The 134781-nt window shown below is 62.4% G+C and overlaps 9 protein-coding genes across 12 annotated transcripts in view; 4 read left to right on the forward strand and 5 right to left on the reverse strand.

The window, feature by feature from the left end:
• Positions 1-3553, forward strand: part of ONECUT3 (one cut homeobox 3) — a 19256-nt gene extending 15703 nt beyond the window's left edge. Inside the window, exon 2 of the mRNA XM_043590172.1 lies at positions 3261-3553. Within this exon, the coding sequence (XP_043446107.1) occupies positions 3261-3553 (293 nt within the window). The remainder of the gene's footprint in view (positions 1-3260) is intronic.
• A 4359-nt stretch (positions 3554-7912) lies between these two features.
• Positions 7913-26393, reverse strand: ATP8B3 (ATPase phospholipid transporting 8B3). Its single transcript, XM_043590173.1, is given in 29 exon segments — positions 7913-8600; positions 9726-9853; positions 10139-10277; positions 10480-10719; positions 10876-10959; positions 13033-13256; positions 13339-13729; positions 13927-14044; positions 14284-14359; positions 15223-15334; positions 15422-15586; positions 16081-16193; positions 16281-16407; positions 16409-16473; positions 16855-17011; positions 17101-17132; positions 18812-19020; positions 19106-19296; positions 19755-19843; positions 19930-20088; positions 21350-21432; positions 21844-21914; positions 22020-22092; positions 22514-22575; positions 22799-22897; positions 23743-23856; positions 24294-24385; positions 24849-24907; positions 26084-26393. Coding segments are annotated over 28 exon segments (4050 nt in total). The 5' UTR covers positions 24898-24907; positions 26084-26393; the 3' UTR covers positions 7913-8012.
• Positions 26394-28790: 2397 nt separating this feature from the next.
• REXO1 (RNA exonuclease 1 homolog) lies at positions 28791-51285 on the reverse strand. Of its 2 annotated transcripts, none has more exons than XM_043590176.1 (16): positions 51021-51285; positions 37987-39710; positions 36831-36935; positions 35850-36063; positions 33645-33808; positions 33108-33239; positions 32828-32951; positions 31971-32084; positions 31682-31819; positions 31449-31562; positions 31252-31325; positions 30891-31001; positions 30323-30438; positions 30090-30228; positions 29846-29966; positions 28791-29753 (listed from the first exon to the last, which is right to left on the reverse strand). In XM_043590176.1, the coding sequence occupies exons 1-16, from the start codon at positions 51175-51177 to the stop codon at positions 29665-29667; spliced, it is 3636 nt and encodes a 1211-aa protein (XP_043446111.1). In that variant the 5' UTR covers positions 51178-51285; the 3' UTR covers positions 28791-29664. The 2 variants fall into 2 exon arrangements, with proteins under 2 accessions (XP_043446111.1, XP_043446109.1); XM_043590174.1 differs by lacking the exon at positions 51021-51285 and adding an exon at positions 47250-49312.
• A 5849-nt stretch (positions 51286-57134) lies between these two features.
• Positions 57135-68513, reverse strand: KLF16 (Kruppel like factor 16). The gene is made up of 2 exons (XM_043590177.1): positions 67897-68513; positions 57135-59351 (listed from the first exon to the last, which is right to left on the reverse strand). Exons 1-2 carry the CDS (start codon positions 68360-68362, stop codon positions 59050-59052), a joined length of 768 nt encoding a protein of 255 aa, XP_043446112.1. The 5' UTR covers positions 68363-68513; the 3' UTR covers positions 57135-59049.
• A 600-nt stretch (positions 68514-69113) lies between these two features.
• Positions 69114-78021, reverse strand: LOC122486532. Its single transcript, XM_043585892.1, has 5 exons — positions 77860-78021; positions 77636-77719; positions 76408-76482; positions 70497-70627; positions 69114-70385 (listed from the first exon to the last, which is right to left on the reverse strand). The coding sequence occupies exons 1-5, from the start codon at positions 78019-78021 to the stop codon at positions 70217-70219; spliced, it is 621 nt and encodes a 206-aa protein (XP_043441827.1). The 3' UTR covers positions 69114-70216.
• Positions 78022-78557: 536 nt separating this feature from the next.
• Positions 78558-88061, reverse strand: ABHD17A (abhydrolase domain containing 17A, depalmitoylase). The gene is made up of 5 exons (XM_043586013.1): positions 87937-88061; positions 83895-84431; positions 82515-82709; positions 79152-79331; positions 78558-79053 (listed from the first exon to the last, which is right to left on the reverse strand). Exons 2-5 carry the CDS (start codon positions 84224-84226, stop codon positions 78828-78830), a joined length of 933 nt encoding a protein of 310 aa, XP_043441948.1. The 5' UTR covers positions 84227-84431; positions 87937-88061; the 3' UTR covers positions 78558-78827.
• A 15811-nt stretch (positions 88062-103872) lies between these two features.
• Positions 103873-124051, forward strand: SCAMP4 (secretory carrier membrane protein 4). Of its 3 annotated transcripts, none has more exons than XM_043586015.1 (7): positions 103873-103974; positions 110651-110697; positions 112603-112731; positions 112992-113148; positions 113886-113987; positions 120068-120185; positions 122202-124051. In XM_043586015.1, the coding sequence occupies exons 2-7, from the start codon at positions 110691-110693 to the stop codon at positions 122379-122381; spliced, it is 693 nt and encodes a 230-aa protein (XP_043441950.1). In that variant the 5' UTR covers positions 103873-103974; positions 110651-110690; the 3' UTR covers positions 122382-124051. The 3 variants fall into 3 exon arrangements, with proteins under 3 accessions (XP_043441950.1, XP_043441951.1, XP_043441952.1); XM_043586017.1 differs by lacking the exon at positions 103873-103974 and adding an exon at positions 109491-109753; XM_043586016.1 differs by lacking the exon at positions 103873-103974 and having other exon boundaries at positions 109457-110697.
• ADAT3 (adenosine deaminase tRNA specific 3) lies at positions 107889-109348 on the forward strand. Its single transcript, XM_043586014.1, has one exon. The coding sequence runs from the start codon at positions 107889-107891 to the stop codon at positions 108957-108959; it is 1071 nt and encodes a 356-aa protein (XP_043441949.1). The 3' UTR covers positions 108960-109348.
• A 6237-nt stretch (positions 124052-130288) lies between the features above and the next one.
• The window catches only part of CSNK1G2 (casein kinase 1 gamma 2), a 24660-nt gene continuing 20167 nt past the window's right edge, over positions 130289-134781 (forward strand). The window contains exon 1 of the mRNA XM_043586018.1: positions 130289-130408. The gene's annotated coding sequence lies outside the window, so the exon portion shown is untranslated. The remainder of the gene's footprint in view (positions 130409-134781) is intronic.

A 134781-nucleotide genomic window follows, 5' to 3' on the forward strand; every position in this document is an offset into this window, starting at 1 on the left:
TCCTCTCCCTCCCTCTCTCCCTTTCCCTTCCTCCCTCCCTCCCTCCCTCCTTCCCTCCCTCCCTCCCTCCTTCCCTCCTCTCCCCCTCCCTCCTTCCCTCTCTCCCTCCCTCCCTTCCTCTTTCCCTCCCTCCTTCTCTCCTTCCTTCCCTCTCCCTCCCTCTTCCTCTTCCTCCCTCCCTCTTCCCTCCTCTCCCCCCTCTCTCCCTCCCTCCCTCCTTCCCTCTTTCCCTCCCTCCCTCCCTCCTTCTCTCCCTCCCTCCCTCTTCTCCCTCCTCCCTCCTCTCCATTCCTCCCTCCCTCCTTCTCTCCCTCCCTCCCTCCCTCTCTCTCCTCAGAGGCTTTTCTAAGCTGTCCAGCAATCTCCAAATCTCACCCTCGTTCATGTTCAATCTTAAAGCCTAAAAGAGCCCCATTAGAAGTGCTGTGCATTTCAGGTCGGGGGGAGACGGGGAGGGAAGAGGTGTGTCGGTTCTCACGGGAGCACCCGTTTGTCCCTGAGAAATGAGCCACAGCACAGGGAACATTTATTTATTCTTGCAGACGTGTGTGGACATTGATCTGGCAGGCCATCTGGTTCAGACTGTTCCGGAACCAAAAAAAAAAAAAAAAAAAGCCAGTTTGGTGTGTGGTCCCAGTGGGCCAGGGGGCCCGGAGCTGGGAGCAGGGATCTATCTGCCAGGATAGCCTGTGCCCACACTTGCACTTGCGAAGGTGATGGAAGGTGATGGAGTCTCAGGGGTGAGGAGTTGGGTGGGGAGGCAGGACCGGCGGGCCCTCCACCTCCTGCAGCCCCGAGGGGTACACGGCAGAGAAACTGAGATTCTGAGCTGCAGCCCCTGGAGGGAGGGAGCCCACGCTGGCGGCCCCCTCTTCGCTTCCGCCCGCTGGCCCCACCGCATTGACGGGAGGGGTCCACTTTGGAGCTCGGGCTTTGGGTCCTGTTCCAGCAGCCACGGGGCCCGGGGTGGCCTCCTGCAGCCTTCTCCCTGCTCCGAGCAGGGGTGTCCGACCTGCATAGCCCCCTTAGGTCCTCCTGGTTCCAGAGGATCCCGAGGGCACTTCAGGGAGGCGGAGTCTGGGCCTCAGCGACTCTTGGGGGAGGGGGTGCTTAGGTATCAGAGTCAGGGCTACGTCAATGTCAGCCTGCCACAGGGTCCCTCAGCTGACCGGGCCTGAGAGGACTGCCCTGGGAGGGAGGCACAGACCCTCCCTTCTGAGACCCGGGTTGCCCCAGCATGCCAGGGAGGTCCCGGGAGATGGGGACGCACCCCTAGGACCTAGTCATTAGCAGCTTCTTCCATCCAGTCTACACTGAGCCACAGCTCACCTGCGGCCTTTTCAGGTCTTTTCCCCACTGTCCCTGCTCTGGGGGTGGGGGGATGTCCCTGCTCTGGGGGCTTCCCTACTATCCGGGCTCTCAGGGTGGGAGTTGGGGGTAGGAGCCCTGGGGGCTTCCGCACTGTCCATGCTCTTGGGGGGGGTTCTGAGATCTAGGGGGGGTCTGAGCCCCAGGGGAGGGGTCCAAGCCCTGGGGGGGAGGGGTCCGAGCCCTGGGGGAGAGGGGTCCGAGCTCTGGGGGGTAGGGAACCGAGCCCTGCGGGGAGGGTCCGAGTGGGGTGGGTGGGAGGGGGTGTCAGAGCCCTGGGGGTGAGGGGTCTGAGCCCTGGGGGGGGTCCGAACAGGGTGGGTCGGAGGGGGTGTCAGAGCCCTGGGGGAGAGGGGTCTGAGCTCTGGGGGTTAGGGGTCCGCGCTCTGGGGGGTAGGGAACCGAGCCCTGGGGGTGGGGGGTCCGAGTGGGGTGGGTCGGAGGGGGTGTCACAGCCCTGGGGGGTGAGGGGTCCGAGCCCTGAGGGAGAGGGGTCTGAGCCCTGGGGGGGGTCCGAGCAGGGTGCGGGGGAGGGGGCGTCAGAGCCCTGGGGGGAGGGGTCCAAGCCTTGAGGGAGGTCCGAGCCCTGGGCGGGTAGGTGTCCGAGCTCTGGGGGGTAGGGAACCGAGCCCTGGGGGTGGGGGGTCCGAGCGGGGCGGGTCGGAGGGGGTGTCAGAGCCCTGGGGTTGAGGGGTCCGAGTGGGGTGGGTCGGAGGGGGTGTCAGAGCCCTGAGGGTGGGGGGTCCGAGCCCTCGGGGGTGAGGGGTCCGAGCTCTGGGGGTTAGGGGTCCGAGCCCTGGGGGGTAGGGAACCGAGCCCTGAGGGGGGTCCGAGCGGGGTGGTGGGAGGGGGTGTCAGAGCCCTGGAGGTTGAGGGGTCCGAGCTCTGGGGGGGGTAAGGGTCCGAGCCCTGGGGGGTAGGGTACCGAGCCCTGGGGAGTGGTCCGAGCCCTGGGGGGAAAGGGTCCGAGGGGGGGGGGCGAGGGGAGTGGGTGTCAGAGCCCTGGAGGGGAGGGGTCCGAGCCCTGGGGGGTGAGGGGTCCGAGCTCTGGGGGGTGAGGGGTCTGAGCCCTGGGGGGTGGGGGGTCCGAGCCCTGGGGGGTGAGGGGTCCGAGCGGGGTGGGTGGGAGGGGGTGTCAGAGCCCTGGGGGGTGAGGGGTCCGAGCCCTGGGGGGTGGGGGGTCCGAGCCCTGGGGGGTGAGGGGTCCGAGCCCTCGCGGGGGGGGGGGGGTCAGAGCCCTGGGGGGTGAGGGGTCCGAGCCCTGGGGGGTGAGGGGTCCGAGCCCTGGGGGAGAGGGGTCCGAGCTCTGGGGGGTAGGGAACCGAGCCCTGGGGGTGGGGGGTCCGAGCGGGGTGGGTCGGAGGGGGTGTCAGAGCCCTGGGGGTGGGGGGTCCGAGCCCTGGGGGGTGAGGGGTCCGAGCCCTGGGGGGTGAGGGGTCCGAGCCCTGGAGGGTGGGGGGTCCGAGCCCTGGGGGTGAGGGGTCCGAGCGGGGTGGGTCGGAGGGGGTGTCAGAGCCCTGGGGGTGGGGGGTCCGAGCGGGGCGGGTCGGAGGGGGTGTCAGAGCCCTGGGAGGAGGGGTCCAAGCCTTGAGGGAGGTCCGAGCCCTGGGGGGGAGTGGTCTGAGTGGGGGTGAGGCGGAGGGGGTGTCAGAACCCTGGGCGGGTAGGGGTGCGAGCTCTGGGGGGTAGGGAACCGAGCCCTGGGGGTGGGGGGTCCGAGCGGGGTGGGTGGGAGGGGGCGTCAGAGCCCTGGGGGGTGAGGGGTCCGAGCCCTTGCGGGGGGGGGTCAGAGCCGGAGGGGGGGCGGGGACGAGGCCCGCGCGGCCCCCTCCCCTCCGCGCCGAGCTGACCCGCGTCCCCTGTCTGTCCCCCCGCGCCGGCCCGCGACACAGCGTGCAAACGCAAGGAGCAGGAGCAGCAGAAGGAGCGCGCGCTGCAGCCCAAGAAGCAGCGGCTGGTGTTCACCGACCTGCAGCGGCGCACGCTCATCGCCATCTTCAAGGAGAACAAGCGGCCGTCCAAGGAGATGCAGGTCACCATCTCGCAGCAGCTCGGCCTGGAGCTCAACACCGTCAGCAACTTCTTCATGAACGCGCGGCGCCGCTGCATGAACCGCTGGGCCGAGGAGCCGGGCGCCGCCCCCGCGGGCCCCGCCGGCGCCGCCGCCACCTTCTCCAAGGCCTGAGCCCCGGCGGGGGGGAGGGGCGGGGCGGGGGGGGGCGCTGGAGGGGTGCCCCGCCCCGGGGAGGGGGGGACGCCGTGCACAAGAAGGGCCCCTCCGCCCTGCGCCCCGCCCCCTCCAGGCCCGAGGGAGCCCGCCGCGCCCCCCCCAGCCCCCCCCCCCCGCCCCAGCGCCCCGAGGGCCGCGGAGGAAAACCAGGGCTCGCGGCGGCGGCGTCCCCCAAAGCGGGTCAAGAAGCACATACTAGAATAAACCGGGTATTGAACAGAAGGAATTCGAAGAATAAGCCCCCCCCTCCTTCCCCGGCCCCCGCCCCCCACGCGGGGAGGCCCGGCGGAGCCCCCCCTCCCCAGCCGTCCCCCCACCGACCCCGCCCCGGACCCCGCCCCTCCCCGAGTCGCCAAAAGCCCGTGGAGCTGGGTCCTCCCCGCCCCCCCCGCCGCCCCCCCGCCACCCCCCCCCCCCGCACCGAGACCAGCCCCCCTCCGCCGGCAGAACCGCCCCCCCAAGCCGAGAACCCCGCTGCTCGCCCCACACCCCCTCCCGGCGGCCGGGGTTCCTTGTGCCAAGAATCGCCTGCCTTAACGTCTGGGGAGGGGTCGCAGCAGCGGGGGCCGCCGGCGCCCATGGGCGGGCGCCCTCCCCCACCCCGTCCCAGCCCGGAGGAGGGGCCGCCGAGCTCAAACATGCGGGTACATTCCAGACGCCTCCCCTCCCCGGCGCCCCCCCCCCCCCCCCGCCAGTTCACTTTACCTTTCGGCACCTTGATGACACGCAGGGAGAGACAGACCCCGGGAAACAGGAAAACAAAAAAAAAAAACCAAACCGATTCCACGGAGGAGACACCCGCACGCACGGAATCCCCGCCGGGCGGCGCCGGGCCTGCAGGGGAGGCAGGGGGCGGGCCCGCGCTCGCCGCGACTCTCTCTCCAAGGAGCTGAAGCCGACGCTGAGGAAGGTGGGGTCCTGCCTGCTCCTGTTTTTGCCAAAAAGAAAAAAAAAAAAAAGACAGACAAGGGGGAAGGAAGGGTCAGAAATGAAGATGAGCCCCCCCTCCCACCCCCAGCTCGTCTCTCTTCCCTTCCTGGTGACCTCCAAGGTGACCTCCAAGGCTGGCCGGCAGCTGGATCCCAAGAACCCCACTCCCCACGGTTCAGGACCTGGAGGCTAGAAGGAACCTCGCCCCCCAAACCCCGGCGCGGCCACTGCCTCCCAGGGAGGTAGTCACCCCCTCCCCCCTTGAGAATGCAAAAGACATTTCTAGTGAAATGCCCCCCCCCCAGGTAAAGGCTACCTCACTCAAACGTTCTTGTCTGTGATTGGATAAATCACGCCTGATACCAAAGATTCCCCCCCAAGGACCTGTGCTGGACGCTGAAATGCCCCGCCTGGGACCAGGTGTGCCCTCAGGTGCGCCCCGCTCCCTAGCAATGAGAGAGAGAGAGAGAGAGAGAGAGTGAGACAAGGAGAGAGAGAGAGGGAGAGAGAGAGGGAGACAGGGAGAAGAGAAGAAAGAGGGAGAGAGGATACTGAGGTCGATGAGTGCCTTTTTCTGGAGCCAAAGATGTGTGTGAAATGTTCTCTTGTCCTTATCGACTCACTATTCTCCCGGCTTTTGAAGCAACTGATCCGAGTGATGCTTCTAGAACCTTTGGGTGTTGGGGCAGAATCCTGAGTCCTTGTCCCCGCTCAGCAACCGTCCCCCCAAACGCGCACACGCTCACGCGTGCGCACACACACACACGCACGCACGCACACCGCTGTCCTTTCTGCAGTGGCGCTGGGCACTGGAGTCTGGGTGGACGTGACCCCTTCCTTCTGTGCCCACTATCACCTGGGCCCCACTGGACAGACCTCCTGCTGGCAGGGGACAGGGCTTCTCCCACCCTCTGTGCTGGGCAAGTCATTTGCTCAAGCAAGGATCAGAGGCCAGAGGTCTGTCTCTGTTTTGTCCCCTGTTGGAAAGTTAGGAACCGGCTTGGGACCATTCTGATTGTGGAACTTTCTCACTGCGGTGACCTGTGGTCAGATCGGGTCAAGTCCCACCAGCCCCGGGTCACAGAAGCAGCCCCAGATCCCAGGGTCCCTTTCAAACACACACACACACACACACACACACGCACACACCAGCTCCGTAGTAGCCCCCCCTCCAGCGGGCCCTCCCCCCACCCTCCCCCTGACGCCCAGCTGTTGTCACCAAAGACCATTCTCCACGCAGGGAATGACGTACCCAGCACAGCTCCTTTGAGCCTTTGACAATTTTCTCTGAAATACCTCAAAATATTTAATGTATAGTTTATGTGATAAAAAAAAATCCTTAGCTAGTTTTTGGAATACGTGACTTGAAGCTTTATACCGTTAAATTATAATTTTGCAGACGATGGTATGTCGTTTCTTTGAAGAGTTCCGTGGGAGACATATTGAATGTCAGGGCAGTGAGAGCCGGGCGGTCAGAGGCCAAGGGCAAGGCAGCAAGCGTGGGAGGCAGGCGGAGAGCGCGGACCGGCGTTTACAGATTTCTTATTCAGACGAGTCCTTTAGGGAAGGCAGGAAGAGAGAAGGTGCACCTTTCTTCTCTCTGGTGTGTTGTTTCTCGTTTTCTGGAGTCATGTCTTATAAGAGTATTTATTATTCTATGTGTCCTGTGTTCAAATGTACTTTAAGAAAAAAAAAAAGGAAGAAAAATGAAAAAAAAAAAAGACAGTGGAATTTGATTTGATGCATGACTACTGTGCTCGGGGTGGGGCGGGGGGTGGGGGGGCCGCTCAGGGCCCCAAGATTCCGTGTCGCATGGTTGTGTTTCGTGCCGAGTTCGGGTTCGGTCGGGGCTTCTTCGCGCTGCTCTGTGTTCGTTTTCCCCTTTCTAAGGATCTGTGTCCAGTGGCGGGAGGGGGACGAGGCCTCAGGGGGACGGGAAGGTGGAGGAGGCAGCGGACCCCCAGACCCCCGTCTCCACCTCCCGCAGCCCACATGTCACCTGCCCGTGCCAGCCGAGGGGGGGGGGGGTCCTGGGCCTCCTGCTCCTGGTTCTTGGGCGCAGGAGGGTGTCGCTGCCCCCTCCCCCAGCCCGGCTGGTTTCACGCTAGCATGAATTCCCAAGTGTCTTGTTCACAGGAGAGAGACAATCAGCCAATTCGAGTCTTGTCGCCCAGGGGGAGCGGGGCCGGGGTGTACCCCAACTTCTGATATCCGAAGGGCCCTCTCGAGACACCCGCTGCCCCCCAGGCAGGCCCCCAGCCGGACTCCTCCCACACCCTCAGCCTCCTCAGCCCCCTTCCCTCCGGCCTGAAATGGGGGGGGGCGCACATCTGTGGAGCCCTCCCTCCCAGCCCACGTCGGGACCCTAGAGAACAGAGAGGCCCCCCCAAAAATCGTGAAAGCGGGCTCCGGGGCAGTATCCCTGCCTGTGACTCCACTTGGGCTGAGCTCACACCAGGGCAGAGCCCGCCTCCCAAGACAGCGGGGGAAGGGGGCCTGGGGTAGCGAAGGGAGGTTCACCCCAAGGACCCGAGGCCCCAGATCAGAGGGCAGGGGTGCGGCACACACACTCCAGGGCTCCCCCTACCCAGCCCAGCGCCGGCTGGAACGTGGGCCATTTCCCAGAGTAAACCACACCTGCCCCTCGGTCCCGGCTCCCCACTGTGGTCCTGGCTGACACCCCCCCCCCCAGAGGGCTGGTTTTGGGGGGGCCTTCTCTTCAGCCAGGGGTGAGGGAGGACCAAGAGGCCGCTTGGCCCTGAGTGTTTAATCAAGACTGGACACTGGGGCGGCTTTGGGGGGGGGCACCACCTGCATCATCCAAAGTTCCCCCCCCTCCCCGATGCTAGATGCTAGAGGGAACAGAAGCCCTGTCCCTCCCACCCTCAGGTGACAGGCTTAAAAGTTAAAAAAAAAAAAAATCATCGTCATTGTTAACCACTGCTGTGCTGGATTTGTTGTTTTGTTTTTCTCCAATAAATTATTTTGTACTCACTCACCTGGACGTGTGTGTCGGCGGCAGGGAGGGGAGGCGTGGGGCGCGGGGAGGGGAGGAAGTCTGTCTTTGGGCCGCCCCCCCCCCCCAGCCGCCCCGTGGGGACGCGCCCCGAAGCAGAGGGGAAGACACCTGCTTGGGGACGAGGCTGCCCGGGGCGGGACGCTCGCGGGTCCACGGAGCACCCCCAACCCCGAGGGCGTGGAAGCCCCCCCCGCCCCAGCCGCGCGGCGTCCCCCCACCCCCGCCCCGGGGCGGCGGCGGGGCTCCTCCTGCAAATCCCGCCTGGGCCACTAGAGGTCGGTGTTCGGGGTTTTAGCGGGAAAGCCGGTCGCGGGACCGCGGACGCGACAGGTGCAGGAAAGGAACGAGCCTGGCGCAGCCCTGGGGAAGGTGGACCCTGGTTTATTAGCAACAGAAAGGGACGTGGAGCCTAGTCCCCCCGGGGAAGGCCGCGCAGGCCTGCGGGCGGGTGCGACGCGGGGCGGGTCACTGCTCCTCGGGGGTCGGGGGTCGGGGAGGGGCTGCCCCGCCGCCTCGGGCGCCACTGCGCCCTCCCCGGGCATCGGCAGTCACCCCACGGGGGACACCTTGCCCCCCTCGTCCGCGGGCTGCTGGGGGGGCGGGGGAGCCCCCGACGGCCCCGGCGCGCTCCCCTTGGACCACCGTGAGTCCTCCCGCTCCCCCCGCAACTTCTCCTGGGACGCCCCGGACCGCCAGCCCCTGCGGGGAGCCGGCGGGGATCTGAGGACGGCGGGCTGCTCGTCCCCCGTCCCTCGAGGACACCTTGCCCCGGTGCTGGTGCCCCGTCTTCCCCAGGAACGACATCTTCCTGGAGCACCGGGGGGACTCCTGGATGCTCGGGGACAGTTCTTCGTGGCACGGGATTATCTGGCCCATCAGCATGTCGCTGTCGACCCCCGGCGCCCTGCGCAGAATCGTGCCCTGCGTGATGAGCTCCGCGTAGCCCTCGCGGTGGGAGAAGGCGTAGCTGGAGCGCCGCCTGCGCGACTCCCGGCGGAGGTAGGGCGCAGCTTCCACCGCTGTGATGTCCTCGCTCGGGGCCTCCTCCACCTCCTGCCCGGCCCAGAGGAAAGCGGCGGTCAGCAGGCTCCCACGCCGTGCCCACTGCCCTCAGGTCCCTGCTGCCGGCGGGGGCAGTCAGAGCCCCTCCTTGGCCACCACCCACCGACCAGGCCTTCCCTCCCTGAGCAGAGCCGGTTAGAGTCCCCTCCCAGGCTGACTTTGGGCCAACCCATCAGATTCCTTCCCCGGCACCCCACTCTGGACCAGCCGCCACCAGGTGCCTCGGGTGCCCTCTGGTGGCAAAGCCAGGAGAGGTGAGCCGGGGACAGCCGGGTGTCCCGCCTGTGTGGTCGCTATTCCAGTCACTTCTGGGGCCCATCCCGGCTGCAGCCTGCCCTTCTGGGTTCTTAGGGTCACGTGAGCCCCTAAGTTCCCACGCACGCCTTTTTGCACGGTAGCAGAATGCACATAACACGAGATGTACCCATTTAACTGTCTCCAAGCACACAGCTCAGAGGCGTCAGGCACAGTCACACCGTCGTGCGCCCACCCTCCATCCGTCTCCAGAACTTTCCATCTCCCCAGACTGAGGCCCTGTCCCCATGAAGCACGGACTCCCCGCCCCTGGCTCCCACCATCCACTCTCTGTCCCTGTGGACGGGACTCCTCTGGGGACCCCCTGTGCGTGGGGTCACGCGGGACGTGTCCTTCTGTGTCCGGCTCCTGTCCCTGCGCACGGTGGCCTCCGGGTCCATCCACATGGTGGCAGGATGTCCTAACTTTCTCAGGCTGAACGAGATTCCAGCGTGTGGAGGGACACGTTGTGTTTACGCTTCATCCACACGTGGACCCAGGGTTGTTTCTAAGTCCCTTCTCTTCCCGAAGCCATTTCCTGGTTCCTCTGTCATCTCCACCCCCAAGCCCCAGTCATCTGGGCAGAAGTCCGGTGATGCTGGAGTGCGCCTCGTCGTGCTCCTGGCCAGCCCCACCCTAGGAAGGGGTGGTTTTCCCTGGGGAGCCTGGGGCCTGTCATTTGGTCCCCCTGAGGGCCCTGGCCATGCACCTGGGTCTCCATTCCCACCACCCCCAGCCCCGCATGTCCGGGAGTGTCTGCTCCGGGCACAGGCTCTGCCTGGTGGGGTCCCGGGAATGTGCGATGGGGACCCCAGCCCTCACCTTGGGGCGTGGCTTCTCGAGGGCTTGGTAAATGATACGCAGGGCCAGTGTAGGCAGGGTGTTTAGTGACACATTCAGCAGGATCACCAGCAGGATGGAGGGGTGGGACAGCACATTGCGGTCAGCATCTGGGGACAAGACAGGGTCACAGCCCGGCCCGGGGTGGAGCCTCCCCAGAGCCTGCTTGGTGGCCCCTCCTCCTGTCACCCCACCTCTCCCTCCTCTCCCTCCACCCCCGGACACCTTTGTGCAGATTCCCAAAAGGCACCGATTCCCCCTGCACGGGACACCCCCCCCCCCACACACACACACAGCCGAGAAGACAGTGCCTCACAGAGGCACGAAGCGGACATTTTGACATGGACGCACCCGTCCCCCAGGGCCCGCCACCCCATCCCCTGCCGGGGGCTCACACAGGAACGGGAAGGTCTCAGGGGAGATTTGGAAGAGCCAGAAACTCTGGCAGCCCCAAGTGACGACCATGTAGAAGCCGAAGCTGAGGAGTATGGCCAGCACAGACAGGGCCGTCCAGTACTTGATGATGAGTATGGCCTGAACAGGGAGAGATCAAGCCAGGGTGGTGGCAGGAGGCTCAGGGCAGGGCTCGCGGAGGCGGGTGGGGGCTGAGTCCCCAGGGCCCACGAACAGCAGGCCCTTGGCAGGGTCACCTGAGCAGTGACATCTCAGTGGCTCACGTCCAAGGCCCCACTGGGGGGGGGGGGGGGGGGGGAGACGGGCCGGTGGCCCCGCCTACCTCCATGGTGATGGACAGCAGGCTCGACAGGGCCACGACCGCAGAGAAAGACTGATAGTCACTGAAGCTGGTGGGCCCGGCCGAGTCGTGGCTGACCCACAGGGTCACGAAGAAGTTGACCAGGGAGGTGGCCGTGCCATGGGCAAGGGCCTGGAGAAAGACCCAGTAGTTAAAGAGCTCGTCCTTCTGGCCCGCGATGTATAGCTGGGGAAGCTCCAGACTCCGCTCGGCACTCACGTCCTGGGGGTGGGGCACGGGGGGGAGGGGCAGGCTCTTGGGACCCGGTGGCGCGTGGGGGACCACCCCAGCCCCGCTCCCGGCCCCCAGGGGGAGGAACGTAGGGCAGAGACAGGGGCATCTACCGGAAAGGAGGAAGCGAGGCCTTGACTGGCTCACCTGCTCGAAGAGACCAATGTAGAGGACCGGGAGTGTGCTGAACAGCAGGTTGAAGAGTGCCAGGAACCAGCCTTCATACAGAGGCTGGCACGGGAGGGGGAGGGAGAACGTGGTCAGCCTTCAGGAGCCAAATGGCCAGAAACAGAAACGTGTCTTTACCCGAGGAGACCCACCCAAGCTGGCTGGACCCCCTGGGGAGGATGCCAGGTGAGCTGGGAAGTCAAGGCACGATGAAGGTTGGTGCTAAGGCCAGGGATGGGTCACAGGAGGCTTGATAAAGGCCGGAAGAGAACGAGGCAGAGAGGAAAACATAGTCTGATTGTTTCGAAACTTCGCCTTTGAGTCCTTGTTTTAGCTGGATGGCTGCGATGCGGAACTACGGGGGGCGGGGGGGTTGGAAACGGCTAGAGAATGTGTTTTCTGGCCGTTCCCGGTCTCGGGGGATCACCGCGTGGAAGAGCCCTCAGGGACAAGTAGCCCCCCTAATGACCAATCCAATCCACTTGACAGAATCAGGGCTTCAGTTCCAAAACCCGCTCCGTGTGCGTGCTGGAACCGAACGCATAAGTAACAAGCAAACATTTTACAAGAACCAAGTCTCTCACTGGGGCAGAAAAGAATCACAAAGTGGGTCCGTGGAAAAGGCTAAGCGGAGCCCGGTCCCGTGGGACTGGACTCAAACATATGGCTGTGGACTCCGTTTCCAGTGGTCACAAAGACAGAGGGATAGACACAGACAAGACAGAGAGACGGAGGCGCCTCTCTACGAGGTCGCTATGTGTCCTCCTCCCCGCTCTTGTCAACTGAGAGAGTAATCCTGCAGCATCCCAGGACCGATGAGCACACCAAGCACTTAGATCTTGGCGTCTAACTACCAAGAACCGGGGCTCCTTATGGAACCCGCTGATCGCAGGGTCGGGGCAGGGGAAGTACAAAATGAGCAGGGAAGTTCTGGTAGCACCAGAAAGAGGCGGTGTAGTCGGAAAAGACCAGGTGCACGTCAAAAGGACAAATTGGGGGCGATGTCAGCGACAAAACATACAAGACAGCAATATCCGCGAGTCTACACTGACAGGCGCCCGTACTGAATAAACAGAGGAGAAGGAACAAATGTGGAAAAACTGAACGCCGCCCCCACGAAGATCCAGAACAAAAGAGGAAGCCTGCGTTCGACACTGGGCTGGAAGTCCTAGCCAGAGCAATTTCCTCAAGAGGAAATAAATGTTACTCGAACAGAAAAGGGAGAAGTGAGGTGCCTGCGGGGCTCAGTCGGTTGAGCGTCCGACTTCGGCTCAGGTCACGATCTCGCGGTTTGCGGGTTCGAGCCCCGTGTCGGGCTCTGTGCTGACAGCTCGGAGCCTGGAGCCTGCTTCGGGTTCTGTGTCTCCCTCTCTCTCTCTGCCCCTTCCCCCACTGGGGTGTGCATGCATGTGTGTGTGTGTGTGTGTGTGTGCGCGCGCTCTCTCTCTCTCTCTCTCAAAAATAAATAAACATTAAAAAATTATAAAAGAAAGGAAGGAAGGAAGGAAGAAAAAGGAAGGAAGGAAGGAAGGAAGAAAAGCAAGAAGTAACACTCTCTCTTTGCAGAGGACACAATCCTATATGCAGAAACTCCCCAAGGATCCACAAGGAAGCTCCTAGAATCAACCAACAGACCAGCAAAGTTTGTCTCCATACACCTGCTGGGGTGAGCAATCCCCAAAGCAAATTAAGACCATTCCAGCTTACAGAAGCATCGAAGAAATACCTGTACACGAAAAAGTGGAGCAGCCAAGCAGTATCTACTCATCTACGGCGCCCTCCCCCCCCTCCCCCCCCCACCCCCGTTAAGCTCCGTCTCACACGCTGGGGTTTGGGGGACAGGGAGCTCCTTCCCTCTCTCGGGCCGTCTATTTTGAGACAGCTTCCTGGCACGCAGGGAAAACTCCCCTTCCAAAGCTCCAGAGTCTTGCGGTCAGGGACCCAGCCCCCAACCTCTCAGTGGCTCAAATCCTCCTCTTCTCCCCTCGAAGGAAGGACTTTGGAGCACCTGCCCCCCCCCACCCCCACACCCACCCCCGGCTTCAAAGCTCCAATTCGCCAAGCATCCCCGGAGCCCTTGGGCACAGAGCGGGGGCAGGACCCCTCCTCCCTCGCCCGGCGCGCGTGGCCGCAAACCTGGGCGGTGAAGCCGCTGTAGGAGGCGAACCAGACCTGCGCCATCATGCTGGCCAGCGTCTTGTAGACGAAGTAGCGAAGGAACTTGCACACCCGCACGTAGGACCAGCGGCCGTGCACCAGCAGCAGGCGCTTCAGGAAGCAGAACTGGGCCAGCGCGTAGTCGCTGTTCTGAACCGCCTGCATGCCCTCCGGGCCCGCCAGCCCCACGCCGATGTCCGCGGCTGCGGGGACGCGCGCGCGCGGCCGGTCAGCCCGGGCTCTCCCCCCACCCCGCCGCCGCCCCCCTGCCGCCCCGCCACGCACTCTTGATCATGTTGACGTCGTTGGCGCCGTCCCCGATGGCCAGGGTCACCGCGCGCTGGTATTTCTTGACCAGCGCCACGATCAGAGCCTTCTGCTTGGGCGTCACGCGGCAGCAGATGACCGCTTGGCAACGGGCGGCCAGCTCCACGAAGGCCCGCTCGCGCTGCACCTCGGGGCCGTCGCGGGCGCCGGAGTCCTTGACCCGCGGCCCCAACCCCGTGCCCCTCAGCTGGGTCCCGAGGGTCCGCCACATCAGGGACACCCTCTGGGCGCGCAGGAAGTTCGTCGTCCGCTCGCCGGGCTCCTGCCAGGCCTCCTCCACGTCCACGTCCACGTCCTCGTCCCGCACCAGCGCCCGCGGCTCCTTGCGCAGGGACAGCAGCAGCTGGTCCTGGCCGGCGGGGGCGGGGCGGGGCGGGGCGGGGGCGCGTCACCCGGCACCCCTCCGCTCCGGGCAAGGCCCCGCGGCCCCAAGCCCTGCTCCGGCCCCTTCCGCCTCGCCCCGTCCAGCAGCTCCCGCGGCCGGTGCGCCTCCCAGCCCCCTGCCCTTCACCAGGGGCGCTGCCGTGGCCCCGAGCGGACACTGACCAGGAACTCCCCGTTGATGACCATGGCCACCTTGGTCTGCTGCAGGAAGCGGCTCTGCAGGGGGCCCTGGCCGGCCAGCAGGCCGTCGTTGCTCCCCCAGTAGGCCTCCAGGATCCGACTGCGGGGGGGGGGGGGGGGGCCGGGAGGGTGGTCAGCCGCCGCAAGGCACGGCCTCCCGCCCCCCCCCGGCCCCCCCCCCCCACGCCCCTGCCTCGTTGTGCCAGGGTCCCCCGCTCCGGGAGTCCCGCCGGGCAGCGGCTTCGGGCACTCCGCAGACCCCCCGGGGCCGCTCGTATGCCGTGGGTGCGGCCCCCTCCCCATCCCCGGCTCGCCCGCCCGCCGGCCCCCGCTTCTTACGTGATCTCCTTCGGCTCCAGAATGAGCATGTTCTCCGACAGCAGCTGGCAGGCAAAACCGATGTTCACGGCCGTCTCTGCAAACCAGCCCAGCTCAGCGCCCCTTGGGGGCCACGCCCACCCTGCTGCGTGGACCCGGGCCCCCACAACCACATCAGCATGCCCCGCCCCCTGGCCACGGGGATTGGTTCAGAAGAGGGCCCGTGACTCAGGCCGGCCAATGGCAGCCAGCCCTGAGTTTTTTGGCGCCGCTCTGAGCAAAGGGGGCTCGGCTTTGGTGCGTGGCCGGGGCTGGGCTCCTGGACGAAGGGAGGGTGGGGCGCGGGGCCAAGAGGTCATTGGGCATAGCCTGCCTAGACCCCACGGGCCCTTCTTGGAACCCACACAAATGACTTAATTTCTTTTAAAATCAGAGGAAAACATAATGATAATGACTGTGATCCAGCTCGGATATTTGTCTTGATCCCAACGCAGCTGCAAGACGTCATTTCAAGTATTTTGTGTGCATGTGCCTGGTGCCCACGTAAGTCCCAATGCGGCCCCGGGGGCCACAAAGAACCCACAGGGCAGTGGAGGAGATTCGGGGCTCCAGGACCAAGGGACCGGCGGGCCCACGCCACTTTGCCCCCGAGTCACTGGGCAACCTCCAGCGCCTGCTCCCAGTCCTCTGAGCCCGGCTCCGCCCACCTGTCACACAGGGGCAACCCGGCCACTCAGGAAGCCTCCGCACAGGGCCAGCCCGCCCGACGGAGGTGTCGGGGGGGGGGGGGGGGGGAGGGGAACCCCAGCATTAATCGTGCCCGTTCCTCCCTTCCCGGCTTGACGCGGAGGGCAACGCCGAGCCCGGACAAATGGGACAGGAGGGCGGTGGCCTGTCCGGGCAGGTGAGGGGCGCTCTCCCACCCATCCATCCCCTTCTCTCGGCGCCCCGGGGACTCACCTTGCTTATCCCCTGTGAGTACCCACACTTTGATGTTCCCCTGCTTGAGACACTGGATGGTGTCGCAGACGCCGTCCTGGAGTCTGTCCTCGATGGCTGTGGCTCCCAGCAGCTGGGGGCGGGGCCGGGGGGGGTGGTCAGCGCCCTGGCAGAGGCGGGGCGCCCGGCCCGGCCCCTCCCCCCTCCGCGCTCCGCCCACCTGCAGGCCTTCCTCCATCTCCTCGTACACCTGGTGCAGGGCGTGGGCCCGGTTCTGCAGCCGCAGGCTGGCTTCGCGGTGCCGCTGGCGCCACTCCTCGTATGTGTCCTCGTCCACCCTCTTGTAGGCCAGGCACAGGGTCCGCAGGGTCTCCTCGGCAAAGGACTGGGGGCCGGGTGGGGGGGCCCTGGCACCACCCGTCGCCACTCTGCCTCCCTGACACTCTTCCGGCCCTGCTCCCTGCTTGGGGTCCCCGAACCTTGCCCCCCACCCCCAGGGGGGCTGCTCTGGCTCAGCCCCCCACCCCCATCCCGTAGCCAGCTCTGTCCTGCCTCCACACCGCTGCACCTGCCCTTCCTCTTGTCGGGAACCCCCCCCCCCTTTGCTTTGGCTTCGCATGGCCATTTCTAACTGTTCCTCAAGACCCTCAGCACAGCCCGGCCAGACCCTTCCCGGGACCCCGACAGCCCCTGACCCTTCCCCTGATCCCTGGGCTTTGGAATGTCCGTACCGCACACAACCTGGACAACTGCACGTGGCCAGCCTGGGTGCCTGCCACTTCTCTGCTGCACACTCTCCTCCTCTGCCGGCCTCTCCCTGCCCCTCACCCCCTGCCTTACCCCAACAGCCTCTCCCCCCTCCACCCAGCAGGGACTCACAGCCAAGGCCTCCTCCGTGGTCCACTCTGTCATGCCTTTCTTGCTCAAGCGCTCAAAGATGACCACGTCGGCGCCTTTGGTGTAGAGGTAGATGGCGCCCTCGGGGTTTCGGACTGCAGAGGGAGAAGCCAGGCTGCCCACACACACTATTCCCTGCCCGCCCACCCCCCCCCTTCCCCGCGCGGGGCGCAAGCACTCACCCAGCACCGACATGCGCTTCCTCATGCTGTTGAAGTCCATCATGGCGAGGACCTGATACACCCGTTCGTCCCCCAGCTCCATCACCGTGATGCTGTCCCGCGTGCGCGCCACGAACACATAGCCAAAAATTCCGGGCCGCCGTGACCAGCGCCTCCTCGTCCGGGGATGCCGCCTGGTACACCAGCTGGTCTGCTGGGGGAGGGAACCGCGGCTGGGGCGGGCGTGTCCCCCGAGAGCTTTCCTCCATCGGGACCGCCACCCATCTCCAGAGCGCAAAGGAGGAAACCAGACGTTCACAGGACGGTGGTCTCTCGGGCCAGTATGAGCTCTAAGCCCGGCAGAGGGAGGTAGGTGCGTGGACCCCGGTCCGAAGGGCCCCCCCCCTTCCCACAGCAACAGATCTCGAGGCTCGGGCCTGGACACCCCTAGGCCCAGAAGAGGTGGGGCTTGGGACAGGGCCTAAGCACCCTCCAAGCCCAAGGAAGGGAGCCCTGGGGAGTGGGCTGGAGCGTCTCGGGAGCCCCAGGGCCGGAGCACCGCGCCAGGCGGGGAAGAGGAGGTGGGCGCACTCACGGTCTTTCTCCTGGACCATCACAGTGTGACAGATGGCCAGCAGACGCCAGAACTCCCGCACCGCCTCGTCCGTGCGGCCCCGAACGGCTCGCAGGAGCTCCGCGTTCCGGTAAGGGAACTTGCCGTCGGCAAATTTGTTCCAGAGGTAGGGGCTCCCCTGAGGGGTGGGGAGGGGACAGGCCGGCTCTGGGTGGGCCACTGCCCACCCCCACCCCTATCCCGCGCTGCAGGGCGGCCGGGGCTCACCTTACATGGGGCCGCCTCCTCGTCGTCGGGGCCTGGGGAAAGACCCAGCTTCAGGCCCCAGCCGCCACGCCCACGGGGATCCCGCAGCGCCCGCCCCACGCTGGCAGGCTTCCCGGGGCCACTGGAGATGGCCAGACAAGCGGGCCCGGGCCTCTGGACCCGACACCCCAACAACCAAGGACCCCCCCGGCCACAGCTTTGCCGTCTACACGAAGGAGAGAAAAGAGTGGCATGGCTTCCAGAGGTCCCGGCAGCACGGCCGGGGTGGAGCCCAGCCTCATGCAGGCGTTTTGTTTGATCTCTTCACGGTGTCTTTTTACAACTTGGACCTGCCTGCCTACTTTGAAAGATTGGGGTGATGTCTCACACACACACACACACACCCTGGGTCCACAGCCCTTCTAGAAACATCAGAAGACCTGGCCTGGGGCCGATGCTGCTTGCCACAGGCCCCGCTGCTCCCTATCGCCCCTGAGACCCCGGCTGAGGGTGGGGTGGGCTTTCCCAGAGGGCATGGGCCCATTTCCGTCTTCCCGTTACTACCCCGGTGGGTGCTCTGTCACGTCCTGCCCAAAACCACGTCCCCCACTTTATGACGGCCAAGAGGACCCTGCCCCACCACTTTTTGCGTGGTCTGCGAGCCAAGGATGGTTTCCACATTTCTGGGGCGCCTGGGTGGCTCAGTTGGTCGAGCACCTGCCCCCAGTTCAGGTCACGATCCCGTGGTTTGTGAGTTCAAATCCCACATCGGGCCCTGTGCTGCCAGCGCGAGGCCCACTTCAGATCTTCTGTCCCCCTCGCCCCGCCCCTCCCCTGCTTTCGCTCTCCTAAAAATAAATACATATTTTTTAAAAAGAGAGAGAGAGGGGCGCCTGAGTGGCTCATTCGGTTGAGCGTCCGACTTCGGCTCAGGTCATGATCTCACGGGTTCATGAGTTCAAGCCCCGCATCAGGCTCTGTGTTGACAGCTCAGAGCCTGAAGCCTGCTTTGGATTCTGTGTCTCCCTCTCTCTCTCATCCTCCCCTGCTCACACTCTGTCTCTCTGTCTCTCTCTCTCTCAAAATTAAATAAACATTTTTTTAAAAGAGAGAGAGAGAGAATGTTTCTCACATTTCTAAATCTCTGGGAAAACATCGAAAGACGATCATCTCGTGCCACGTGAAAATGTTAATGAAATTCCAAAATCAGGACTGGCCCGGTCGGGTAAGCATCCGACTCTCCATTCTGGCTCAGGTCGTGATCTCACAGGCCGTGAGTTCGGGCCCCGGGTTGGGCTCTGTGCTGACAGTGCTGAGCCTGCTTGGGATTCTCTCTCTCTCTCTCTCTCTCTCTCTCTCTCTCTCTCCCCCCCCCCCCACAGCCCCCCCCCACTTGTTCTCCCTCCCCTGCTTCGCAAAAATACATAAACTTAAAAAAGTAAAATAAAGAAATTGCACATTCAGCGTCCCCAAGGAGAGGTCTGTCTGTGAAAACGAAAGAATCCTATTCCGTGACACGTGTAGACGCTGACACCCCACGTCCCGCGTCCACACGCAGGCTGCTGTCGCGGGGCAATGGCCGGCCCGAGTCTCGACCGGGGCCGGGTGAGCCGAGAGGCCCACAGTATCGCTCTGTGGGCAACGTGGGACGATGCCGCGTGGCCACAGTTCCGTGGCCCAGAAGCACAGGGCGTGGGGCCGGCGTCCCCGGGACCCGCGGGGTGGGACCCACCGTAGACGATGCCGCCGATGCAGCACTTCTTGAAGGTCATGACGTTCTGCGTGAGCGTGCCCGTCTTGTCCGAGAACACGTACCCCACCTGGCCCAGCTGGTCGTTGAGGCTGGTGCTGCGGGCCTTGGCGGGCACGTCCTGTGGCGCGTAGTACATCTGTACGTCCCAGTTGATGAACATGCTGTTGCCCAGGTAGATGAACTCGACCCTGCGACACACTCCGGGTCACAGCTCCGCCCCCCGCTCCTGAGGGGAGGGCAGGAAGGGGCGGGGGGAGACGGGCAGGGCCTCACATGATGAACATGGCCATGGGCACCATGACGCTGAGCAGGATGAAGAAGCCCCAGAAGGTGAGGAAGGTCTCGGCGGCCACGCTCTGCACGTGCCTGGGGGACACGTAGTGGTGCTTGGCCTTGAACTCCTTCGCCTTGAACCAGAAGCCCAAGCTCAACGCCACGGAGATCAGCACCAGGGACAGAAAGATCTGGAAGGCAAGTGGTGGGCATGCGGGTGACCCCGGGTGACACAGGGGCGCCCCGGGGACTCACCGACAGGGGCACTCAGTGGGGACGGGTGGGCGGGACGGGTCCCCGGGGCAGGGGCGCTGCGGGGGGCGGGGGGTGCGTACCCGGGGAGGGGAACTTGCAGGCTCTTTGTCGGCCTCGTGAGCTGTTGTTTCAATTATTATTACAACAACTTCAGAAAAGAGAACTAATCGGGCAAAACCCGCAAGCCGCCTAAGTTGAGCGCAGGCCATCTTATTATCTCCTGTGGGCCTGGAGGGCGTCAGAGTTGGGGCCACGAGGACGTCACTACTTGGCCCTCATCCTAACAAGAGATCCTCCGGCCCACAGACCCGTCTGAGGATCAGGACGCACGTGCTTTTGCACAGGAGGGAAACGGAGGCCCGGAAGAGGACGGCGGGGGCCTCGGGTGCCTCACCAGGGCCACCAGCCTGTTCAGCAGACGGTCTATCCTGCTTCTCTTCGGATGGATCTTGCCACAGTTCCTCATGATCTTGGTGTCGAAACCTGTGGGGTTTGCGTCTCCTTGTCGCCCGCCCGTCCTCCTGGCCTGCACCTCCCCCCCACCCGCCCCGGGCCGCCCCGGGCCGCACCGGCGTAGATGACCAGCCCGTAGCAGGTGTCCGTGTTCCGGACCTTGCAGCCGCGCAGGAGCACGTTGCCGATGTCCAGGGGGTGCTTCCTGCCGTTCCACTCCAGGCACCCCACAAAGTGGTGCAACCTGCTGTTGGGTTCCTCACACACCACCTTGCCTGGGGGCCACGTGGGGGGGAGGTCAGGTAGCCACAGGCTCGTTGGGGGGGGGGGGCTCGGCCTGCCCTTTCTGAGTTGGGGCGGGGGGGACGCCGCTGTCCCCCTCCGGCCCCAGCCACCCGCACGGGGCCCGCCCTGCCCCACTCCGGCCCCGCTCACCCCTGCACCACCCCCAGGCAGCCTCCTCCTGCTCCAGAGCCGGCCCCTTCCAGCCGCGGGGGTCTTGGGTGCACGGCCCCCGGCCCCCCGGACTCAACCTCCTCAGAGAAGCCCCTCCCTCCCTGAGCCCCCTTCCGCGTGGTTACAACCCTGGGACGACATCATCAACCTGAGCTCTGTGGGGGTAGGTGCCAGCCTGGTCTTGGTGACGCTGAGGCCCCAGGGCCCAGCCTCGCGCCTGGCCCACAGCAGGTGCTCAATAAATGTGTAAGGAGGGAAAGAAGAAAGGGACACCGACATCCAACTCCCTGAAGCCACAGGGGACAAATGCAGGCACTGTCGTTTTCCAGAAGGTGGTGGGAGAGGTCCTTCCCACCGCCAGTCCCGCTCGTGTGCGAGGAAATCAAGGCAGGATGAAAGGCTGGACCAGCGCAGGGTTAAAATGGCCGTGGGGTGTGGACCGGGACCCTGGCAGGGAGCAAGCCCACGCCTCCTGCCACCTCTCTGACCCCAGTCTCCTCCTCTGAAAAATGGGGCCATGCCTTGCAGCACCGCTCAGTCAGGTCAGGGCCTGGAGGGAGCGGTGGGGACACGTGCAGCCACCCTCCCCACGAGCGAGGCTTTCCCCCAGGTATCAGGCAGGCAGCCGGTGCGTGGATGTCAGGAGCGAAGGGGCTGTGGCTCAGGACAGAGATTCGGCTCCCGAACCAATCAGAGCAGCCTGCCTTTGCAACGAGACAGGAAAAAATAAAGTATCCCCTTGCTGGGCCACCGTGCAGGCGAATCGCGAGCCCATGTACGCAGGCCGCCTTTTCAATTAAACCCCCAAAACTGTTTGACTCGAAGCGGCCGTGTTTCATAGATAAAACGTAAAGCCTGATAAGATGCTGCCCTGCGTATCGTGACAATAGAGAGAATGTCCCCAAAGTCACGTTGATTGAGGGGCCATGAAAACATGAATCCCGACCCCCAACGCCCCCTAGACACCCCACTGCCACGCCCCAAAACCCAGCGAGGTGGGGAAGTTTTGCACCCGCTGCCCAGAGGGGCAGGCCCACACGGGGCGGGGGTGTCTGCTGTTCCTTGCTTGCTGCCTCTCACCTTGGAAGGATGCCATCTTCCTTATACTGGTCAGCTCGTGGTGGGTGACCGGCGGGGCCTGCCTGAACTTCAGGTTGGTCTCCCTGGTGATGAGACGGGGACCAGGTGAAGGTACGGATGGACGGTACCAGGGCAAGGCACCCGCAGCCCTTCCCAGAGTCCCTCAGACACTCTCGCTAAGCACCGACGGTGTGCCGGCTGCCGACCAGAACGCCGAGGCCCAGAGAGGGAGAGGGCCTCGCCCAAGGACGCACAGCGTTTTTGCCGCAGGGCTGAGGCCACGCCCTAGGCCTTCTCACGCTCAGGCTGGCGCACACGAGGGCCTCCAGAAATGTCGGCACAAAGGTAGGTCCCTTGCTCCGGCCCAACCTTTTGGCCCAGCTGGCTCGCAGGCACCCCGCCACCGTGCCCGGGCCGGATGACCTAACTCTTCGGCCGCTGGGGAAGTTCTGGCACCCAGAGCCCCAGACCCCTAGGGATGGCCTACGGCTCACCCATCGATGTCCGCAGTTTCCACGTAGCACAAACTGCTGGGCTCGGTGCTGGCCAGCAGGAGTAAGTCGGCCTGGGGTTGGGAGGGGTGGGGGGCAACAGCATTGCTCAGGGGGGACACAGGAGGAAGGCAAGCAGGAGGCAGCCCGCCCCACCCTGCGGTCGGCCGCCAGCTCACCGGGACGATGTTGTCTTTGTGCAGGCAGACCACGTCTCCCACATTCAGGTCCTCCCACTTTCTCCACAGGAAGCTGCAGGGGCGGGGGCGGGGGTGGCAGCGAGGGGGGGTCCCTCCCAGGCCCAGCCTTGGCCACCCCAGCCGGGAGAGCGGGGCTTCCAGTCTGCAGGTCCTGGCCGCCCGCCCCCGGTCCTCCTGGAGGTCCGGCCTTCCTGGTCCCCAGCCCCGGGTCCCAGGCCCTTTCAGATCTTCCCCGCCCCCGTCTTCAGCTGAACCCCCATCACAGGGCCCGTCCCGGCCTTGGTAGACAGCAGGCGCTTAAGTAGTGCCGGCTGGGCCGCTGTCAGGCTCAGCCAGGATGTCCAGGAACACAGAAGGTTCCGGGCCCTCTGCGAGGCGCTCCTCCCTGGCCTGTCCCCGGTCCCGACAAGCCGTGCTGGGGGCCTCTTGCCCCGGGATGGACCCCACACATACACGGGGCCACGAGGCCTCACCTCTTCCCCACCAGGATCTGGCAAGGCCTGTTGTTGATGATTCTGTCGCTTCTGTGTCGCCCCTGGGCTGACAGGGGAGCGGGTCAGAGGGACGGCCCCGCCCCCAGCCGGGCCCCCACGCCACCCCGGGGGGAAGGGCTGCTGGGCAGGAAGGCAGATTCTGCCTGCCCACACCACGCCCCTGGCGGTCTCTCATGCGACCTACCACAGCCCAGCACCCCCCACACCCAGGGCTCTGAGGACCCAGCCGGCCCCCTCCACTCGCCAGGCACCCCGGCCACTTACGATGTCGTCCACCAGATCTCGGGTGGCCCGGATGACGAGGAGGCAGATGAGCGGGACAAAAAGAGTGAACCAGGGCAGCGTGGAGATCTCGGGGAGGCCCTGACGTGGAGGGCGGGTCATGCCGGCCGTCCCCCAGGCCCCACCCTGCCCGCCTCCCGCTCCCCTCCCACCCGGCACACCCAGCCTTGCAGCCTGGCATCCCGTGTCCACCTGCTGACCACCCCAGCCCAGGGCTAGGCCCCTCTCCCCCCAGACCTTGGGACAACCACCCTCCTGTCCCTCTGGCCCCGGTCCCCATCACTGGTCCCTACCCCATGGTTTGATGTCACCCCTGCCTGCCCGAGGCACCTGAAAACACGCGTCAGGGCCACTGCTGGGTCCCCGGTGCCCAGCACACAGTAGGTGCTCAATAAACGTTTACTGGATCTTTACTCGGAACAGAATGAGATGCTGGGTCAGGGTTCCCTGGAAACTGCCCACCCACCGAGAGAGGAAGGTGTCCAGGCTGGATGCCGGCCCCCCTCGTGCCCCACCCAGACGGCCCAGACAGTGGGAAGGGCCCCCACAGGTCCTGAGAATGCGCTTTGACCCCTGATTGCTCCTTGCCCTCTGGGTTTAGCTCGGAGGGCTGGGGCCAAAGGTGGTTTGTCTGAAGCTGTCCATCCTGACGGGGGCGGGGCGGGGGGGGCGTGCCCTCCTTGACCTGAAGGAGCCACGCACACACCTCCCATAATTCCTCATGTATCGAGCACTCCTCTGTGCCAGGCCGTGGGCTGTGCAGTGGGGACCCAGCAATGAGCGTGGGGGGACAGACCTTGCTCCACAAACCACACAGACAAATGCACAGTGAAACTGCCCTGGGTCTACAGAGCCGTGGGGCAAAGGGTAGTCAGGGAGGGCTCCCTGGAGGAGGCAATGCGGGCAGGCGGCTGACCCCTCCACACCTGGAGAATGATGATAAAAAGGAAGTAGAGGTTGGACACGCGGTGGAACTGCTCATACAGGTTCAGGGGCAAGAAGGAGAAGACGTTGTACTTGGCCGTGTGGATGACATTGCTCTGGAACGACAGCCAGCGTGGGATTGCTGCCCGGCCGGGAGGCCCCTCGCCCGCCTGCCCCGCCTTCTGGCCGCTACCAGCATTGATTGAGCACCTACTGAATGCAAGGTCTTGAGCCAGAGTTTACTGAGTGCCCAAGGGAGGCAAAGCCTTAAGCCAGCATTGACCGAGCCCCTCCTGGGCGCAAAGACTCGGGGAGCAGCGCCGTGAGCTCAGCGTTTCCCAAAGCGAGGCGCACGCAAGAGGTTTTAGGTGGGGCCCCGTGAACATATTGCACTTTAGAGGTTTCGTATTAATATCACTTAACCCAAACTGGGGTGGGATAAGGCGGGGGGGGGGGTGGTGGCGCCAGCACCCAGCTGGGGGTGCTACAGTCCTGGGGACTGAAGTTCAGGGCGGGTGCTGCGGGGGAGGGGGGCAGAGACCGGGGCCCCCACCTTATACTTCCTCCTCTGCCAGCACAGGAAAGACTTCTCCTTGAACTGGCTGTTGTAGTCCCTGCTGTTGGCTTCCAGCTCCCAGGTGAACGCTGAAGCCAGAGAGAGCGGGGCATCACGCAGGGCAGCAAACACAGGCTAACGACACCCCAGAGGAGGGCCCGAGGGGCCCCGGGGGGACCCAGCCCTGGGGACACTCAGCTCACGGACAGGGAGCTGGTAAACAAACAGGACGGCCCGCGGCCCCCCGCGCACAGTAAACTCAGGGGGAGCGCCCCTCGTCCCGCCGCCCTGGGCCAGTCCCTAGGCCAAGAAGAGAACAGGCTCTGGGAGACCCCTTCACACCCACTCCTTCCTCAGAGCGCTAAACTGGGGGCCAGCACCGGGCTCCAAGGTGTCCAAGGCTACAGGCCCCGAATCCTGAGTCTAGCATTCGGTCATCGGCTTTGGGACCGTCAGCCGGCGAGCCCCCACACTGGGCCTCCTCGGTCCCCCCCTCAGCCACTGCACTTCGTGATGGCCCTCGGCCCCCTCGCCAGGACCCAGGACACGCACCAGAGTTCTTCTCCTCCTCGAGGTCCTCTCGGTAGGCGAGGCTGCCCATGCTGGTGGGGCTGCGGGGAGAGGGCCCCAGGTCGCACCAGCAGCCCGGACGGTGCCCGCTTCTCTGCCCCGTCCCAGGGCTCTGACGTTCCAGCCGCCGGACGTGTCCTTCTCTGGCCGTCCTCAGGCCTGGCGGGGCCCCGGCTGCCCCCCAAACCTGCGACAGCCTCACACCCAGCAGCTCCCACGCTAGCAACCCAAGGTCGCCTCGTCTTCCCCCGTTACGGCCCATCGCTGGGGTGAGGGGTTCTACCTCGGGCCGCTGCTCCCCGCCAGCCCCCGTCAGCTCTCCTGGGAGGCCCACACCCACGTCCTCCCGGGTCTTCCTGCCGCCCCTCCTGCCCCAATCCCCGCCCGGCACACCCAGCCCACTGAGGTGCTCACCAGTGTTTGCTGAGTGACTAAATGGGGCCCCAGGGCTATATGTTAGATCTCACGTACACGAGGGCCAAGCTACCCAGAGAGGTCTGAGCATGGTCTCGGGGCGGCTAACCCTGACGGGGGAGATGCAGGCGACCCCAGACCTCCCACGGAGCCTGGAACCTTCCCACCGTCTAGTTCACGCTTGCCCTTGCCCTTAGACGCCAGGAATCGGAGTCTGCCCAGGGGACCCACAGCAGCCACCAGCACTCAGCAGCCCCCCGCCTCCGGGCACTGGGCTGGCTGTCCCCCTGGAGGGGCTTTCCCCGCATGCGCGGTCAGTGCGTCCTCACCGTTCTGGTCTCAGCTCGTACTTCTCAGACCGTCCGCACTTCTTCAGGCGCCTCCTCTGGGCTCCCCCTCTACCTGGGGCGTCCCCCATCCCAGTCCTGCTCCCCCTCCCTCCTCTGCTTCCCTCCCTGTCTGGGCCGCCTGCTGAACTCAGAACCTCTCAGGGCAAAGACGGCTGGCATCTGAGCCAACCGTGTCCCCAGGGCCCGAGTGGGAGGACCTGGCTCACAACCAGTTCTGCTGCTCCCGGGAGCCTGAGCGGGGCCAGTGCCCATTCACCGGATGGGGAAAAGTGAGGCTCAGGGCGAGCGAGGCTTAGCCAGTGGGACCCAGAGCCCGGGAGACCCAGCGGAGGGCAGACGGGGTCGGAGGAAAGCTGAGGTGGACAGAATCCACCCCACGTTTATGGGGGGGGGGGGACAGGAAGACGCCCCCCACCAGGGCTGGCTTCCCCTTCCTTCCCACCCTCAGCTCACCGGAAGCCTCGAGCATCCCGCAGCGGCGGCGGCCCAGACGCCGGGGCCTCCACAGGACCCCGGGCGCTCCGGCACCCCCACTGGGCTCCGCTCCGCGAGAACCTCCAGGGACGCCCCGCCGCGGCCGCCGCGACCTCACGCCCTCAGGCGGGGCGGAGTCCAGAGAGGGTGCGAGGGCACCCGAGGACGCACAGTAGCGGGAGCGCCGCCGCTCACCCGCGCGGGCCGGGGCGGGTGGTCCTCGGGCGGCCAGGGCGGCGGACGTGCCGGAGCTGTTAGCCGGGTGCCAACCGGCCTGAAACGGGCGGCGCGGGCGCGGGACGGGGCTGGGGCGGCGCGGGGGCGGGCCCGGGGGCGGGGCCTTGTCACGCTGGGCGGTCCCGAGGGGCGGGGCTTTTGCCGCGCTGGGCGGGCCCGAGGGGCGGGCCCGGGTGGGCTTAGGGGCGGGGCTTTGTCAGGCGGGGCGGGGCTTTGTCGTGCTGGGCGGGCCCGAGGCGGGCCGGGGGGGCGGGGTCCTGAGAAACAGGGCGGGCCCGCGGGATCGGGGGCAGGGCTGGTGGGGTCTTGCAGAGAGCAGGAGGTGAGGCGGGGTTTCACCGGGCGAACCTAGACAGAAGTCAAGATGGGGGCGAGGCGGGGCGGAGACTTACGGAGAGGACCAGGCAGAGATGGAGGCTTGGCGGGGGGGGGGGGGGGGGGGGGGCTCTGGAGTGGTGGCACGCGGCGGTGCGGGGGTGGGGAGCGGCAGGCCCAGATCCAGGGTTGGGTCTTTGCAAGGAGCTGAGGGTAGTCAAGATAGGGGCAGGCTGGGACTGGGGAGGATCAGTGGGCGGGACCTTGCACCGCAGGGCGGGATAGGGGGGCCTCGATTCGGGCCTGGGTACTAATCGGCCCCTAATTTAGGGGCGGAACCTTGTAAAGCAGACCCTCCGTAGAGTGGATTGGTCCTGGCCGAGGTTGGACGGGACCAGAGTGGGGCTAGGGACACAGGAAGGACGCACAGGTAATCACAGGTCTGAGCTGCGTCCTGGGTTTTCACTCCCTCATCCGGCACCCATTAATGAGCACCTTCTAAGCTCAGGTGTAGTGTTAAGTGCTGGGCTGGGGGAGGTAAAAGAGACCGTTAGAGGAAGCCCACGAAGTTCTGGCCCGGTGTGAGCCCACCCAGCGGGCAACCAGGGCTCTGAGGGCCTTCCTGAAGGTGACAGGGGTGGGAGACAGCCACGAGGCTGGGGGAGCTGGGCGGGGGCTTGAGCCAGGGTGGGGGGACTGCTGAAGCTAGGGTCCCCAGCAGTGGGGACTCAGGGAGAGGGGCAAACTTGGGGGGACACAAGAGATGATTGAACGCTTTCATATTTTCACTCTTAGAAATCCTCTGGGAAATATGGAAATTAGGAAGGTAGTTGGTTCTGGGCACTTTCACACTGTCACCACCTTCCCCCCTCTGCCCTGCGCTGGACTCCATGCCCAGTCTCCCCTCTCCACTTGGCACTGGGGCCCTTCATAGCATCACCTATGAGCAAATGTTGGTGATGAGGGAGCGATGGGGTGGTGAGGACAGCCCACAGGCTGTGACCACCCCCCCCACCCCCCCCACCCCCCCCCCCCCCGTCAGAGCAGCAACCTCCCCACTCCCTCTTCCTAGGAAGCCTGGTCTGCACACCCTCCTTGGCCTTTGAGGGTGGGCGGGGGGATGGGCACTGGTAAACCTCTTATTCATTCACTCAACAAACACCCAGCCCGTACCCAGTGGTTAATGAGAAGGACCCAGGGGAACCCATTCCCTCCCTGCAGCCCCAAGAGCCTCATTGGCCGGCCAGCTGAAAGCTTGCACCCCTCCTCTGGGTCTCCCTGGGGGGCTCGTTATGCTCTGGGGAAAGGGAACGACACCACACAGAAACAGAAATGGCCCTGCACCATTTATTTAGAAAGTTACTTGTTTACAGAAGAGGTGGGAGAAAGTCAAATGGTCAGAACAGCCTCAGGGGGACACGACAGTGGCCGGGGCCCCGACTCAGTCACCACTCCCCAGTGAGGGCCCCTCAGGATCTGGAGGGCACCCAGTCCTCGGCAGCGCTGGCCCCGGGCGCTTCGGGGGTAGAGGCTGCCGTGTCCTCAGCCTGGGACCCTGCCCTCTTGGCCTTTAGCAGAAGCCAAAGTGGGAGTGGCAGGGGCCCTCCTCCAAAAGCCCTCCTGCCTCCACACATAGGGCGCCCCCCACCTGCCCCTCCACGGGCTCATCTCTGGCTGCACTTTGTGTCTTAAATGGACTAACCGTGGAGACCTCAACACCCCCAAGAGGCACAAGTGACAGGCCGAGTGCATCACTGAGCCCCGTGCACACAAGCACCTCCCGGGAGCAGCGGGCCGGCACTTGGGGAGGGGGCAGGTGGCCACCCTCCCCGTCCGCGTTAGCTCCTCAGACACAGCACGGTGGCTCTCCAGGGCTCCTCGCTCCCCACCCCACAGATAAGCAAGACAGCCAGCCAAGCCAGCTCCGCTCACAGGACTGGGTCACCACCTCCACCATCGCAGAGCCCCACGGGGGCCAGAAGCGTGACGGGCCCGGGGACCGCAGGAGACGGTTTTCGGGAAGATGAACAAGGTTCCATTTCCACTTCCCCAATTAGGGGCAGACCCGACCCTGGGGGCGGCTGAGTGTGGAGCCTCACCAGGCACCAAGAACACCACCAGACGCCATGAGATCTAAAATCCATACAAACATTTATTCTGTTCCTGCCTCGGGTCAGGGGACCAGGGGTCAGGGCCCTAGGGGGGCTGCAGGCCTTTACAGACAGCCCCTGGGGGGGAGGGCGGAGCTCCAGCAGGAAGACAGGGTCCAGAGGCTGGTGGGCCCTGGAGGGGTCCCGAAGGCGAGGCCCTGGGGGGTGGCGGAGGGGCTGGCTTCGTTCCCAGAGGTCACGGAGTCCAGGTGGGTCTGGGGAGGCCAGTTTCCACCCGCTCGGCCCGGGCCAGACTGGACTCTCCGTCCTGGTGGCTGCCAAGGTGCCGGCTTCCGGCCCCCCGACTTCTCCCCACCCCGCCCCGCTCCCCCGCCCCCAACGGGGAAGGCAGCACCAGGGTCTTCCTTTTCCGGTGGGGAAAGACAACTGTGCGAATCGCCAGGTTTAAATTACAAATAATAAAAATAACAATACAAAATAAAAAAAGACAACCCCTGTCTCAAACACACCCGTGAAAAGCCTGCCCGGCAGGAGAAGGGGCAGGGGCGGGAGGCCTGGCTGCCAGGGACTCCGCAGGGCCCTCTGGGTGCCGGGTGGGGTCTGTCCCGGTCCCGTCTGGGAATGAGCAGCAGTCTCCGGAGGACAGAGTTGGGGGGGGTGGGGGGAGAGGCGGGGGCGGCGCAAGGGGGCCAGGTCGGGAGGCGGCGGGGGGGGGGGGTGTCAGGGCTCCAGGTGGTCTCGGCTTGGGGCTCTTGTGCCGCCGGCTCGTCCCGCTCTCTCTGTTTCCATGTCTCGGCGACGTGGACAGGGTTAGCTCTCGAGATTTATTGCACTGTTTTGGAAGAGGCCTGGGGTAGAGGCCGGGCCGGGGCTGCGGGAGAGGCGGGCAGGCGGCGGTCACCGCTTGGTCTTGGCGTCTTCTCGGATCTTCCAGATCACCAGGTGCATGCAGGCGCTGGCGTCCTCGCTGGAGCTGTGCCCGTCCACTGCGGGGCGGATGGACGCGTCAGAGTGGGTGCGCCCCGGGGCCGGCCGCTGCCCCCCGCCCCCCCGCCCCCGCTCCCCACCAGCCGCTCACCATTGTCCTGGATGATCCGTCTGAGGTAGTCAGCCATGAGGTTCCGCAGGGAGCGCTTGTAGGGGAGGCCCAGGCGGTGCGGGAAGAGCACGGACGTGTCCACCACGGTGCTGTGAATGACCTGCGGGCGGGCGGGCAGAGACCACAGGTCCAGGGCCCCGGGAGGGCCAGGGTAGGAAGGTGCCTGGGGCTCAGACCCGCCCCCGCAGCTCCCATTCCCAGGACCCCCGGGAGCGGGCAGTACCTTCAAGGCCAGCAGGTCGCTCTCCAGGCTGTGTCCGATGAGGACGGTGTCAGCGCTGAACATGCTCAGCAGGACGGCCTGGACATCCCGGAGCGAGATGCTCGTGTCCACAAGGTCAGCCTCAGTGACCCCTGAAAACCTGGCGTGGGCGGAGCGGGGAGCCTGAAGGTAGCCAGGGAGGGAGGCGGGTGCCCACTCCTGGGGGGGGGCTGGGGAGGGGGGGGCGGCCACACCTGGTGTTGTAGTCGACGATCTCGTTGTCCGGCTTGACAAAGGTGTCGTAGACCACCCGCATGTCTGTGTCCACCACGGTGACGCGCGTCAGCTCCAGGCCATATGTGGTGTAGGACTGCGGGGCCGAGAGGGCTCCCGTGACCGTGCGCCCCGCCCCGCACCCAGTGCTCTCAGGACGAGGCCGCCCCGGTCCCCGAGGCCTGTGGCCGGCGTTCCACTACCCAGCAAGGGCCGTGTCATATGGCCCGCAGCGTGGGCTGAGGAGGGAGATCAGAGCGTCTACTTGGCTGGAGGTGGGGGGTGGCGGGGGGGGGGGGGGGGAGAGGAGCCCTCTCTCAGAAGCTGCCGGCAAGGCCTCGAGGAGTGGCAACGGACGCAGCCCGGCACACGGCGGGGGCGGGACGGGGGGGGGGGGGGGGGGGGCGTTGGCAGGACCCCCCTTCTGCTCCCGGCTCCTCCCTCTACCTGCTCTCTATCCTAAGACCCCCCACCCCCACCCCCACCTCAAAGCTGTGGGCGCAGCAGCAGGACGACCACGGAACAGAACACCCACGGCAGCCAGCTCACCATTTCACAGTCAAGGGCATAAACGCCCGGGTGAGCATCTTCCGAAAGCTCTTTGTCAAAAGTTTTCACAAAGCCTTCCAGGTTCTCCTTCCGGCCGTCCTGCACGTGTTGCTGAGGGCGGAAAGGGGAGGGGAGGGGAGGGGAGGGTGGGTGAGGGCGGCAGGCTCGAGGGGCCAGGCTGGTGCGGGGCTTTCTCCAGGGGATGTCCCCCTCTTTCCAAGGCCACCGCCAGAGTCGGGGGCGGACCGATCGAAGGACAGAAACGGGGGATCAGGGGGCCGGCCCTGGTTGCACCTCATTTCCAGGCAGGCTGGGGGCCCTTCCCGAGATGAGGGAGCATCGGCGGGCCCAGGAGACCTACCTTGGCGACCTGACAGCCGGCAGAGCCGATGGCAGCCGAGCAGCACGTGTACTGAGTCTCCCAGCCGCCAGCCACTGGAAGGGAGGTGGCAGCGGTCAGGGCCGGGCCTCCCCCGTGCCCCAGGCACAGCCCCGACACCCGCTGTGCTGGGGCGGGGCGGGGGCGGGGGGGGGCGGGGGGGGCGGTGGGGGGCTCACCTCGGTTCCGGCGGAGCCGCCCCCAGTGGTAGTAACACTCCTCTTCGCGCACGCAGCGGCCGGATGAGGACACGAGGTACTCGGTGCCACAGCGGCAGCAGATTCTACAGGCGGCTACGGGGCGGGAGGGGAAGCATCAGGCCCTGCCACTCCCTGTCCCCACGCGGCCCTCCCGGAGCCACCACCGTCTCCCTACCCCTCCTCGAGCACAGGTGGTGCTGAAGGCCACTCACAGTCCTTGGGCTTCTTGTCCTCGGCTGTGAAGATGACTGCGCCCCCCGGCCGCTCGGGGTGAGGGAAGGGGTAGCCGTTCTCCTTGAGCTGGTCCTCGGTGAGCAGGTATTCCTTGAGGCGGCCATACAGGGCGGCCCCTGGGGACAGCGGGCATAGGTGGTCAGCCCACAGGGAGGCCGGGACAGCCGTGGCGGGGAGGGGGGGACAGGAGCTCGGCCACGGCAGCCACTGCTGGGCCCCCAGGTGGCCCGGGGGTGGGGGGTGGGGTGGGAGGGGCAGGCAGGTCACCTTTCAGATCCTCCACCCGGGGGCTGCTCGGGCGGCTGAGTGAGAAGCTGGTTTTGGTGGCCAACTTGCCCCCCAGCACCATCTCGTGGGACACAACCCTCCGGCCGCTGGTTTCTGGGAGGGGGAGGGGTAAAAACTACACTCAGTCTCCTTCGTCCCTCCCAAGTGCACCCTCTCCCTCCATACTGCCCTGTCCCCTGGCCTGCTCCTCGCTGGTCAGGAGAGGCCTGACCTCCTGTGACCTCAACTCTTCTGGGACGGGCTGCAGATGGCCTGGAAGTCCCGGGCTTCCTGGGGCCCCTGGAACCTGCCCAGGGGGAGCTGGAGGGGGTGGAGGGGCCGGGGCCGGAGCCAAGGCAAGAGCAGGAGAGCCGGGAGGCCTGTAGTCGGACACTGCAGCGTGCCCGCGAGAGGCAGTCCTGAACCGTCCTCCCCGTCCCCACCCCGAGCTTAACGCACAGAGCGGGCCCCACCGAGCTCCGCCTCTGAAGAGGCCGCCCCATTAGCTGGTGGCCTTCGGCTCGAGAGACCCGGCTCTCTAAGGAGCGTGGTCAACAGCGAGAAGAGGCTGCTCTGAGGGCACGGCACCGAGCCGTCTCCGACAGAGGCCCAACAAGCGGGAGCCTGCACCCGCCACCAACGTTCCCTGCAGGCTTTCGTCCCCGTCTGCCCCCGACCCGGCCCCGGGAGCGGCCCCGGGAGCGGCAGAGAGCTGGCGGCTGGGGTCCCCGCCCCACCGCTCCCACAGCCCGGGTGGGGAGCAGCCCCAGCACGTCGGGGGAGCCCGTGGCCCTCTGCTAGAGGCGCAGACCCGAATCTCGCAGACGTGACACCCTGGCCGCCCCGCCCCGATTTACTGTTGAGACCAGGTGTGGAGCTGGGGACCAGGCCCCGGAGCTTCTTGAGGGTATTCACAGCTACGTTCAGATAGATGTTCTTGCTGGGGCTGCGGTCGTAGGCCACCTTCTCCTCGTTCAGCGCCTGAGGACACACACCACAGCCCTGTGTGGCCCTGTGCTCGGTGGGGGGGGGGGGGGGGAGGTCCCGGCCCCTTGGCCTAGGACCTGGCCACCCCTACACACACCCCAGCCCGCTGTCCCCCCAGCCGGCCCACGGCCACCTCCCAGGGTCACGCACCTTCTCTACGGCTTCCTGGTTTGAAGAGCAGAATTTGAGACACTCCTCAATAAACAGGTTGAGATACCGCTGGCGGATGACGGTGGGGACTTTGCCCCCAAACTCTTTTGGGATAATGGGCTTCTTTAAACTCTAGAGAAGACAGACCCATCACAGACGGCCTATACCGTGCCTGGTCCCCTGATGTGTATCGCAGAACCCACGGGACACCGACACGCAGGATGGACCCTGCTGGAAACTCTGGGCTTCGGGGCCTGAGAGAGCTCATCCCTGGCTCACTGAGGCCAGCACGGCCACGGCAGCGTTGGCCAAAGGGGAAACTGAGGGCAGGCGTGGCGGGGGGCGGGGGGGTACATGGCACCGTGCCCGCTGCCCAGTGTCTATGAACTGAAGCCGCCCTGGGCGAGGGGAGTCTGTTAGCAAAGGCAGCAGAGGGAGCCGGAAGGGGAGGAGCACCCACGTGGCACAGGGGCGTCGGCAAGCCAGGCGCCCAGGTTCCCGCGGCAGGGGACCCGGGCGGGGGGGGCGGGAACTCACCTGTAAAGACGGGCTGTGGGCAACACGCTTGGGGGTGACGGTGGCGGTGGTCTTGGACGCCATGCCGGACAGCGTGCGCGCCTTCAGGGGCTGGCCGCCCGGTTCGGGGCCATTGGGAGGCTGGCCGCTGCTGGCGGCGAGGGTCCTCTTGGCACCTGTGGGGGCTGGCGGGGCACAGGGGACGTGAGAGCAGGAAGAGAGCACACCCATGACCGAGCTGCACAGCACCCAGCAGCCGCGGTCGGTCAGCGTCAGCAGGACGTGCATCTCGGAGCACAGGGGGACGGGACGGGCTGTGGGGCACGGGCTACGGAATGACATCAGGCTCTATGTGCGTTCGGGCAAGTCCATCGAGAAGGGGGGAACGCAAATGGGGCTTCGGAGGCCGGCTCAGGCAATGTCTCCGCCGGGGCGGCCCGGCGAGTGGCAGGGCGCATGGGAAGCCTCTGCCACATGCTCCGGCCCCCGACTCCGAGGCATTGACCTATGAGGTTGAGGAAAGGCCCTCGCTCCTGGGCTGCGGACCAGAGAGTACAGGATGGCCCCGGCCCAGTCACTGTGACCAGCGGGGCCGGCCCTCCGCTGCCTGTGTGTTCTGCCTCTCCCTTTGATGAGGTCACAAACCAAACAGTCTCCCGCCTCCCCGGGGAGGAGGGCACCCGCCTGCCGGGCTGTTTCCGAGGGCTCCGGGGAGGCGGTGGGGGCCGGAGGCCGGGGTGCGGGCGTGCGCACGCGCCTGCACGGGGCTTCTGTGCCGACAAAAGAACGGGAGCGGGTGAGCAGAGCACGGGGCCCAGGTCCCCGGCCTCTTGGAGGGACCATGGCACCACAAGCCGGCCGCGGCCCATCCCACGCCAGGGCCGGCCTCTGCAGAGTGGGCGGAAAGCGCGCGCCCTTCCGGAACGGAAAGACAGCTCTTAGGTTCATTCACACACGGACCGTTTGTGCAGCACCCGGGGTGTGCATGGGGAGGAAAGCCAGCACGAGGCACCGGAGGGGACTCCTCAACCTCGGGTGACCCCCCGCAGCTCGGAAAGCGTGCCACTAGGTCTAAGGGTGCCGGGCCATCTGCGAGTCGATGCCACCCCGAGTGTGTCTGGTGAGGACTGTGGCAAGGACTGTCCCGAGCCACGGAGGGTGACCCAGGATCCACACAGTTCGGGGTCCTCTCCTGTCCCTGCAGCTAAACCGCTGCTGAAGATCCACGGTGCACACTTCTTGCCCTCAAGTTCTAACTCGGGAGCTCTGGGGAGGGGAAGGAGCAGGATCCAGACAGTTTATCCTAAGGCAGGGAGAGGCAGGGGAGGGCAGGGGAGGGCAGGGGAGGGCAGGGGAGGGCAGGGGAGGGCTGGCTCGTGGGGCCCACCCCGCAAGCCCTGGTGACTCCAGGGAGTATCTGAACCAGCAGCAAGGACGCCCCCCGTGCCCCCCGAAGCTGGTCAGATGGCAGGGGGCCTCTACAACCCAAGAGAAGCTGAACGTGCATCTGAACGGGGCCTCCAGGTGGCCAAGTAGCCAGGGGCCCCCCTCACACTTCCCCAGCTCCAGATGCCACCGAGTGTCCTGCCGGTCAGACCACGCAGGTCTGACCTGACTCTCGCACAAGACCAAGCGGGGGAAGCACCCACAAGACAGAAGGAAACACAGCCCCAGGGGCCTCCAGACCAGCTGGCTCAATTCGACCAAGCTGAGCGCCTCCGGGGCCACAGCCTCACTAACCCCAGCCCCACAGACCACCGAGGCCAGCCCCCCCCGCCCCCCCGTTCCCGGTATCACGGTATAGAGCCTGGTGCCCCCACTCAGGAGCCCGGGGGAGGCAAGGACAAAAAGACCAGGCAGGCAGGGACAGAGTGGAAGTCACAGGGAGATCCCTGGGTCAGGGCCTCAGAGGGAGGCAGGAAGCCGGCACGACAGACTCTCTGGGTCTGTTAGACAGACGAGGGGTGGGAAGAAGGCACCCCGCAGACCCCCCAGAGCCAGCCCAAGGCTACCAACACCAAGGCCGGGAAAGGCCCGGAGCCGCTGGGCACTGCATCAGGCCTGAGTTAGCCTCCTGCTAACAGGAGGGAAACTTTTATCCCCATTCCACAGACCAGCACACTGAGGCCCCAGCTGGGCCCTGTTGGAGTTCACCATCGCTGGCAGAAGCAGAGCCTGGCCTTGGGCTCCTGTCACACCCCCGAGCCCCTGTGCCCCGGGACTCACCTGCAGCCAGGCGGGGGTTGGGGACGTGGGCGATCCTCCTCTTCTCGCCGGGGGCCGAGATGTGGACGGAGGACGACGGCTTCTCGGCCGGCTGCTGGGTGGCCTGGAGCCAGGCGGCGGAGTCCCTCTGGGCCTGCTGGGCCCGCCGGTAGCACACCTCCTGGGCGGTGGGAGGCCGGGCAGGGGGCGCTGGGCCTCTCCTCCCGGGCTCTGCCTGGGTGATGACAAATTCCCGGGGCGGTCTGTATGCTGGGAGCACCCAGAGCAGGCCACACGGGGCAAAAGGCTGACGGTAGGGCCACGGACAGGAAGGCAGGGGCTCCGGGGCCAGGGCCGGGCACGCGGCCCCGGCGCCCTCCTCTGAGTGCTCAGATACCCTGGCAGGAACCAGCCAGCTCCACGCATTAGCCCTCAAACTCATGTTGCCTCGCTGTCCCAGGGCACCTCGGCTGCCCTGCTCTCTTGGCTCCTGGCCTCGGAATGCCTAGGCCCTGCCCTTGGCCCTGATATAGGCGCGGCGTGGGTGGGACTCATTAGGCCCCTGATTGGATTGGCACGCTAATCCAATCCCACTTGATTCCGTTTTCTCTGGCCTTCAGCTTAGCCAGGGGAAGGGTCTGGTGATAGAATCCACCAGAGCTCCCAGGTGCTTGGCAGAGAGCCCGGTCCTCTGCCCCAGCCTTCCCTATGCCACTGACAGCTGCTTCTCTCTTTGGGGTGGGACCCAGCTCTGCAAGGTCGGGCCACCGGTCCGAGATCACACAGCACAGCTCACAGCCAGCAGTCCCCCCCGTGCCCCTCCGTGCCCCGCGCCACCCCCCCCCCCAGCACCGAACCGAAGACTGGAGGTGGGCCCCAGGCACGTCTCTGCCACCACATGGGGAGTGCCAGGCACGCGCCTGCCAGAGGAAGCCGTCGGCAGAGGCCGGGGGCCTTCTCTCTCCCACCAGCCTCCCCTCAGGGCCCAGCAGTGGGCTTTACCTCCTTGCCTTGCTTGGAGAGATGAGAAATCCTCCGCTTCTGCCCCGGGAACAGAGTGGTGAGGCCCGAATGCCCCTGGGCTTCGACCTTCTCTTCCTTGGGAGGCTGAAACACACGTTCAACCCTCGATGAGGTTCCTCCCTCAGACCTCACCCCCACACCAGCGCGGCGACTCCTCTACCCTCCCCGCCGCGAATATGTAACTCAGAAAGGACATGGAGAGTGAGGTGGGAAAGCGGGAACACAGTCAAGGGAGGGCCTACCGGGTCTGGAAACACGATGTGGGGCTCTCACCCCCAACCGGGAGGCGTGCTCTGCCCACTCACAGATGGGGAAACCCCAGTGTCGGCCAGTCCTGCACGCGACTCCTGCAGACGCACCCAGCCCGAGTGTGACCCAGGCCCCGGCCAAGGTGGTCTCGGGCCCCAACCACTGCCTCCTGCTCCCCTCCCTCGCCAGCTCACACGGGGCAACTCAGAAATGTGGGGACAGGGGAAAAAATCTGAACAGCAACACCTCAAAGGTCTGTGAACAGAGCAGAGCACTGAAGGACCGAGCAGGCGGCCCGATCTTGTGACACGCACAGAAGCTGCAGGTTTCCGAGCAGGGACTAGCCCCTCTGGCTTTGTTCAAAGCAAGCACCCTCTGGTGGCGGGACGTGGGCGCACTGGAGTTTGGGGGGTGGGGGAGGAGAGTGAGAGGAGAGGGAGGGGGGAGGGAAGGAGTGGAAAAGAGGTGGGAAAGGAGGAGGAGGAGGAGAAAAGGGGGGGAAGTGGGGAGGGGAGGAAGACAGGAGTAGCCTGGGGAAAGTGGAGAGAGGGAGGCAGGTGGAGGGGGGATGAGAGGGGCACAGGGGGAGGGAGGGAGGGAGGCAGAGGGAAGGGAAGTGGAGAAAGGGGGGAAAGGAGAGAGAGGGAAGTGGGGGGAGGGGAAGAGAGATCGCGGGAAGGAGGGGGGCGGGAGATGAAGGGCGAGGGAGAGGGGAGCTGCGCCCCCCCCAACTCTGCCCAGTCTCCCGGGTTTCGGGGCCTCGGTGGCCACGGGCCCTGCCTGGGGGACCTGGCGCTCTGTTTCTGGACAAGGTGCAGGGGCAGCAGGGCGCCAGCAGGGGCTCCTGGACGGGGAGGGAGGGGAGCACCCCCCCAGCAGGGCCCACCTGCCGGGCCCGCCGGCCTCTGTCCTCTGTCTTGACACTGGTGGACTCGTTGAAGATGCGCAGACACTCCTCCAGGGGGTCGGAGTCAAAGTCGACCTCCTTCTCCAAAGCTGAGTAGTCCACATCCCCGCCAGCCCCGGAGGAGGAGGAGGAGGCGGAGGGGGAGGCGGGGGCGGGGGCGGGGGCGGGGGCAGGACAGGGGGGCTGCGGGGCCTTGAGGCGCTTGCGCGGCCCCTGAGCGGGGGAGCAGCCCAGGCTGCGGTCCGAGTCCGAGTCCGAGTCCGAGCTAGAGCTGAGGCAGGGCAGGGCGGGGGGTGCCGCGGGCCCCGGGCCCAGGCCCTCATCCTCACTCTCGTCCCCAAAGAGGTCCGCGTGGCTGAGCGCCCGCTTCTGCAGCTTGGGGGCGTCCCGGGAGGCACCCTCGTCCAGCGAGCGGGCCTTCCGCTCGGCCAGCTTCCCCGGCGGCGTCTTCCCGCCCGTCCTGCTTGGCAGCTGGTGGGCACCCCCGCGGTCGGGCCGGCTGTTCCCTGAGCTGGCCACCGGGGTGGCCGAAGATGGCTTTTTCTTGGTCCCTTCCGGCTGCTTGGCCCTGTGCCGGGGGCTGCCGGCCCGCGCGCCCCGCCGGTCTGCACAGGGTTTCCCGGCAGGCCGCCCCTGCTCTCCATCTTTACCCCGGTCCTTCCTCCGGACACCGTCCTTGCGGCCAGGGGCGGGCAGGGCCCCGCCTCTCTTCTTCTTGGGTCTCCCCTCCTTGGGGCCGCTGGGGTCCTGCGAGACCCTGGCCGGGGAGCCAGGCTTGGCCCCGGGCTCCCCACCGGGACCCTTGGGGGGCTGCCCGAGGTCCTCGACGTCATACTGCACGGCCATCTCCTTGGTCTCGCGCAGGCTGCCCTCCTCGGTCTCCTGGCCCTCCCTGGAGGCTGGCTTCCCGGGGGCCTTGCCCTCGGGGCCCGCCTGGGCTCGCGGGGGGCTCGTGGTGACCGGCCCGTCACCCGGAGCAGCGGCGTCATCATCCGAGTCTGAGAACCTGGCGTCGCAGCCGGCAAAGGGGTCGCAGGGCTTCTTGAGGGCGGGTGTGTAGGGCTCGCTACCCCGGGAGCCCCGGGGCCGCTTGGGGGCCCGGTCATCTTTGGAGCTGGCCCTGCTGAGCAGCCGGGCAGAGAAGTTGGACAGAGGGTCATACTCCAGGTCCGTGGACGGCTTGGAGTCATCCACCACGTACTTGCCGCTGGGGACAGGGCGGCTGTACCGCTGGGGCTGGCTCACAGCCTTGGGCACGTACTCCAAGGCGCCGCCAGCCCCTCCGCCGTGGCCCTGAGCGCGATCCACAGCCAGCGAGTACTTGCCGGCCGCCTCGGTGGCGGTGGCCAGGGGAGTGGGCTGGTAGCCGGCATCGGGGCTTAGCAGGCCCGGGCGGCCGCCAGGGTTGTAATCGAAGGACAGCGGGAAGGCGTCCTCGTCCAGGCCCGCGGCGGGACTGGCGGCGGGGCCTCGGGGCGCCACGGCAGGGGCCTCGGCCGAGCGGTGCTCGCGGGCCGTCTCCAGGAGCTCCTGGTACCGCCGCTGCTCCAGCTCTACCTCCGAGCGCACCGCCTCGATGGCCTGGTTGACCAGCTCCAGCTCCAGGATGTCCGAGCGGGGCTCCCCGCCGCTGCCCAGGGCGCCATTCTCCCTCTGCACGGGGGGCTTGGGCAGCTCGGGGTTGTACGGGTCATATCCAAGCCCTGAAACGGGAAGCGGGAGAAAACGGCAGTGAGCAGGCCCCCCGAAGAAGCCGCAGCCACACGGGCCAACGTCGGGCCACAGCCTCAGCCCGGGCCTCGCCCCCGAGGCCCCGGGGAAGAGCAGAGAAGCAGAACCAACTGGGGGCGGGGCCTCTGGCAAAGCCCTAGGGAGGCCGGCCCGGCCAGGAGGCAGAACTGGGCCCCCGGGGGCACCGCCGCTCGTCCACAGACCTCCCGGCATGGGGCGGGGCAGTGGCGACCTCACAGACTGGACAACCCGCTCCAGGAGCTGGTGTGAGAACGGGAGTCCCACGGACCTGGCCCACACCGAAGCCACGGCGTGCTGCCTCCTACGGACGGGAGCCGGGAGGGTGTGCGCGGAAGGCTGGCCGGCCAGGCAGGGAGCAGCCACGGCCCTCGCCCACCTCCCCTGGGTCAGGGCCACCCCAGAGGTGTCACCCCTAGGGCTCTGTCCCACAAACTTGCTCCCCGCAGTTACGTCCACGGGGCCGTGCACGCGCCAGGAGAGCACGGAGCCACCGAGGGACCCGCCGTCAGGGAGCACGGAGGCACGAAGGACACCCACACACGATTGTGAGGGGACAGGAAAGGCAGAATGCCGTCCGTGCCGCGGCCCCACGGAGCAAAGCGGCAAAAAGCATTTACAGTCACATCGCATTCTGAGAACGCCAAGTAGAGTGGGGAGCAAGCCAGCATCCACCTCAACCCACGAGCCTGGGATCCAGAGTCGGACCCCAGCCAGTTGAGCCACCCAAGCGCCCCCCTTACGTCCTTTTAACGTTTCCATCAGTCTGAACAGTCATGCCCCACCCCCCACCCCCCACCCCCGGGGCGGCTGTGAGACAGATAATCCTGCTTCTGTTCCAGGTTCCAGGGCATGGTCTACGAGACCAGCACGACCAGTGCCACCAACGTCGGCACGAGACTCTCCCTCATGGACAGAGGTGCGGAAATTCTCCATAAAATGTGACCAAATGAAGCCCACCGTTCCAAGAAAGGGACAATACACCAGATTCAAGTTCGCCGTGTTGACGTATTCCAGAATTCAGAGACTTTGTTAGAAACCCCATCTAAAGCGTAGAATATGTTTAAAAAAACCTAGCGTAACGTACAAACTTTTCAAACCGCTAAGCAGTATGCCTGAAAGTAACGTAACAGAGTAGGTCAACTATCCTCACAAACTTAAAAGACCTTACCGGAGATAATTCTACGCCGTCACCGAAGAATGTGTCCGTAGATCCGATGCCCTGTGGTTGACCGTGTGGCAACGACTCTCCCCTGGAACCTCCAGAAAGGACCAGCCCTGCCCACACCTGGATGTAGCCCGGTGAGACCCATTTTGCACCTCTGACCTCTTCGGGTAAGGAAATCTTGTGTTGTTTTCAGGCCCCGGGTGGTGGTGCCGGCCACCGTGGCCCCAGGAAACTTGAGAAAGGAAAGGAAACCAAACCGTGTGGCTGCCTGCCTGCCTGCCTGCAGGGGACAGGGAGCTTTGCAGGGGACAGCGCTGGGGCCACCTGGGGCCCGAGGGAGGGAAGAGACTGCGGCCTGTGGCTTGCCTTTTGCCTTGGAGCCCATATCTTAAGTCGTACTCAGGAGAAAGGGAGCAGACAGAAATGCTTCAGACGCAGACAGGGAGGCAAAACCAGAGGCGCGGGGGGGAGCAGCCACTCCATGCCCCCCACCTCACGGCTGAACACTAGAGGGTACGGGGGAGGGAGACTGGGGGCAGGGCGCACAGCCGCCCCTGGTAAGAGGTGGAGGGACCACCCAGAGGGGGGCCTCCCTCCCAGCCCACCTTGACCCCCCAACCAGTCCAAAGGCACCAACGGGAGACCCGCCCCGGCCTAACGACCCCTGAGTGAACAGAGGGAAGACGGTGCCCTGCCCTCTCCTCCCCGCAGAAGTCCTGGCTGCCAGCAAAGCGGAAGTGCCCAGACCAGCCACAAGCTGGGGGGCAATTAATGGGCACGTCCACCAGGGGCTTGGAGGGGCTGGATTGGCGGGTCTCAAAGGGGCCTCCGGCCCGGCCTACCTCACTCCCCACGCTGCCCTCCTTTGGCTAAGAGTCCTCCCCCTGGTGGGGGAGATGGGAGTTAGGGTCCACCTGGCGGCAATGCCCCTCCCCCAGGGGCCGGTCAGGGAGGCACCGATGGGGGGGGGGGTCTTTTCCCTACCCTTCCCCAGGGAAAAGGGCTACAAACAATGCAGGGCAGCCAGGGGCCCCTTAGCCCGGTTCCAAGTAATGAAGCCACTTTACATTTTGAAAGGAAGGGTTTCCCCCCAAGGGAGGGAGAGAGGAGGCCCCACAAAGAGCCTGAGGCCACCACAGCTCTGGGGGACCGGAGGCAGAGAGGCCAGGAGGGAGGCCGTCTCGTTTTCCACCTTGGAGCCCGTACCGGCATTGTAAGGGCAGTCACACTGGCTCGCTCCACCCTCTCTAGCCTCCAAGCACCCTGGCCTCTCAACCGGGAAGGGGCGAGTGCACTTGGGGTCCCAGCAGCTCAGACTCTGAAGGGGGTGCAGCCCCCGGCTGAGCCCAGTGCAAGCACCCAGCCCCTCGGTATGAGCCCTGCCAACACAGGGCACTTTCAGTCCCAGCTGGAGGCTGCCTTCACAAGCACAAAGCAAAAAGCAACACCCTCAGTGGGCCTAAGAAGGTCAAGGCCAAGAGCCTGCCCCTGTGCGGCTTCTGGTTCCCCACTGGTCCTGTAAGTTTTCATCAACAGCCTGAGGGTCTCTAGACAGGTCTAGAAGCTTTGAGTGCAGCTGCCAGGAGCTCCGTTACAACCTCGTGGCACAGGGAGCCCAGAGTTCAGTCCCTGCAGGCAGGTGCCTGCTGAGCCCCAGCCAAGGCTACTTGAGGCTTCGGGGAGGGGAGAGCAAAAGCTACCGGTTCCCCAGGCACGTGGCCCCTGCCCCGCCCTGCTTCGGAGGGCCAGGTCCCTGGCGGAGCCTGTGGGAACTGGAGGAGCTCCCCAAGAAAATGTTTTGCGAGCCGCGGGGTGCCCTGGGGGCACTGCCCACCCGCCTGCAGGAACACAGCAGAAGGCTCTGGGCAGGTGGCACCTTGTGAGGCCGGCCCTCAGGGCACCGTGGAAGGCGTCTTCCAATGATCAGGGGGTTGATCCGGATGGGAGCCAAGAGCGCTCCCGTGGGGGTTTGCCCCTGGAAAAGCAAGATCAACTGGGCTGATTTTTGGAAAAGGAAAGTCACCAAATGCCTCTTCCCACCCCGGCCGCCAGCCCACACAGGCCAAGTCTTCCCCTGGCGGTGCCTGAGCCTCGGTTCTGTGCCCTCGGAGGCCACGCGTCCACCAGACCTGCCCTGCTGAAGGACAGAGCCTCCCTCCTCTGGCTCTCCCGGCCGTGGAGGCCCGACACCCTCTCTGACCACCAGCCTCTAGGACAGGCTTCCAGCATGGTGGACACCAGGCCTGCTTCCCCATCCCCACAAGGGAAGGCCAGACCCCCGCTTTCCAGGGCTGTGGGTCACTTAGTGCAAGAGCCCACGTGGGGCTGGGTCAAGGCTCGCTATGGAGACCACAAGGGGCTGAGAGAACAGCAGGACAGGGCAGCCGGCCCCAGTCACCCGACCCTTCCCCCTGCCGGGAGACACCCAATTCTGGCCGCACCCGCGCCTCTGCGCCTCACTCCGCTCCGGACAACACCGCGCAGCCTCCCGTCCACAACGCACGCGGACTCGACGAGACGGCCAAGCACGGAGGCCACACGGGGGGAGGTCCGTGAGCCCCACCGGGAACTTCAGGCATGGACAGAGCCCTCCTTCCACAGATAAGGAGCCGGAGTCTTGGCCAGCCTAGCTGCCAGCCCCGCCCAGCTGGAGAGGTCTGACCCCAAAGCCTGGGTCCTCTCCCCACTCCGGAAAGGAGAGCCGGCGCCGCCGCTCCCCGCCTTCTACTCGGCCCAAGGTCCAAAGCCGATAAGCACACAGCGCACAGCGGTCCCACCCCGGCTTTGAGCTCTGATAAGACATCAGCGGGCCTCTCCTCCAACCCCGCTGGCGGTGGGGTGACAGCCGGCTGACCCCACACGGGGGCGGCGGGGACACAGGAGGAGACGGTCCCTACAGCACCAGAGATAAGCGGGATACACTGGCTGCTTGTGTGGAGCCTAAGTGGAGACACTAAACCCACCCACGTTCTGAGGACTCCATAGGGGGCGAGGCCTCGCAGAAAGGGGGGACATCCCCAGAAGACCACGGTGGCAGAAAGGACACTGGCTGACGGCCAGCCCTGGCTGGCTCGGCTGGAATGCAGGGTAGACAGCCGACTGAGGCACAGCGGTTCTGAGCGCTCACCACCCCTATGGGGGGCAGGGCAGTCCCCAGGTCCTCAGAGGGGCTGGCTGTCACTACTCCCCTCCAGGCCCAGAGTCTCTGTTCCCGGGGCCCCCCACACCCCACTCCTGGACATCCAAGTGCCCCACTGGACAGAGCAGGAGCCTGAAGCCCAGGGAAAAAGTACCTGGCCGCTCACTCATTCCGGAGCAGAGGGCAGAGGCCTGTGGCTGCCTGTGGCACCCCGGACACGCAGGAAGAGAACCGTGACAGCCAACAGAAGCAGGTGTTTGAGAGTGCACGTGAGGGACACCTGGGCTGTGCCTGGGGAGCGGGGCCTGGGGTCCACCTCCACCTTGGGCTGATGACACTGGACGGCCCGACCCCTGGACGGCCTCCCCTCGCTGCCCTCTGCCCCCTGGAGCCTCCCCTCAGCTCTAAAGCCCCCAGCCCAGAAGCAAGCTCGAGGCCAGGGCCCCAGGCACACCTGGGAATACCGGTCGCTCGGCACTCCGCGCTCTCCCCAGGGCCTGATCCTGGGAGGACCAGGACAGCAGTACCCACGTGGAGTCGCGGAGTCTAAATACGACGGGGCTCAACCATGTGGCAAAAACACAGGGAAGCATACAGCACAGGCCAAAAAAACAGAGAACCCAGAAATCCCTAACGAGCACAAAAACGCAACAGAACAGCACCCTCGAAGGACTAGGCCGCAGTGGCAACAACGGGCCTCCCAGGGGTGCAGCTGACCGTGGCCCGTTCTCTGCGGCGCCCCCTCTGCTTCTGCGGCCAGGCCACCATGGGCACGGGACACTGCGGCCCCCCCTCTGCCCTCACAGCCGGTCCACGGCAGGCGCAGATCGCTTTCAGGGTCCGAACACATGATTTCAGCAGTTCTCTCCCTCTGGCCCTGGTGCATTTCCAACACGCTGGCCAGTGGATGTTCCTGGGGTCACCTTCCTCCACAACACAGGCTCCTGGGAGGTCCTGGGAGGCCTAGAACGTGGAACAGTGTCCTCTGGATGCTCCAGGTGAAGCTGGCAGGGAAGGAAGGCCACGCCCATCACGGCCATTCCTGGAACGTGGGTTGAAGACACAGGGGGAGCCGGCTGTGTCCCCTAAGAGCCCACACACCAACATCACCCATCAGCATCAGTAGCTTCTATTACTTGACCCCCCCAGGAAGGTGCTGGGCGGGGGGGGGGGGGGGGGGGTTGGGGAGTGATGAGGACAGATTTCCCAGGTGGGCCAGCCCCTCCCCCACCCGCATATTTGGACAGTTTCCTGCCCAGAGCCCGATGGACTGTCTCAGCGGCTCCTCCAGGCAGCCCTCCGAGACTGTCCCTGCAGAAGAGGTGGGACTCAGCTGCTTGGGCAGGCCTGTGCTCATGGGTGCGTGGGGATGGGGGCCCCAGAGCTTTTGGGCCCTGTCTCCTGAAACAGCACCCACATTCCTGCTCTTTGAGGGCCCTCTGGGCCACTCCGCTGGAGAAGAGCACACAGGTCTCCCAGGACAAACAACAGTGTTGTGTGACCGTCAACTAGGACGCATAGGGACAAGCTTCACCTGGATGTGCCTGGAGTGAAAGCGGTCCCAGTGCTACCCGGACATGCCCTCCCTGTTACCTCCTGGGTCTTGCCTCCCCCTGTCCCCTGCACCCACCCCCACCTCCCAGTCTGTGGGGTGGACTCCCAGACCACAGCAGTACTCAGGGGCCCGTGCTGGAGGAGTCAGAATCAGTGTCGCAACACTGACCCCTGCTGGAGCCGCGGGGGATGGCAGCAATGCTGGCGAGCAGCCTCCCCTCCCCCGCCCCAGGTCCCCCCAAACCACAGGACAGAAGATTCCAGGCCTTTCACTGCACTGTCTCCCAGTCCCAACCAGGGATTACCACCTCCCCACCCCCATGCCCACCCCTGTTTCCAGCCGCCAGGCAAACTTCTACTCACCCTTCAAAACCCAGCTCGGCAACCACTTGCTTGGGGACGGACACCCGCCCGATGTCCCTGCAACCCCCAGTTCCCCAGGCCCCAGCCCCTATCTGTGCTGGACACCAACCCTTTGCTTCCACGGTGCCCCATCCTGGTCCCCAGGTATGTACTGAATTCAGATCCATCCGGAAGAGCCCTTGCAGGGTCCTGGGGCTGGCTCCTGATTTTACAGAAGACACCCAAGACCCAGGTAGACCTGCGTGTGTACGCACGTGTCCAGGCCAAGCCCCACCCCCCGAGCTGGGCCCCCCATCAGCCTCCCACCCTGTTCTCCAGCACACTACAGCAACAAGCAGGTTCCCCCAGGTGCTCCGCGTGGCCGTTTCCAGAAACCTGCAGCGCCTGGGGGGCCGCCAGACCAGAGGCCCTCACACGGCAAGCACACGTGCCCGCTTCCTCAAAAGGCACAAGCCAACGGCAGAAACTCTGGAGGACGCAGCTATCGCAAAGGAGGAGAGCGGTGGCCAGGCGACGTCTCCCTGATTCCCCGGCAGTCCGCCCGGGGGGCTCCAGGCTCCGGTGAGCCCCATGCCTCCTACCCGCTGTCCATTTCCTTCTTAGCGCCCGGCTGTTTGTCGTGCACCACATCACACCGACCAGTCTGCCCACTGCCCACGCACACGGAGCAGAAAGAATCCCCGTGCGCACACCCCTCGACAGCCCCAAGGATTGTTCTGCAAAGGGGATACGGGCTGCAGAGGGGAGAACGTTCCCGCGGCTCTGTCCACCGAGGGCCCGTGTCATTACTCGCTTCACGGAAGGGATAACTGAGGCCCAGGCGGTACCGCTGACCTGCGGGAGGCCCCCTGCCAGACGGGCTCTCTCTCTGCACAACAGAAAGCGGAGCCAGGAATGCCCTCATTCGGGGCGGCGCACCCCCGCCTTGGCCGCACCTCCTCCCCGAAGCCCCTGGAGAGCCCCCCGCAGCCAGCCCCACGCGGGGGCTGGGTGCTCAGCACCGCGGGGAGGGGCGCCCCCACCCGCTCCGCGAACGGGTGGAGCTCCTCCAAACCGACAACCACAGACCTCCCCCAGACACCACTCCGAGTCCCCTGGGGGCAGGGTCACAGGGCCATAAGCAGCTTTATGTGCAGACGCAGCGATAGGTGTGTGGCTCCAGACCGGCTCGGGGCGCGAAGGCAGGTTTTTTAAGGCTCCTCGGGCATCCAGAGGACTGCCAGGTGTGGAAAGCTGGGGACTCGGTCCCAGGACGGCCCCTCTCCTCACCGGGGCTGCGGAGCCTCGGAAAACACGATCCGACGTCACCAGTGCAGCAGGCCTCCTCCAGCTCAGGCCAGGGGGAACACCGCAAGCCAGGAGGCACGGATTTGCAGCAATTTCCATGTGTTTCTTCGGATTTTGGGGGATCGTCCAATGTTTTTAAAACAAACGTTACCCAAGTCCTGAAAAGAAGTGCTTTGAACAGAGGTAACGTGCAGGCTTCACCGGCTGGGACTCTGCCCCTGAAACCACAGGCAGGGCGCACCCGGGGGCCCAGAAAACCCCCACATCTCTCCTCTGATGCCATCCTCACAGAAAACCAGCAACGGCACAGCAGAAGCACCACCAAGGGTACCAACGGCTTCTCCCGTGGGAGGCCTGCGCGGCTGGGCCCCTGGGGGCTGTGGCATCTGGGGAGCGGCAGGGGCTGAAGTTGAAAAACAAAGTAAAGTGGCTGCAGTGAGAATCAGCCCATGACCAAGGGATACGGGGTGACACCGGGGAACGTCTGTTGTCACTGCAGCTGGGTAGGGGCGTCACGACCGGGGGCGCCCAGCACACCCCCCACGGCAGGCCTGGCCCCGAGGACGGGGGACTCCTATTCCTCCAACCAGCTTGAGAGCTCCCACCCAGACCCCGCAGGACGCCCAGCTCAAGCCCACGTGCCCACCAGCGAGCAAACGGTGCAGGGTCCTTGCTCGGCCGGGCCAGGCCTCCAGACACCAGGCTCTGCTGGGGTTCTCCCGCGGCCTCAGGGCACAGAAACGCTCACAGCGCTGACGGGCCGGACGCAGGAAAGCACACTTCCGTGGTGGGGGAGTCGCCCCCTGAAACCCACCGGCACCCCGCCCACAGAGGAAGCAGCAGAGGGGCAGCGTGGCCACGCCTCGGGGGCTGCCTGTTCGTTGAGGCCGTGCCCTTCCTGTCCCGAGTCCGCTCGCGGAGGAAACAGAACCCACCCTCTGCTGGGAGGCCCTATTTCTCTGGCTCCAGCCCCCTCCTCTGCAGGACTCTGTGGGCTCAGAGCTGCCCTACAGAAGCGGTGCTCGCTCTCGGGGCTCCAGACCACGCAGGGCCTTCAAGGGCCTAAATGTGAAGCCCAGGGGCAGGGCTGCCCCGAGAGCCGCCACCCCTGCCACGGCCGTGACCGCTCCTGCCTTCCAGCCTGTCCTCAGGTTTCGTGTTCAGATGTCACAATTCTGTGTCTCCCAAGACTCGCTGTGACCTGCCGGCCCCAGGGCAGAGCGCAGAGCGCTGAGCCTGACACACAGTGGGTGCCCAGGCGTGTGCGAGACACGCAGGTGCTGGGCAGCAGAAACTGGAGGAAGGTGGTGCGTGGGGCGAGGGCCTGACTGCCCAAACTCAATCCCATAACCCCACTTACCGGCCACGTGCACACAGGAGAGTGGCTTCCCATCTCTGGGCCTCAGTTTCCTCATCTGTACAATGGGGACAATCATCCCTACCATTCAGAGTCATAGAGAGCCTGCCCAAGCGCGTGCTGCCGAAACTGGGCAATATCACACCGAAGTTCGGAGGCGGGGATCCTGAATCCCACACTGGGAGGCACGGGGCTGGAGCTGAAGGTCTGGAAGGAACAGGATCCCTGCCCCGGCCCCTCACGGGCCTCAGACTCTGCCAAAAGTCTCAGGCGCCCAGCGGCCCAAGACTGGAGGTGCTGGGCCTCACGGGGACCCCAACGCCCCACCTGCAGGCTGCGTCCACCAAGCACCTTAGCAACGCTGTTGCTTAAAAACGAGTCCAAGCAAAGCTGGCCCAGCCCACCCTGGCAAGAGCGCCTCCCTGTGCACATCTGGACCGCTGCGGCCTCTTCCGACCCATAGGAAACTGAGCTTGTCAAAATCTGGAGCAGGGGGAAGCTGAAAGGGAGGGAAAGGACTAGGCACACACTCTCCCCTGGCGTCCTCACAGGGCAGCGACCCCAGAAGCATGCCACGGAGAAGGAAACAGAGGGTCAGAGAGGCTGCACGGCAAGGAAGAGGCTGAGCTGGGATTTGGCCCTGCCCCTCTGCAGGAGAGGCGGCGCTACCAGAAAGCAGGCCTTCCCTCCCCTCCCTCCCCTCTCTCCTCCCTCCCTTCCCTGCAAAAAGAAAATGCAGACCCACCATGGAAAGGGGTAGACAGCTGCATTTTTCCCCTACAGCAAGTGGGGCCACAGGACTTCCTCACCAAACAGGCTCCTAGAAATGATCCTTTAGGAAACTGGCCATTCCTGACGTAGAAAGAAATCTGAAAAGTGACTTACCACGGGAGGGACACACGAGGACAGAAATCAACACCCCAGAACAGAAGGCTGGAAGGCAACATGCAGACTTGGGGCCAAGTCAGAACGTCAGGGGCAAAAGGGAGTGGGCCGGCCCTCTCTGGACTCACCCAGAGAAACCCAAAACCCAGGGGCTCTTTGCAAAGCAATGCGTAGGACACCAAGAGGCAAACAAACGGAGTCAAGAAACCGCGCCTCCACACGTGAGCTGGGCGCTGACTCCCAGATGCCTCCAACACCTTCCTGGCCCCCACGAGAGACGGGAGTGATAATGACCCGATGCTGAGGTACCAGGGGGCACCTCTGTTTGGTGTTCTCAACAGCAGGTTCCTGACGGCCGCGCCCGTGGCTCGCGGCTCTGAATGCCCCGTGCCCAGAACAGGTGGGGAGCCAGACAATGAACGCTCGCATCTGGCTGTCTGCAAACCGTCAGCTGCAGGTGCGGGGGGCTAAACAAATTCGTGCGAGAAATTTAAAAAACCCTACGATTCTTTCCTTGGCAAAATGGGAAAACAGGCCTATTATTTAATCCCAGCCGGCGCACTCCTCTTTCGAAGACGGTTCTGAAATAAAAAACATTTTTCCTGGGGAAAGACAGAGAGGGTATTTGAAATTGAGGCTGAATGAGGGAGTCTGGGTCTGATGGAAAGGGACAGCCAGTCCTGAAGGACAGAGATCACCAGCGGGAGCCTGAGTTTCCCTCAGAAGGAATGACACCACTTAATCCTCCCTCCAAGCCTCTCCCTGTGATGTCCTCCTTCCCCCCACCCCTCCCCGTTCTTAAAGTCTCCGCTGAAATCCCACACCTCCTGCAAGAAGCGCTCCCAGCTTTCACCAAACGCTGCCATGACAATGACAATCACCGCGAGGATACGACGTGCAGCCCGCTAACATTCTCTGCCCAACCAAAAGAAGGTAATTTCCTGGGAGCCTATCCGCCCTCCCGTCCCAGTCCCTCGGGTTTGGCTTACTCCCTGTCCAGCTGCGTCTGACACAGGGCTCGACACACAGTAGGTGCTCCTAAGACCCTCCCGACCCCACTACTGGAGGCGCGGAGGGGGAACGCAACGCAGCAGCAAACAAGAGCTGCCACAGCACCTGGGGTTGGGGGCGCGGCGGGGATGGCCACCCCAGCGAGAAACTCGGGTGCGAGTAAAGGCAGGGGGAGTCCTGGGCCTGCGGACCAGTGTCAGCCGCGCTCGTTTCCCGAGCCCCGTGCTCAGCGTTCGGCCTGCGCTAGCTCACTGCACCCTCGCGACAGCTCTAGGACGGCATGCCCCCTCACGGTTACACCGTACGCTCGTGGAAACGGAGGCTCGCACAGACCCCGCGACTTGCACCGGGCCCCGGGGTGGGTGGTCCCGGTCCCGGCTGGCGAGACGACGCCCACCAGCGTCCGGAGAGGGGTCTGGGCCGAGAACGGAGGAGCCGGGAAAGTCCCAGCCGTGGAGTCTAGCCCCGGGTCGGGGAGCCAAGCCCAGGTCGGGCATTACCTGCCGCGGGGGGCGCCGCTCCACCGCCGACCAGCGCGCCGGGGCCCCGGGCCCCGCGGTGCCGGAAGTGGCAGTAGGGCCGCCGGCAGGGCCCCCCGGGCGCCCCAGCCCAGTAGGGGCAGTCGATGGCCCGGAAGAAACCGGTGGAGCGTAGCATGGTCCGTCCCGAAGCGGGACCCCGGCCCGGAGCCGCCCGGGCCCCCGGGCCGCTCACTGGCGCCGCGGTCGCCGCCGCCCGCGCCTCACGGACCCCGCTGCCGCCATCTTGCTCCGAGGCCCCCGCAGGCCCCCGGGACGCCGCCGCAAGGGACCCCGGGAGCGGCTGCCCGCAGCGCGCCTGATCAGAAACTCCAGCCCTCGAGGAGCCGAGGCGCTTCGCGGACCCGTGGGCAGGGACAGGTGGCCGCGGGGGGAGGGACGGAGGGTGCGGGCGGCCCCGCCTGCGGCCTCCAGGGGCTTCGCCGGCGCCGCCGCCCGGCCCTGAGCTATGGCAGCAAAGCCATCTTGAGCCCGAGGCCCCGACGGCGCCTGGGCTGTCTACTGCGCGCCTGATCAAAAACAACAACAACAACAACAACGAAGTCCGTCAGGATCAGCTGTCATGCATTTGCTATTAATTTGCGTTTTAGGAACACGTTGCCCTGAAGTGCCCCCTGCCGGACGAGGCGAGCCCTACAGGCGCGTCTTGTGCCTGGGAACCTGCTCCGTTTACCCCTAAAGCTTACCTCCGCCCTGGTGTGCAGCTGACTTGAGTCAATGAGTGCTTCCTTTCTCCCCGCTGGACTCTTGTCCCGGACCCACAAGAATCCCGTTCTCACTCATTCATGTGTTCACATAAAATTGCGTGCCTAGTGTATACCAAGATCTACCCTAGATGCTACCTTGACCTGGACAAAGGAGGGATATGGTGGGGAGGGGAGGGTCCCTGGAGCCTGGAGGGTTAGGACAACATCTTAATGAAAAATTGTAAGAATGCAGCGCCTGGCTGGCTCAGTCGGTGGAGCGAGTGACTCTTGATCTCAGGGTCCTGAGTTCAAGTTCATATATGTATATGAACACACACAGTATATATATATATATATATATATATATATATATATATATACACACACACACACATAAGTATATAAACTTATATATAGTATATATGTAAACATATTTATAATCCATACTATGTATGTTGGTGGGATTATAAAATGGTGCGGCCAAAATAGTACGGTCGTTCCTCAAAAAGTTTAAAAGGGAGCTACCCTATGATACAGCAATCTCACTTTGGGTTGTATATCCAAAAGAACGGAAGGAAGGGTCCTGAAGAGGTATTTGTACACCCCTGTTCACAGCAGCATAATTCACAACAGCCAAGAGATGGGAACAGCCCTTATCTACCAACAGGTGAGTGGGTACGCAAAATGTGGTTTGTCCATGTAATGAAATGTTGTTATTCAGCCTGAAGAAGAAAGGACGTCCTGCCACCTGCCACCACGTGGACGGACCCGGAGGACCCTGTGCGCAGTGACAGAAGCCAGACACAGAAGGGCAACATCCTGTGTGGCCCAACTCACAGGGGGTCCCTGGAGGAGCCCCGTCCACAGGGACAGAGTAGATGGTGGGAGCCCAGGAGAGGCCCGGGGACAGGGAGTCGGTGCTTCATGGGGACTGAGTCTCAGTTTGGGGAGATGGAAAGTTCTGGAGATGGATGGTGGGGGTGGCTGCACAGCAGTGTGCGTTTGCTTAATGCCAGTGAACTGTACTCTCACAAGTGGTTAAAAGGGAACGTTTTGTTATGTATTTTTACCGCAATTACAAATTAATTGACTAAGAAGGACAGTAATGGAGGGCAGGTGGGGTGGAGAGAGTCAGAGATGACTCTCCAGAGGACACGATCTGATTTTTGTCCGAAGTCTGTCTGGTGGCTGGTCAGTGGGCCCTGAGGGCGGAGAGCCCTTGCCTCTTTGGCCATATCACCGAGAGCCCCTGGTTTCCAACGCAGTAAGCGTTGACAGTGGAGGGTGCACGGAATATTGCGGGGGGGATTCTGAGCACAGACACTCTTTCTTGAGCAAGTGTCCAGGCAAGAGGCAACCTGCGGCTGTGAATGTGCGAGGGTGCTTGTTGTCCAAACCAGGAGGGCAATGGGGAGCCACAAAGGGTCGGGAGCCACGGAGGAGGATGAAGTGGGGTTTCTCCAATTAACAACCACATTTCTCCCCGAGGGTCTCCCGCCACGGCAGCCTCACAACATTTTCTATCCCAGACAGCGAACAAATTTTTTTCACATCTGCCTCCTCCCACCCCTTATCGGACTAAGGGAACCTCAGGGCCAGGGCCCGTGACCACAGGACCCGGCTGGACACAGGACCTGAACACACATCTGTAACATGGATCAATGAATGTTCAAGGAAGGAATGTGTCCTCAGTTCTAGGCGGGTGCGGAAAACCGTATGTGATGTGTGCTAACTGGGATAAGACTTTAGTGACTGAAAACAAGAAATGCGGGCAGGGGTGGATGGGACAACAGGGCATCCTGGACAAATTCTTCCCCGCTTCGTTCCCCTTTTTTATTTAGGGGAAGTTCACATTAACAAAACTAATCATTTTATTTTATTTTTTTAAGACTTTATTGTTAAGTAACCTCTACCCCCCACATGGGGCTTGAACTTATGACTCTGAGGTCAAGAATCACATGCTCTACCAACTGAGCCACCCAGGTGCCCCCCAAATTAATCATTTTAAAAGTGAAAACTCAGCACCTGGGTGGCTCAGTCGGTTAGGCATCCGACTTCAGCTCAGGTCATGATCTCACGGTTTGTGAGTCTGAGCCCCGCATCAGGCTCTCTGCTGACAGCATGGAGCCTGCTTGGGATTCTGATTCTCTCTCCCTCTCTCTCTGCCCCTCCCCCACTTGCAATCTCTCTCTCTCTCTCTCTCTCTCTCTCTCTCTCTCGCAAACTAAATAAACTTTAATAAATAAATTAATAGGGCGCCTGGGTGGCTCAGTTGGTTAAGCGTTCAACTCTTGATTTCGATTCAGGTCATGATCTCATGGTTCGTGGGTTTGAGCCCCTTGTGGGGCTCTGTGCTGACAGCACAGAGCCTGCTTGGGATTCTCGGTCTCTCCCTCTCTCTCTGCCCCTCCTGCATTGGCACTTTCTCTCTCTCTTAAAAATAAACATTAAAAAATTACAAAAAAAATAATTACTTGATTTAAAAAAGTGAGAATTCGGGGGCATTTGGTACATTCACTGTTCTGTGCAACCATCACCTCTGTGTAATTCCAGAATATTCTGAAACCAAAAAGAAACCCCGTCTCCATCAGCCATCACCTCCCCCCAGCACGCCCTCCCCCTGCCCGGCCCCCACGAGCCCCCCTCCTGGCCGTGGACGAGCCCGTTCTGGACGTTTCACACACGAGGACTCACACCCCGTGTGGCCTCTCGCGTCTGGTTCCCTCCCTGAGCGTCGTGTGTTCAGAGTCTGTCCCGCGGCGCGCCTGTGTTCGGGGTCCCGTCCGCGGGGCGCCGGGTGTGGGCGCCTCCCTCCTGCTCCCGGCCGTGGGATGTGCGCGTGCGCGGTGGACACGGTCATGTCCGCTCACCTGTCAAGGGCACCTGGCTGCCGCTCTCTGGGCGTTGTGCTCTGTGCTGCTGTGCAGCGTGTGTTTGTTTTCAATGTGCGTGTTTGGGGACTAGGTTTTTTGAGTGCTGTACTAGTTTTTCAAACGATATAAATCTGTTGCCGCCCATGTTTAAAACTTGGGGAGACGTTACCTAAAAGCTGCCGTCCCAGCCTCTGTATGAACAGTTGGCCACCCTTGGGTCCAGCGGCCACCTGGGGCCCCGAGGCCCCTCACGCAGGGGTCTCTCAACACCTGTCATCGCCAATAACAGAAGGGTGAGCCCCTGAGAGTGGTCTGACGGCGCGTGCGAGGTGAAGCGAGGGCCCCCCTCTGCCAGAGCCGGCCTGGTCTCCATCCACGCCCGAGGATGGCCTTGGTCATCCATTCAGCAAATATTCACCGAGTACCTACTATCTGCCAGACACAGTGCTAGAAACATCGGTGAACGAGGCAGAGATCCCGACCCTGGTGGGAGTAGTGTTCTCAGTGGGGGAGACAGACAATTGGAAATAAGTAAATGATATAGCATGATTTAAGTGCTCTGGGGGGGGGGGGGGGGGAGTAGAACAGGGTAGGGGACTAAGAGGTGGTCCGTGTAGTCCTCTGAGGACGGTGGGATATGAACAGTTCTAAAGAGGGGGAAGGGTATTCCAGGCAGCAGGCACAGTCTGTGCAAAGGCCCTGGGGGCAGCACCAGGCCTGCGTGTTGGAGGAACCGAGGGGAGGTCCGCGTGGCTGGAGCAGAGTGGGCAAGCGGGAAACACGGAGGAATGGAAGGGATGCAGGGGATGGGGGCAGGTCGCACAGGGCCTTGGGGACTTCCGTGAGGACTTAGGCTTTCACGCGGAGGGAGGTGGGAGCCTCCGAGGGCTGCAGGCATTAGGGGGCGGGACCTGACTCGGGTGCTCACGACCGTTCTCTGGTGGCCGCTGAGGGGAGGGCGGACGGGGGCGGGGCGACGGTGGGACCGCGCGACCCCGGGGACCAGGGTGCGGGAGACTGCCTGAGGAGACGAGGTGGTGGACTGGGAGGACGCCAGGACCGGGTACAAGTGGGCAGATTTCGGATGTGCTCTGAAAACTCCGGGGAGATTTCCTGATGGAAATGGGTGTGGTAGTCAGACTGAGTCAAGGTCAAGGATTTGGGCCTCCGCGCCAGGAAACATGGGGGTACCAGTGCCCGAGGTGGGGATGGGATTGGGCGGCCTGGGGGTGAGAGTTGGCACCTTCAGGGTCTGGAGTTGAGGGTGAGGTCCTGGTGTCGGACCAGGGAGTATCGTCTGCACACAGGGGAGGTGAGCATACAAGAAGCACAGAGGGGAACATTAGCCTGGGGTGGGGGTGGGGGGCATCGGGGAGGGTCAGGGGTCCCCGAGGCCGCATGACCAGGGAGTGTCGAGAAGGCAGGAGGGGGACATCTTCGAGCTGTTCGGAGCACGTGGGATGGTGTCCAAGAGAGACTGGAGGCAGGGGCTGCGTTCCCCGAATTCCAGGAACTCTGCCCAAAGGCTGCAGAAAGGCCAGAAGAGCTGGAGAGGGACAGTGGGACAGGGGTCCAAGGAGCAACGTCGGCGGGCCTGCGGGACAGAAGCCAGTAGAAAGGGGGACAAAGTGAAGCAGGAGCCAGGGGGATGCAACAGGGAGGCCGACCTCGAGAAAGGGCGAGGGCCCCGCGCTCGGGTTGAGGGCCACCTGCGCGGCCGCCAGGGCCGGACCCCGGACCCCGAGGAGGGCGCGGCGGGAGCCGGCGGTGCAATGACAGGGGCGGCCGCCAGAGGGCGCAGCCTCCGCCTTCCCCGGGGACGGACTCCGGGGAGGCCCTGGGGAGGGTCTGGCTCCCCGCCCAAGCCACACCCGCCCTCGGGGCTCGGGAGACCGCTGGAATCTGGGTGTCTATCTCCTAGGAAGGGGTCCGAGACCCTCATCGGCTTCTCGGTGCTCCCGGGGACGCCAAGCCCTCACCAAGGCCCCCCCCCCCCCCCCCCCCGCCTCCAGTCGGGAGCTGGCACACGGCCGGCGTGCGGAACGTGGGCAGCCCCCTGGGCACAGGGGCCAGGCGGGGCACAGACAGCGGGGGCGGGGGACCCTCTGGGGAGGAGCCCTGTCACGCCCACGAGCAGCCCCAGCGGCGCAGGCTCCCCTGTCGCCCGGCTCCCGGTGCCGGAAGGGGGCGGGCGCGGGACGCCCCCGGGTGCCGTGTCACCGCGCCTCGGTTGCCGGGTAACCGAGCGGGAAGGAGGGGGGCGCAGCTGCGAGAGGCGTGGGTGACACGGGACGGCAGCGCGCTCTGCTTCCAGCAGCCCCCTCCCCAGGCCTTAGGGCTGAGGGGGCGTCATCCCATGCCCCCACCAGGTCCCGGGATTCAGGGCCCCGCTGCCTCACTTTCTGCAGCGGGACGCTGGTGACCTGGGGGCTACCCTGTTGCGTGGGACACAGAGACTCAGAGAGTTCTCCGGTTGAAGGCCAGAGGTGAGAAAGACCACACAGTCACCAGAGTCAGGTTTAAAAAAGGGCTTGTTTAATTAAATACAAGGAAAAGGCCAGGCAGGGCAGGGTAAGGGGGGGGGGGGGCGCCACCTGACAGCACGAGTCCCTTGGGGCCCTCCCCCTGAGATGCCACAGCGAAGTGGCTGGAACCAGGTCCCAGTGACCTCCAGCTCCTTGGGGGAGGAGGGGCACAGGTCTGGCCAGACCCCTGGACACGGGAGAGGGGCCAGGGACGCGTCCTCGGCCTCCTGGGCCCTCAGACCCACACTTCACGTCCTGTGGACAGGCACCAGCCAGGGATGGGACAATCAGGAGGACGTCCATAAAGACATAAAGGAAAATGGGACCCCAGCCTGCCCCCACAGACTAAGGCATCTCACCAACACTGCTGGCAGGGAGGGTTTAAGGGCACGAATGGGCCAGCCCTGCCAAGATCTGCCCAGAGACTGGGCCAGAAGACCCTTCCCAGCCCAGCTCCAAAGGGCTTCCCTGGCCTCCTCCCCAGGACCCCAGGCACCCACCCCCTGATCCTGCCAAGGCAGGTCCAGTCCACACCGCCATCCAGATCCCCAGCCCCCAGTGGGGAGACAGAAGGGTTCTGGAACACACGTGGGTGCCAAAAACCTCCTGCAGCCAACAGTGGGCGATAGGTCCTTTCAGGGTCTTGGGACAGGGACCCTGGGTCTGTCCCATTCTAGGGCACGGCCCTCAGTCCCTACCCAAAATGAAATCCAACCGAAGCCACAGTGGGAAGACACCAGGAGGGCTCATGGCGCTTACCCCTCCCTACCATAAGTAGGGATCATACAGACCTCCCCCCAACACCCACACCCCCTGAGGACAATGGACCACCCATGGGGCCCAGATCAAGAAAGGGATTGGCGCCTGAAAAAATATTCTATCCGGTCCAAAAAAGCGAGCTATCCCATGGGGTTCAGGGGTCAGCCCTCATGCTTCCTGCCCTTGCAAAGCAGGACCTCAACCTCTGGTCCAGGGGCACCTGCAGGGAAGGGCTGCCCGATGCTCAATGACTGTCATGGTCCCAAACAGGAGGGATTGATTGTCATGTGATGCTACGGAAGGCCAATGCTGGGGACTCTACCCCGAAGGGAGCAGTCCTCACTCACACACTCACACACCCACCCAGAGGGGGGCCGCTCACTGCCCCCCTCCTTCCTACCAGCAGAGACAGAGGAAAATAAATAAGCAGGCATCTGCCCCAGCCCGTGTTATCCACCTTCCCCAAACGAGAGTCAAAATGCTCTTTGGAAGAACCCCTTTCTCTCCCTCCCTACCCCAGTTTTAGGAGCAAAACCTGGACCCTACTGCCTCCCCCCTCCCGGCCTCCCCCCTCCCCACCCTGCCCCCACTGCTGGGGAGCCGGGTGGCAGGGCAGAATCTGTGGACACCTGAGATTGAATACCCGGATGGGGGCGGCTGGAGCCGCACCCCAATTCCCTGAACGTCTCCAATGGCTTTCAGTGGGGTGGGGGGCCCCGGGCGGGGTGGGGGTGGGGCCGCGGGAACCCCCGGTTCATCTATGGCTCTTTGCACACATCATCCCAACCTGGAGAGGAGGGCTGGGGGGCCAAGTCTGAGCACTGGTTACATGCCCCTTTCCTGGGCCACTCCCCCCAGACCCACCCTCTCCGAAGCAGGGAGGTGGCGATGGGGGGAGGGGAGCGCCGGCCGGCTGCCCACCTGGGGTTCCTGTTTAACACATAGGAAGAGAGTTATCCGACATGGCTATTTACACACACGGGGCCCCAGCCACCCCTCCCAAGGGCCACCACCCCCCCCCCCCCCAGTGTCGGGGACACCGGCTGTCGGTCCGTGGCCCGCCCCGGGCTGTGGACAGCAGGCGTTTTGCTGGTGCTCCAGGCCCAGGCCCAGCAGGGGTGCGGCAGGGTGGGCTGGACTAGGGCCCTTACAGGCCAGAGGGGGCCGGGCTGGGCGCGGGGCTGGGCGCGGGGCTGCCCGCCAGACTGCAGGGCAGCGAGTCGCTGGGCGAGGTGCTGCGGGCGCCCGGGCGCCGGAGCAGTTCCGGGCGGAAGCCGGGGTGGCGGCGCGCGTGCTTGGTCAGGTGGTCGCTCCGGGTGAAGCGCTTGGAGCAGAGGGGGCAGGGAAAGCGCTTCTCGCCGGTGTGCGTCCGGTGGTGGCGCGCCAGCTCGTCGGAGCGCGCGAACTTCTTGTCGCAGCCAGGCCAGTCACAGGCAAAGGGGCGTTCACCTGGGCAGAGGAGGCAGAGGGCAGACAGCGTGGTCAGTGGGGGGGGGGGGGGGGGGGGGGGAGGGGGCGGGGCAACTCGGCCCCCCCCCCCGCCCCGTTCTAGAGGCTGAACTCCGGGCGTGAATTCAACACGTGGAAATGTGCAGAGGAAAGCCCCACTCACTTCAAGAACCCCTAATTAGTATTCCTGCCCTTTCTTTCCTATGAACGCGTAGTAATTCCACGAGCAGTTTCCGTGCGTTAAAAGAAGACCGTGCGGAGCCCGAGCCCTTCCAGGCCCGCCCCCGCGGCACCACCGCACCGCCTCCGTGACATCCGTGACAAGGTCTCGCGGTGCACGAGCCACACACACGTGCGCGCCTGCTCGGAACGCATGCGGGGTTTTGCAGGGGCTTCTCCCGATGCAAATGGATCCCGCCGTCCCCACCTCCACCTCCGCTCTCCTTTGGAGCTTACCGGAGGCTCTCAGGTGTTCACAACCCGTTGGCCCCCTCCTTTTGAAAATGACCACCCCGGACGCAAAGTCGGTGTGGGGGTGCCTGGGCGGATTCCCGTGGCCCAACGACCCACTGACCCTTGTGGCCCCTCTATGGATGGAGAACACGTGAAGGGCCTCTAGGGCCACCTGCAGCCCCACACAGGGGCAGAGGGAGGAGGAGGGCACGAGGCCCAGGCCCAGACGGCCGCCGGGAAGGGGAGGGCCTGGAGGCCACGGCCACTGGCCTCACCCCGCCCCCGCCCCCGCGGAACAGACCGTGAGGGGAGGGGCGGGCCGCCACCCTGCAACTTCCTCTGCAGACCCCTCCCACCTCCCCGGCTGGCCTCGCCCATCCTGCCGTGAACCGAACGGCGCTGCCAGCCCCGAGCGCCTGTCCCCACCCACCCCTCGCGTCTGGGGTCTCAGCCCCAGAACGCTTCAGCCCGACACCCAGCGAGTGTTGTCCGCATCTCCCCGGCCGACCCGGGAGCGCCGAGGGCCCCACCTCTACGCAGGGTCCACCGGGGACCCCGCCATGCCCCAGGCCAAGGGGTGATAAGCATCCTGGAGCTTGCACCCTTGCGCCCCGCGCCCGGCACCTGGAACCCTGGACTCCCCAGGCGTTGCTTTGTCCACGAGTTCTGGAGTGTGTGTGTGGTGGGGGTGTGGACAGAATGTGGGCACCGATCCGTGATGCCCGCACCCCTGTGCTATACCCTTTGTGGCACTGGATGGAGCCCCACATAGGAAGGTAGAGCGCTGGGATTGGGGGAGGCTACAGAGCGGTCAGGGTGGTCACATCCTGGGTTACATGCTGGCCCTGCAGTGACCCAGGCTGACCTTGTCTCAGGGAACACACCCAGAAGAAGGTACACGGTCTAGGATCAGAGAAAGGCTCGCCAAACAGGACCGATGGTGGAGGTAACCAGGAGCCAGCAGGAGGGCCCACGGGACAGACCTGTGGCCGTGGGGGGAACAGGGTAGGCCAGGAACATCTCTGCTCTGAAAGCTAAGGGACTGTCCCGGGGAGAACCGCTGGGGAGGGGTGGGGGAGGGGAGTAGGGGTCAGAAGAGGCAGAGGGGCTCCTGCCATCTCCCAGGGCCCAGGAAAGAGCGGGACCAAAACTTCCCCTCCCCCACCCCTTCTTCCTGGCTACCACCAGCACCAAAGGAGGAGGTGGAGTCCAGCGGTCCCCCCAAGATTTCTTGTGGGTTGCCTGTGGCTCAGGCTCACGCCTGGGGCGGCGCATGCCCCAGGAGACTGTGAATCCAGGTGAGCTTGTCACCTACCCCTGGGGGGGAGGGGAGGTTACACAACTATGCCCAAGGTCTGCCTCGAAGACCCTAAATCTCTGGGGCTGCACCCTTCCCTGGAACAATCCAGAAGGCAGGGGGAGGGGTCTCAGCAAGGGCAACGTCTACGGAACCACGGAGCTCAAAACAGCCCGGAAAGGACCCCTACCCCACCTGGATGGCGGAAGGCCTGGATCTGACAGTTCCCCGGGGCTGCAGTCTGGGGGAGGGGAGTCCGGTTTTGGAGGCGGGGCTGCTGGCTTTAGACCAGACCCGGTGCCAGGGGGAGCGGCGCCCCTTCCGAGGGGCGTGCAGTCCTGTCGCCATCTTGCAGGGCGCAGGCGGGGCGGAGGGGGGGGCGGGCATCCCGCTGCTGGCGCGCCCCGCAGTTGGCTCACTTCCCCATTTCGGGCGGCGGGACTAGTACCCGCCTCCCAGCCTCCCCTCCTCCGGCAGTTCTACTTTGCGATGAGCAGGTTGCAAGAGCGGTGCCAGCGCCCACTGGGGCAGGACACATGCAGCCGCCGGGAACACAGCTGCCGCACGTAGCTCGGTGGCGGCGGGGACATCCGCAGCCCAGCCGGCCTCGCTCACGTGGTCCCGCTCCCTCTAGGGCGGGGGGGGGGGGGGGGGGGGTCGGGGTCGACTTGCCGCCGGCTGGACGCCCGCCAGCCCCGCCCCACACGCAGTTGCTGGGGCGCTCACGTGCACACGCGGGTGGTGGAGACCTGGGCGCGGAGGCTTCCCGCCGCCCCCACAACGTCGAGCGAATGCCTGCAAGATACCAGGCCCTGTCACCCTCCCACAGCCCACTAGCCAGGAGGTTGGTGGGGAGCAATCGGGAAGCTCAGAGCCGGAGGGGACCCTAGGTACGGCCACCGGCTGCCCCAAAGCAGACTGGAACAGGGACTAGAGGAAGATGTGGTGGGCGGGGCCCTGGTGGACATAACCTTTTGACTTGGGCTGGGGTGACCTCGGGACAGTTGGGGCCACCACAGTGCCGTGCAGGCTCAGAAAAACGGAGGCCAAGAGGTCCTGAGACCTGATACAGGACAGAGCAAAGGTGATCCCTGAGCCAGGACGGCTTGGCCTGCGTGGGGTGGGTGCCCCCCCCCCCCCCCCGCAGGGCCAGGGGCCAAGGACCAGGGCTCTGACAACTAACCTTCACCGTGACCTCCTGAGGTCATCCCTAGGGGTAGGGAGGGGTGTCTGCCAGCTGACCGGAACAAACGCCCACCTACCAGGAAGACTGAATGGGGGAAGACGAGTGAGGGAGCACTCTCACAGAGCTACAGAAGTCGGGGAGCAGCTGAGACTACCTGAAAACGGCCCCTGAGTAGTCCAGAAAGAGCCCAGAGAGCAGTTCTGGAAATACAGCAGAAAGGTGGAAAATAGATGCTGAGGTCTGGAGAGCAGGGCAGGGGGTCCCCTTCAAGTAGCCATTATGGCTTTACAAAGACCAGCCCACGGGAGGCTGGGCTATTCTGCGATTTTATTTCATAGTTTTTAAGTGATCTCTACACCCAATGTGGGGCTCAATCTCACCCCGAGACGAAGAGTTCCATGCTCCACCTACTGAGCCGGCCAGGTGCCCCGTTCTGGGATTTTATTATTATTATTTCCTTAATTTATTTGAGAAAGGGAGTGTGCGAGGGGGACAGGGAGGCAGAGGGAAAGCGAGAGAGAATCCCAAGCAGGTTCTGTGCGGTCAGCTCCATCTCCGGAACTGTGAGACCACGACCTGAGCTGAGATCAAGAGTCAGACGCTCAACTGACTGACCCACCAAAACGCCCCATGTTCTGTGATTTTAACCACCCCCGGGCCCTGCCCCCGAAAAGCCAAGGCTTCCCACCTACCCCACCCCACGTCCCAGCTCCTCCCATAGGGTTCCCCTTTCAAGCACTGTGCTGTTGCCACGAAAACTAAGGCAGGCATCCCCCAGTCATCTCTCTATCCCTCACCTTGGCCTGCGTGGTACCGGGCAGCAAATCCCATCAGTAACGCCTTCACAATATCTCCAGACCCCACCCTGGCTCTAGACTCCAGCTCCTGCCTGGACTGGCGCAGTAGCCCATAGGCTTGGGGCTGAGCCGCCCAGTCTGTGCTCTGCCCTCCGAACTCCCAGAGCTACTCCCTGATCCGGGATCAAACCCGAAAGTGTTTACCTTTTACCCCGCTGGTGCACTTCACTGTCCCCCTTCTTAGCTTCAATAACCTTGTGCTTAGCATCTCCTAGGTGTGATATCTGCCCCCTCACCTGACTGCAAAGCTGAGGGCACAGGCCTGGCATGCCATGGGCACCTAACGCATCTGTGGAGAGAGTCTACAGCTGGGAGAGCTCCCAGCCAAGCTTGGGCTGCTGGCTTAACTGTTGGTTCATCCTGCGGTTCACCCCTCCTCCCCGCCCTGCCCCCACCCCCCCAGGTGGGGGCTCCCACTACCATTTGTTTAAAGGGCCAACCACGTGCAGCCCCTCATCCCCCCTTCCTCCTTGAAGACCCACACTGCCATCACCCGCTTGGCACCCAGACGGGCATCCTTGGCATGGGGGCTCTTGGTGCCTGGGGATGACAGGGTAACACTGCCCCCAGCCACCCCCACCGCCCCCCCCCAGCATGTGTGATGGGGAGAACAGTGCTGGGCAAGGGTGACAGTGAGGGCCGGCCCTCCAGCCCTCACTCCCCTGGCGGCCGGCTCCTGGAACTGGTATCGCTTCCCTGCTCCCAGGCCATCTGGGCCACGTTTATCAGGGAGCCTGGGCGGGGGTGGTTATCACCCCCCACAATGTTGGGGGCCCTCCCGCGCTCCCCAGTTATAGCACGGGCACCTAAAGTCAGTTCCAGCTGCTCTCTGCACCCTGCCTGCTACAGGAGGGAGTTCACAGGCCACCCCCACCCCCTCCGGCCTGGCAGTGTCCTACCCTGCCCCCTATAAGCCACCAGTCTCCTGAACCCCACCTGTCCTTAAAGGAGCTCACAGCTCCGCCAGGGGGAGAGGGTGGGGTCTACGTCGGCTCAGCCCTGGGAGGGCGATGCCTGCTTCCCCTCCTGGCCTCAGTTTCCCCATCTACTTCTCCCCTGGGGGGGGGGGGCTCTTCAGCAAAGAATACCACCTCTGCTGCCCTGCCCCCCTTTGGGCTGCTCAGTCAGAAAAACTAGGGTTCACCCTAGCCACCTCCTACTCTCCGGGTCCTGGGGCTTCTTACTTGGCCCCGGTTTGTGGGTTGGCCCACCCCTCTCCCTCCCCTACCACAGCCTTCCTCAACCCCTCTCCCGGGACCCTAATCCCTGCTCCATAAACGGATTTTCCTCTGCAAAGCCGGGCCTGCCTTCCTGCCCACCCTCCACCCTGCCCTTGGGATTAAATGGAACCCTTCACCTGCTCTGACCCTCCCCACCTCACTTCTCCACCTCATCCTCAAAACTCATGCCCCAGGGCCCTTGCCCCCATCCCCTGAGGCCAGGGTGTGGTCCCCTTTCTGGGGACACACCCCTTCCTGCCCCACAGGACCCCATCCTATCAGCTGAGAAGCCTCTTCCTCCATCACTGCCACTGTCACCCCCTCCCAAGGTTCCAGAATATAAGGGCACAGGGACTGGGCTCTCCCCGCAGTACCTTGCACCACACTGGACCCTTACCTGATTTTCCTCAAACTTAAGGAGAGAGGGTTTTAGAGTAAAACAGGGGGTCTCTCCTGGGGGATGACCTTGCAACTCCCCCAGGGGACATCTGTCATTGGTCGCAACCGGGTACGTTCCTGGGATTCCTGGGATGGAGTGAGCAAGGCCAGGGATGTTGCGGAACTCCCCAAGGTGCCCAGGACGCCCCACAGAGAATGGCATCAGCTGTGCCCCGGGGATCAGACCTTGGCCTAGAAGCTCCACTTCCAGATCTGACTCCCTCTTGCCAGGAAGGAGCCTGAGACCCCAGAAGGCGCAGGGCTCACCGCGTGCTCAGAGCTGGGGGCTCTGGGGCAGGGGAGCAGTCCGGATCTGGAGGTTGGGAGAGCAGGGAGCAGCCAGCCAGCCTCTCCTCCCACCCCCGCCCCATCTCCTCTCATCTCCGTATCCATAGCAACAGCGTCAACTTCTCCTGAAGCTTCCGAAGTGCCTGCCCACCCCACACAGGAGAGCTCTGTGCCGGGGCTGCAGGCCAGGCCCCGGGGGAGCACAGGACAGCCCTGCCCCTGCAGCTGGGTGGCCCTCTGAAAGACTCCACTGCCCTCCCAGCCTCACCACCCCCAAGCCAAGCGGAGCAGGGGCGGTGGGGGTACCACACCTGACCCTGGCCAGGCACCTGATCCCGGTCTGTTCATCTGTAAAATGGAGCTAGGCTGGGTTTGGAGTTCATTCCCTTTACTGAGAGGAGGAGTGAACCTCAGGCAGAGCAGGGGAGACAGGCCTCTGGGGACAATCGGCAGACAGCTGACCTCTAATTATTGTTCCTCGTCACATCTGTCCCCAGGCCAGCCCCTGTGAATGGGCAACACCAAGCTAGCCTTGGGGCACCAGGGACAGGCATGGCTTCCCCACCCCCAAGCCAGGTATAAGGCAGCGACTCCCCCCACCCCCAACTAGGTGCCAGAAAAGCTACGCGGGGCTCTGTGGTCCGGGGTGGGGGGGGGTGGGGGTCACAGATACACTGAACCCACAGTCTTAAGCAGACAAGTGTGTGGAACCCTCGAGAAACAGAACACCAGGGGTGCCTAAGTCCAGGATTTCCAATCTCAGGAATAGCAGGGTTGGCCCAGGAGCTGCGTTCTCTGGGTCCCCACACGATAATTATGAAAGAGGGCTTTGGGAGAGGATACCCAGAGTTACAGTTCGCACTGGCACTAGGGATCCATCCAGGGAGGCCACCCTCCCCTGGGACACTCCCCAGATGAGCCCAATTTTCTCGTTTAAAACACGGATGACCACATTGGCGTCCTGGGCCCAGTAAGGAGTCCCTCCTCTCCCAGGGCTTAGGGAGACGGCCGCCACTGCCTGGGGGCCCATGGAGGCTCTGAAGCACTCCAGGACACCCTAGAGGAGGGTCTCTTGGGAGCTGCTGTAGGAGGTGGCCTGGCCACCCCCTTCAACCGACCCAGAAGGGAAAAGCAAATCAGTGCACCAGAGCCTCGCCAGGCAACGATTACCTAGGACAGGCGGAGGAATACAGTGGGAGAAACAAGGTCCCTCTCTGGCTGGTCTCCCGCTCCAGCACCCCCATTGTTCAGACAGGCAAACTCACCTAGCAGGAGCCAGAGCTCTGCCCTGACCCCAGCCCCCCACCCAGAGAGGAATCTGCCCTCAGATCCACATAAAGATGCCTCTCTGTGTTCACGGCCCCCCAGGTGTCCCTCACACACGCCTCAGTGCCTCAAAGTGTAGGTAACACCCAGGGACTGCTCAGAAAAGGACAGAGGATCCTGCAGGAAATACAGACCCTCCCCCCTCAAGTCTGCCCTGGCTGCCCTGTCCTGCCTTACGCCCACTAGCAAGCAGAGCCTGTATGTCCCTGTGGACAGGATGGGGACTGAACAAGACATGAGGCAGGGAGGGGGGCAGAGCAGGGAGGAGGGCGCCTGGCATCCGAGGCCTTGCAAATGGCCTGAGGCTGCCCCACCATGTCCCCACCACACCACTATGGCCAGCCCTGCTTTCTTGCCCTCTCTCCACAATGAGAGTGTGTCCACAGAGCCAGTGTTGCGACACGAGAAACAGTGACGTTCAGAAGGCAGACTTTCGTGAGCCCTTTACACAGATGAAAAAACTGAGCTCCAGAATAGGCCTTGTGCTGGAGAGGGGCAGGGCTGCAATCGAAGTACACCCTCACAGCCGGTGGCCAGATGCCCACCGCCAGGGCAGGACCGCCTTCCACACTCAAGCCCAGGCCAGCCACCAAGACCCACCTTCGCCCTGACACCCCAAACTCCCAGCTGGAGAGCATTCTCAGCGTCGAGGGTGGTGGACCCAGAGGGGGACAAGGGAGGGGGTGACAGAGTGATGACGGCGGCCCTGCCTCAGACTCCTCCAGGCGTCCCCTCGCCGCACCCCCCCCCCCCGCTCGGCTGTGAGAGGTGACAAATGTCGCTGAACCCTCCCCCAAAGCCTGCCTCCAAACGCGATGAGGACCTGACTCCCTCAAGGGTCCCCTTTCAAATCCCTCTCCCCACCCCACCCCGACTCTAGCCCCAACCCTCACTCTCAGCCCCGCCCTCCGCCGTATTAAAACTCATAAGGAAAAAAAAAAAAAAAAAACGCGCGGGCACCCCCCCCCCCACCCCGGCTCCCGCGCCAGGCGCTCTGCTGCCCTCGGGGGTGAATCCTCGATGCCACCCCGGAGGCGGCGGCGCGGCTCCTCCTCCCTCTCCAGATAGGGAAACTGAGACAGGGAAAGGAAAACACAACCATCTCAGAGCTACGTGCTCCAACCACAGTATCCACTCCCCAGACCCAAACGCCACAGGAAATTAAGGAGAAACGGAGCCGAGGGGGGAGGGGACGGTCCGGGAGCCCCGATCCCGCCCACGGACCCCATCGCGCCGCGCGCCCCGAGAGCGCCTGCAGCCACCACCGTCGCGCCCGCCAACCGCGCGCCGCCCGACCGCGTGGCCGCCACGCCCCCTGCGCGCGCCCCACCCACCGAGGCCCCGCCCGCCCGGCCGGCGCGGCGGCGGCTCGGGCGCGCCCCCCTCCCCGCCCCCCACGCGCCACGCAGTTTTGGGGTCCCGGAGGGGGAAGGGGCGCAGGAGACCGCGCGCGCGCGCGGGACAGGGGAGCGGGGCTCACCTGTGTGCGTCCGCAGGTGCGACTTGAGGTGTGAGGACTTGTAGTACGCCTTGGCGCAGCCCGGGAAGGGACAGCGGTGGCTCTTGGCGGCGGCGGGCGCGGCGCCGGGGGCGCGGCCGGAGGACGGGGACGAGGCGGCCGAGGAGGAGGAGGCGGGCGAGGCGCCCCCCGGGGCGGCGCCGGGCCCGCTGCGCAGGTCGGCCAGGATGCTGGCGGCCAGCAGGTGGGGCGCGGCGGCGGCGGCGGTGGCGGCGGCGGGGCCCGGGCCGGAGGCGGCGGGGGGCGGCGGTGGCGGGCCCGGGGGCCCGGGTGGGGCGGCCTCGCGGCGCGGCGCGCGCACCTCCAAGCCGGCGGCGGGGCCCGCGCCCTCGGGGCCCGGTCGCCCGCGGTGCACCACCGCGCCGGAGGAGATGGCCATGAGCACGTCGGCAGCGAAGTAATCCACGCACGCCACGGCCGCCGACATGCCGGGCAAAGGCGCGCGGCGCGGGCCGAGCGGGCTGAAAGGAGGCGGCGGGAGCGGTGCCCGTCCGGCCGGCGGCGGCTGCTCGAGTGCGGGAGGCGGAGGAGGAGGAGGAGGAGGAGGAGGAGGAGGCCGGCGCGCGCCGCCGCCGCCGCCGCCCGCGCTCGGCCCGCCCCGCCCCGCCTGACGCGCCCTGACGCACCGGAGCCCGCGGGGGCGGCCGCGGCCCGCCCCGCCCGGAGGACGCCCCCTCGGGGCGCGCGGCCACGCCCCCCGCCCGGCGCGCCCTCCACCGCCCTGCCAGCGGCGCGCGGCCGCCGGGGGCGGGGTCCGGGCCGAAGGAGCCGCCCCCGGCGCGCCCACTCCGGCCCTGGAGCGCGCCCCCGCCTGCTTCTCCAAGCGCGCCCTCCCCACGCGGGCCCCCAGCCGGAGACCCCGCCTCCGTAACCCGCGGCGCGCGCCCCCGGGCCCTTCTCGGAGTACCCCCTCCCCACGCCGGCAAGCTCCGCCCTCCCCCGGTATGATCCTCCCTCCCGGGAGCGCTCCGCCCCGTCCCGGCACGTCCCTCCTTCCCTCCCCGGACGGCCCCACCCCCTCCCGGCGCAGCCCTCCCTCCCTTCCCGGCGCGCGCCCCGCCCCCTCGCGGGCGCGCCCACCCCACGCCAGGGCGCGCGGCCGGCGGGAGCCCGCCCCTTCCCCGGACGCTTCCACCCCGGCCCCGGGCGCGCCCCCGTTCTCGATGGGGGAGGGCTTCGCTCCCCACGTGGCCGGGTGGGGGTGCGGAAGCGGCCAGCCCCGCCCCCCGGCCACGTGCGCGACCCTTCCCCCCCCCTCTTCTCTCCCCCGACCTGGGCCCTGCCGGACCGCGCTCCCCTTCGTTCCTTCGCCCCCTTCTGCGGGAATCCCTCTCGCCTTTCCCGGAGCCCCGCGGCTGGACAAGGGAGGAGTGGGGCGCCCCGCCCAGTGAACCTGCATTCGTCTCTCTTCCTGCGCCCCGCTCACGGGTGGGGAAGGCCGGTGTCCGCTGGAGGAGGAGCGGGGTCGGGGCATCGGGAAGAGGAGACGGGTGGGGTTGCAAAGGGCCGGGCTCGGGACCCCTCGGCGAGGCAGAGCATTCTGGCCCGGCGGTACACAAGGGCCGGGAACATCGTTCCCCGACGCTGGCCAGGGATCCTTGGGACTCGGAGGGGAAAAGTGGGGCCTGTGGAAGCCCTGAGGACGTCCAGGCCAGGGAGTTCGACAGCGGCTAGGACGCAGATGGCCGGGGTCAGCCTAAGCCAGCAGTCTGAGGCTGGGGGGGGGGGGGGGGGGAGGGTCACGCGGAAGTGGGACAAGGTGGCCCCCTCCCTGGTGACGATAGCACCGCCCCTTCCTAAGCTGGCTGTGAGGGCCTTGCAATGGCCAGGGTGGGCTCCTGGGAACAGAGCTGCTTGCCCGCGTGTGGACAGAGGCTGGAACCCTGGCCCCATCCTCGACTGTCTTCCCTCGGCCCCTCCCTGAGCCCCCCACCCTGCACGTGGCCGTACTGAGGAGGGCGGGAGAGGGACACACGGCAGACTGAAGGCCGCAGAGATGAACGGCCCTTTGACAGGCCGTGGACCATCCAGGTGGGCACTGGGAGCCCTCGTTCCTGCCGGCCTGGGGCCCCTGGGCCTCTAAAGGTCTAGGAGGTGAACCACCTGGGCGGGTTCCCCAGTCTCCCACCAACTCAGCAGCCCTCAGGGGCCTTAGACATCCCCTCCACACACACCCCTAGGTGCTGCCCAGTCTTTACAGAAAGGGCCCTCCAAGTTCAGACAAGGCAAGAAGCACCTTGAGGCTCCCCCACCCACAGCTTGCACCGGGCACTTAAGCAACTTAGGCAACGACCAGGACAAGAAAGAGGCCAGGAATCATTTGTTGCTTCCAGGGATGTTTATTGAGCTCAGAGCCATTCCCCCCCAGCATCTTGCCCTCAAGGGGCTCAAGGTCTAGGGCAAGGCAGCTGGGAGTCAGATCAGGGCATAGGTGGTAGGTGGGCACCGACCTACAGAGTGGAGGAAGAGGGGGGGTGGTTGGGGAAACGTGGCATCAGCAGCCCCACCTGGGGCCTGGAGCAGGTGTGGGTCGAGGCCACACTCAGGGCAGAGGCAGGCACCTTCTTGCAGAGGATGTGAGCAAAGCGGTCAGGGCTGCGTCCTGGTTGTTCCCCACAGGGTGGCCCCACAAGTCGTTACTCCTGGCGGTAATCGGGATCTCAGACCTCATCTGCGGGCTGTGCCGGCCGCTCTGTGGGCAGGAGTCCCTGCGTGGGAGCCCCGTGCGGCACCCGCGGGACCTGTGCTCAGTTGTCACCCGCACAGCTCGACCATCCCCGCCCCACTCTGACCCCATGCGCACCTCTGCCTCATTTTGTCACTGTTCTCACTACGACCCTACAAGTGGCATTTCACAGATGAGGACACCAAGGCTGGGGGAGAACAGCGAAGTGGCCTGCCTATGGGCAAAGCTGAGGCAGCACAGGGTTTGGGGAAAATACAGAGGCGGCCTGAGTGCACACCTGCTGGGACACCCACGGCAGCCAGTGCATTCTTTCTTCTACCTCAGTTTCCTCACCCGTGACTGGGGCCGGTCTCTACCCTGCCCTGATGGTTCCCAAGGGGTCAGGAGGGCTCTCACCCGGCTGCAAGACCCAAGCAGGGCAGGGGGCAGTCACTAGCTGTGGAAGGGAGGGACTCCTGGGGGCACAGGTGAGCGGAGAGTTCCAAAAAGTGGGGGCATCCCTGCTGCGGATGCCCCAGACCGTGTGCCCACGAGGAAGGTGCCCCAGATAGGTCAGGGTCAGAATCAAAGCTCCAGTGTGCGAATGTGTGTATACACGTGCTGGAATGACCTTAGCTTTTTTTTTTTTTAAGTGAAGACTTTCTTTTTAATAGTTTTGTTTTTGTTTTTGTTTTTTTATGTTTAAATATTTTGAGAGAGGGAGAGGGTGACAATCCCAAGCAGGTTCTGTGCTGTCAGCGCAGAGCCTGGCTTGGGGCTCAAACCCACAAACCGTGAGATCATGACCTGAGCCAAAATCAAGAGTCAGATGCTTGGCTGACTGAGCCACCCAGGCACCCATTGAAATAGTTTTAATCATACTTTATGCAATTCAACTTTTTTGGGAACCCGTGTGTATGTATTATTTGTTCTCTTTAAATGTCAGCAGGTACCTAAACAGTGCAATTACAGGCCATGTGTCCTTTCTTTTTTATGGTTTTCTATATGAAAATTTCTTTTCTAAACACATCCCTCCCACTGAAGTGTAGGATGTACTCCGGGACTCGATTCCAGAGAACAGAGCAGGGAAGGGGAGGGCAGTAACCTGACTGTGGGGAGGCCTGGTAGACCCCACCTTAGCCAGGTGGTCAAGATCAAGGTCAAACTCAGGATGATGTCCGGGGAGCATCAAGGGCTCTTGATGGGAGGTGACAAAAAGGACACCTCGACGCTTCGTTCTTCCCCCAAACCCATAACCCTCACGTAGCCTCAGACAGGCCCAGGTCAGGGGACATCTTAGAAAACCCCTGACTAGTCCCCAACACTGTCAAGGTCATGAAACACAAGAAACATGAAGGAGTGTCCTATTTTAAGAGACTAAGGAGACAAAATGGGTAAACAGCATGAGGGATGCTGGAACAGAATAGGACGTTAGTGAAACAACTGGAATACAGTTTGGAGTGTGGTTAACGCTAACGCACGTGAACTTCTTGGTTCCGACAAGATGTTAACATGAGGGGCACCAGGTGCGACGTAGATGGGACTCACTACTGTCTTTTCTGTAGAGCCCAAAGTATTCCGAGATGAAGGGTTTTTAAATGTTTATTTCAGAGAGAGAGAGAGAGCAAGATGGGGAGGGGCAGAGAGAGAAAATGCCAAGAAGGCTCCATGCCGTCAGGGCAGAGCCATCCACGGGGCTCAACCTCAGGAACCGTGAGATCCTGACCTGAGCCCAAATCAAGAGTTGAACGCTCAACCGACAGAGCCACCCAGGCACCCCTGAAATTTTTAAAAAAATTTTTTTAACATTTATTCATCTTTGAGAAACAGAGCATGAGCGGGGAAAGGGCAGAGAGAGGGAGACACAGAATCCGAAGCAGGCTGCAGGCTCCGCGCTGTCAGCCCAGAGCCAGACGCCGGGCTCGAACTCACGAACCGCGAGATCATGACCCGAGCCGAACTCGGGCGCTCAACCGACTGAGCCACCCAGGTGCCCCTGAAAAAAAATTTTTTTTCAACTTTTTTTTTTTTTTTAATTTTTATTTTTGGGACAGAGAGAGACAGAGCATGAACGGGGGAGGGGCAGAGAGAGAGGGAGACACAGAATCGGAAACAGGCTCCAGGCTCTGAGCCATCAGCCCAGAGCCCGACGCGGGGCTCGAACTCACGGACCGCGAGATCGTGACCTGGCTGAAGTCGGACACTTAACCGACTGCGCCACCCAGGCGCCCCTGAAATTTTTTTTTTAAGTAATGTCTACACCCAACATGGGGCTCGAACTCACAACCCTGAGATCAAGAAGTTGCAGGCTGCACTGGCTGAGTCAGCCAGATGCCCCCAAGATGAAAATTTTATTTAAAAAAAAAAATTATTAATTTTTATTTATTTTTAAGAGAGAAACAGAGACAGAGCACAAGCAGGGGAGGGGCAGAGAGAGAGGGAGACACAGAATCCAAAGCAGGTTGCAGGCTCCAAGCTGTCAGCACAGAGCCAGACACAGGGCTTGAACCTACGAACTGTGAGGTCACAACCTGAGCGGAAGTTGGACACTCAACCGACTGAGCCCCCCAGGCTGAAAGATGAAAACTTACAAGCAAACAGGGTACAGGGTCCTAAGGTATCGGGAGTTTGCCACGGAGGCACCACGGAGTTTTTACACCCCCTGCTTCGTCTTGTCAAAACTAAATGTACTCCTTGACCCACCGGTTCCACTCCTAAAAAGGTACCCCCCAAATACTCACACGGAACCAGGCAGGTCTGCATATTGTTGCATCGTTTGCAATGGGAAAAAAGAAGGCACGAGCCCAAACGTGAGTTCCTAAGTTCTGGAGACCGTGGCTGTGGGAGGACAGGCTGCAGAGCGACAGGACAGCCCTTCCCTAAGGCCCTCTCCTCCTCTCACCCCGGGGCTGGGCGGTGGCCACGGAGGGTACCCCGGCTCAGCACCCCTGAGCGACAGCGGCCAGGCCCGACGGGCACGCGCTATGGACACACCCGTGGCTCTGGTGTGTGTTCTGCCCGGTGCCACGCACTGGGGTGTGACAGCACAGAGCCCGCTGTCCGGCAGGGGCATGTGTGTGTCCAGAGACTGAGCACCACAGGAGCCCAGGGCCTAAGCCCAGCTGGGATCCCCGAGACTTCTCCTCCTGGGCCATGTCCCTTGTAAGTGGGGACGGTGGGGACAGCCACCCCGGTGGCCCAGAGTTGGCTTGAGACAGGAGTGCTGAGTGTAAGGGAAGGGGATCCTGACGCTGGGTTGGCACCCCCAGCCACGGGGCCCCCCCAGCTCCCAGGTGGGTCCCGCACCCCGACGGGTAACCCGCCCCGCAGGAGCGCCCAGGCCTGGGATCAGGGTGCTCAGTAGGGGCACCACCAGAGGCCCCGTCTCCGGTCCGGGCCCTGCTGGGCAAGTGCTCCTCCAGCAGCCGGCCACTGTCTGGAGGGAACGGGGTGCTCTGCCGGAATCCTGCCGCCCCCCCCCCCCCCCCCCCCCCCCCGTTCACGCGGAGATGGGTGGAGACAGAAAGCAGCCAGGGTTCCACCATCTCCCTCGCGATGACGCGGGGAAGCAGGGTCGCCAGGGGCAAGGAGAGGTTGGACGGACCGGCCCTCGGGTCCTGGGGACCCTGCACGAAGTCCGGACTGGGCTCCACGGCCGGGGCGAGCGGCACCCACACTGCCCCAGACCCGCCCCTCGAAAGGGGCCCGCGCCCGGCGAGGCAGCTGTGTCTGTCACCCCCCACGCAGGCTGTGGGCCCCGGGGTCTCCGGGCCCCGGGGCGAGCCCAGGCCATGCGACCCAGGGGCCCGCGTCTGAGGTGTCCCGGGTCAGGTGTCTCGGGGGGGGGGACCAAAGGTGCCGGTGAGCCGCGGGGCGCCCTGCCGGGGTGCGCGCTAAGGGACCTGCCGGGCAGCAGGGGAAGGCTGCCGCCGGGTGTGCACACATGTGTTCTGGAAAATCCACAAAATGGAGAACCGAAAGTTGGCCCTTCTCCCAGGCAGCCTGGCCCATGGGCCATACCAAGCAGAAAGGAAGGGGGGGCGCATCCTGGAATGTACCACAGGCTTCCTCCCATCACCGCTCCGGCATGGCCCAACCCCTCCCCAACTCCCCCACCCCCCCCCACCCCCAGTCTAGGGGCTGAGGGTGAGCCTTCCCAGGGCTCCACATGGAAAGAGGAGACAGCGGGGCCCGGGGGCCACAGAGGCCTGCCTTAGTTTATCCCTTCCGAGCAATGGGCAGGACCAGGGGAGAAAAGCAGGGTGAGCACTCCCCAAGGGCCGGTGCTATTCAAGTCAGACTGAGAACAGCCACCTGCGTCGACCCAGGTCACCACGGTGCCCTGTGCATGGCCGGGGGGGAGGGCAAACACTGAAGCTTTCAGAGTCCTTTCTATGAGACTGTCACGTGGCACTAGCATTGCGCGCGATATATCCAAGTCCAAGTTGAGAGTCCTCCCTGGACTTCAACGAGCGGAGGCGGGGTCTTGGGACCCTCGATAAAGAAGGCAGTGGAGTTCGGAGAACTGTGACAGCAGAGTCTGGGGACAGACCACTCACACTCGTGCGATAAAGGCAACACTTCCCCCACTCATGCCCTGTCTCTCTCTCTCTCTGTGTCAAAAATAAATGAACATGAAAAAAAAAAAACTTAAAAAAAAAGGCAACACTTCAGTAGGGGCGGGAGTGGCCTCTGCCAGAAATGGACTTGGGGTGAATGATTGGGGGGGGGGGGGGGGGAGGGGACACGTTGCTGGTTCCCACCACACTCCTTCCCAGAAGCCCTTTCCAAAATTACACCAAAAATGTAAATCTATATTTAAAAAAGAAACCATTACATTTCGAGAAAAATACATCTAATGTTTCATCATCTTGGAGTAGAGAAAATATTTCTGAGCATGACACAAAATGAAGGAGCCATAAATGAAAAAAAAACCTAGTAATAATGATTTCAAATGCTTGGCCAAATGACTATGAATTTTTTAGAAATCAAAGGGAAAAAAAAAAAAAGAAATCAAAGGAAAAAACACAGTCCGAGTCAAAAACAAATTACAGATTGAGGGGGGGGAAAAAAAACTTTAAACAGGAAATAGGCTAATTTCCTTCATATGTAAAGTGCTCTTAGAAAACAATAACACCACCAACGCAATGGAAAAATGGTTGAAGAATATAAAATACACATGGCTTTTAAACATATACATGTTGGGGCGCCTCGGTGGCTCAGTCGGTTTAAGCATCTGGCTTCGGCTCAGGTCATGATCTCATGGTTTGGGGGTTTGAGCCCCACGTCGGGCTTTGTGCTCACAGCTCAGACCCTGGACCCTGTTTCAGATTCTGTGTCTCCCACTCTCTCTGCCTCTCCCCTGCTTGTTCTCTCTCTCTCAAAAATAAACATTAAAAAAATTAAAAATAAATAAATATATACATGTTTATATGTACAGACTTTCCAGTTTTGAAATGACTATATTAGAGGTAGAAATACCATAAAAATAAATCTGACAAAACCATTGAGATGTTTGATTGTACTTCTAGGAAACCCAAACAAAGCTACGATGAAATACTACTTTGGGGCACCTGGGTGGGTGTCAGTTAAGTGTCCGACTTCAGCTCAGGTCATATCTCACAGTCCGTGGGTTCCAGCCCCAGGTCGGGCTCTGTGCTGACAGCTCAGGGCCTGAAACCTGCTTCGGATCCTGTGTCTCCCTCTCTCCTCTGCCCCTCCCCCACTCACATTCTGTCTTGCTCTATCAAAAAAAAAGTAAATAAATGTAAAAAAATAAAAATAAAAAAATACTATTTTACGCCTACCAGATCTGCAAAATCAAGCATCAGGTGCAGGACCCTAGGCCCCTCCTTTGGTGGTGGGAGGCAATTTGGTATGACCTGTTGAGAGATCACACAGGCATTTAGAGACCTACGAAAAGCCCTTTGACCTAGCACTCCTGCACTAAAGAATTTAGCCTACAAAAACATTCCTACTTGGGTACAAAGACTTTTGTACAAGGATAATCGGTCTAGCATTGCTTATTACAAAAAGCCTAGAAAGAACCTAAATTTCTACCCAATTATAGGACTAACACAATATGGTGCTTCAATGCAAACAAACGACCTAGATCTCTACGTCAGAACACAAACAGTGCTCTCCAAGCTATGCTGAGTAACAGGATCCCATGTACAGTGGGCAGAGTTTTGTATAAATACACTGGATGTACAAACATAGATTTTCTGTGTTAACATATAAGAAACTGCCCCAGGAAAGGGGAGCCAGGTCTTGGAGGTCAGGGGCCGGAAGGATGCCAAGTTTTCACCCAACACCGTTACAAACTCCAAATTTTTTACTCTGTGTATCTGAAAACATTTTTGTTCCAATTCTAAGCAAATTGCTTTCAACTTGATGCATTTGTGGATCCCGGACTCTCAGGGAGTTTGCATTCTGATGGGATCAAAAGACAACATGCTCTGTGACAAGTGCAGCACCTCGGGGTGGGGGTGGGGGTGGGGGAGCACGAGGGGACGGATGCACTTTGGGGAAGAAATACTGTAGCAAGAAACATTAGCCATGCTGGGGTCATCCGCACGAAGCCGGGACGCAGTGAGGGCATATCAGTCACAAAGACCAACCCGAGCAAAGGCCCTGTGGTGGGAAGGGCGGAGGAGAGCTGGGCCCCGAGACTACTCCAGCGAGTACACATCTCACGTCCAGTTTTGCTTGTAGGCGTCCCTTCTTATCACAAATGACACTAGACTCCCAGCAAGAGGGCCGGGCCTGGGCTCCACCGGCAGGGTGGGCCCCGAGAGTAGCCTGAAGGGGGTGGGGGGGGACCCCTCGCGCAGTCGGCGGCCGGTCACCCCGCCACGGTGGCAGCAGCCTGCGCGCTCTGAGCACCCCGAGCCCCGAGTCCCACAGGCGCGCGGCCCCGCTCGGCGTCCATTCCGCTGGCCCCGGACACGCCCGCTCCGCGCGTGGGGAAGACGAGGCCCGCAGGAGGACGCGGGAGCCGGGCGGGCTGCCGGGGTCCGAGCCGCCGCCACTTACCACCGACGCCGCCACCTCCTCCGGGATCCGGCCGCCGCCGCCGCCGCCGCCGAGCGCGCGAAAGCCGCCTCTTCCGTTTCCGCCCTAGCCACACCCCTCTCGGCGTCGCCCCGCCCCTGGACCGAAGTACCTCCCCCCCCCCCCCCCCCTTAAAGGGGCCGCGAAACCCACGAAGCCCCGGACTAAGGCAATGTGGAAGCAGCTCTGGGTCCTGGCCTCGCCACCGCCTGGTGCCGCAACACACGCTGAGCTGCCAGGAATGACAGGCCTTCCCGCTCTAGGGTGGCGCAGAGGGCACTCCAGGAGCTGGTGGTGAGTGGGCCTCTAGCTGAGGTCCAGGGAGACCCTGGCTCAGCCCTGCATCCAATGACACCCCAGGAGGACATAGCTCGGATGGCCCCAGCCCTAGCCCCGTTTCCTGGAGAGCCCCTACTGGGGCTCTCTCTGGGGGTCCGGGAACGGGGAATTGGGGGGGGGGGGTTATAGGGGACACCTAGGATGGGCGGGACAATTAGGGCAGCCCTGAGGTTGCACTGTATCTCCCAGACCTCAACATCCTCTTCTACTACATGGGAACGGGTGACCTTACCGGGGCCCCAGAACAGGCTGACCTCAGACCCACTGTTGCCACCCCTGGTATGCTGGGAGCCCACCACCCTCCCAGGAGGTGCACTGGAGAAGGCAGGCACGGGTCCCGGGTTCAAATGCTGCCTTACCCCTCCATCACCACCCAAGCAACCAGGAGCCTCAAGGGGTGCCTCGGCTGGGCCTCAAAGCCCAACCCCTCTTCCACAGTGGCAGTGGCTTGACCTCTGCATTTGTGCCGAAATGTCCTGGAAGTTTAGGGGCGAAGCCCAGCTCCCTCTTCCAACTCGCTGGGCCCTGGGAGAGCGCGCACGAACCACGGAAGGGAGAGGAATCCTAAAATTTTAAATCTTTAATTTGTGTTCACGTTTTTCCTTCTTTTTGCTTCCAAAAGGAAAGGAGAGCGTAGCTCCGCGCCTGTACATCGTCCACGGCCCCTGGGCTGGGGCAGGTCCCGGCCCCCTAACCCTCCAGCTGCCTCGGAGGACCGGGGTGCCCGAGGGTTCACATGCAGCCCCCGGGCCGGGGCGGGGGCAAGGTCCAGGCGCCGCCTTATTGCTGAAGTCCCGGTGTGGCTCCCGGCTAGGCTAGGCGGCTCCCGGCTAGGCTAGGCGCGCTGGCTGGGCAGCTCCTGGGAGATGAAGCGGCGCAGGCGCTCCAAGTACTGGCTGTAGAGCTCGATGTCGTTGTGCCCGGCGCCCTCCACCCACAGCGGCTCCACGGCCTTGGGGCAGCGCTCATAGAGCGCCAGCCCGTGGGAGAAGTCGATTACTTCGTCCTCCGTGCCGTGGATGATGAGCACCGGTGACGTGATCTTGGACACCTTCTCGATGCTGTAGGGCAGGGCGCGTCAAGTCTGGGAGCAGCGCCCGCCCCGCCGAAGCCCCGCCCCCGGGCTCCCGCCCCGCCCCCCCACCCTCCCCTCTCTCACTTGGGGAACGCATCGAAGCAGTAGGTCTTCTTGGTGTCGGGGAAGGCAACGCGCATGCCTGAGGTGAGCGGCGAGTGCAGCACCACTGCAGCGCACTCGTAGCGAGAGGCCAGGTCCACGGTGGGCACCGTGCCGATGCTCTGCCCGTACAGGACGATGCTGTCCGGGCTGATGCCGTACCTGGCAGTGGGGCAGGGTCAGCCGCGGCCAGCAGCAGCCTGGGCGAGTGAGCCGCATGCGCGCGCGCACACCCCCACCCCCCCACCACCTGCCCTCCTGGGGCAGTCCCCCCTCCAACCTTCCTGCACAGCCTCCAAGCAGTAGGGTTGGGCCCAGTGACAAGCCCCCTACCCCCACCCCTGTCCCCATTAATGAACAAGTCTGCTCAGTAGGAAAGTAGGGCCTGGGTAGGTGTACAGACAGGTGGCCCTAACCCTGCCTCACCAACAGTACCAATTTGGACCACACATGCCGAGTGCCCTTGGTGAGGGCCCCAAGGCCACGCCTGGGCTCCTGGGGGCAGGGCAGGCCCTGAGGCCGCTCCTGCTCTCCACCCTCCAACACCTACCCCCCCCCCCCCACAAACACACTTGCCCAGGGACACACCCAGTTCCCAGTAGCACATAGGGAACAGGTCCCTCCTGGCATTCCTCGCCCATCCCTTAGCCACGGGAAATCATGGCAGTCGTGTCTCCTGACTTAACGGCCCGTTTGCAGCCCCTTGGTTGCAGCCCCTTGGTGTCGGCACGTCCACCTTATCACAACACCGGCAGAGCAAGAAGAGTGTCTCCTGCAGGCTGGTGGGCACCACCTCCTTCTCGGGGCACCTTCCCTACAGCGTGGCCGGGTCCCGAGCCTCCTCAGCACCAGCTCCCACGTCCAGGCCCCAGCCTCTTCCCCCACCCTGCCACCACCCCCAAGAGTCTCACCCTCCACCCCCAGCACAGCTGATCCAGCCCCAAGACAGCTCCAAGCCTGCAAATGCCTGTTCCCATCTGCCTGGGGACCCACTAGCCGCCCTCCCCAGGCACGAGGCCTCCACAGACCTGGACCCCGACATACCAAGGGGACACCCCTCTGGTACATCTCACCTGTGCAGCCCACCCAGGCAGCAAGAGTCCACCTCCCTGTCCACCCAGGGGCCATCCACACCTGTCTCTGTCCCGGCGGCCTTCCAGGTTAACAATCGCCTGGCCCTGAGCTTCAGGAATGCCACGTGGCCTTCTGCCTGCCACCCCGCCGCTCCTCCTCAGCCTGCTCCCCGGACACGGAAGCTACCACTGCACTGAGCACCAGCCGGTCCAGCCCTAACACTCGGACACACGAGAGGCAGACGGAGAAGCAAATCTTCCCCAGGCCTCCCCAGCCCCTGGTCACCAGTGGGGCCCAAGCCTCCTGCCCTCCTACTGATTCTCTCTCTGCGGGATCAGGTCTCTGGAGGACAGTGCTGGCCGCAGGACAGATGGGCTGGATGGACAGAGCTCAGATCCCTCACACCACAGTGCAGTGTGGTTCTGCCAGCCACCAGCAGCCAGCAGGAGCAGCACAAGGGATTGAGGACCAACACCGCCAGCAGGAGCAGCACAAGGGACTGAGGACCAGTACCGCCAGCAGGAGCAGCACAAGGGACTGAGGACCAGCACCGCCAGCAGGAGCAGCACAAGGGACTGAGGACCAGCACCACCAGCAGGAGCAGCACAAGGGACCGAGGACCAGCACCAGCAGCAGGAGCAGCACAAGGGACCGAGGACCAGCACCAGCAGCAGGAGCAGCACAAGGGACCGAGGACCAGCACCAGCAGCAGGAGCAGCACAAGGGACCGAGGACCAGCACCAGCAGCAGGAGCAGCACAAGGGACTGAGGACCAGCACCACCAGCAGGAGCAGCACAAGGGACCGAGGACCAGCACCACCAGCAGGAGCAGCACAAGGGACCGAGGACCAGCACCAGCAGCAGGAGCAGCACAAGGGACCGAGGACCAGCACCAGCAGCAGGAGCAGCACAAGGGACCGAGGACCAGCACCAGCAGCAGGAGCAGCACAAGGGACCGAGGACCAGCACCAGCAGCAGGAGCAGCACAAGGGACTGAGGACCAGCACCGCCAGCAGGAGCAGCACAAGGGACTGAGGACCAGCACCGCCAGCAGGAGCAGCACAAGGGACTGAGGACCAGCACCGCCAGCAGGAGCAGCACAAGGGACTGAGGACCAGCACCGCCAGCAGGAGCAGCACAAGGGACTGAGGACCAGCACCAGCAGCAGGAGCAGCACAAGGGACTGAGGACCAACACCGCCAGCAGGAACAGCACAAGGGACTGAGGACCAGCACCGCCAGCAGGAGCAGCACAAGGGACTGAGGAAGCCGAGGACAGCACGTACCTGCACCACGCTGCCCACGCTTGGTCCCCAGTGCCAGGGCTGTGCCAGGGGACCCCACTCCTGGGGCCTGCAGCAGGAACTGCCTGGTGCATCACTTGGGCAACCAGGGTCCCCACCTCCCCAGGCCAAGCTGACTTTGGTCCCTGCAGGAATGGGGGGGGGGGAGTGGCAGGTCGGGCAGGCAGGGCTGAGATGGGGCAGCCCCAAGAAGGCAGTGGACAGGGCCCCATGTCTGGGAGGGCCAGAGTCAGGGTGGCCTCCTTCCAGAGGAATCTCTGGGCTCAGAGACCAAGCAAATGAGCTTCAGTGAGAGAGGAAGGGGGCTGTCTGGGATCTAAATAAACAGGATTGGGGGGGGGGGGGTCCAGGGAAGGGGGCTTGGCCGAGGCCCTGGTGGCCCTCAGTCAAGCACAGAGGTATGTGCCTCTGCTTGCTAGCCTCCCACCGGCCCCCAGATGCTGTGCCGGACACCAAACTGCCTGACAGAACCTTCTGGAACTCTTCAGAACCCTCTAGGCCCAGAGGAGCCCTGCCCCGAGGAGGAGGCCACCGTCAGTGGCCATGCATGCCTCACGGGTCAGCCCTGAGAACCATGACAGAGCAGCCCTACGCCTCCCTGCACCCCAAATGCTCCCTGGCCCCAGGACTCTGAGTATTTTCTCAGAGCCCACACAGCCCACCTCCTGGGCCCAGGTCCTCTATCCACCCGGTGCAGGCAGAGCCCCCACTCCCCTAGGTACAGCCTATCTATACCCCTGCCGGACAAGGGGTTCCCGGGAGGGGAGGGCAGATCTGAAGACTGCCCGCCCCACCTCCCCGCACACCAGCATGCCTGTCGCCTCACCAAGGGGACACACGTCAGACCTCACCCTGCCGCCCAGTGTGCCGCTGATGGCCCTCTCCTGAGGACCACCCCCCAGGGCCTCCCCAGGGAGGCCGGCCTGAGGCCCTGGGTGCTCACCCGCTACGCCCAACACACAGCTCACCTGGTGCGCAGCGCCTGCCAGGCGGCGTCGATGTCGGCGTACAGGTTCTTCTCGGAGGGCTTGCCCGAGCTCACCCCGTAGCCCGAGTAGTCGTAGGAGAAGATGTTGCAGTTGATGCGCGAGCCCAGGCCGATGTAGAAGCTGCTCATCTGGCCCAGGTCCACCGCGTTGCCGTGCGAGAAGAGAACCGTGTACCTGGGGGGTCGGGGCGGGGGGGGGGAGGTCAGAGGGCAAGGGAGGCTCCCAGTCGCCCCGTGGACGAGAGCACTAATGCGGGAGAGAGGCCGCCTCTGCCACAAAGTGGCCTGGCTCCTCTGGCCATGAGGGCTTCCCCTCCGTGAAAGGGGACTGCTGGCCATGGCCTCAGCACAGGGTGGACCCACAGCTCAGCAAGTCAGCGACCGCCGCACCTCTATTGCCTGGGGACAGCAGCTCTCTCCTCTGGAATCACTCCTTTTAGAGGGACTCTGACAGCCCAAGGATGGCAGGCACGTGTGCCCGCTGCCTGGAACCTTCCAGGGAATGAGACAGCGGCCGCTCCTCTAGACAGCTGGCCCCCACCCTTGCCCCCACAAACGAACGAACCAGATCAATCCCTGTTCACACCGTCTCTTCCCCTCCTACAGAACATGACCCCAAAACTCATTTCCGCCCTGCAGTGCTGCTGGCCATCAGGACCTGCCCCAGGTCACCCCGACAGGCTGGATCCTGGCCAACGCACTCCTACAGTCTTCTTCCTCCAGCACCCCTGGGCCCCAGCCTAGCTAAAAGGTAAAAGCTTGCCCTTTGAGCTCAGATCTGGACTCAGACCCCGCCCGGTCTAAAGGCAGAGACACCTGAAGGGCCCCACCTCTTTCCCGCTGTCGTACTCAAGGAAGAGCCGTGCCTCCGGGCTTCAAGGACACTAAACGAGGAGGCAGACTTGGCCTGAGCCACCTGCCAGGCCTCAAGTGCCCTGGCCCTGAAGCAGATGCCAAGTCCTCACTGAGCACCAAGCACCCAGGAGCCCTTCCCTGGGCAGGTGAGCACGGAGCCCTGAAGCAGGCGGCTCCTTGTCAGGCAGGTGCGACAAGGCCACCCAGGACCCGCCCCCCCCACCAGCCCCAGGGTACTCCTCCGTGACGGGGCTGTAAGGGCCCAGGCAGTCCCACGTGGCCCTGCTCTTGGTGGATCCCATTTGCCACCCCTTTGGCAACAAGAATCCCCAGGGCACCTGCGCCGCCTGACGGGCTTTCGCCCCGGCTCCGGCCCGCGGGGAACGGCCTCCGGCAGGACACCAGGGGCCCGAGGACGGGACACATTCTGCTTCTGCACCGGGAACCTCTCGGGCCTCCCTCCGGGCACTGTCCGGACCCCGTGCCGTCCTCCCGTGACGCTCACCTGGCGCCGGGCGCACAGCGCACGTACATGCAGGAGACGCGGTTGCCCCGGCTGCTCTTGGTCAGGAAGACCTCGATGGTGTCCAGCTCGCGCTGGCTGTACTGGAAATCAGCACGCTCCATCAGGTGGAGCTTCCAGCGCCCCGGGCTGCCGGCGGAGGCCCGCAGGGTCCCCGAGGGGGCGGCCCCAGCTCCACCGGGCCCCGGCTCGGGCTCGGGCACCAGCGAGTAGGTAGGCTCCGGCGGCAGGAAGGCGAGCTTGGCAGCAATGCGGCCGGGGCAGGGTGGGCAGCAGAAAAGGCAGCAGAGCTCGCTCACTGACAGGCCGTTCATGGCGGGCGCCGGGCCCCAGGGCGGGCCTCGCTTGGCAGGGGAGGGGTGGGGGTGCTCTGAGACGCGGGCAGGGCGGAGGGCAGCCCCCAGCCACTGCCCCAGACGAGAGCCCCCTTAGGAGGCTGCAGCCCAGCCCCATCGTGGTCCAAGCCGAGCCCTCGGGAGCCTTGCAGCCTTGCGTCTCCACGTCCTGCAGAGGGAAACCCTGGGGGGGGGGGGGGAGGAAGCGAGAAACGGGGTTCCCTCGGGGTTCCGCTGGGACACGGTGACCCGATCTTGTCTGTACCGAGCCTCTCGGCCTTCCCCGCAGCCCAGTCCACCCTCTCCCACTCAAACTGGTCCACTCTCGGCCCCATGGGCCTGCGGGCCCAGCTGGTCATCCACAGGGACCACGTACCCCCCATATGCCCTTTGTGGGACCCAAAGCTAACCGGACCACCACCTGCTGCACCCTTTCCCAGCATGCAGTCACCAACTCTTGCCAGGTAAGCCCCCCCAGTCAGCCCAGCCTCGGCCAGCAGGCTGTACTGGGCAATGAGACCCCTGGCTCACACCAGCTCTCCCCCACACAGCCCCTGCTCTGGGCGCAGAGAGACCCCGGTGCTCTCCCTACGCCTCTGTTCACACAGCCGGCCCAGACTCCCCCACCCCCCCAGCCCATCTCCAGGCCATCCTTCAAGGATTCATCTGCCACCAACCCCAGGTGACACACCGCAGCCAAGGCAAGGACAGACTGCCAACTGAAGGGACTCGGACCCAAGAGCATGCTCACAGGGGCCGGGCCTCGAGGGGCAGGACTGCAACGTCCAGAGACAGTGGAGCCCAGGCAGAGGAAATACAAGAAACAAAGGCTCTGGTAACAAAAGCAGGATACATCTAGAGGCTGGGAAGGCCTACTGAGCTCAGACAATGGCTGGGCCCTGTGCTGGGGCCAGGCTGCGGGGGAGGGGGGCACTGGAGCCCGAATGGCTTCCTTCTCCAGCTCAACGGAGGGCTCTGTGACCTTGGGCAAGGCTCCTTCCTTCCCTGGGCCTCAGTTTCCTCACCTACTGGGGAAGACAACACTGCCTCCCACGGGGACTTAGTGAGAAGTAGGTGGTGGACGGGGGGGCGTGGCTCAGAGGCGGCACAGTAAGTCACAGACTACAGCTAAATCACTAACAGTCCCACAGGGAGTTGCCAACAGAGACTAAGAAATACAAAGCCTTGAGAAAATAACCACTTACTAGGCTTTTCTTTACAGACTGGAACGCTCACAACTCACTTTCAGCAGCACAGCACCTTGGCACACGCAGTTTTGGGGCCGTGGCATTTGAAAACCACCGGGCCGGGGACACACAGATTCAGAGCGGACCAGAGCAGGCTGAGGCCCAGAGACACACGTGCTCCCTCTGGGCCTGTGATCTGGTGCCAAGGTCAGGAGAGAGCCACAGCCACAGCCTGAGTTTGCCCAGAGTCTGGGCACACAGGAGGGAGTGGGAGGGCCCAGGTGGGGATACCAGGAGGGGACACCAGGCAGCTTCCAGGGTCCCTGAACTCGCAGGCGGGACGCACACTTTACGTGCAAGCATCCTTTGGAGGAGAGTCTATCGTACCTGTTCCCAGGTAAGAGTTTGTCCCCAGGACACCTGCCAACTCCTGGGGACACTTTGGGTTGTGACAAGTGGGGAAGGGTGTTCCCATTCCTGAGTGGGTGGGGGCCAGAGATGCTGATGGACGCTCTCCAGAGCACAGGATGTCCTCCCCCATTACCCCAAGGGAGTTATCCGTCCCCAAGTGTCAACCGGTCAACCAAGCCCAGGCGGCTTCAATGTCTTCTCAGATCCAGGGCCAAACAGCAACACTGCCCTGGTGCTGGGGAAGCTTAGAGGGTCTGGAGTTGGGGCAGCACAGCAAAGACTGCTTTTGAGAGAAGGCCTGGCTGAGAGTCCGTGGGCAGGCAGGAGCCCCCCGCAACCCGGGAAATGAAGGGCACACCAAGGTGGAGAAGCCCCACTGCCCAAGCCAGAGACACAGCATGGCATCCTCCGCTCCCCCTCTGCCGGGGCCTGATGGGTCTCCATCCAACCAACGCCCGGTCCACGCAGCCACCACCTTGCACCTGGACGGCTGTGCGGTCCTGTTCATTGCCCGCCCGCACTCTCCCCCAGCAGCCACAGAATCCCTCTCCCGGCACAAACCTGAGATAAGAAAGCACACCTTTTCTCTGGACGCCCTCTGGCCTCCTGCCACTTCCAGGTGGAAACTGAAGCCTTGCCACAGCCTGCCAGGGCCCACCTCTGCGGCCTCACTCCCCTTCGATCTCCCCAGACAAGCCAGAGCCCAGGCAGTTGCCCAGCCAGGGACCCCCTCCCCCGATCTCCACTGGCCAGCCCTTGCCCCCTGTCCTGCCCACCCTTCAGATCAACCTTCCAGCGCCCCTGGAGAGGCCTTCCAAACCACGGGGAGATGCCACAAGCTCTCCTGGTTCCAGTCTGTCCCCACAGCACCTGCCACAGCTTGTATTTACCTGTCTGACCACCCCCGACAGCAATCAAAGAGAAACCCCATGAGGGCAGGACAGCTATCTGTTCTTATCCAGTGAACCCTGGCTGAACAAGAGAGCAAGTGACAAGAGGTAAAGAGAAAAGAGGGAAGCTACAGTCTGCCGGCTTTGACAGGGAAGGAGGACAGTCTTTTCTTAGGCCATGAACCCCTGGGGCCTCCCGTGCGACATTTATGAGTGTCCCTAGGCATGCCCTGCGAGCGGGGCAATTCGGTCCACGAGCGCGGACTGGGCACTCTGCCGCCAGGCCCTGTAAGGGCTGCTGGTGTTCTGAGCACCAACGAGGAAACAAACAACCGCGATACTCAAGGATGACCTAAATACGCTCGGCCTGGCGGCACCTCACCCAGCCAGTCAGGGTGGGAAAGCTGCCTGGAGTAAGGTGCAGTCTGAGAGGTGCACAGAAAGTGACCGAGTGGCAAGGAACAGCGCACTGCAAAACCCCAGAAGTGACGGCGAGTTCCAGGAACTGCAGATCTCCCTGTCGAGCGGACGCTGGGAGGAAGAGGTGAGCAGAGGGGTCCCAGAGGGAGCCAGGGCTGGGTCAGGCTGGGTCAGGCCGCGCCCGTGAGCCCTGCTGCAGAGTTTGGACTTCATCCTGGAGGAAACGGGGAGCCCTGGAGTCCTGGGCGGAGCATGGACGGGCACCACGGGTTAGGGGCTGCGGTACGTCCCCTGGCTGCAACCGGGAGATCAAACTGGAGCGAAGACCGGGAAGCCTACCCCGGTGTCCCAGGCGGCCAGAGGACGCCCGCGAAGGGGTACAGGCGTCCGGGAGACGTTTAGGAAGGAGGACTCCGCTAAGGGATGCTGCGGCGGGCCCGGGTGTCGGGCTGGGGCGGGAAACTAGGTAGAGTCCGCGACTCGGACGGCCCCGGCCCGGAGGCGGGGGCCGCGTCACCAGAGGGGTGGGCGCTCACCCCACATCCGAGACCTCAAAGGACCGGGGGACAGGGCTCTGCCGGGGTCGCCACGTTGGCCCGCGGTCCCGGTCCCCGGTCGGCGGGTCCTACAGCCGGGACCGCGGCCTCCCCAGCAGTGAGGGGTCTCGGGGGCGTCCCACCCGGCTGTCCCGGCCTCGCGGGCAGGCCCAGCTCCCCAAACGGCCGCGGGCGGCACCGAGGTCTCCCCCGCGCCGCCGCGCTCGCCCCTGTTCGGCACTCACCGCCGCGGCCCGCGCCCCCCGGCCCCGGGGCCGCGCTCCATGGCTCCCGGCCGCCGCCCGTGCGTCCGTCGGTCCCTCGGCACCCCGGCCCGGCCTCCTGCGCCGCCGCCGCCGCCGCCGCCGCACCCCCACAGGCGGAAATGAGCCTCGATCCCGCCACCGCCCCGGAAGTGACGCAAGGTACGCGCGGGGGCCGAGGGGCTGCGGACAGGCGCTGGCGCTGCAGGCGTCAGGGGACCGGGGGGCGGGCTTGGAGGCGGGGGCGAGCGTGGAGTAGGCGGGGCCTAGTTATGGTTGGTGGATGTGGGCTTGGGGGCGGGCCTGGCTCGCTGGTGGGGCGGGGCATGGTGGGGTGGGCGGGTTCGGCTGCCGTGGGCGGGCGTGGCAGGGCTCGGGGGGCGGAGTTAAGGGTTGCAGCCCAGGTTTTCCGCAGAGACACGGCCATTCATTCGTTCTTTCACTCATTCCGGGGCCAGGAGTAGAGTGAGGCGAGTGAGGCACTCGCTTCGGAACGAAATTTACAGAGGCGCCAGAAAACTCTGTAATCAAGATAAAAATAGTAATGGACTATCAAAAAATAAAATTTTACTAGAGCCAGGGCCCTGACAGGGTGAGGACGGCGAGGCAAGGTCATGCTAGTGCAGGGTCTGGTCCTACCTTTTTAAAAATCTTAATATTTTGTCCATCGTGGATTATTTTGCATTCGTTTCAGCTTTTTATTTTTTTATTTTTATACTGTTTTAAGTGTATTTATTTATTTTGAAAGAGAGAGAGAGTGAGCACAAGCAGGGGAGGGACACACAGAGAGAGAGAGAATCCCAAGCAGGCTCTGCACTGTCAGCACGGAGCCCGACTAGGGGCCTGAACCCACGAACCGTGAGATCGTGACCCGAGCCCAAGTCGTTCGCTCAACGGACTGAGCCACCCAGGTGCCCCTAGTTTCAGCTTTTAAAATATTGGATTAAAATACTATGTGGGTGGCAGTCAGTTAAGCATCTGACTTCAGTTCAGGTCATGATCTCACGGTTTGTGGGTTCTTTGAGCCCCGCGTCAGGCTCAGTGCTGACAGCTCAGAGCCTGGAACCTGCTTCGGATTCTGTGTCTCCCTCCCTCCCTGCCCTTCCCCGCTCACACTCTCTCCCTTTCTGTCCAAAAATAAATAAATGTTTAAAATTTTTTTAAAAATACTATGAACCTTGGGGTGCCTGGCTGCCTCAGTGAGCGGGGCATTTGACTCTCAATCTCAGGGTCTTGAGTTCAAGCCCCACGTTGCGCATCAAGCCTACTCTGAAGAAAGAAATGCACAAGCTTTGAGTCTTCGTAGCTGAGCTTTTTCTTTGTGTCCCTTAAACTTTGTGCCTTCAGGGAGTGCTTCCTGCCCCGGCCCTAGTCCAGTCTCAGCTCCCGCTGCAGGGAGGGAGCAGAACATTAAACAAGGAAGGAACAGAAGCTGAATAAGGATGAGAGTTGGGAGCCAAATGGGGAACGTGGCGGAAGTTTACTGATGAGCCTCTGTTGAGAGGGTGATCAGGCCCAGCCTTCAGAAGAGGTGACAGGGACAGAGGCAGAGTCTGCAGAAGCCAACAGAGCCCAGCCTGGAGGCAGGATTGTGAATTAGCTGGACAGCCCTGCCCTTCCAGGCCTCCACTCTGCCCCCTCTGCCTGCATGCAGGGCTCTTCCAGCTCAAAAATGCTCCCACCGCAAGCCCCAGCTCCCTCTTCTCCCCAGGGACTCTAATCTTCAGTTTTGTTTACAGAGATAAGCCTGCAGCTCTGGGCTTCCCAGCCAGCCCTCCCCCAGGGCCCCAGATCTCCGGACAGGGGCCAGAAGAGGACCTGGGCTCGGGGGTCCAGGCTGCCCAGGGTGGCTTCCTGTGATTTCCTTTGGCCACCTTCCCCAGCTGTGTGTCAGGGGGCTGTCCAGAGGGGCCCCACAGTGCCCCTGCCCAGCTGCCTCCGTCAAGCTCAAGTTCCTCTGAACTCCAAAGGTCACAACTATGCCAGGTTCCTTGATGTCCTCGTGACTTCTCTGAGCAGGAAGAGGCTTGTCCACAGCCTCCTTCTCCAGCCCTCCTGCCTCTCCTGCCCCTCTCCCTGTGGGCTGCACCAATATGCCTCAAGGGGAATGCTGGCGGTTACCAGTGAAAAGGGGGGAGGGCCCAGGAGGTGGGGATGAGGCTCCATTCCCACCCAGATGAGATCTGCTGAGCTCGGTGAGCTTCCCCCACTGACCAGAGCAAACTCTGCAAAGACACAAGCACTGCTGTAAACCTCCCAATGTTTCAGGACAGTCACCTCCATTTTCCTCCCTTCCCAAGGGTCCTGGGTGGTCCAGACGCCAGCCCATTTTTTCCTACCCCTTCAGCCCCAGCCATGCTGGCCTTCCCAAGTTTGTTCCTGCCTCAGGGCCTTTGCACCAGCAGCACCTACTGCTTGCGGTGCCCTGTCCCCAGATAGCCCCGCGGCCAACATCTTCTCATTTCAGGCCCCAGGCCTCGCTCACACATCACCTCCTCAGAGAGCCCACCCTGACCACCCCCAGCCAGAGTCCTTACCACATGCACCGCCATCCCGTGGCCTCATTTATTTCCATCATAGAACTTACCATTTGTGATCTTTTATTTACATTTATTTATTTTAAGAGAGAAAGAGAGAGAGTCAGAGAGAGAGAATCCCAAGCAGGCTTTGTACTGTCAGCACAGAGCCCAATGTGAGGCTCAATCCCACGAACAGTGGGCTCATGACCTGAGCCGGACCCACAACTGACGGAGCCACCCAGGCACCCCGATCTCTGGTCATTCTGGGGGGTTGTTTCCTTGATTATCCCGTCTTCCCCACATGCCATGAGCTCCTTAGGGCAGCGACCCAGGCTCTCGTTCACCATGTCCCCAACTGTCCCCCATGATGTCTGACAAATGTGTGGATGCATGACACTTGGGATGAGGATAATCCGACAGCTTTTGTGAGCATCTGAGCGGTACCCAGCATAGATCTCAAGCGGTCTTGACCCTGGACTTCTTCTCCTCTACTGACCTGAGACACAGCCTGGGTCACAGGAGTCAATGGTCTTAAAAATGCTCCCACCCTGGAGCCCTGAATTCCAACCAAGTGCCATCCAATAAGGAACGTATTAGCCCCATGTGGCTATTTAAATTTAAATGAATTGATTAAAAGTAGGGGTGCCCGGGTGGCTCAGTTGGTTGAGCCTCGGACTTCAGCTCAGGTCATGATCTCACGGTCTGTGAGTTCGAGCCCGTGTCGGGCTCTGTGCTGACAACTCGGAGCCTGGAGCCTGCTTCTGATTCTGTGTCTCCCTCTCTCTGCCCCTTTCCCGCTCATGCTCTGTCTCTCTCTGTCTCTCAAAGATGAATAAGCGTTAAAAAAAAAAGTTTTAATGAATTGATTAGAAGTAAATAAAATTTGGGCTGCCTGGGTGGCTCAGTTGGTTAAGCCTCTGACTCTTGATTTTGGCTCAGGTCATGATCTTGTGGTTCCTGGGATCGAGCCCTGCATTGGGCTCTGGCAGTCTGCTTGGGATTCTCTGTCTCCCTCTCTCTCTGCCCCTCCCCTGCTCACGTGCCTGAGTGCACACACTCTCTTTCTCTGTCTCTCAAAAATAAAAAATAAACACTAAAAAAGTAAATAAAATTTAAAATTCAGTTCTTCAGTTGCAAGGACCCATTTCAAGTGTTCAAGAGCCACAGGGCAGCTGGTAGCTCCCAGATGATACAGATAGAGAATGTGTCCATCGCCCAGAAAGTTCAAGAAGCATCGACCTAGCCAGTGAGCTCCAAGAGGAAAGGTATCTGTGTCTGTTTTGTTCCTGGTTGTATTTCCAGTGCCTGAGTCAGGTTTTAACATTCAGTAAGTGCTCAATAAATGCTGATGAAAGGAGAGAAGGGAGGGTGGGAGGGGAGGAAAAGAATTCTCCTTCTCAGGATCTAAGCAAATAACACAGAAAGAGGGCGGCTAATTCTGCCCATAGCTGTCCATCCCTGCATTAGTTACAACGGTGAAGCACATAACAACATCCTCAAAGCGTAGCAGGCGACAGAATAAAAAAAAATCGTGGTCTACTCTTGATTTCAACATTAAAAAAAACAGGGGGCGCCTGGGTGGCGCAGTCGGTTAAGCGTCCGACTTCAGCCAGGTCACGATCTCGCGGTCCGGGAGTTCGAGCCCCGCGTCAGGCTCTGGGCTGATGGCTCAGAGCCTGGAGCCTGTTTCCGATTCTGTGTCTCCCTCTCTCTCTGCCCCTCCCCCGTTCATGCTCTGTCTCTCTCTGTCCCAAAAATAAATAAACGTTGAAAAAAAAATTAAAAAAAAAATTAAAAAAAACAAAACAAGCAAAAATGCAGCCCTGTGATATGGAGACCAATACAAGGCTCTTTGGGTTTTGTTTTTTATTTGTTTGCTTGTTTACTTATAAAACATTTTTTAATGTTTATTTATTTTTGAGAGACAGACAGAGCGCAAGCAGGGGAGGGGCAGAGAGAGAGACACACACAGAATCCGAAGCAGGCTCCAGGCTCCGAGCCATCAGCACAGAGCCCGACGCGGGGCTCGAACCCACAAACCGCAAGATCCTGACCTGAGCTGAAGTCGGACGCTTCCCCGACCGAGCCACCCAGGCGCCCCTGTTTGCTTGTTTTTAATATTTTATCTTTACTTGCATTTATATAGGAAATATACTTGCATGGTTCAAAATAAAGGGTCTGGGAGACAACGCATAAAGTGTCCTGCTTTCGGTCCTGTCTCCCAGGACAAGGATGATCCCATCCCAAAGCAGCCAATGTTCAGTTGCTTCTATTTCTGTCCTGGGAAATCTATGCATCTGTGTGCACCTGGGAGCAGGTGCAAAGGGATCCTCCCTCATTTTTAAAAACTCTTAAACACGCATAGTAGCCTTCAGCCAACCCTGCACGGGTGGTCACTTCTGCCTTGGCCCAGCCGCCACCTTCTCGTGCAACCCCCAGGCTGGTCCACCGCTTGGGGACTCCCATCCCCTCCTGATGAACATGCGTGTTGTTTCTGGTGTGGCATTTCACACTCGTGGGCGGGGACCAGCCGGGAAGATCCCTGGAGGCAGAGGATTCCAGGGAGAAGGTCGAAGGTCCAGGAAATGAAGAACCCACAGGTCCCCATCTGAGAAAAACACGCCGCCATGAGAACGGCCAGCAGTGCAGGGAGATGAAATTTCTGGTGGCCGTTTTCTGTTCTTTGCACTCTGGTGTGGCTTTTGAGTTTGTTTGGGTCTTGCTTGGCAGAGGATAGGTTTGACTGTTATGATCAGGCGGAGGCTGAAATAAAATGAAATGGCTTAAAGAAGACTGGCCGTTAAAAAAATTAAAGTTGGGGGGCGCCTGGGTGGCTCAGTCGGTTGAGCACCCGACTGCGGCTCAGGTCATGATCTCACAGCTCGCGAGTTCGAGCCCCGCGTCGGGCTCTGTGCTGACAGCTCGGAGCCTGGGGCCTGCTTCCGATTCTGTGTCTCCCTCTCCCTCTGCCCCTAACCCACTCACATTCTGTCTCTGTCTCTCTCAAAAATAAATAAACATTAAAAAAATTAAAAAAAAAATAATGTTGGGGCCCCCGGGTGGCTCAGTTGGTTAAGTGTCCGACTTCAGCTCAGGTCACGATCTCGCGGTTTGTGAGTTCAAGTCCCGCGTCAGGCTCTGCGCTGACAGCTTGCCCGGGGCCTGGAGGCTGCCCTTGGAGGCTACTTCTCTCTGCCCCTCCCCTGCTCACACTCTCTCTGTCTCTCTCAAAAATGAATAAACATTACAATTTTTTTTTTTTAATTAATGTTTAGACTTCTTGGCATCTGCCCAAGAGTGAGAGCAGGGACTTGAACCGGGGAACACACCTGCCACAAAAGTTAGGACGTCCTGCCACCTGCCACCACGTGGAGGGACCCGGAGGACACTGTATGCAGTGACAGGAGCCAGACAGAGAAGGACACGTCCTGCGTGACCCCACGCACAGGGGGTCCCCAGAGGAGTCCCATCCACAGAGACAGAAAGCAGATGGTGGGAGCCAGGGGTGGGGCAGGGGGCGGGGAGTCCGTGCTTCATGGGGACAGGGTCTCGGTCTGGGGAGATGGAAAGTTCTGGAGATGGATGGTGGGGGCGGCTGCACCACAGTGTGAGTGCACCTGATGCTGCTGAGCTGTGTGCTTGGAAAGGGTTCAGATGGTGAAGTTGATGTTATGTGTATTTAACCACAATAAAGTAGATAAATACAAGTTTATGGAGCCACGAGGTGTGGGGAGAGCCCCAGATGTTCAGGGCGACACCAGCTTCAGGGGGCTGGGACCTGTGCAGTCGCCCAGAGCCTCAGGCTCCGAAGGGTCCCACTCGTGGTTTATTGCTCTGTGGCTGCTGTCTTGAAATCCCTACTGATTTTTGAGCAAAAAAATTGCATTTTGAAATGTTCAAAATTTTCATTTTGGACTGCGATCTGCAAATTACGTGGCCGCTCCTGGTTTGTGGAATGGACAGGGAAGCCCAAATTCCGGGTCTGGGGCCCTAGAAACACCCCAACTTGCAAGTCTGTCTTTACCCGACCCTGAGAGGACAGAGCGAGCGAGACCCAGTCAGGAAGTGGGCTCCTGACAGGGGTGAGGAAGGAAGTGGGGGGTGACTTAAAATAGCACCACTCACCCAGCTGCCTAGGGGTGGGGTGGGGAGGGGGGGCTACACAGGAGGGGGCACCGGGAGGCCAGGGACTTCCCAGGAAGCCTCTCCTGGGAATCCAGCCCTCTCCTTCTCTCAAGTTGGCCAGACTCCTCACCCCTGCCCCACCCATGCCTCCTGTCCCTCCTGGGCCTCCTGTCCCTCCTGTCCCACTGCCCCTCCTGCCCCTCCTGCCGCCCCTCCTGTCCTCTGTCCCTCCTGTCTGTCCCACTGCAGGAGTAGGGCTTGGAAGCAGAGAAGGAGGTGCTGGGAGGAGCCCCTGGGAGCTTGTATTAGTCGGGGTTCTCCAGAGAAACAGAACCACAGGACATATAAGAATATGAGAATGCAGCGGGCGCCTGGGTGGCTCAGTTGGTTAAACGTCCAACTTCAGCTCAGGTCATGGTCTCATGGCTCGTGGGTTTGAGCCCCACGTCGGGCTCTGTCCTGACAGCTCAGAGTCTGGAGCCTGTTTCAGATTCTGTGTCTCCCTCTCTCTCTGCCCCTCCCCCGTTCTTGTTCACATTCATTCTCTCTCTCTCTCAAAAAAAAAAAAAAAAAAAAAAAGAACATGAGAACAGCTCTACGGACAGGGACTTACTATGAGGAATTGGACCGTGCAGTTATGGAGGCTGGAAGTCCCATGATCTGTCATCCACAGGCTGGGGACCCGGGAGGGGCTCGTGGTGTGGGTCCCAGGCCGGGGCTCAGCCCCAGTGCCCAGGCAGAAGACACAAATTCTCCCTCCCTTCACATTCTTTCGAGTTCAGGTCCGTGACCGACTGGAGGATGCCCACTCAGCAGGGGGTGGTGCCTCTGCTCTGCTGAGGCCACCAACACGCGTCATAATCTCATCCAGAAACATCCTCGTAGACACACCTGGAAATAACATTTAGACAATGAAGATATGCCTTAGAAAGTAGCGTGCATGTATCTCACCTGCATAGCTTAGTCAAAGTACACACGCACAGGCCGAGCTAGGCAGGCAGCACGAAGGGGTGGGGTTGCCGGGGCCTGGGGAGGGTGGGCACGGGTGGGGCATAGGGCAATTTTAGGGAGTGAAACAACTCTCTGGTGCGGACGTGTCTATAACACGGGTGGGGGAGCTGGTCACACCCCCTGTCTCCTAGAGCTGGAGGGTCTGAGATCAGGGTGTCTGCCGTTTTCTCCTGAGGTCGCTCTCCTCGGTGTATGGATGCTGTCTTCTCCCAGTGTCCCCACCAGGGTCGTCCCTCCGTGTGCCTCTGTGTCCCCGTCTCCTCTTGTTATGAGAACACCGGTCACACTGGATCAGGGCCGCCCTCGTGACCTCGTTTTAATGTAATCACCTCTTTAAAGATTCCGTGTTTAAACAGTCACATTCTGAGCTCTTGGCAGGTTCAAGGTATAAATGGGGGGGGGGGCGCAGTTAGGTCCATAACAGGTGCTTATCTATCCAGGAGTTGATTTGTGTGGTCAGAGAATATGCATGAATACAGCTTTAACGGAAACTGCCGAAGGGTTTTGCAAAGTGCCGGCACTCTCTGGCTCTCTTGGCTTCTCCTCAGTGAACCTCTGAGTTCACCAAACTCCAACCTGCAGGATCTTGTCCCTGCTTTGACTATGCTGAGCCAGGCTCCGCCTCAGGACCTTTGCACTGGCTGTTCCCCATGCATGGAATGCTCTCCCACAGAAAACATTGCATTGTTTGGGGCTCTGGGAAGGTGTCACCTCCATAGAGATGTCTTCCCTGACCACTTCATGTACCTTAGCCTTTCAGTCCCTGTGAAGGCCACACCTGCCTCCAGCCCTCCGCAGAATACTCACCCCAACGGCACGACCTCTCCCTTCTTTTGTCCTCCTTGACTGTCATCTGTCCCCTTCCATTGCTCAGGAGCTCTGCTGGGCAAGGATCAAGTCTGTTTTCCAGAGCCCTGTGTCTAGAGCCCAGGAAAGGAGCTGGTGCATAGTAGGTGTTCAATAATCATTGTCACCTCCACATCTTGAGTCATCAGGGAAATGCAAACCCAAAGCATACTGAGATGATTCTTCACACCTGCTAGGACAGCTACCTTCAAAAAAGACAGGCCATCGGGGTGCCTGGGTGGCTCAGTCGGTTGGGCGTCCGACTTCGGCTCAGGTCATGATCTCGCAGTTCGTGAGTTCAAGCCCTGCATCGGGATCTGTGCTGACGGCTCAGAGCCTGGAGCCTGCTTCGGATTCTGTGTCTCCCTCTCTCTCTGACCCTCCCCTGTTCATGCTCTGTCTCTCTCTGTCTCAAAAATAAATAAACGTTAAAAAAACAAAAAAAAAGGCCGTAGCAAGTGCTGGTGAGGGTATGGACACGTCAGAACACTCGCACACAGGCAGGTGGAGGTACGAAACGGTGTAGCCGCTGCGGAAAACAGGCCGGCCGCTCCTCCGAGGGTTAAACACGGAGTTGCCATCCGATCCAGCGAATGAAAGCACATGTCCGCACACAAACTTGTGCACACGTGTTCCCAGAAGCACTACTTACAATGGCCAAGAAGTGGACGCAGCCCAAATGTTCACCCTTTGATGAACGGAATGTGGTCCAGCGCGTTGGAATAGTATGCAGCTGTAAAACGGAGCGGCATGCTGGCACACAGAGGGGGTGAGCCCTGAGAACATCGCACTCAGTGAAAGGAGACACAAAGGGACAGATGCTGTGTGTCCCACTCACACGAAATGTCCAGAAGGAGAAAATCCATAGAGTCAGGGGAATTGGTGGGTGCCAGGGGTCTGGTGTGGAGGGTGACTGCTGATGCAGTCTTTTCGGAGAGATGAAAATGTTCTGAAATACATTATGGTCACGGATGCACAGCTCTGCGAATGTACTAAAAATCACTGAAGTGTACACACTTTAAATTTTTTTTAACGTTTATTTATTTTTGAGACAGAGAGAGAGCATGAACGGGGGAGGGGCAGAGAGAGAGAGAGGGAGACACAGAATCCGAAACAGGCTCCAGGCTCGAAGCCGTCAGCACAGAGCCCGATGCGGGGCTCGAACTCACGGACCGCGAGATCGTGACCTGAGCCGAAGTCGGACGCTCAACCGACTGAGCCCCCCAGGCGCCCCTGAACTGTACACTTTAAATGGGTGAATTTTTTGGTAAGTTTTTATTTATTTAAGTAATCTCTACACCCAGCGTGGGGCAGGAGCTCACCACCGAGATCAAGAGCCGCACGCTCCACTGACAGAGAAGCCCGGGGCCCCTAAATGGGTGAATTGTATGGTATGTGAATTCTATCTTATACAGATGTTGCAGAAATTGATAATTGTGTCTAATTACTTAATTTTTTAAGTTTATTTATACATTCTGGGAGAGAGAGAGAGAGAGAGAGAGAGAGAGCAAGCGAGCAGGGAAGAGGCAGAGAGAGGGCAAGAGAGCGAATCCAAAGCAGGACACAGGGCTCAAGCCCACCAACCGTGAGACCATGACCTGATCCAATATGAAGAGTCACGTGCTTAACCGACTGGGTCACCCAGGTGCCTCTAATTACTCAATTTTTGAATATAAGGCCAGAGGAGCCAGGTCCCCTCCCTCTCCATCCCCTGAAGGTCAGTAATGACTCTGACCCCAGCATCAGAGTTCCCCAAATGTGGATCCACAGAACTCACTTGCCTATGACCCTTTCTGTAGAGCTGGGACCTGGGTCAAGAGAGCAAGAAGCTCAAGTTGGGCCCCAAATTTACAAGACGCAAAAACAAAAACAAAACAGTCATGGAGGTAAATACTATTTTTTTTTTTTTTTTTTTTGAGACAGAGAGAGACAGAGCATGAACGGGGGCGGGGCAGAGAGAGAGGGAGACACAGAATCGGAAGCAGGCTCCAGGCTCTGAGCCATCAGCCCAGAGCCTGACGCGGGGCTCGAACTCACGGACCGCGAGATCGTGACCTGGCTGAAGTCGGACGCTTAACCGACTGAGCCACCCAGGCGCCCCTGTAAATACTATTTTATTGGAATATATTTAAAAACCAAAGGTAATGCAAAAACAACAACAACAACACCCCACAGTGTTGAAGATAACATTAAAAAAATATTTTTTACATTTATCATTCATTTTTGAGAGACAGGCTCTGAGCTGTCAGCAGAGTCCGACGCGGGGCTCGAACCCCAAAAGGACAAGATCACGACCTGAGCGGAAATCGGAGGCAGAGGTAACATGTTAAATAAAAGCGGGTAGCAGGGACCGAGTTGCTTCGTCTGAGAAAGGAAAAGTGGTGGCGGCTGAGGACCCGCAGACTCACCTCCAGGCAGGCCCGTCCGGCGGTGGGCGGGGCGCTCTGCAAGCCCCGCCCCCCACCATAGCCGCAGCCCCGCCCCTGTCCCCACCCAGCCGGCGCCGAGCCAGGGCTTGCCTGCAGGCGCAGATCCCGGGCAGCGCCCTGGAGGCCCCGCCCCAGCCCGTCCATCACTCGCCGCTACACGCCTCTCGGCCAATAGGACCTGGCTACCGCTGCCTGATGGCCAATAGAAATTGCTCTTCCAGGGCGGGGGCGGGATGTGGCGCAAGTCCCTCCCCGTAGCTTCGGGGCCACGCGGGCTCCACGTTGGGACGTAGAGGACCGAGCTGTGGGGGGGTACAGGGGCAAGGGGATTCTTCCAACCTCTGACGCGGGGCACTGCCTTCTCCTGAGGAAGGGCCCCTATTGCCCCAAGTAGATATCGCCAAGTCGGAGAAGAGCCTCCGTTTTACGGGGCGGGGTCTGCCGCCGAATAGACCCTCCCGCCCCCCACCCCAGACCCGGGGTTTGGGTCTCTCCTTGGCCTGGCTTGTCCCTGTCTTTGCAACAGCCGAAGGCGAATGGGTGCTGTCATCATTCCAAATTACAGGTGGGGAAACTGAGGCTCGGAGCCCCAGGACCCTAGTCCAGGGTCCCTCACCATGGTTAGTACATCGTGGGCTCTGGGGCAGGATTTCTTAACTTTGGCACTATTGGCACTTGGGGTGGATGATTCTTGCTTATGTGGGATTCAGCAGCATCCCTGGCTCCCACCCACTCTATGCCAGGAACACCCCTAGTCGTGAGGACCACGGACATCTCCAGACATTGCAAACGTGGGGGAGCAAAGTTATTGATTCTCGGGGCCTGGTTCTCAAAGTCAAGAGCACTGGAACCCCCGGGGGGGGGGCAACCCAGAATTCTGATTCGGCGGGTCTGGGTCAGGGCCCAAGAGGCTGCATTTCTAAAGGAGTTCAGGTTGTACCTGGTGTCGCTGAGAGGCCTGCTACCAACAAGCCACCCCTGCTTCGCTGAGTGACCTGGAGGAGGCAAGGCCCCTCAGATGGGGGGGGGGGCGAGGCTGTGGGTGCGGATGCTTTAGGGAGCCCTCAAATAACTGCACAGCTTATCAGGACTGAGGCCAGGGATGCAGACATGCTGCCTTTAGTAGGTGAGTGAGACGGTGCCCACGCGATTCTTAGCGGTTGGGGAGGCTACACGGGGCTCTTAAGGGGATGTGTGAGCGATCCCGTCTGTCTTGTTTTGTTTCTTTTCAAAACTATTTATTTATTTTTGGGAGAACACAAGCGGAAGAGGAGCAGAGAGAGGGGGACAGGGGATCTGAAGTGGGCTCTGAGCTGACAGCACGGACCCCCCCAATGTGGGGCTTGAACTCACAAACCGCGAGATCATGATCTGAGCTGAAGTCAGACATTCAACCGACTGAGCCACCCAGATGCCTCTACTTTTTAAAATTTTTTTAAAGATGGATTAATGATTTTGAGGCCTTTTAAAAAAGTTTAGTTATTTATTTTGAGACAGAGAGCGAACAACAGGGCAGAGAGAGAGAGAGAGAGAGAGAGAGAGAGAGAGAGGGAGGGAGAGAAAGAATCCCAAGCAGGCCCCAAGCTGTCAGCACAGAGCCCAATGTTGGGCTCGATCTCACCAACTGTGAGATCATGACCTGAGCCGAAACCAAGAGTTGGATGCTAACCAACTGAATCACCAGGTGCTTCTGTTTTCTCTTTATTTATTTTATTTTATTTTATTTTTTTATTTAAAAAAATTTTTTTTTCAACGTTCATTTATTTTTGGGACAGAGAGAGACAGAGCATGAACGGGGGAGGGGCAGAGAGAGAGGGAGACACAGAATCGGAAACAGGCTCCAGGCTCTGAGCCATCAGCCCAGAGCCCGACGCGGGGCTCGAACTCCCGGACCGCGAGATCGTGACCTGGCTGAAGTCGGCCACTTAACCGACTGCGCCACCCAGGCGCCCCTCTTTATTTATTTTTAATATTAAAAAAAATTTTATTTTGGGGGTACCTGGGTGGCGCAGTCGGTTAAGTGTCTTGACTTCCGCTCAGGTCATGGTCTCACGGTGCATGAGCTCGAGCCCCGCGTCGGGCCCCAAGCTGACAGTTCACAGCCTGCTTGGGATCCTCTCCCTCTCTCTCTGCCCCTCCTCCAATCATGCTCTCTCTCTCTCTCTCTCTCTTTCTCCCTCAAAAATAAACATTAAAATTTTTTCTAAAAAAATGTAAAATAAAAATTTAAAGTAAAAATGTATTTATTTAAAATAATTTTAGTTGATTCATCTTAAATACATAATTTTAATTAATTAATTAATTTTATTAATTTAATTGATGAATTTATTTTTGAGAGCCCCCCTCTTGGGCTCAGCGCTACCCTTAGCATGCAGACTCTGTGCTGACTTTTGTGAGAAGGATTTGGGCGGGCGGGGAGAGGTCTCCTTTGGTTTTTCCCACTCAGACTGGAGTTTTTTGTGTTGATGCAGGGATGCGTTTTACAGGCCACGTGTCTGCAACAGCCTGACCGCAGTATCCCCTGAGGGAGGGGGCCTCGCACCGCAGACAGGTGGTTTGGGCGAGAGGATTTCAGAGAAGCTGCCCATTCCTGTCCTGGAAGGCGATGGAGGTGGCACGGAGACAGGACGTAGGAAGGCAAAGATGACTTCTTTTTACCCTGTATGTCTTTCTTTGTTTTGCCTTTGGAGGTGAATTTCACATAAGATAAAGTTAGCTGTTGGGGCGCCTGGGTGGCGCAGTCGGTTAAGCGTCCGACTTCGGCTCAGGTCACGATCTCGCGGTCCGGGAGTTCGAGCCCCGCGTCGGGCTCTGGGCTGATGGCTCAGAGCCTGGAGCCTGCTTCCGATGCTGTGTCTCCCTCTCTCTCTGCCCCTCCCCTGTTCATGCTCTGTCTCTCTCTGTCTCAAAAATAAATAAAACGTTAAAAAAAAAATTTAAAATAAAAAAAAGTTAGCTGTTTTAGAGGGTCCCGTTCAGTGGTGCAGAGAGCACATGCATGCACACTGTTGCACACGCATCAACTCTTATCTTGTCATAGAACATTTTTATCACCCCAGAAGGAAATCCCATACCCCTTTGCAGCCCCTCGCCACTGCCCCTCCCCCAGCCCCTGGCTCCCAGTTTGTACTATGTACATTCTATTTATGTATTTATTTATGTATTTAATGTTTATTGATGGGGGGGGGTGCAGTGACAGAGGAAGACACAGAATCTGAAGCAGGCTCCAGGCTCTGAGCTGTCAGCACAGAGCCTGACACAGGGCTGGAACCCACGAACTGTCAGATCATGACCTGAGCTGAAAGCAGGCACTTCACCAACTGAGCCACCCAGATGCACCCCCCCCAAATTGTTTAAAAAAATTTTTTTTTAATGTTTTTATTTATTTTTGAGACAGAGAGAGACAGAGCATGAGCAGGAGAGAGAGAGGGAGACACAGAATCCGAAGCAGGCTCCAGGCTCTGAGCCGTCAGCACAGAGCCTGATGCGGGGCTCGAACTCACGGACTGTGAGATCATGACCTGAGCTGAACTCGGTTGCTTAAGCGACTGAGTGCCCCATACATTGTTTTAAATAATAAAAAAATAGGCAGAAAAATACATTGAGGAGTTTCATTTGTTACATGCAGAAAATCTAGTCTTTGCTTTTAATATGCCTATCAAACACCATGAAAATTTTTTAAAAAATCAGCAAAAGGGGCTCTACATGAGTCTGAGGGACACCTCCAGGGGTGGAGAGATCTGTGTAACAAAAAACATGGAGCACCTGCGTGGCTCAGTCAGTTAAGCTTCTGACTTCAACTCAGGCCATGAGCTCACCATTCATAGATTCTAGAGCCCCGTGTCAGGCTCTGTGCTGACAGTCAGAGCCTGGAGCGTGCTTCTGATTCTGTGTCTCCCTCTCTCTCTGCTCACACTCTTGTTTGTCTCTCTCTCAAAAATGAATAAACGTTAAAAAAAAAAAAAAGCCCGAACACTAAAGGACATATTAATCTGAGTTTTTATTTGTAAGAGAAAAAGGAAAGTGACCAGCTGTGAGCAGCATTGTTTCCTGGGATGTTGTTTTCACCAGGAATAAACGCGGACATCACGATGCTTTGCAAACTAAGAAAAACACCTGCGGATTGATTCTCAGGGCCCCGCAGGGTTGAGGGACATGGTGGCAGCTAGGGTTCTGCCCTGCAGCCACCCCCTCCGTGGATAGACATCTGACAGATGGGGGGGGGGGGGTTCCTTGGTTCTTGCAGGAAGTAAGCATACAGAAAATGGAATTCCAATACCCCCCCCTCCCCCGCCCAGGGTGCTTTTAGAGTTGTATTTTTCTCTTTACTCAGCAACGGGGTTAAACCAGGGTCGTCCAACCTCTGCTCTGTGGACATTTGGGGTTGCTTGTGTTGCGGGCGTCCTGTGCACCGCAGGGTGTGGAGGGACATCCCTGGCCTCCCGGGTTTGATGCCATTTGATGGTAAGCGCACCCCCAGTTGTAACAACCACAAATGTCCCCAGACATTGGCCAATGTCGCATTGCCCCTGGTTGAGAACCGCTGGGTTAAATCTGTTTAACTAGAATGAATAAGTGGAGTTGCTCGTAAGTTAGGACGTTTTGCCTAAAAGAGTCAAGAGGTCCCCTTCATCTACTGTACAGATGGGAAAACTGAGGCCAAGCATCGCCCAGTCCTAGACCCTTATGGGAACCTGACCCATCCATCTGGGTCTCTGGGGACAGCCCTTTTAGGAGCCACGTGGCAGCAGCAACCTGGGCTGGGGGAGCGTCACAGCGGGGGTCGTGTGCCCCTCTGCCTCAGTCCCCCTACTCTGACTCCCTAAACGGCAGCCAAGGTTTTCTTTTTCTGGCCGCCCGCAGGAGGTCTTGAACCCTCAACTCCGCGCTCACCCGCACTCGAGAGAAGGGCGGCGCTCGGCGGCCAGGCGCGCAGCCTTGTGGGGATTGTAGTCCGGACCCCGCCCCAGTCCCGCGCCGACCCCGCCCCTGGAACTATGCTCCCGTCGTGCCGCGCGGCGCAGGCGGAGGCGGGGCAGCGGTCGGTTGCTAAGACTTGTGAGGCGCAGTGCTCGCGTGCGGCTCTTCAGGTAAGCGCGCGGACCCGGGGGTTCGGTTCTCGCGGCCCCGGCTCCCACGGGCGGCGAGCCGGGGCTGTCAAGGAGAGCCTCGGCTGGCGTGGGGGCGCCGGCCGCGCGGGGCGCGAGGAGGCAGTCGGGGGCATCCGCTCGTGTGCGCGTGCGCGCGTGCGCGCGGGGCGCCCGGGCCGCGGGCCGCCGCTCCCCGCGCCCGTCGACCTTTTGCGCGTGCGCGCGCCCCTGCGGCCGGGGGTGGAGGCCCCGTACAGCCAGCTGCCCCTCTCCTCCCATCGCCTTCCCCTTCCCCTTCCCTTTCCCCTTCCCCTTCCCCTTCCCCTTCCCCTTCCCCTGTGCGCGTGCTTGGGGTCATCGCGGCCAGCCCTCTGCCTCCGGTCCTCCCTTTCACTAGCTTCCCGCCAGCTGCTGGCGTCTTAAACGTTGGTAAACGTGGCAAACATTAAACTTTCCTGATATTGCAAGAGTGGGTTTTCGAGGCCTTCTCGTACCCTGGCTCCGCGGATAAGGGGTCTCCTACCACACCCCACATGCCCAGTGTTCGCGAACTGTCACACACAGAGGGGCCGTTTGCAGGGTGGCCAGGTTGGGCAGGTGAAGCGCAGGACGCGCCGGGAGGTTACAATTCCGTGTACACGACCAGCGATGTCCATGTTCGCGTCAAGCCCCAGAGCTTGCAAGGGACCCCACCGCGCTCGCAAATTCTGCGCATGTCCAGAATTCGAATTTAGCGGCCCCACTCCAATGGGGAGTTTGTTAGGGATGCAGGTGGCAGCCAAGCCCGGGAAACTGTATTGGAATCCAGCAGCTACCGCCCTGTGGGCGTGTGTGAGGCTCTGGCCGTCTGTTCCTTCTGCTCAGGACTCCCCACCCTGCTTCCCCTGCCTTCCGGGTCCAGCTGGGGTCACCGCCTCCGAGGAGCCCTCCTGGACTGCCCACCACAGGGCACTAGCCCTCGGAGATTCTGCCAAGGACTCCCCACCCTGCCTCACCTGCCTTCTGGGTCCAGCTGGGGTCACTGCCTCCTAGGAGCCGTCCTAGACTGCCCACCACAGGGCACTGCGCCCCCTGGGAGCTGTACCCTGGGACAGCGTGGAGCTCATGTGGCTTTTCTCAGCCTTGGGAGGTGGGGATGGGTTCCCATTTCTCAGAGGGGGCACTGAGGGTGGGGTCTAGGGCAGGTGCCCAAGGTCTCACAGGCAGGGAACAGCTGGGCTGGGTGTGGACTTCTAGGACAGGGCAGGACACACACCCAGGTCCAGGTTCTGGCCTGCCTTCGTCACCCAGGGACAAGATGAGGCCTCGAGCCTACGCTTTCCTGGGTGTATAAATGCCATTTTCTGTCTCCCTCCCAGAGCCAGCTGCCCTGTATCTTCGGGGGGTCCCGGAGCACCCGTGCTTCCAGTGGGGAGGTGCCTAAGCTGCCAAGGGGGCTTGAGGTTAGGGTCCCGTCTCCCTGGTCCAGCACACCCTGTGGGGGCCGCCGATGCTGTTAGTGCTCCCGGCCCCCGGACTTCTGCACCAGAGGCAGAGGCGCTGCAACCAGAAATGAAAACAGGCGGTTCTGAGCCCGCCGCGGCTGTCCTTGGAGATGCCAGGGTGGGGACTGAGCTGGGCGAGACCAGCAGAGTGTGTGCGGGGTAGAGGCAGTCAGGTGCCTGGAGCTGGGGACTCATCTGGGGCTTTGGGGACAGAGGAGGAGCCCAGGTCCAGCAGCCGACCCCATCCTGCTCCACATCCCTGGGCGTGTTTATACAGAACACACGTGCGTGGAGACTGCTTGCAGCCGTGCTGACACTCCCCCCCAGGACGTTGGGGTTGGGGGTTCAGGCGGGTCACTGTTTCCTGAAACCGCTTCTTTCTTTTTTTTTCATTTTTTTTTTTAATTTCTTAAAGTTTATTTAGTTTGAGAGAGCGGGATGGGGGCAGAGAGAGAATCCCAAGCAGACTCCACACTGTCAGTGCAGAGCCCAACATGGGACTCGAACTCACGAACCGTGAGATCTTGACCTGAGCTGAAGTCAGCGCTTAACCGTCTGAGCCACCAGGTGCCCTGAAGCTGCTTCCTTCTTATCTGTGGGAGAGGCTCAGGACCCCTGCCCTACACAGGGGCTCCGAAGGCAGAGGCGGTGAGCTGGCCCGCCTGGCCAGAGCCTGGTCAGATCGCGACTCTGCCTGCCTGTGGCCCCAGGCAAGGCCTTGCACCCCACAGAGCCTTGTCTTTGTCCTGTGGAACGGGGACAGTTCCAGGAGCTCCCTCCTGTGTCACTGGGAGGACACGTGGCGGGGACCGCACCAGTGGTTGGGCCTCGCGTGGAGTCTGCTGACCTCGCGCCTGCCCCGTGTCCTTCCCCCTCCCCACTTCTCTAGCAGCCTTACTGCTTTGCGGCTCACCCGGCTCACCCGTTTAAAGCGTCCGGCTCTGGGGTTTTCAGTACCTCCGCAGGGGTGCCAAATCTCCATGCCCCCCACAGAGGAAGCCTCGTCCCCATCACCAGTCACTCCTCCATCCCCTCCCTGGCTCCCGCGAGCCCCCTTCCCGTCCGTGGACGAGCCCGTTCCGGACGTTTCACACACGTGGACTCACACCCCGTGTGGCCTCTCGTGTCGGGTTCCCTCCCTGAGCGTCGTGTGTTCGGGGTCCGTCCGCGGGGCGGCGGGGGTGGGCGTCTTGCTCCTGCTCGCGGCCGAGGGACGTGAACCTTTCGCGGTGGACGCGTGTATCCGTCCGTTCATCCATTGAAGGGCGCTTGTGCTGTATCCGCCGTCTGGCTGCTGTGAACACACGTGTGCGGGGTTCTTTGTGGACGTGTGTTCTCGGCTCTCGTGGGCACACGCCTGGGCGTGGAGGGGACCGGTCACTGGCTCACACGGTGACTGTGCTGCGAGTTTTCCCCCTTCTGCCTCAGAGCTGGCGCCCCCGCCGGCGGCGTCCCCCTGACAGCCCCCTGTTGCCTGTGTTACTCAGCGGCTGTGCTCCTGGAGGACAGGTGAGACGGTGTGTTTTGCCGTGGAGACAGTGGGAGCCTCGTGACCGGTGCGGGCCATGGGGTCCTGAGCGTGGTGTGTGCCGGGAGCAGATTCAGGGTCGGTGCCGCGGGCCCTGCCGGGCACAGCACTGGGAGCGCACACGGGGCCCCTCTCCGCTCTCTGCCTCTCGTGGCTGCCGTGGGCCCCCCGATTCTGTGCGTTTGTCAAATTTGTATCATGAGCCTAGGACGGACCGCGGTGGGTGAGGGTGCCCTGTGCCCTCCAGCGGGCCCGACTGATGAGTAAGTGGGGTTCTGGGCGGCTCAGGCGCATCAGAAAGGGTGAAAGCCCACAGCTGTAAGATGATCCCAGCACTTTCCTGTCCACGGGGAAGGGGCAGGGGGCTGGTCCACCCCAGGACTCCAGAGGACGGTGTGTTCCGGGCACACGGTGGCACCTTTGATGCCTCTGAATCTCATCGACGGGACCAGTGGTTTAGCTCCGATGTAACCCGAGGCGGTGCTGACCGACGGGGTTATGACGCGGGGTACGCACGAAACGCTAAGCGTTTTAGAAGCCGTGTTTCCAAAAAAATGCGCAAAGAAACAGGTGAAATTCACTGTAAGGATGCGTTCGCTTAACCTGAAACACGGAACGTGAGCACCTGAGCACGTAGTCAGCGTGAAGACGCTTCACGAGACCGCTCACGTTCAGCCGTGGCACCTCGCACAGGGAGAAAAGGATGCCAGTGATGGCCTAAGCTGTGCAGACCAAGAGTTGGTAGGATCTGAGGGCGAGCGCGGCCGGCCGGTGGTGCGCGTCGCGTGGGCGGAGCTCCCGGACTTCGGATTCCGCACGCTGGGACCTGGGACGGACTCCTGCGGCTGAGGGATGATGCTCTGCCCCGATCTCTGTCTCCCACAGTCGGAGCCCCGCCGAGGATGGACCCCGCCCCGGGCCTCGCGGAGCAGCGTGGGGACGAGGAGGCCGCGAGCCCCCAGCCAGCGCCTGTGCCGTGGCAAGCCCTCCCGGTCCTGTCCGAGCAGCAGTCCCAGGACGTGGAGCTGGTGCTGGCCTACGCCGCGCCCGTCCTCGACAAGCGTCAGACCTCGCGCCTCCTCAAGGAGGTGTCGGCCGTGCACCCGCTGCCCGCCCAGCCTCACCTCAAGAGGGTGCGGCCCAGCCGCGATGCCAGCCGCCCGCACGCACTGGAGATACTGCTGTGCCTGGCGGGGCCGGCCCCGGGTGCACGATCGCTGGCCGAGCTCCTCCCGCGGCCGGCCGTGGACCCTCGCGGCCTGGGGCAGCCCTTCCTGGTGCCCGTGCCCGCCCGGCCGCCCCTGACCAGAGGCCAGTTCGAGGAGGCGCGCGCCCACTGGCCCACGTCCTTCCACGAGGACAGGCAGGTGGCCCGTGCCCTGGCCGGACGGCTCTTCTCGGTGCAGGAGCAGGCGGCGATGCAGGGCCACATGGAGCGGGCCGTGTGGGCGGCGCAGCAGGCGGCCGCCAGGGGCCTGAGGGCCGTGGGGGCGGTGGTGGTGGACCCGTCCTCGGGCCGCGTGCTGGCCACGGGCCATGACTGCAGCAGCGCGGCCAGCCCCCTGCTGCATGCCACCATGGTGTGCATCGACCTGGTGGCCCGGGGCCAGGGGCGCGGCGCCTACGACCTCCGCCCCTACCCTGCCTGCTCCTTCGCCCCGGCCGTCGTCGTCCCCCAGGGCGTCCGCGCGGGCTCTGTGCGCAAGCTGGAGGAGGATGGGGACGCGCGCGGGGACAGCCTGCCCTACGTGTGCACCGGCTATGATCTCTACGTCACCCGCGAGCCCTGTGCCATGTGCGCCATGGCCCTGGTACACTCCCGCGTGCAGCGCGTCTTCTACGGGGCGCCGTCGCCCGACGGTGCGCTGGGCACCCGCTTCCGCATCCACGCCCGGCCGGACCTCAACCACCGCTTCCAGGTGTTCCGTGGTGTTCTGGAAGCCCAGTGCCGCCGGCTGCACCCCTTCGTGTAGGCGGCCGCGCCCGCCGGACCCCGGGCCCCGGGCCGGGCTCTCCCCTGGCATCTCAGCCTCCCGGCAGACTCCACCGGCGGGTCCCTGCGTCCCTCCTCGTCCCGGCCGTGGTCCTGCCGGTCAGTTGTAGGGACGTTCGCGTCCCTCAGCCCGGAGCCAGACCCTGTGCTGTCTCCACCGGTGTGTGGGGACGCATCTGTGCCCAACCGAGCTCTTCCCTGGGCTTGAGCCTAGCGGGGGTCCGGCCCGGGCCGGGGAGCTGGGCACTCGGACTTCCTTCCTCCAGCTGCCCTTTGCCCCCAGCCCGAGGGTCCACTGGGACGGTGTCCCCTGTGTGTCAGGTGTCACAGAGCGGCTCTACATGTGAAAATAAACACCCCCAAACCAGGTCGGTGTCTGTTGACAGAGGCATGGGGCCGTGGTGGCCGAGGGTACCTGGGTCGGAGTGACCGCTTCCTCCAGGGTGTGGGGTTTGTACACGGGAAGGGGAGCTTCTGAGCCAAGTGGGGCAAGAGCGTGGCCCTGGGAGTGGGGCCTCTGCCTGTGTGCTTCGTCTGGAAGGGCGTGGCCGGCCAGCGTGTGTTTACGCTAGGGTGTAGCCTGCCGGCCTGACTCACCCCACCGAAAGGCTCCTCCCGTCAGCCCGTCTCCTGACCTTCACAGATGGCCAGAGGGGGTGAGCCGGGGGTCTGCCGCAGAGCAGGTAGTGCTAGGAGCGACATGTGTCCCTTCAGCAGCCGTGCGTGATTGGATCACCAGGCCAGCTTCGCTCTGAGCCCGCCGTGGAGCCCGGGGTATTTGCTCCCAGCCCGTCCTAGCCCCTGGGGCCGGGGCAGGGGGTCTGCCCTCGAGCTAGTGCAGTGGATGGGTGGTGTGGGCGGGAGGGTCTCGGGGGCGTGGACCCTGGAGACTCCGCGTCGCTGGAACCTTCTCACCTGGGCTGTGCGTGAGAAAGACGTCTGTGGGTTCCCGTCCCCCTGCCCGCCTCCAGGTACGGTTCCCTTGCCCACGCTGGGCTCACCTGTGCCGTGAGGCCCTGGTGGGTGCTGGGCAAGGCCGCTCTGTGGCTCATTTCCTGGAGATGGCGGTGCCCACCCGCAGAGCCCTCGGGGACCGGCGTGTTCTCATCGGGGGTGTGTGTTAGTGGCAGCCTGGTACGTGGGGCCACTGTGTGACACCAGCTCACGTGGCTGCATGTAGAAGGGCCGCTGGGGTGCCACGTGCTTGGCTCGGGTCGTGACGCGATCCTCAGCTCTGCAAGGCTTGCAGGGGCGACAACTGCAGGCCAGAGAGGTTGTGTGACCGCGTGTCACGTAGCAGTGAGCGCGAACCCAGTTCTCAGTGTCTCACAAGTTGGGCTTTGTGGCCCTGAGGAGGTGCTCAGAGCCAGTCGTGGATAAAGCGAAAGCCTGGGGGGTGGGGAGGGCATGGGGTAGGTTGGGGGGGGGAGGTCCCAGGAACATTTTGGCTCTGGCCGGTGTGTGACCTGGCAACAGGCTGACCCCTCTCCTGCCAGCTGCCGACGGGGCTCTGGAGGGAGGTGGTGCAGGGGACTGGCCTCTGGGACCAGACCTTCCCTGGGGTGGCCTGGAGGTGAGGACTCCACCCGTGGGTGCTGCTGGGCACACAGCTGGTGTGGGGGTCCCCCAGTGGCCTTGGGGACCCCCTAACTGTGGCTGTCTCCCCTCCAGGTGGCTGTAGGCTTCGGCCCCGCCAGTTGTCACAGCGGAAATGTCTGGTAAGTCTTGCCCGGAGGCCCATCCAGCTTGTCTGTTCCTCTGGGAAGCGTCCCCTGGTGGCCAGACGGACCGTAATGCCCCGCACCGTAGGGAGGGGCGCACACCTCACTCCCCTCCTCCCACGACGGGTGTCGGGGCTGCCTCCTAGCCTGGAGCCAGATTAGAGGGAGAGGCTGGTCTCCATAGGAGTAGCTGGCCCGCCCAGGCCTTCTGCTTTGGGGCCCGTTTGGCGGTTGACATCATTGTAGGCGTCAGGTTGGTACATCTGGGTTCATCCCTACGTGCGTAAGATGACACCCTCACTCCCTCGTGGGTTTGCCTGCCCCCTCCCGCTCAGGAGGAGGGGTGGGGCACGTGAGGTGGGGCCCTGAAGCCACGGCCAGGCGCCACAGGGACATGCCTTCCACGCACGGTCACCCTGCCCCGGCAGCTGCCCCCGCGCTCAGGTGTAGGGTGGCTGGGGCCCTAGGTGCCTGGGGTCAGCTGGTGGTGCTGCTGCTGGGATTGGAACTCAGGCCCCCGAGTCCCAAATCTGCACACAACGTTCCCCTGGGGCTTTTCATCTGCCAAGAAGACAGGGTCTCAAGGGGCGTGTGATTCGCCTGGTGGTTTTCTATCTCCCCCTCAGCACAGGGTGTGCTGGCCGCCTGGCCGCTGGAGGCGTCACCCTGTCCTTGCTGTGGGCAGCGGGGGGAGGGGTCACACGTCAGGGGAGGGGAGAGCAGCGGGGCAGGGGCCAGGTGAGGTCCTTGCTGGGGCCTTGGGCAGGAACCGTGAAGGGTTGTGACCTGTGACCGTGGCACGGAGGCTGTGCCGGGGAGGCCCTTCCCCGTGTCTCATCACACAGGCACAGAGCCAGCAAGCTCGGGGTGGGGTTGAGCCCCGCTGGGCTCAGGCTTGGCATGCTCCACGGCTTCCTGTGTCCCTTGGTAGATGCCTGGGGCTTCTGTGTGGCCAGTATGGTATGGTCTGCCTCTACCTGTCTTCCCTTCCGGCCCCTGGTCTCCCCGCTGCCTCTAGAGCACCTGGCACTCACCCCGGGGCCTTTGCATGGGCCAGAACCACCGGCCTCTCCTCTCCGCTTTCTGGAGTCTTGGTTCCAATTCTGCCTTTTCGAGTGAGGCCTGCCCTGACCCCCTTCTTAAATCACAGCTAACCAGCACCCAGCACACATCCCTGGTGGCCTGCACGTGACATCTCCTATATGCCACAGTGTCGTCCATCCATTGCGATTACTGCCCGGCTCCCTCTGGCTAGGAGGGCAGCACCTCGAGGGCAGGGGTCCTCTCTGTTTTGTTCGTGGTCTGGCCCCCCGAGGTAGTTGGGAGTCGTGTCCTGCCACACAGTGGTATGATGTCATTGACACCTTGATCTCAGACTTCTGGGCTCTGGGACTAGAAGAGAGCAAATCCCTATAGCTGACACCTCCCGGTTTGTGGTCATTTCTTAGAGCTTCCCCAGGAAGCTCATACGTTCAGGATACCAGAACCTTCCTTCGAGGCAGCTGTCACCAGCATTTGTGTTCTGTCACTGAGTCTGCGTGTCTTCTGTGGCTGCTTTGAGGAATCACCACAACGTAGTGATTTAAACCACGATCACCCGGGCGTGGGCAGGGCCGGTTCCCCCGGGGCCCCAGGGAGCCCCGTGTCCCCCTTTTCCGGCTGCCAGAGGCGCCGCATCCTGGGCCCGCGGCCCCTCCTCGTCCTCACGGCCGGCAGCGCGGGGTCCGCCCGGCCGTCTGGCCGCCCTCTCGTGAGGACGCCGGGTCGCCCCCGCCTCCTGGGCCTGGACGGGGTCCCTGCTGCCACGGGAGGTGACCTGTCCACGGGTTCTGAGGACCGGGACAGGGACGTGTGTGGGCCTGTCACTGGGTCCCTTAGCCTGGTTTTGTTCTGTCTCTGCAGAAAAGGAGAATAATTTCCCGCCGCTGCCCAAGTTCGTCCCTCTGAAGCCCTGCTCCGACCAGAACGTCTCCGACGAGATACCCATCGAGCACCAGCTCCTGGTGAAGAAGATATACCAGCTGTGGCTGTGTGAGCGGCTGGGGCGGGGCGGGGCGGGCACGGGGCACCTCCGGGCCACAGCTCGCCCCCTCCCGGGCGGTGAGAGCCCAAGGGTTCTGGGATAAATCCCTTTTTCCAACAAATGATGTCCCTTGAGCTGTTCTCCGGCCCCCCCGGTGCCCACGCTGAGCAGAGCCGCAGCCCTGCTCTCCCGGCGGGTGGGAGAGGCCCGGCCCGGAGCCCTCCGCCCAGGCTCACCCTCCTCGCCTCTCCCCCCTGCCCCCGCCCAGTCTACTGCGCCACCTTGGGGGTCAACCTCGTCGCCTGCCTGGCCTGGTGGATCGGTGGCGGCTCGGGGGCCAACTTCGGCCTGGCCCTGGTCTGGCTACTGCTCTTCTCCCCCTGCGGCTACGTGTGCTGGTTCCGGCCTGCGTACAAGGCCTTTCGGTGAGTGGGGGTGCGGGGCGGCCTCGGAGCGTCTGCTGCTCGGAGCGGGGCGAGCCAGGACGCCTGACCGCGTGTGCTCAGGTCCGTGCTCACTCTCGGGACCTGCACCTGCTCTGTGCCTGGTGCCTGGGTCCCTTCTCCTGTCCGGTTGGGGGGGGACAGGTTATGTCCACGGTCTGCGGGCTACAGCCAACCACGACCCGTTGTCTTTTAATAACTTCGTCAGGAGACGCTTCGTGTGTCAGTGTTTCCGGTATCTTTACGGGGTTGTGGATCCATCACCTCTTTCCAGTTCCAGAACGTTCCATCCCTGTTCCACCCCCTCTCCTCCCCCAGCCCCCAGCCCCCACGAGCCCCCCTCCTGTCCGTGGATGAGCCTGTTCTGGACATTTCACACATGTGGACTCACACCCCGTGTGGCCTGTCATGTCTGGGTCTGTCAGCGGGGCAGCAGGCGTGGGCACCTCACTCCTGCTCGCGGCCCGAGGGACGTGCGCGTGTGCAGTGGACACGTGTGCCTGTGTCTGGCTGCTCATACGTTTGCGAACACTTGGGTCATTGGCACCTCTTGGCTCCTGTGGATGTTCGCCCCCAGTGGGCCCCACGACTCAGGAGCGTGCCGCGTTTGCCCCTAGGTGGTCCCCGAGACCCGGGCTGACCCGGGGAGGCAGCCAGTCCCCTCACTGGCCGTGCACGCGCGCAGTGACGGCCGTCCTCTCCCTCCTCTCCCTCCGCAGGGCCGACAGCTCCTTCAACTTCATGGCGTTCTTCTTCATCTTCGGAGCCCAGTTCGTCCTGACCGTTATCCAGGCGATCGGCCTCTCAGGATGGGGCGCGTGGTGAGCCGGGCCCCCAGGCTGTGGCGCAGGGGTGTGACGTGTGTGTGCTCAGCGGTGCCCCGGCCGTCGTGAGCACCCGCACTGGGGGGTGGGGTGGGGCTGGGTGTTGTCGCCCTCCGGGTTCTGCCCAGGACGCGCTCGCGGGGCACCGGGGCCACTGGGAAGTGCGGTCAGTGGCATGTCCTGGGAGGAGCGGCTCGGGGCACAGCCGGAGAGAGGGCCGGCCTTCAGTTTGCCTGGACGGGTTCGTACCTGGTCTCGTGGCTGCCGGAACAAATCACGGCAAGCGTGGTGACTCGGAGGGAAGCAGGTTTATCTCACAGCTCTGGGCTCTGGGATCTGACACGGGCCTCACGGCCAGGTGCGGGCAGGGCTGGAATCCCCCCCGCCCGGGGCCCCAGCGAGCCCCGTCTCCTCCCTTTCCCGACTCCCGGAGGTGCCGCATCCTCGGCCCACGGGCTCTCCTCATCCTCATGGCCAGCAGCTCGGGTCGCCTGGCTCTGCCTTGCTCTCGTGGGGTCTCGTGAGGATGCTGGGCCCCCTGGGCACCCAGGGTCACCCCCGCCTCGGGGGCCTTGACAAGGTCCCCTCTGCTGCATGAGGGGACAAGTCCCAGGATGAGGATGTGGGCACCCCCAGGTCACGTCTGCGGCACCGAGCGTCCTGTGGGCGACAGCCACGGCTGCGTGTGTGTGGCTCTGCTTGGTCAGTGCCGTGACATCACGCGCCTCTGTGTTCATGTGTGTCTTGCTTGGCCTCTCGGTCGAAATCTCGGTACCGGGAGCTCGTCCCCTGAGGGCGGGTGTCACACGCCGAGACCCTCGCCGTGTCTCCAGCTCTCAGCTGGGGACACCCTGCTGCCATCCTCCTGGCTTTCACTCCTGTCACTCTTTCCTCTGTGCCCTGGAAGAGCCACGAAGCTCTGTCCTGGTCACCGCATGTCGAACGTGTGCTGTCTTGTTGCTCGAGGCCCCGGGTGGGTGCTGGTGGCTTCCTGGACCTGCTCCTCAGCTCCCTCCCGTGTCTTCTGCCCCCTTTATAGAGGCTCGGGCTCTATAGAGGCTGGGACCGTTTCCAAGATACACCCTCCCTCTGGGTCTTTGCACCTGTCGGGCAGATGAGCTCTCTCTGATGCCCTCTCAGATCTCGGTCTACAGGGCCAGTGAGGGGCTGGCTTCGGACTCCAGGGGCGGGGCTGTGCCGGGAGGACACCCAGGGCTCAGCAGCCTGTCGTCCCGAAGGCCACGGTTTATACAGAGAAAGGATGGGAAGTAATTTGAACTCAGGGCAAGGGATGGAGGGCAGGGGCGGGGACATCGGGCCAAGCTTCTAGAATCCTCTCCCAGGGTGTCCCCCAGGAGGTGCTTAATTCCCCCAAAACAACATGTGGCCGTGTGGGAGGTGTGGTCTCCAGGGGGCGTAGAGACCCAGCGCCCAGGTTCTCACCGGGGGTCGGTCAGCAGGCCCCTCTGCCGGGCTCGGGCAGAGACCCCAGACCCCAGGAGGGGAGCAGGTCCTCGGCGCAAACCTCGTGTCTGCACAGACAGCTCCGGGACACGAGCCCCCCGCCGGCAAGGGTGGCGGGAGCCCCGGAGTCCGGGTCCAGATGCTGCCGAGGGCCGGCCTCGCGAGCCGGCCTCGGGGGCGGGAGGTGTCAGGCCCGTGTGGGCTCTTTTCTGCCCGGTGCCACCCCCACGCCGTTCTCCACACTGGGCTGGCATGGTGGCCACCTTCCTTGGGGGTTGGCTTGCAGAAAGGAGACTTCAGGAGCGTCCCTGCCCTCTTTGAGTGCAGGCCAAACAGAGCAGGGGACGGTGACCAACCAGCTGGTGAGCCTGGGCAGAGAGCTGCTCTGGAAAATTAGGGGGAGGCGGGGGGAGGGGGACGCTGCAAGCCCATCCGCTCTTCTGAAGCTCGTCACCGCTCCCATTCTGTCGCAAGGCTAGGCCTGGGGCCAGCACAAGCAGAGCAGGGCCTCTGGGCCCTTTCATTTCCCCAAGTGTATGGGGCACCCCGCCCCCCCCCCACCCCCACCCCCCCGCTCTGGCTTCTTTGACTGTCACACAGGTGGACTGCCTGGTGCTGGCACACCCCCGGCCCCCCCGCCGGCCCCTTGGCCTCCTCAGGGCACAGAGCAGGGGGTTGGGACCGAAGGTGTGCTTCACCAAACCGCACTCCCCCTGAAAGCCCGGCCAGGGTCTCCCCGTCCTCCTGGTCCCCGGTGGCCGGGTGGACCGCGGCTGTGGCCCCGGGCCAGTCCCTGCTCGCGACCTTCCACGTGGGACACGGGGCAGCCGCTGGGCGCTTCCCGGAGACGGTCCAGCGCGTCCTCAGAGGGTGCTCTCGGGGTGCCGGCCGCGCTGCGCAGCCAGCTCTGTATCCTGCGGGTCTGTTGCCCCCTCACGCTCCACACGTGGGTCATCTCCTCCGCAGACGCTTCCCCGTAAACTCATGAAGGAGAAGAACTTTCAGGATGTACGAGTGTCCTACGCAGTGTCCCTACATACGAGACTGTGATGCTGCTTCACGCCTCACAGACCGACCTAAAGTCCTTCGTGCCGTCCGCTCGCTGAGATCCTGTCTTTTTTAAACAGGCTGGCTCAGTCCGTGGAGCGTGCAATCCTTGATCTCGGGGTTGTGAGTTCAAAACCCACATTGGGTGGGCACTTGGGTGGCTTGGTTCATGAGTTCAAGTTTATTTAGTAATTTTTTTAATTAAAAAAACTTTTCTTAATGTTTATTTTTGAGAGGGAGAGAGCGTGAGCAGGGGAAGGGGAGAGAGAGAGACACAGAATCCGAAGCAGGCTCCGGGCTCCGAGCTGTCAGCACAGAGCCCGACGCGGGGCTCAAACTCACAAACCACGAGATCATGACCTAGGCCGAAGTCGGACGCTTAACTGACTGAGCCACCCAAGTGTCCCAATTTTATTTGTAAAGTAATCTTTATGGCCACCGTGGGTCCTGAACTCACAAACCTGAGATCAGGACTCACCCGCTTCACCGACTGAGCCTCCCAGGCGCCCCTTGCACAGGGCATTTTACGTCAGGCTACTTGGAGGTTTACAGAAAGGCGCGGAGACAGGACAGCGCGTGGCCGTGTGCCAGCAGGGGTGTCTGATACGCCTTTGGTACGACCCCAGGTGTGCGCGGCTGCAGTGCCGGTGCCCGGACGTGGGCCGCGTTTGGATTTCCGCCGCGTCCCCACGGCTCCCCCCCGGCTCAGGATTCCACGTGGCATTGAATTACATTCTGCTTTAGCCGTCCGTCCGGGTCAGACCCAGAAGAGGCGCGCACGTCTCCATGAGTCGTTTTCTGTCTTCGTTCTTCCCAGTCTTTTTCTGATTGATTCATCGAAGAAACAGGCTTGCTTGTCCTGTAGTTTCCCAGAGTTCAGTTTTTAGAATAATGGCTTCGGTGAGGTACGTGTCACAGACCAGAAATTCACTCTTTTAAGGTGAACAATTCAGTGGTTTAGAGTACGTTCACAGGTGGTGCAGCCATCCCCTCTGTTTAGTGCCAGAATGTTCTATTGCCCCAAAAACAACTCGCCCCCGTTGGCCGTCATCCCCACCCGCTGCCCCGGCCCCCACAAGCCCCCTCCCTGTCCCCGGATGAGCCTTTTCTGGACCTTTCACACAAGTGGACTCACACGCCATGTGGCGTCTCGTGCCTCGTTCCCTCCCTGAGTGTCGTGTGTTCAGAGTCGGCCCGTGGGGCGGCGGGGGTGGGCGCCTGGCTCCTGCTCGCGGCCGAGGGATGTGCGCATGCGCGGTAGACACGGTCATCTGTGCGTGTGCGCGGTGGACGCTGTGGTTCCGTCCACAGCTCACGGGCTCTGGGTGTCTCTGGGCATTGCCGTTAGTAGTGCTGCTGTGACACAGGTCTCAGTGTCTCGGGTGTGCGCCGGGCTGCCAGGTTGCTTGGTGACGCGGCAGCTGAGTTGACCTTCTGGGGAGCTGCCAGGCTCCCCAGGTCTTGTGTCCGCACCGCTCTTTTACGTGCATGTTGTCCTCTCCGTGGTTCCAGCCCCGCGATCTCCTGAGACTCCCTGGGGGAGCACCCAGCACCCCCTCATCTCCCTGAGCCCTGCCCCCTCCATCTTCCCTGCTCCCCAGCCCTGATGCCGTGGTGTCTCCCCGACAAGGATGGCATGCGGCAGGTTCCGTCGCTCATCCAGTTGGTCCTGACGGAGGCCAGTTTGTCACCTGCTGTCCTTAGAACCTGGGTGCTGTCATCCTGGGTAATAAAGGAGGTTATTCTCATTGCTGGGAGGCTGGGGCAGGCTCCCAGTCCTACGTTCAGCCCTTGGGTGCCTTCGCCCTCCCCAGAGACCACGATCCTCAGGCTGGGGCCCCCGCCCACCGGCCCCACTTTCCAGATCCCCAGATCTGGTGGAAGGATGTTCGTCCCCAAGGTGACACCCCCAGCAGAGCCAGCGTTCCTCCCCTCCTAGGAGCGCCTGGTGCCCACCTGGCCCTGCAGCTGCCTAGCTGTGCTCACACCCACTATGGGCTCCCACCTACCTCTCCCTCGGCCTAAACACCCAGCTGAGTCTCCCCTCCCAGTGGCTTTTCTTTTTTTAGTTTTTTTTTTTAAGTTTTTTATTTCAAAAATTTTTCTAATCTTATTTTGGGGAGGTGCAGAGGGAGAGAGAGGATCTCTAGCAGGTTCCACGCCCAGCACAGAGCTCCACGTGGGGCTTTGATCTCATGACCCTGGGATCACGACCCGAGCCCAGACCAAGAGGCGGACGCTTGGCCGACCGAGCCCTCCGGGTGCCCCCAGTAGTTTTTCCACCTCCCCCAGGCTGAGTGGGAACAGGCAGCAGGCCTGTCCCCATCGCCAGGGTCATTCTCGGCCCCGGCACCCAGCACAGAATGGGCCTGTGGGCCAGGGGTCCTCTGCCCCCACTTCACACACTTGGGTGAGGAGGACACACAGCTTCCCTTTCGGTGGGAGCGTGGCATCGTCCCTAAACATGCTCGCGGGAAAGCCCACGTGCTGCTGAGCGCTGCAGTCCTCGTGCTGTTCCGGAAGGCGCGAGCAAATACGGGCAGCCCCTGGAGACGTGGGGCTCCACCACGTGTGTGCTGGGCGGCCACCTCTCTGGGTGTGACGCTCCCACAGTGCGGGCGTGGCCACAGGAGCCTGTGCGGGGGGGGACCTGGCTGGACTCTCAGTGGATGTGGCCACACGACAGGCTCTGGAACAGGGATGCCAGGGGAACAGCGGCGAGACCTGAATAAAGCACATGGTTCCAGTAATAGTAATGAACTGGTGATAATTTCCTAGCCTTTAGGTTCCTTGAACCTTGAACCGTGCGTCTTTATTACCTGTTTAGAAAAATGAAATCTCAAGGGGCACCTGGATGGCTCAGTGGGTTAAGCGTCTGACTCCTGATCTCACCTCAGGTTTTGATCTCAGGGTCATGAGTTCAGGCCCTGCGTTGGGCGTGGAGCCTACTTTAAAAAAAAATCAGTAAAATGATAAAATCTCGACAATAGTTATCTTCTGTCTCTCCCCCCAGAGGCGGGCGTGGGTGTTCTTTCCACTTTGCACATGTGCCATGGACAGAACGGGTCTCGTAGAGTCTTGCTGTCCTGACTCATCTGCAGCTTTCTTTTCCGCTCTGGTTTTGTTAACGTCTCCTCAGCATTCTGTCGTGTGGCTGTGTTTCCGGCTGGTGAACATTTGGGTTACTCCTGGCTTTCATTATAAGTCATTGCCGTGGCGTGAATTCTCAGAGGAGGAGAGCCGGGGTGCAGGAAATGAGCTCTTAGGGCTTTTTGTAGGCCACTCCCACTGCTCCCGCAAAGGGACACGCTCCCACCGGTGCAGTGCTCCTCTCGGCCCCTCACACACACCACACGTTCCCGCGTTCTAGCTCGCATTCCCCACTGCTGGGTTTGAGCATCATTTCATGTGTGCATTGGCCCCTGCGAGCCCTTGCACAAATTGCCCATTTCTCTGCCATTCGTTTTTGTTGTTGTTGATTTGTTGGAGCTGTTTACATATGAAGGATGCTGGGCCCCTGTTTGGTGGACGTGCTGGCACCCATGCTACTCTCTTGCCCCTTGCAGTGGTTGGCTGGCGGCAGTCGGGTTCTTCCAGACCAATGTCGGGGCCGCCGTGGTCATGCTGCTTCCGGCCATCATGTTCTCCATGTCAGCTGCCATGATGGCCATCGCGATCATAAAGGTGAGTCCTCTGGGCCCGGGACTTCCAGCATCTTCCCGTGCATCCGGTCGCCGGATCGCCCGGGCCCCGGGGGCCCGTATCCTTCTCGTTCCAGGACGTGACCTATTGTCCATGACGAGCTGATCTCTGCTAAGGCAGGCTCTGGGTAACCGCACAGTGTGGGCTGATAATGACCGCGCCTGCCTTTGGGGCCCACCCACTAGTGTCCCCGCACTTTCGTGTCCCAGGGTGTACACCACGCTGCCCGATGTGGCCGCCACCGGAAGTGTGTTGCCATTTACGGTTAAAGTCACACGAGGTAAAGTTAAGTAAAGCTAAACACAGAGCGGGGGGATCCGCTGCGCCCACCCACCGCATCTCAGGTACTTGCCGGCCGTGTGGGGCTGGGGCGCCGTCTCTGTGCCGGAAAGTTCCCGCGGGCGGTGCCGCCCCGGGTGTGTGGAGGCCGCAGCGGGAACGCGCACCGAGCGGTGCTGGGGAAGCCGGCCGCACCTGGCCGGCGGCCTCGAGCCCTCCTGGAGGTGGTGGTCACAGGCCGGGGTGCGGGGACGTGTGTGGAGTCCCCATGGGAAAGAGGAGCGGTGCGGGCTCTAGCGCTGCGCCCCCAGCACGCGCGGAGTGTCGTGAGCGTTTGGCCCCGCGCCTCTAGCTGTCTGAGTGGGGCTCCTGGCCTACGTAGGCTTTCTCCCGGGTGCATCTGGCTGGGCGGACAGAAGGATCCTGCCACTCCCCCCACCCCGTTTGCACCCCAGATGCCTTCAGCCGTGTGGACAGTCTGAGGGCAGGGAGGGGCCGGCAGAAAACACGCGTGAATGAGCCTCCAGGCGGTTCCACCACGAGGTTCCTACAGGAACCGACTTTCCAACCAGGGACTTCCGAGCAGCAAACCTCACAGAGTAGAAAGCAAATGCAAATTGAAAAGGGCTCTTGGGCCAGAAGGAAAGGCTGCCTGGACGGAAGGAGAGCCTGTGCTTCCAAAACAAAGAGATGCCCCAGGGGCGGGGCATGTCGGGAGGACCCCCAGGGCTCAGCAGTCTCCCCAAGGCCTAGGTTGATACAGAGAAAGGATGAGAAGCAAAATGACCTAAGGGCGGAGGCTTGTGGGGTGGGGGTGGGGGTGGGGACACCAGGCTAAGCTTCCAGAATCCTCTCCCAGGTGTCCCCCCAAAACGGCATGTGACCACGTGTGAGGTGTGGTCTCCAGGGGGTACGAAGGGACCCAGCGCCCAGGTTCTCACCGGGGGTCGGTCAGCAGGCCCCTCTGCCGGGCTCGGGCGGAGACCCCAGACCCCAGGAGGGGAGCAGGTCCTCGGCGCAAACCTCGTGTCTGCACAGACAGCTCCGGGACACGAGCCCCCTGCCGGCGAGGGTGGCGGGAGCCCCGGAGTCCGGGTCCAGATGTCCCTGAGGGCCGGCCTCGCGAGCTGGCCTCGGGGGCGGGAGGTGTCAGGCCCGTGTGGGCTCTGTCTTGCACACCCCCCACTGCCTCCAAGAAAAGAAACATATTTAGTAATAGTTGTGTGGAAGAAGAAAGGCAAATCCCAGTAAGAAACGAGGAAAGTGTTCAGCATCACTAAGCATCAAGAGCGTTGAGTTAAAATGCCAGTTTTCGCTTACTGACTTTTCCAGGACTTCTAGAGTTTCTCGTACTGCCCCGCATTCCCAGAGGTGCAGTGTGGGGGGGGGGGGGCCTGTCAGCACAGGCCTGCTGGGCCTGGGGAGTTAGTCCTTTCTGGGGGTCTCTGCCTGGAAGCCACCGGTCACACGCAGGGATGGCTGTTAGCATCACAAGGGGCCCGAGGGTGGGTGTCGGGAGGTGGGGGGGGTCCACAGAGAGAAGCTGGGAGGGACGGCCTCAGCTTCCATGCGTTTCCTGAAGTCTCCACAAGGATCGTTCTGGTATTTTATAGTCCGCTTAGGAAAAGCACAGCCTTAAGCACGAGGTCTCTCTTGGTCGCGTGCACTTCAGTTTGGCTTCTCTTCTCTGCCCCCCACCCCCACCTTCTGTCCCTGCAGGTGCACAGGATCTACCGGGGGGCCGGTGGAAGTTTCCAGAAGGCACAGACAGAGTGGAATGCGGGCACCTGGCGGAACCCACCGTCTCGGGAGGCTCAGTACAACAACTTCTCGGGGAATAGTCTGCCCGAGTACCCCACCGTGCCCAGCTACCCGGCTGCTGGCAGCCAGTGGCCTTAGAGGGGCCGGCCAGCCCTGCTGCCCGCCCCCGCCGCCCACCTCCCCCGCCCCCGGCCAGAGCGTGGGGCCCACTCGTGTTCATCTCACCTTCAGGCGTGGAGGTCCAGCCTCTGCTGCCCAGCAGGAGGACGCCTCCCTGGCTGCGAGTCCTGTCTGGTTACCGAAACGTCCACGCCCCCTCCTGTCGAGGTCTCAGAGGGCCGACCACAGGCCTCCCCACGGACAAGGCAGCAGCAGGCCACCCACCCGCCCTTCCTGCAGAGCTGACGGCCCCGTGTCCGCCCGCTCGCCCTCTGCCTTCTCACCTCGTTCCTGACGGGCTTGCCGTGTGGCCGAGTCGCCCATGTCCTCGTCCTTCTAAGTCTCTGTTCACCTGCAGCCAGAGGGCTCTTGTGGACCAGCCTCCGGGTCGTCCAGAGGCTCGTTAGCTGGGCTTCCCTGTCTGCCTGCCCCATGCGCTCCGTGCTGGGGCCATTGGCCAGCCTGGCTCCAGCCTTCCTGCCCACAGTGGCTCTCCTCCTGGGGACTTGCAGCAGACCTCTGTCGAGACCTGAAACCGGGGGCAGAATCCTTCTGGGGGAGGATGGGGGGCCGTTGGCCTCTCCCCTCCGTGTACAAGCCGAGGAAAGCAGCAGCGCCTGGCAGAGGGCGGGTGGCCCGCACGCTCACCGCCTGCCCCCGGCTGCTCGGAGCCTGTGGCCTCACAGCCCTGTGCTCGAGCTGCAGGAAGCGGGGGATGGAGTTTCTCAGGAGAACGGCTTTTCGGAAGGAAAGAAGACAGGACAAACCTGTGCCTTAGTGAGGAACCGGAACAAGACTCCACTTTTCTCCCCTCCGATTGTTCTAGCTCCTTCTGAGACGGAGCAGCCGGATGAATGTCCCATGGGGATCTCCGCAGCACCCTTGTGAACAGATGGTCCAAAGGAGTAGTGGCCTCTTCGCCCTTGCTGGCCAGGCTTCCCGGGCGCCCCGAGTGCTGCCCCTCTCCTCCCAGCTGGCTGCCTCGGGGTAGGATGGGGACCCTCTCCGTCCCACACTGCCGCACCGGGTCGCCGGCCTCTCCAGAAGCCCTAGGACGGCCAGCCTTGTTCTCCACACACGCTTGCTTGCTTGCTTTGGCTACTCGTGCTGAACACCACGTGGTGTCCAAAGGTGGCCGCGGTCCCTGAGAAAGCGCCCGGGTCGGGGTGCCCGAAGGTCAAGGCCTCCTGCGTGGAAAACCCAAGCCTTGGGTCTCCCGGGGATCCCTTGACTAAGTCCCCAATTCAGCCTCCGTGAGAGGCATGCATTGCACTAACCGTGGGGCCGAGTCCCTCCCGATGGCCGGCTCGCCAGGCGGTAGCCCGTCCTGGAGGACCGTGCGTGCAAACGTGCGGATTCGCCTCTGCACAGCCCGTGCCCCTGCGGCGCTGGGCACCTTTGTTACGTCACGGTGGGTTTTGTTACGGGGGAGGATCCTGGGAATAAATACTGTAGTCCTGCCTGCATGGCAGAGCCTCTGCGGGGCCGTTTGTGGCTGGCACGGCATTGCCCTCCCCGGCGCACGGCCCCGGTGGCCTGTCGCCCCTGCGCCCTGCCCCGCACAGGCACCCCCTCAGCCCTGCCCATCGACCTCCACGGTGTGCTTCCCTCCTGTCCTCCTTTTCAATCAACTTGGTTTTATACGCTTAGCTGGTTTTTTGGTTTTGTTTTTAATTATTACTTTCTAATTTTGAGAGAGAGTGTGGCGGGGGGGGGGGGGGATCCCAAGCAGCCTCCACACTCAGCACCCCGCCCGATTCCACGACCCTGGGATCATGACCTGAGCCGAAATCGCCAAGAGTCAGATACGCGTAACCGACTGAGCCCCCCAGCTGCTTGACTTCTAATTTGAAAAAGGGAGTTTGCAGAAAATGAGAAACCAGCGTCACTTGGCATGAAGGAAAAGTAATGGTGGAAGTGTCCGGAATAAAAACAGGAAGGTCTCAGGGAAAACCACCTGGAGGGGCCTCCCCAGGGCTCAGCGAGGCGGCCTGTCGGCAGAGTGGACATCCCACGTGGACACAGGAGGGAGGGCGGAGTCCTGTTCCGCAGGACGCTTTGCCACCACAGGAAGGAAACAAGACCTGCAGACAGAAACCAGACAAAGCAAAGCCCCAGGCAAGCAGCGTGGGTTGTGTCGTGTCCTCCCCCCAGATGCGTATGTCGAAGTCCTGACCCTCAGACCTCAGAAGGGGACCTTATTTGGGAATAGGGTTGTTGCAGGTATAGTTAGTTGGGGTGAGGTCCCGCTGGAGTAGGGTGGGCCCTAAAGCAATGACTGGCGTCCTTCGAAAAAGGGGACGTTGGGACTCGCTAGCAGGGAGAAGCCCCGCGAAGATGGGGCCGAGATGGGGTGATGCTTCTACAGGCCAAGGGACGCCAAGATTGCAGTGATCCCCGCAGCCTTGTGATGCTTCCTGGGCTATGTCCTGAGTTGTGAAGATAAATGTTTCGGCTGCAGCAGGAAGGCGCCCCGCAGATATTAGGGAAACGAAACCATGAAGAGATGGGGTGCGCTGTGCTGGGGGGACGCGCCTATGGACGTGGGACACGGGTTGCGTGGATGTGCCTTGACTGCAGGTGTCCCTGGGCTGGGTGGGAGATGGTGTTGGTGACAGGAGGAGGAGGAGGGGACGGCCTAGGAGATGGACGCCCAGGCCCGGAGGAAGGAGTGCACGTGTCCTCGGCCCCCAGGTGACCTGTAAGGACAGAGGACGGGGGGGGGGGGGTGGCGTTGAGAGTGGGACAGTTTGCCTGGGTGGCTGCTGCAGGAGATCATGAACTGGGGGCTTAAGCCACAGGCGTCTATCCTCCCGCCTTCTGGAGGGCAGAGCCTGCAATCCAGGCGAGGCAGGCGGAAAGGCCCTGGCGGGGATGATGGGGCGGTGTGGGGGCTCAGCGTTCTCAAATCCTGGGGGCCGGACCATCCCAGATCAAGGTCTCCGTGGGGCTGTGTTCCCTCTGCAAGTTCCAGGGACAGGTCCTTCCTGCCTCTCCCAGTTAAGTACTAGGACTAACCAGAATTTAAGACAAAGTTTAACATTTGTTAATGTTATTTAAAAATATGCTCATTACATTCTAAGATTAAAAAATAACATTTTTTAGAAAAAGGGATGAGTCGTATTCTTTTCATTTTTGCAGAGAGGGCAGCTCTATTCTCCGGTCGCCGCTGCATTCACTGTGTTGTGACCTGTCTGGGCCCAACATAAAGACTGGGGGTGAAAGCTTTATGTGGGAGACAAGAGGGCAGGAGCCAGTAGGGAGGTCAGAGGTACAGGCAGTCGGGGCTCCGTCTCTCTGGGACGCTTTGGAAGGCACCGAGCCTGTCTCAGGTCGTCCGTGTTTTGGGGGTTGGAGGGCCTTGACTGTGCCCTCGCTCAAGTGGAGCGTGGTGGGTGCTGGTCCGTGTGCCCGTGTGCATACCCCCCGTGGCGGGTCCCTGCCGTGTGCCCGTGTGCTTGGATCTGTGCTCTGCTACGAGTTCAGTTGAGTTCCTCTCCATCTGTATGTTGGAAGTCCTAGCCCCCAGGATCCCAGAAGGTGACCTTCTTTGGAAATAGGGTCATTGAAGGAGTAATTTTTCAAGTTAAGGTGAGGCCACACCGGAGGAGGGTGGCCCTAATCCAATACGACAGGTGTCTGTGGAAAGGGGACATTGGGACACACAAGCAGGGAGAGGCCCCGTGACGATGGGGCCGAGATGGGGTGATGCTTCTACAGGCCAATGAACACCAAGGTTGCAGTGAATACCAGCGACGCTGCGAGAGCCTGAGGCAGATTCTCCCTCAGCAGGAATAGCCCTGTGACACCTTGATCTTGGACAGGTATGGGAGTTGGAATTTCAACATACCTTTCTGGGGACCACAACTCAACCCAAAACAGTGGCCAACTCTGGGTCCACGTCTGTGGCAGTTTCCTGAGGCTGCCGCTTCAAAGCACCGCAAACTGGGTGGCTTGAAACAACGATTTATCCTCTTAAATGCTGGAGCCCCGAAGCCTGTGTCAGGGCTGCTCTCCCTCTGGAGGCTGCAGGGGAGGGACCGTCCTGCCTCTCCCAGCTCCGGGGGCTCCAGGCGCGCCTTGGCTTGTGGCTGCATGTCTCGGGTGTCCACTCTGTCCCTGTGTGTCTTCTAAGGACACCAGCCATTGAGTCATGGCCCACCCTGATCCAGCATGGCCTCATCTGAATTTAACTTCCTCTGCAAAGACGAAAGACCGTATTTTCAAATAAGGTCCCATTCTGAGGTTTCAGGTGGACTTGAATTTTGGAGTTGACGCTATTCAACCCTCTACCTCGTCCAGGCCTTGGCCCCCTGGGAGTGGGGTGGAGGAGCTCCTCATCTGGGATCTGTGGTGACAAATAGCACATGGCGTGTCCCATGCTCGGGTGACGAGGCCATCTTGGTTTGCTGGGACTTTCAGGGTTTTAGCACGAGAAGTTTCAGGTCCCAGGAGGCCGGGGCACACTGGGGCGCTTGTTCACCTATGGTGCATCTCAACACCGCCAGAGTCAGATGCGGGAGAAGCCACGCGAGGTCAGAAGACCACTATCCCGGGCACATTTAACATAAGCAGACAAGAGATACGTCCCGCCCCGCAATCCCAGAGGAGGAGCTGATTGGCTCCCTCTGGGCCAATCAGAGGTGGCTGGTTGGTCACATGGTACAGCCTTGCTGGGGTCCGTTCTCAGAGGATGAGAGACCTTGGGGGTGGGAAGTTATGCGCAGGAGCTTCTGCACTCTCTCCCAGAAACTCCTGGGTTTCTTCTCATTGGCTACCCCTCACTGGCTGCCTCTCACGTGCCTTCTGGCCTCGGTTTCCCCTCCAGAGCTCACAGAGAGACAGAACTGTGAGCGTGTGGCACCAGGCCTCACCTTGGGTTGAGCGTTCTCTTCCACCACGAACACTGGGACTGGGAGTGGGGGGTGCTGCCTCCCCCCAAGCGGGGGGTGGGGCACTGGAGGGAGAACAGTGGGGGCAGGTGCTACCCACCGGCGGAGGGTACCAGCGTTGCAAGTTTGAAGCCAGGGGACGGCGGGCAAGCCACTTCTCCTTTGTAAACCTGAGTTTCCACATCTCGAAAACGGGAATGTGCACGTCTGCATCCCTGCCCCACAGGGGGAAAGGCCTGGCTGCAGGGAGCGAAAATCCAATTCAATTTGACAAAAGTGACCCCCGGCACCTGCTTGCGCCTGTACGCTGTCACTGGACCCCAGGATGCAGGCCTGTTCCTGTGCTGGGGTCTCTCCAAGGACAGGGAGAGAGATGGGCCTGCCTCTTGTAAGGGTAAAGGAACAGAAGGGGTCGCTTCCTGCCCATGTCCTCCCTGAAATCCACAGCTGTTTGGGATTTATCGGGAGGCTGGGATTTTGTTTGGCTTTTCCGGATGGGGGGATGGGCAATGGAGAGAGCAGCTCACCCTTTTTACAATGTTCTTATTGTGCTGAGAGCTCCCACGGGGCTGCTTCCCACCCCAGCTTTCCAAATGGTGTCCCCATGATCAAAGCTAAAAGGAGGCAGGAACGTGTGGACCACATTTGAAGTGGGTCCAAAATGAGGAAGCACAGAGGCCGTTTGCTTTTTCAGAGACTCAGCGATTAGAGAGATGTTCATTTGAGGCAGAGGGTCCTGTGCTGGCAATTCTTTCTCCATGAATTCCCATAATATACCTGAGGAGGCTATGGATAGTCCTAACTTACAGATGAGGATGCGGAGAACCAGAGAGGGTGGGTGATGGGTGCATTGTCACACAGCCTTTTACCGGCACAACCCCAGACTTGCCCTCACTTTCCGTGATCTTTCAGCTGCATAGCCACGCAGCTTTTTCCAGGGGCGAGGCTGGAGCTCAGGGCTAAGGCTAGGCTGAAATTCCTCTGGAGAAGCGGCCACCATGCTTCCTGACCCCCTGGGAAGTGAGCGCAGAGAGCAGATTTTCCTAAGGAATGAGAGGAGAGGAGAGATGGGGCCAGGAAGTCCGAGGAGACAAACCCCTGAGTGCTCCAGAATCTGGAAGGGCTGTGAACTCTGTTCGTGCATTCCGTCATTCCTTTGCCACACGCCGTGACCACACACAGACTGAGTGCCTGCTGCTGGGTGCACAGACATAGTGAGCAGAGCAGATGTGGTCCCTGGCCTGGCTGGTGGACAACGTAGATTTCTTTCTGCCTTTTTCTCTTTCCTTTCTTTCTTCCTTTCTTTCCTAGTAATCCATTGAGCACTGTATTTAGGAGGAGGCTGATTTTAAACAAATCTACTTCTACTTCTTTATGGAAAAGGGTCAGGATGTGGTGACAAAGGACAACTCGGGAATGTGGCACGAGCTCCCTGGAGGTGGAGACAGGGCAAGGGGGCTGGAGAAAGGTGTGGCAGGATAAGCCCTAACGTGGCGGGGGTCCAGGGGTGCAAAAGCACCTGGCTCCGGGGTCCCAAACAGGCCAGGTCCAGCCTTTCGCTGCCAACAAAATCCAAAGGCAGAGAACCCGAGTGGTGGTAAAATGGGAAATTTCTTTCTTTCAGTGAGGCCAACGCCGGGAAGAAAGCAGACTAGCGTCTCAAGACCCCCTCCCAAATGACGAAAATACTTCCAGGTTTATATAAGGAAACTGTGGGACAAAGTCAGTGGGTATGAGCGTGTGGCCAGTGATGTCGAGCACATCGCTGTCCCGGGGTCCATCACGAGTGGGGTCTTGCTGGCTCAGGGCAGTCCCTCTTGCTTGTTGGGGTAAATTTTGGTTCCCATCAGGGGATGGTTCCCCTGCAGGCTCTTTTGTCTGAGTTAAGAGATAAGCTGGAAAGAAGTTCATCAATTAGAAAGTACCGACTGAGGTGGAACGGAGGTGGCTGAAGTCCTGGGTTACCAACGCCAGCCTCTGCGAGCGCTTGGCTTGCCCCCCACCCCCACCCCGCCCGCTCATGGCACCCGGCCGCTGGCCCTTCCGGCTGGACTCTTCCCAGCCGGTTTCCTCTGCATCCCATCTGGCCGCCACCAGCAGGACGGCACTCTTCCACCTGATCACATCTTTTTTCCAGAGTACTGGGCCCTGCCCCACGCTGCCCACAAGACCTCGTGAAGGGCCCTGCCCATTATTCACTGCCCGGACCCCCCGGGAAAGCCGCGCCCGGGAGTCCTGGCCGGCAGCCACCTTGGGAGCCCAGGGCAAGCCCTGCAGGCCGCGCCAGATCAGGTGGACCTGCCCCCGCCCCTCGAGTTTCCGCTGCCGCGGCGCGCGGCCGGCGGCGGCCCGGGGAGCGCTCCCCCGCCCCGCCTTGACCGGCCCTCAGCTGCGCATCGCGGGCGCCGCCCCACCGAGTCCCGGTCACTCCCGGCCCGTCCCCGCGCCGGCCACGCCCCGCGCCACCGCCCGGCCGTGACGTCAGGTGGCGAGACCGTGACGTCACAGAAGCGCGGCGGGGCGGCCGGCCACGCGTCGCCATGGCGACGGCAGGCGGGCCCGGGCGAGCGGCGGGAGCCCCGCCCCCGGGAGGGTGGACGCTGCCCGGCTCCTTCCCCGCGCGCCCGCGCGCTCTCCCCTGCCCCCACCCGAGCCGCGGGGCGCGCGCCTCCGGGAAACCCCCCGCGGGCAGCGGTCTGGCAGCCCCGGAGCGGCCGCAAAGCGCGGCGGCCGTCGTGCGGCGGCGCCCGCGGCCTCGAAGCCCCGCCCCGCGCTGAGCCGTCGCGCGCCCCGGGCCGGACGGCGGCTGCGCAGTGGCTGCGGACCCTCCCCCGACGCCGGGGCGTAAGCGCGGGCCGCGGGCGACGCTGCGAGACCGGGGCGAGCCGGGCGCCCGCGCGGCGGGGACGGCCCGCGCCAACATGCGGAGGCCGGCGGCGGCGGCGGCGGAAGCGGCGGCGGCGGCGGCGCGGGAGCGGGGGCCCGAGCGGGCGCTGGAGCCGGAGCCGCGGCACGAGCGGGGCCCGGAGCGGGGGCCCGCGCCGCGCTGCTGAGGGAGCCCGGGCCGCCTGCTGCCCGGCCGGCCACGGCCACGGCCACGGCGGAGGCCCCGAGGTAAGGACGCGCGCGCCCTCGCCGCTGCCACGGCCACGCGCCCGGGCCGCCGCGCCCCACCGCGCGGACCCCTCACTCCAGACCCTGTTCACCCCCGCCCCCGGGGCCCGTACTCCAACCCCACGTCCCCCGCAGCCCGGGGACTCCCGCGTTCTACCCGCCGCCTCCTCGCTCCAGACCTTGCCCCTTTCCCCGGGCTCAGGCCTTACTCATTCCGGCTGGCGCCTACCTTGCAGATCTCGCGGTCCTCCCCGACCCCCTGACTCCAGAGCCCGCTGTTCTCCACGGACCCCTCACTCCAGACTCTGCTGTCCTCCACGGACCCCTCACTCCAGACCCTCGTGCCCACTCCCGGTGTGCCCTGACTCCAGACCCTGCTCTCCTCCCCTGTCTCCTGACTCCAGACCCCACCCCCCACTCCCCAGGTCCCCCACCCTCCATCTTTCACCCTGGACCCCTGCCCCAGCGCACCCACCCGTTCCTGGCTTTGTGGTGTTGAAGGCCCTGAGGGAAGAGCAGGGGCTGGGGGGTGGGGAGCCCTGGGGTGGGGAAGGGGCGTGCAGCCCGAGACCCGCAGCAGGAGGGGTCTCGTCCAGGGTGACCTGTTGCAGGGCACTGCTTGGGAACTGCTGCCTCGGTGTGGCTGTGCCCTCCCCCTTCCGCCCTTGCCACCGGTTTTGTTTTCCGGAAACACTTCGGATCAGGGAGGGGGTGAGGTGTCTATGCGCCCGGGGCGGTGGCCACGCTGATCTCCCTGCCCCCTTCTGCCCCAACTTTCTGGGGAAGCTTTCATGTTAGGGGCTGTCGTCCTAGGCAGGCTTGGGGGTTCTTGGCCTCTGGATGGCATTGTTTGTGGGCAGTGGCCCTGGAGGGCTCCAGCACTTTGTTCCCAGTCTCCCCACAGAGGACCCTGGCCTCCGGGGGTGTCCGCACATCATGCATCTGCTGGGGCTCCATCTGCGTGGGTCCTCTGTCCCTACCCTGAAGGACATGGCCAGGCTCAGGCCCCTGTAGCTCGTGGGTGTGAGAGATGAGTGGGAGCACAAAGGCTCCAGTGTAGGGGGGTGATGTCCGCAGGGACCTGATCTGGTCGCCGAAGGAGGTGGTGTCTGTGACGAGAACAGATTGGGAGCCGGACCCGCAGGTTTGAAAGGGGGAAGTTTGCGGTTTCCCTGGTAGTTTGTTTTTGTTTTTCGCTCGTGTCTCCAAATCGTGCCCCCGGAAAGGGACCCCCAGGCTCTGCAAGTAGATGGGCAGGGTGATGGCTGGGGACTGACTGCAGCACCTCTGGGAGTGCATAGCGGGTGTGCACACCTGAGATGATCTGCACCCCCCTCCCTCCCAGAATGGTGTCAGGAGCCCTGATAATTGGAAGGGGCTGGGGGGCCCCGCTGTGTGTGCTGCATTTGGCTGATGGAAGCGTGACCTGCGTGGGGCCGTGGGGAGGGAGGTGTGAGAGGAGCTGGCTGGACACACCCGCCCCGCCCCAGCGGTGGGCAGAACCCCAGGGGCTCCGGGCTCGCACTAGTCATGGGGCACAGGGCTTGCTTTTTCTGCCTCAGGGTGGCAGTCGGACCTTCTGGGGTAAAGGGGCTTGTGGCGGATCTTGACTACTTCTCATTTCTCTCGAGCGGATTGGGGGTGAGCGTCTCATTGCCTGGTCCTGGGCGTGTCCCTGCTCGGGGAGGACAGAGCCCCCGTGAAGACAGACTTCTTTGAACTCCTGGTTCCGGTTCCAGCTGGCTTTCCTCCTTTTCCTCTTAATTACATAGTAATTATCTGTGGGTCGAGAGAGGAAGTAGGTGAGGTGTGTTTTTTTTTTCTTAAGTTGAAAGCCTTCCCGTCTACTCATCCCCGCTCTGGGGAAGCCGGCATGCTAGTCAGTGGACATTCCAGACACCTACGGGGTCACCTGTGTCCATGGGGATTTCCTGGTGGGTCTGAGTAAATGCTTGGGACAGGTCTGGGGGCCCCCGCTGACCCGGTTCCCTCAGGGCTGTACTTGTGGAGGGTGGCGTTTCTCCTGGGATGCCCAGTAACCTCTTGTCCCGTGATTGCCTTTGGTGCCCATCCCCCGGCCCCCACGGAGCTGTCCCAGGCCACCTCACGAGCAGCCAGGGTCCCTTGTCCTGGTTGTGGTGGGCTCTTGGTACATTCATTCCAGGTGGGCCCTGAAAACCCAGGCCTGAGCAGCTGGGGCTCCGTCTCCTCCTGTGAGGAGTTAGAAGTCCATCAAGGCCCTGGGTCAGGTGATGGGCAGAGGGCTGGGGATGGAGCAGGAGAGACGGGGTCCTGGGGGCCGCCAGCCTTCAGGCCTCTGGTGGCATTGGGCAGGCCAGTGTGGGCGTGCTGGTTGGGGTTGGGGGCCGCGTCAGCCCGTCGCACCCGATGGATGCCTTGGGGTCTTGGGCTACGCGGCGGGACACGCCAGGGCGCGCTCTGACGACTGGTCGGCAATGTTGACGTGTGGCACGCTCCGTGAACCTTTGGGGAAGGGGCCACCCGAACCAAGTCTTGGTTGGCGTGGGAGGACCCCCCCCAGGGCGGTTTCGAGTCTGCTCCCTTCCCCTTTGGGGGTTTGGGGAGCCCGTGCCGGGCCGAGCCCTGAGAGACCCTCTGAGTGTGGAAGACAGCGTGCACGCCTGTGCTCCCCGGTGCCCGCGGGACTGGCCCACGCAGGAGTGGGTGTGGCGGGAGCCTGCTTGTAAGCACTCCCCCTCCCTCACTCTCCCCGTGGATGGTGGCCTGCCTTTACGTCTCTCTCCTGCCCGGCTTCTACAGAAGCTTCCGGTGCAGGCCGTGCTCGCGCAGGACCCTAGTGGCGTGGGGGTCCACACGCAGGGCCGGAGGCGCTGTCACAGGGTGGGGATGACAGCACATCTTTTCCTTGCTCAGAAACCCCGTGTCTTCCTGCTCCCAAGAACAGACCGTGGCTCTGGGCCCGGCTGTCACGCCGCTCCTGTCCAGGCCTTGTTTGGGGTCCCCTTCTCTAGAAGGCCTCCCACGTGCTCTGTTCAACCTCGGGGGGGCAGCCGGAGGTCCCCTCTGGGAGCCTTCCCCCTTGGGACAGGTCCTTTCCCTTCTGGGAGCTCGGCCACAGCCATAGTCGAACGCTGGGTTATCCCTGTGAGTTCCTGGTGGCGCGAGAAGACAGTCAAGTCAACTAGCAGGCCGGAGCTGGGGTGCAAGGTCGGCTCTCAGGTTACACCTCCCGAGGTTCTCGAGAGCCGCAGTGACCCGGAGGAGTGAGTCCCTCAGCGGAGAGGGTGGCCGTGGGGACCAGCGTGGACAGAGTGCGTGCAGGGGAGGGTGGGGAAGGGACTCCTCACTACCTTGGGTGGACACCCAGGGGCCATCGCTCCCCCCTCCCCCCCCCCCGCCGCCGAGGGGGTGCTTCTCGCACTCGGGCAGCTCCCCCCAGAAGCGCCACTCCAGGAGCGTTCTTGGCGGGTGGGCCAGGTGCCTGTCATTTCCGCGCTGCTCAGAGCCTCCTCCCAGACCCTGAGTGGTTCCTGGGGGGGTCCCGGGGCCGGCAGTTGCTGTCTCAGAGGTGGAAAGGGACGTGACGTGTTGTCACCTGCCTTCCTGTTGGGCTGTGATACCTTAGAGTCCGAAGACAGTCGTGTACCCTCCTGGAGCTGACAGCTCATCTGGCCTTGGGTCTGGAGAGACCGCGTAGCTCTTCCCTCTGCGGACATGGCCTCCACGGGCAAGCGTTCCCAGCGCTGCCCCAGAGGCTGTGCCTGTCATCGGGGGTCTCTGCTTGCTGTGGTCCCAGGACCGGGCTGCTGGGCACTGAGTAGGCGGGGTGGCTGACCCAGCGGGGAGTGGGCCCAGTGGAACTTTTCTGCCAGCCTGTGGTCGTAGGGGCTCTAGAGAGCACCCCTCGGTCGAGTGACGCCTCTAGCGGCTTCCCGGCAGAGGGACTGAGGACGTTTTAGTCTCTCCAGGTTCACCTGGGTGCCCCAGGGATTAGAAATCCCAGACAGAGATTTCCAGAAAGTCTGGGGGCTGCGGGGGCGGGGGAGACAGGGATGTGGTTTGTCTGGACGCACGCACCTGAGGGCTCTCTCACTGGTTCTAGAAGTGCTTAGGGGCTGTGCTGGTGGGGGGGGCAGATGTCTTTACGGTGTGTTTACTGTGCCACCTGTGCGTCTGTGCTGGCTCTCAGGACTCACCCCCAGCCAACCCAGGAAGAGCCAACGTACTGGGGGCGGGGGGCGCAGGGTTGTGCCTCTGCCGTTACACCAGCAGGGAGGGTGGTCGGGGGGCTCGTGGCTCTGCTCGCTCACGGCCCGCCCTCTTAGTCCGCTGGCCCCCGCTCTGGGCCACCTTCTCTTTCCTTCAGCTGCACCGACGGGTCTGTTGGAAAT

This window comes from Prionailurus bengalensis, chromosome A2 (genome assembly GCF_016509475.1).
Source record: "Prionailurus bengalensis isolate Pbe53 chromosome A2, Fcat_Pben_1.1_paternal_pri, whole genome shotgun sequence".
Lineage (NCBI taxonomy): Eukaryota > Metazoa > Chordata > Mammalia > Carnivora > Felidae > Prionailurus > Prionailurus bengalensis.

Coding starts and splice junctions, on each gene's coding strand:
- ABHD17A (XM_043586013.1), bottom strand. CDS start 84,226: ATGAACGGCCTGTCAGTGAGCGAGCTCTGCTGCCTTTTCTGCTGCCCA. Junction 79,332..82,514: donor TGGCAGGCGCTGCGCACCAG/GTGAGCTGTGTG, acceptor CCCCACTGCCAG/GTACGGCATCAGCCCGGACA. Junction 79,054..79,151: donor TGCTTCGATGCGTTCCCCAA/GTGAGAGAGGGG, acceptor CCTGCCCTACAG/CATCGAGAAGGTGTCCAAGA.
- LOC122486532 (XM_043585892.1), bottom strand. CDS start 78,021: ATGTCCTCCTGGGGTGTCATTGGATGCAGGGCTGAGCCAGGGTCTCCC. Junction 77,720..77,859: donor GTGTGTTGCGGCACCAGGCG/GTGGCGAGGCCA, acceptor GGGTGTGGCTAG/GGCGGAAACGGAAGAGGCGG. Junction 76,483..77,635: donor AGGAGGTGGCGGCGTCGGTG/GTAAGTGGCGGC, acceptor ATCTCTCAACAG/GTCATACCAAATTGCCTCCC.
- ADAT3 (XM_043586014.1), top strand. CDS start 107,889: ATGGACCCCGCCCCGGGCCTCGCGGAGCAGCGTGGGGACGAGGAGGCC.
- SCAMP4 (XM_043586015.1), top strand. Junction 112,732..112,991: donor GATATACCAGCTGTGGCTGT/GTGAGCGGCTGG, acceptor GCCCCCGCCCAG/TCTACTGCGCCACCTTGGGG. Junction 113,149..113,885: donor CCTGCGTACAAGGCCTTTCG/GTGAGTGGGGGT, acceptor CTCCCTCCGCAG/GGCCGACAGCTCCTTCAACT.
- REXO1 (XM_043590174.1), bottom strand. CDS start 47,550: ATGGCATCAGAGGAGAGATGTGGGGGTTTTCTGGGCCCCCGGGTGCGC. Junction 32,085..32,827: donor CTCCACACCTGGTCTCAACA/GTAAATCGGGGC, acceptor TCCCCCTCCCAG/AAACCAGCGGCCGGAGGGTT. Junction 31,820..31,970: donor CCGGGTGGAGGATCTGAAAG/GTGACCTGCCTG, acceptor CGCTGTCCCCAG/GGGCCGCCCTGTATGGCCGC.
- KLF16 (XM_043590177.1), bottom strand. CDS start 68,362: ATGTCGGCGGCCGTGGCGTGCGTGGATTACTTCGCTGCCGACGTGCTC. Junction 59,352..67,896: donor GCACCTGCGGACGCACACAG/GTGAGCCCCGCT, acceptor TCCTCTGCCCAG/GTGAACGCCCCTTTGCCTGT.